The following is a 123,350-nucleotide window of genomic DNA, read 5'->3' on the forward strand; positions in this document are numbered from 1 at the left end:
AACATGGATATTAAATTGTGCGTGTACTGCTGTCGTGTTTGTGTGCTGTGGAATGTTTGATGATCTGTCTGGAGTAGATGTACATGTAACTGTAAAATAAAGCAGCTGTGATTTTTTAATTGCTGATCTTTTGAGCCATACATACCTATTACATGCACATGTTTGTGAACTAATTTTTGCCAGTGTGGGCAAGAAAAGGGTCAAGATATAATTTTAATTCATATTTTTCACTTATTCAATTTTTTTTTTAATAATTTTAAAAATATTATTCGCTACTTTTATGTATAACAGCTGATTCTACAGAATATGTGACATCAATGTACAAGTGTCCTCATAATCACCATTCAATACAGCGGTTACAGTTTAAATACTCCAGATTAAACAAGATTTATACTTCATAAATTACATATAGTTAGACAAAACACCTGAATATTATAAATCACCTAAATCAGTATCTGGCTATATAATGATAGGATAAAAAATGGCTGATCGACTGCAGCAGGTTAACAGAAATTTCCTAAGATAATGACAAGATTATGACAAACATTTCAATTGAACAGCTGGACTTATGGATTTAATTATTTCTTTATTTGATTGATGTTTTATGCCATTCTCAAGAATATTTCACTTCTGCAGCGTCAACCAACGTCATGGTGGGAGGACACTGGGAATGAGCTGGGGGGAAACCCATGACCATCCGCAGTGAGCTAATGGAAGACAGTTGTTCTTGCCAGAGCCTTATGCATTATGTCAGGCGTGGTCTGTATTTGTTGATTATGTGGAAATGGCATGAAGAACAAGTAAATGACTTGCTTAAGCCATGTCAAGATTACAATTATCATCATTTTGGAATATAATTTGTTTGAAAGAAGAGAGAAAACCAGGTTTCTGTACATTAATCAGTGGGAATGTTTTTGTATCTTGCCTCTGGGAAGTACATGTAGGAGTTGATTAACCAAGTGATTTAAATTTAGAATTACATAACTTTAAATTCTCAACAAATTTGACCAACGAAGTTTAACATTTAGATGCAGTTTGATAAAATAGTCCTTTTGATTTTGGGGCCTAAAATTATTGATGTTATTGACTATTTACTATTGTTGATGTTCAACTAGGGACACATATCAACTTTGCAGAAATTATAAGATAACTGGTACATGTTGTCAGATTGTATTTGTAAATTATTTATTGGATGTGTGCTTGATGCTGTTTTCAAGAATTTCCAAAGGCTTGTCTTGAGAGTTAAGACCAACACCTTCACTGGCTGTCAATATAAATTAATGTTCAAGTGTCAATGGCAGGTTGAAAAAACACATCAGACTATGGGTATTTCCTTGGTATGAATACACTGTAAGGTAAAGTTATCAGCACTTGTTTCAGCCGAGAGTTTGTTTATTAATATGTTTTCTACATTTTCTATTGTGTTCAAATCTGTATGAGTTTCTCACGTGAGAATGGTTGAAGACATTTTTACTATAAAGAAAATATCACCTGTATCCAGATCGACGATGTAAACGAGTGAAATCTTGTGGTCAGCTGTGTGCAGGTATGACAGGTGTGGCTCATTCATTAGATATGACTGTGAGTTTAATGTTTGTTTGTGTGTATACTGACAGCTGATCAGCTACTTAAGGCAGTGGCTAACTACGACTGCTGCTGCACTCACCCTACCCCTCACATAATTAAGTCACTCTGATAATATATAACAGCTGCTCTGCTCACCCCTCACCACTGCACAATGGACTCTGCTCTGGATAATCAATACTAACTACATGCTCATATCATAATAATACAGAACATGACCTAAGCTGAAGCTGGCTGTACAGATGTCCTTAGTCACTACCCCCCTGGAAAAAACAATGGTCCTGTCCTGTCTGTGTAATCCTTTGGTATGATTGGTGGTCATTTATTATGTGATGGGGGAAAGGCAGATGGATGCAGGCTTTGTCATTGCTGCAATTGTCATGGTAATAATTTATCCGCGAGCTAATGTGGAAGAGATGACTGTGATTGGACGGTCAGTTTATTTGATGTTGCCGGGTAGAGAGAGCGTCTAGGACATTGAGATAGTGTTAAGGCGCAGCAGACCAAGATTGCTGTCTGTATGACGTTATATATACATTAACATGTGGAATTTTAATGTAGTCTGACTAATTTATCCTAGTGCTGGTCCCCCATTGTGAATCGCACTGCAACCAGACAAAATGGAGAACTGAACTGTTCTTCGAAGGAATATTATTTTTCTACTCTCTTGTTTTCAGCCTGGACATATTACAGTGCCAGTGGACTGTGTCGGAAGTGGCTTAATCACCAGAATGGCCGATGAGAATTCCTAAACATCGTGTAATTCTGCCCATTGCCTAAGGCGTTGACCGTGCTGACTACATCAGGCTGATTTCAGCAGCACGGCCTGACACTAGTCTTGGAGGTCAGACTGAGCTACTCTACCAGCTGGCCACAGATTAATCACTGCATTTATTGACCACTGGACATTTACCTGGGAGAACTCACCTGTATTCTCATCAAGCTAATTACCTACAAGGTAAGAAGTATGTTAATTATTGCTAGTTGTGAAGTGTATGTGTGTAATAGGGAGTCTAGAGAAGACAGGTATGTTGGTAAAGGGTATTAGAAATATGGTGCAGTTCAAGGGAGCTGGTCAAAATCAGTGATAAATCCGCAAAGAATAATAATGAGTATTCTGTCTATTTAATCAAACCTGATACTCAAGTCACCAGTTATGAGTTTCAAGGAACATTTCTATTTTCAGTATGCATTCCAATGAATTCATGGCTTGGGATACAGATTAGGTTTGCATGTAATGATAAAGATGTATGCTACGTGTAGTTTGACTTAATGACATTAGTGTTTATAACATGGCTCTTCAAAACTTCAAAGTGGATATGAATCTATATGACAATCTTGAGAAATGAGATTGACTATTATGACCATGGTAAACTTATTCCGAACAGGATTTCAGCTGACGCTGATGGAAATCGATCAAGTTCTATGACGTCAGCTTGGGAGATGAGTTTGGGAAAAGGGACTGCCTACCATATTGAATTACCTAATCAGCATTGGAGGGTCTGATTTGAGAATCATAGATTATATATCAGTTGAAGGTCATGGCTAATGTGCCCAGTTACCTTTGATAAGAAGAATGGACCCATAAATCATTTAGATTTGTGTCGGAAGAGGGATCTTCATATTTTATTATAATCTGTTGTTGGTTGTTGAACTGGGTTGTTCTCCAGCCATATATTGCATGATCCTCCTCGACTTAGTTTCTATTCAGTGTCTTATTGAACATTAATGAAGTTTTGTTTCATCAGTTTATGATAAAGGAAGGATTTCAAATCACTTGTGTGTCTGGAATGTGCACGTGTTGTGACGTTAAACAGAAAGTTGAGCACATGTCATCTAGATGATATATTTGCTGAGGACTGTTAGTGTAAATCTTTTTCTACCACTAAAGCACTTTTCCCAGTGATTTCTGTTGATACAATTATTCTGAAAATGAATCTAGAAATTATTTGTTTGTTAAATCATTAAAGATTCAAGCTTCATAAAACTGTGCAGATTATTTCTCTACACGCAATGCATGTAATTCTTTTAGAATGTTTCAAAATATTGCTTTACAGAGGTGATTGAATAGTTTGCATAGTTAGGGTATATCAAATTGCTGTATTTTCATCTGTTAATTTAGAATAACTAAATAACTCTGTATTGGAGAATTTGACATCCGGATCATATTATACTTGGAGTAAAAGTCTTTACATTTCAACATCTCTTAATAGATAAATCACGTAAAGTACACATGTACATGTAACTAAATTTGTGATTCTCTACACATTTAGAGTTTAGATTTTTAATACTTATAAATATAAGAAAGCAGTAAAATGAAGCAACAAATTTCAGAAACTCAATATAAAAGCCAAGGGACTTGTGAAGTGTATAATTTGCTGTCTTCTGAGTGTGTAACCATAGGTCATTCCCAATAAAATGTAAACCTGTCAGTGTGTCAGCTGTGTTTACAAGGTGTCAGTGACAGTTGTCACTGGATTATTGTAAGCATGGACAAATTATGTAATGGTATTAGATATAAGTACATAACCTAGCTTGACAGATGGATTGATCTGTGTTGGTGGGGGTCTGGGGGGTGGGGGTCTTATAACCTGAGTGTTATACAGGATTCCACAGTGTGTTTGTAAGCTAAACAGAGCCACATGGTGCTCTTTTACTGTAGTACTCAGTAGATAAGGTAGGCAGTGCTTGATGATCAGTACAACTAGTTTGTAAATGTGGGTCTTGTCCTCTCTACATACTGAGCAAATAAAGTCTGTGAAACTATTTGTCCATGATGTCACCAAAGTTCACCTCAGCTGTCTTTAATGATGATAGCTTCTCTATTTCTCTAGTACATGTATTTTCATTTCAAGATATGGATGCTTGCCTTTGCTCAAACCAGTGCTCATTCCATCTCCTTTACACATGCTAACTAGCTGAAACACCCATTTTCAACAATTTGTTTATGTTCCAAAGAGCTACCGATTTGAACATTTATAAAGGTGAGGCTGTGGATGATATGTACATTGTCCTACTTTAGGACACCCTTGTCTCCCTTTATTTTTATTTTGAGATTAATTAAAGGAGAAGAAAACTTAAAACAATGACAGTATAGGCTGAAAAGATCACATTTTTTTCTATCTGATGGTGCCTGCTGCATAATTTTGCAATTTTTCCTCTCCATATACATAAAGTGTGAAAATGGCAATGCTGGCATAAATCGCTGAGTTCATCACATCCTCCATCTTTAACCTTGTGTTGCCTCTCAGCCAATGAGAGTTGTTAAAACTGCTGGCTTGTTCGTGTAAACTCGGAACCTACGTCCAACATTCCGGTTTCACGATCATCAAGCAGAAAACGAACTGTACTGTTCACTACCTTCTGGGAAGAAGAGTTCTACCGGAAATGTACGAACTGCACTTCGGTGGTTTCTGACGGCAATTATCCTCCTGACACAGAAGACTTCAGGATTAGTTCTTAGGCAAAATGGAGTCGCCCACAGCGGATTTTGGCGATGACTTTATTTATAATTTATCAACTTGAGGTACATATTAGAATTTTTTTATGGTATGCACCTGTGAGGAAATGCATACTCTTTTCAATGGTATATGTTTCATATTTACATTTTCTTCTCCTTTAACACTCCCTATAGTATTTGACACAGATCTCTGATTTCCAAACTTGCACTGATATTCACTTCATTGCTTTTCAAATGTGGTATTAGCTTCAGGCAGTCACATCATTATGTCCAAGGCTGGCCTCTAGTTTGAACCCCAACCCACTTTTACATACAGGAATCTTCATGTAGGATAACCAATGTCATACATACATGTACATGTATATCATGCTATTTTTTTTATTACTGCATATATCACAGTGTAAGCTTATTTACAAGTACCATCCTAGTATGTAACTATAGAGTAATACAATACAACAGCTTGACAATAATGTGTAGGAATCATCATCTATTATACACATGTAGATGTAAACCCTATATGTGCATGTTGATGTGATGGGCATATCATGCATTTTTGATTGTTACATTACATGATGGATTCATACATTTGCAAATACCAACCTGAGTTACCGTACTGTAGTTCTTCAATCTTTTCGCCTGTTTGCTAGCTGGTGTTCATTTGAGCGTATTTTGATGGCATTGTTCTGTTTTGACGGATAAAATGAAACACGCCAATCCAACAAATGTAGTTTTGTCTCCAAAATCAAATTAAAAATACAATATATGCATAAATTGCACTGAAAGTTGCTCTCTCATTTGCTTATGAAAAGGTTGAGGAATTAGGGTACTACGGCTTGACAGTTAGCTTATCAGAACATGTAGATTTAGGTACATACAGTGTACATATTAACACTTCTGATTCATTGCCAAAATTAGGCAATGTGATTTCTAGAAAATAGTGTACATGGGTAAAGAAATCTCAAATTTAGCCCATGTTATCACAAAGATGACTTTTAGGTTCACAAATGATTCATGGTTGTATTTTATTTGACTTAATGTCTGTAAATAACATTATAAATCGTCAAAAGATTAGTTTGGTTGATTGGGTTTTGAAATTTGTCAGCCATGCCTCAAAAAGTTATTTGCATGCCTGGTTTGAAATATGGAACATTTTTAACCACTGGTATAAAAAAACATTGTGTGCATACTTGGTAAAACTAAGCCCAAGACCGTGTTGGCGCAGCTTTCCCATTGTTCCTGAAGCACCTTCAGCTTCACAAAATTAAACATGTGATAAAGATGGAATCTTTGCCTAGTTTGCTGTTTTGTAGAATGCATCATACTGTCCAGACATTACTACACATGGACTCTGAATGGCTGGTTACTTTTAACTCATCAATGAATCAATTTCTCTATACCAGCAGTGCTGTATTAGTGCCCACGTGTTGAAATACTGTTCATGATGACTCTTCTGATTTTGCCTGAAACAAGTCTTCAAAATTTAAGGGTTGTCTTCCCTGATTTTTTTTTTTTGGTTAAATGTTGTCCTTTCTGAAGCTGAATAACCCGTGGTCAACAAGGTGGCAGGTTTGAATCTACATGTATCTCTCGATGGTTTGGTGCACCTTTAAGTCAGGTGGTTTGTCAGGTACATTGTACGTAATGGTTTTCTCTGGACAATCTGATTTCAGCCACCCACAAGACTGACCGCTGTCACATGAGTGAAAAATTTTACATTAAACACCAGTTAAACAGATTTAAGTAAACAAATGAAGCAGAATATAAGCTGTTTGTCTAACATCACTTTCATTTTCTCTTTCAGAACCAACATGTCGTCAGTGAAGGTAGCCGTCCGGGTGCGCCCCTTCAACAACAGAGAGATCTCCAAGGACAGCAAATGTATCATAGAAATGTCTGGCAAAACAACAAGTAAGGTCTTTGATATCACACCATTCTGTTGTCTTGCCACAGATATTTTTATCCCCTTTCTCAGTGGAACGGATGGGATCCATGTACCTATTTGGAGAACACCTAGATAAAACAAAGCTAATGATTATATATACGTGTCACATTCCTGGGTAGTCACTTTAACACATTGCTAACTAATCATGTACAGGTTAAAACTCAGCAGGAGGTGGTACATGTGCATTGATTACATGACATGTTAAGGTCAGAGAACACAGCAGGTATTCATTCACTGGCCCAGCTTATTGTAGGACGGTGGTTTGTGCATCTTCTGATTTTAATCTATTCATAACCTGTATATCTCCTCACATATTATCATTGACTGCTGTAAATTTTTTATAAAGATGACCATGTACTTACATTGTACTTTGAGAAAGTTTTTATCTCTGTTCACAAAATATTGTTAGGCCTATTTCCAGGAGAATGTGTATTTTTAGGCCTTTAAGTGAAGTTTTCAGTGCACAGAGAAAAAAAAATCCTTGTATGGTTTCCATTTGAATACATGAATTGAGAGAAACCGTTAATCTTTTTAAAATTTTTTACAAGCCTGTACAATTTTGTCCTTCAAAAAAAGCTGTTTAATATCAGAAGTGCTAGAAGCTTGATGTGTAAAACTCGTAATTATACCAACTAAATGGCATTGAGCGCTTAATGGCATCAAACAAAGGCTTGTTCGTTGTTGAATACTGGGAGATAACATGGCAGAGTATTTATGGCCACATGAAATGAAATATACACAATGTTAAATGAAGACTTCGTGTTGGCAAATGACATGGCACTTCAGTTTTCAGGATCTATGTGACAGTGAACAGTTTAAAATATCTCAGGATCATCAGTCATTCTTGTGTGCTATTTGTGCAGAAGTTTTTTTATGAAAAAATGTATTTATAGGTGATGTAATGTGTTATACATGTATGGGAGCTTCCCATCGCTAATGCCATTTAGCTTGTGTAAATGAAAACGGCACACTTGTCGTTCTAAACTGGTTTAAATGAGGCCCACACACTTTCCGCTTGTCGACTATTTAAAGCAGGGGTAAAATAGTACATTGCCGTTTGTGAATTATTTAAAGCAGACATTATATAGTACCTTTTTTTGACTTTTTAAAGTAGAGATAACTGTACATTTTGTGGACCATTTTGTGTTTGTGGACCATTTATGTGAACCATTTTGTGTTTGTGGACCATTTGTGTGGACCATTTTGTGTTTGTGGACCATTTATGTCGACCATTTAAAATAGCCAAAATAAAATAGACAAAGTATGATGTGCATGAAATTACATGTACAAACACTTAAATCTTGTAAAATTATACAGCAGATTGTTGAGCAGGAAAGAATGTAGCTAAAAATATCTCCTCAAGTTGCATCACATGATGGCAGACCATGCTGTTAAGGTAATTGTTGTAGAACAACTACCTGTATGTACATGGACTATTCTAACTCTGATGTCAGTGTTTGCAAGTGGTATAAATATTTCGTATGTATACCCTTGTACATGTATACTCTAATTCCTCAACCTTTTCGCATATAAAAGAGCAACTTTCAGGGCAATTTATGCACATTTTTATTTTGATTTTGGAGACAAGACAACATTGGTTGGATTGGCCAGTTTCTGCCCTTCACCTCACCAATTGATAACATTAGGAGTTATATATGAAAAGGTTACATGTATGCTGACCAGGAATGACATTAAATTTATGTATACATCATAATGCCTTTTAAATAGGGACACTGAAATTACAGATTGCAGAAGCTTTTCGATACACTGAAATTACAGATTGCAGAAGCTTTTCTGTACACTCAAATTACAGAATGCAGAAAATTTTCGATACACTGAAATTGCAGATTGCAGAAGCTTTTCAATACACTGAAATTACAGATTGCAGAAGCTTTTAAAAACACTCAAATTGTAGATTGCAAAAGGTTTAAGGCTTCTGGAACCAGGTGATGAATTTGTCGTTAATGTACAAATATTAATGTATATTTTGATTTGTGTTGTTGTTTAAATTTTTGTGCATTTTGCACCTATTTGCTAGTATTAAACTGAAGTATAATCTCGGTTTATTAACATATTTACTGGTTATACTTGTACATGTGCAATCTGAAATCAACAAGAAAGGACAAGAAAATGCCTCATTAGCTGTTCCAGAAAGATGTGAAATGTGGCTTGTGTCATGTAAGGAAATCTTAATACATGTACATGGATTCCATTTGAGCCTGTTGAACCACTGCTCATTAAAGGAAAATGAAATTGCTGTTTTATAAATGCTTTTGGTGTTAATTTTCAGTATTGTTTAGATTGATTTACAATATCGTGAACATGTTCACTGTAAACAGCTTATACAGGTACATTGTATAATGTACGTGAAGGTGAACACTTCCGCAAACATTGTATGATCACAATGCAAAGAAAGTCGCTACTGTTAATTTACCCTCAAAATGTGCCCTTTTAAGGTTGCATTCATTTACATGTGATTAATATGGTGCATAATATTCCGGTAGAATGTACCATCTGCGGAATCTGACATGGTCGTTGTTTATATAGCTGTACGGAATTCGCTAACGAGAAACCGCTAATTTGAGCGGCAACATGTTATGTGGTGACACAGGCAGTGTTTTCCTCAGGGAGTACCAAGCTAGCCAGGGTATATTGATTATTGAGGCAATGAGTGTATAGAGATGGTAGTGGCAAGGCCTGCAGGCTAGACCAAGCTGTCTGTCTCACCGCTACCAAACGCAGGGTATTGATCCGGTGCCTGTTGATTATCATGGTGCCGGCTCGGGAATACACTATGACAGCTGAAAATTACAGTCCCATACTGGTCACATATACAGACAGTATTTTTTCCCATCCTTTACAAATAATAGGCAACCTTGTGCTATGTAAATGTGCAATTTATCATTAAGAAGGGAATTTCTAGATTCCACCAGTCTCATTACCTGTGGGATCCTCGTGAAATAAAGGGATGAATGGTCATGGAGAGGTTTGCACAGACTTACATCCTTTGAAGACCATTTGTCTTCCACCAATGTCTTGTTAAAGACATTATCATTATGTCGAATATGGGAAAGTTTGTCAGTAACTTGCCAAAGGTCAGTGGTTTACATGAGCACTCTGGTTCCTTCAACCAATAAAACTGATCGACAACATATGAAAATAAAATGAATTAAACAACAATCAGATAAATAAATACATGCAAATAAAAGTATTTATTTTTTTTCTTGTGTAGGCGAAGCAAAAGTTCGTGTACATTGGCCTAGTTCCCCTTAGGCATGGATGAAACCATTTTCATAACCATGACATCAATAAATATTAACCAGTTTATTGTAGTGTATAGGCTATACAGTGATATCCTGAAAGTCTTGCCACCTTGAAGAAGAGGGATGCTAAACTTGTGCCAGAATTGACAGATAAACCTGTGACCTTTTAAATGACAAGGCAGAGAAAAAATCCCATGGGAACACTGGCTTTCGAGAGCGGATTCGAAAACTGGCGTATTGATTACTTTTATCAGGTTTTTACAAAGCTTGTTTGAAGTGATCGATAAGGGATCATGAGGAAGGTCGGGTTTTGAACAAGGACTGAATATGAATTGACTTGACATCAAGATACATGTAGTAGGCCCAGCTTTAACCATTATTTGTTTATGTATATATGCACAATGTTGAAATAATTATTCTGCTTAGAACTTAATCTTGACTTACACCATTAAACTGTTATGCTTAGAGTTATTTTGTATACCCCCATCACCGAAGCTGGGAGTGTCAGGGGTACACTGGAATCACCATGTCTGTCTGTCTGTCTGTCTTTGGACACAATTTTGTCCATGCATCTCTTCCCAAATTGCTGTGCCAGTTGCTGTGCCCGATGAAACTTATCATATATCTTAGCTGGCAATGGGGAGATTATTTTCATAATTACACCCCCCCCCCCTCATTTAGGACCTAATGTGTTATAGTGCTTTTTCAAGTATTCAGACTTTGTTTATGCAACTGTTCCTAAAGTACTGAACCTGTATCCATGAAACTTGGCACAAACCCTATTTTCTAAACTTGTGCATGCTTAAGCTTAATTACAATCGGGTAATTATTTTGATAATTACTCCTGTACAGGTACTTAGTGCAGTATTTTCATGTACACAGATTTTGTCCATGTAACTCCTGCTAATGTATTGCACCAGTTTCCCTGAAACTTTGCGTACATCTTTTACATCACCTAAATATCTACATACTTAATAATAATGACAGTCTGATTATGTTTTTTTTGGGGATGGAAGTTTGGTATTTTGGACATCTGGATTCTAATTTAATGGGCAATAACTAGAACTTTATTTATTTTAATCTGTTTTCTTGCTCATGACTTGGTTATGCTGATCCCGCCTTCAATGATGTCTTCCTGGAAGGTCTGCACTATCCAAGTATTGAACAAAATCAAAAGCATTGTACAAAACCTTGCCTAGAACTTGAGTATTCATCTAAAGTTTTGTTCTTACCACAGCTGATCATCTCCTGACTTACTGTATGAGGACCAGGCCTCAGTCTTGAATCCAGTTCTCACTGTTTCAGTCCTGCCATTAGTTTTTGGACCCATATTTATCCGATGTCATAAAACTTAAGTCAAAAATTTAAGTAGAGCTACGGTTGAAATGCTTTGCTCTAGGAATTTTGGTAACTGATTTGCATAACAACGTACCAATCACAATTTGAGTTCTTCCTGGTCTTAGTTTGTCTTTTTAAGCGCTTGGAATTTATGAAAAGCCTTAAATTTCTTGATGAATTTGATCCCTGGTGTATTCTGATCCATCCATCTATGACTGTATAAAGTGAAAATTCTTGAGAACACCAATCAAGGAAAGAAATAAATTATAACTCAAATAGATTAAAACATTTGTAGCCTGGAGGTCATATTATTTATAAATGCTCTCATAAATTAAGCAACAATACATCCAAAGCATTATTCAGTGGTCTTTTCTTTGAACTTTTGAACCCCTGGGTACTGAGACCAGCGGTAATGATAATTTTTAAATGTTTATGTATATATTAATGAAGAAGTTTCAAAGCATTGTTCAAGACGTAGAACCAGGTGTAGCTCAGAATAATTACCTATAAATGTCTGCGTAGAGCAGTAAACAGTGTCCTAATGTGTACTCACAGCCATTTTAATACACAGTTGATCAAGAATCGTTATGTGTGCAGTATACTGGTAATGGCTTGATTAATACTGGAAGGTATACATGCGTTTTACTGTATATGTATTTTGATATTTATACAGCTATTTAGTAAATATGTTGACTTTGATATGATACCAGCCCATATAGCTTGATTTACAGGTGGGTGTTTCATTCACTGGGTACATACTTTTGTGAATTTTCTTACGCACTAAGACTTTTATCCATGAGTTCTGTACACAAAGTATATTGTCTACCTGTACACTTAACATGTTTAATATACAGTGTAGAACACCATTCTGGCCCATAAATGAACATGTTGTCTGTTTCCAAGAAACTTGGTTTCACACATCGAATTCAAAGCTCAAAAATAAGTGAGAAGTATTGGAATTCTGTTGGATAGCAAGTGTGTTGGCTTCATGTTCTTCCTCAAATATGATCGATGCCTGGCGACCATATTGCAGACAGAGCCAAATAATCTGTCTTTCATGTTTCTGTTTGAGATATTTAACCTTTAACAAATCTTTTTTTTGTCTCGGCAGCAATTCACAACACAAAAGGTGTCGGCCCAAGGGATTCAAAGGATCAACAAGACAAAAGCTTTAATTTTGATTACTCATATTGGTCACACACTTCAGTAAGTAAATGTATACATGTACTACTAATACCCTGATTAAGCTATCAGTAGGTGCATGTGTGGCAAAAGTTGATGTGAATGATCTGTACCTCTTCTTTTCTTTGTCCGTTTTGACATCAAGCAATGAAAGTTATGTATATTTATGAATGGTCCGTGCCAAGAACAAAAAACAAAAAAACAAAAAACCATTAATATTAGGTGATGTTTAATCAATATTTTTTGTACTGGAATAAATGTGCTGTAACGTATGTGGTAGCCACAGCATTTTTTAACTGTAAATTGTAAAAAAGCTTTAAGTGAAATGCCCATGGCTGTGTAATCTGATGCCAAAAATTATGAAGCACCCCTTAAATTTAAGATGTGATTTTGTTGCGTTTCGAAATGATGGTTTTAAGTGACAACAAAGTGATAGAATCTGTGGTTTCTTTTCAGCCTGCTGACCCTGACTTTGCTTCCCAGAAACAAGTGTACAATGACATTGGTCTAGAGATGCTGGATCATGCATTTGAGGGCTATAATGTTTGTATCTTTGCCTACGGACAAACGGGAGCGGGCAAGAGTTACACCATGATGGGACGAAGTGAGCCCGACCAGAAGGGAATCATTCCACTGGTAGGTTGATATGTATATATATATATTTGCCAACTATTTACATGTGTATTCCCAGTGGGAACATAACAAGCCTAAAATTAGTTGTTAGGTACCTAAAATTTGTATATATACATGTATATATATAAAGTATTAATCAGACTTCCCAAAAAGTCCAAAGTGGCCCTATAAGGTTGATGAATCAATCTAAATCCTGAATAATACATTATTCCTTGTTGAGAAATGACATAATATTTACATATATGTTTATGTTTTGTCCACAGCTATGTGAGGAGCTATTTACTAGGATCAGGGATAACAAGGCCAATGACACGCTCTTCTCCGTGGAGGTAAGAAAAACACAGCAGTCTCAAATCAGAGCCCTTGTGCTTTTAAGACATTCTGTTAAGGATGGATCAGCTATGCTCACAAGGCTCTCTCTCCATGTGGACTGCTCAGGTGCATAGTTTCTGTCAGGTGTGCTGAGGTTTGAGCTCTTCTCTAAGCATGAGAGCTAGATATGAATATGGCATGCTCATTTCTCCAGAATATGGATGTACTTCAGCTTTGCTCATTGTGTCGCCATGTAAACAGACAGATGTGAATGTCAGTTGTGAGCATTAATACATATGACAAGATTAGAAAAATAAATTGATTTTGTTGTTGATGTTCAGGGTTTCAGTAAAGTAGGAATAAGTACAAAAGTCGCTTCATTGACCAAAGTAGACTTTGTTCGGTATGGCTTGCTTTTTGCATTGCACTGAATGAGTGCTTACTTTGATTGGATTATTAGCTGCTATCTTTTACATTTACATTTTTTTAGGTACATGGACCAATTCTTCCCGTAAAGAGCAAATTTTAACTAGAGCAAACATTGTTTTTACAAGTGATTTTCAGTGAAATCACAGCCCCAAACCCTATTTCATGAAATTGTCTGGGACACCATGGTTTTGCCCACCACTGCCCAACACACTTTGTAGTGATACACTAATGGTGAAAAGTTAGAATGTCTTTTTAAGTAGAACAGAAAGTTAATTATTTATTTTTCTGCAAGGCAACAGAGGAAGGGGAATTTCATACAAGTAATCTCTGAAATTTGGATGATGGAGAGAGCTATGTGCATCTGTGCACTTGCTTTCCAGGAACTTTGAATGCTGCAGTTAACTTTTAGTCGGCAAAGTAGACAACAGCCAAATGAATGAACTCAAATCATACATACAGTTACATGTGACAAAGTTGAAGAATTTGCAGTATGGTAACAGAATGGGAAAACATGCAATATGTATGATTAGCATACATTTACTCCGACATGCCATTATGTACCATACAAGTTCTTGCATGCCAGAAGCCCTTTGGAGAACTCTAACTGCTCTGTTAGTGTGTATCACATGATGTATACAATGCTGTAATGGGTTTCTCTTCACATGTGCAGATCAATAACAGCTTACCAATAGGCTGTCACGGAATGTTAATTATTGCCTATGAGTCATCCATTTGTGGTAGGCACTGTTACTTCTTGGGCTTCCGTTGTAGGCTTTGAATGACCTGCAGTTAATCATGACTGAGTGGAGAGAATCCATGGAGATAATCATGTACTGGGTGTAATGCCTTCATGTCAAAGGGGAAGCTTCAAGCAACCTTCACTTCAAAAGTCATTTTGTGTTTAAAATATACAATGAACTCAAATTTGAGTTTGTTTGTTTTGTTTTTTTTTTTTTTTTTTTTTTTTTGATATCCACAAATGAACAAAATAAATAAATAAATAGGAAAAGATAGAAAAATATCATGAGAAACCAAATCTCTGCATTGCAATTCTATATCCATTGTGTGCATTTAGGAGATATGAAGTTAAGCTCTCTTTGATGAAAATGCTTTTTTTCCAAATTGTCTGATGTCTGTGCTGCTCACTATTTCTCAGCAGAATTTAAAATATTGTGTGTATATAGTGTTGTCATTATAAACCACTTCCATGATAAATTTTAAGAAACAAAGTTACAAAATCTAGACAAATATCGTTATATAGTAATAGGCAAGAGAAAACCATTTCTCACCTTCCTCAGAAAAGTAGCTTTCAGGCCTGTCCCTTGGCAAGATTATCAAATGACATTTGAAATATTCAGTAGGAAAGATGTTGATTATTGATTGGTTTTTAATCTGAAAAAGGACTACATTGTTTTAATATGATGATTAATGGATTCCTCTCCCATAAAAACATCTTCAAAGACAACAGTGTCTGTCCGGTAATGGTATCATAGTGTCTTTAATGGCCAGTTCAGCTGAGGCAAGTACAGACCCAAAGATCAGAATCACCTTGTGGGATATTGAACTTCTCCTTCTCAATAGATATCCTTGCAGATCGGTTGCCATGGATACCAGAGCCTTTGACGTAGACAGCCATATTTAGTCGTGAGAGAGTCTGATCTATTGATGATCAGAGTTTGGGTTCAGCCTCTGTTGGCTCTGCTTCTCGCTAGAGGCCACACCAAAATTGTTCTGTGTTTTGGAGTCCAGGAAAGGAAATCACAGTATTAGAAAACCAGTACATACATGTATAATGTAAAATTTAATGATAATATTTACATGATTTATTTGAATTTGTATAGATGTTTTCTCAGACCACTCAGCAGACGAAACTACATGTACTAATTTTCCAACTACATATACTAAAAAGCCCAATACTTTTTCCGCGATACATATATGACCTCATGAAAAAAACTTTTTTTTGTAATGTTTTAAAAAAAATAAGGGCTGCTTTGTAAACTGAGATACGTACTTCGTTTGGCCTTAGCGACTGTCAATTTGGCTTAAGCCTTTGGAAACAGGAGAGCTATGGAGTCTAGTCTTACAGTGACCTTTACAGTAGACTTGTGTCCATAGGTTAACCTGATGGATTCAGCAGTGATTTACACTGGACTGTTGTCAGGGCTACATCTCATGTTGACCATGTTACTGCTGGAAATGTAATTGTCCCAGGTGAACGGCATGAAGTGTAATGTCTTTTGAGATAATCTGATGTTACTTGATTTTGAATGAGAACAGCGATATTTCTACCATGTTTATTAGCTATGGGAATGGCATAAAATTAATAATGACTGCCCAGCAACAGATTGTTTGATCATTATTTCTGGTGAGGAGAAGATGAATAATGTATTGTTTCATATTGATGTACTTGTATTCTATTTTTGGCACTCAGTGTATGGGAATCAATACGGTGGCCTCGCCACTAGAGTTTCTCCTCAACTAGTTTGCGGCTTTTGACTATGCTGGAATGTTTTTCCTAATGAGCTACCATTACACATTGCTTCAGTGTCTTTACCTGGCCAACTCGCAGAAATGAGGGCACTCCTACATTTTTTGGCATCGTGATCGATAAATCAGCTGGCTGTGCGGGAGAGCTGGGAGTGTTTTCACAGAATACACTTTGGAATATTACAAAATCAATAACGCCTCTCACCTTATTGAATCCTGTCCCGGAGGAGGAAGCAAAAAGAGCATGCCTGGTTTGCTGTTTACATATAAATGTCACCTGAAGGACTTTGTCTGGCAACTCACGGCTTTGCCAACAGCAGGACAAAAGTTGTGTAATGATAGCTGGCTCTAAAATTCATAAATATATGTATTAATGTTAATAAAAAAAAATTCACCTACATTCATCATGTCCTCGCTTCAATTTAAATGTCCCTACAAGCCACTTTCTCACCTGTTTCCATGGTAACTGCCAGGGTCCAGAATCCAGATTGGTGATGAATTATACCTATTAACCTGCCAGTCTGTAAGGCTACCATACATCTGATCATTTGCCCAGTTTCATGAAATCATTTATTATGAGAAGTTCCTAGTATCACACTTGTTGATGACAGATAGCCAAATGCCACACGCCAGTGGATCCGGACAAGTTGCTAGTATTAAATTTCCTGTTTACCAAGTCTGGTTCAGACATTTCTTGTCAACATGTAGTTTAAAGTTCTCTGAGGAAGAAAAATGCTAAGCTTGTTGACATACCTCATCTTCCTTTCATACATGTATATAGCACACCTGTATGCTGACTGGGTGAGCAGTGTCATGCCACACCTTTTGTCATCTTGTTAACAAATCTGTCCCTACTTTTAACCCATAATGTATAGTGCTTGCAGGTGTTAAGCATAGCCCTGGGGAGATTCTCCATCTATTTTTTTTAGAATTTTTTACAAGAATTTTGGTTCTGAACCAGAGTCGGGTCCTCGTAATGATTCAGATCCATTAATTGCATTCAAAATTGCAAAATATTTTGGAAACACATATCCAAATTTATTGCCAAAATACAGGCTAAACATTGTTCATGTGGTCTTCATTCATTTAAAAGTAATCCATAATACTCTTGGATGTGTGTCCTAAGTTAAACATCAGCAAATCAAATCCAACTGGCTTTTCATTACATCATTGTGGTTTATTTTTCTGTTGAACTCATTGATGAAAGTTCATCAGTAGTTTGGTCAGTGTTTTACCCGGCACTCACATTTTCTCCATCCACAAAAACTGACCGCCACTGTACAAGAAAAATATTCTTAAGTTTTGTGAGGGCCTCCGTGGCTCAGTCGGTTAGCGCGCTAGCGCAGCGTAATGACCCAGGAGCCTCTCACCAATGCGGTCGCACCAATGAGTTCAAGTCCAGCTCATGCTGGCTTCCTCTGCGGCCGTAAGTGGGAAGGTCTGCCAGCAATCTGCGGATGGTCGTGGGTTTCCCCGGGCTCTGCCCGGTTTCCACCCACCATAATGCTGGCCGCCATCGTATAAGTGAAATATTCTTGAGTACGGCGTAAAACACCAATCAAATAAATCAAATAAATAAATAAGTTTTATGTTAAACAAGAGTCGGGTAAATAAATAAATCTATTCATCCCAAGAGCTCTTGACAGTCTGTCAACTGCGGTGCAAACTGCATCATGTTCTTCTTAAATTCTTTTGTATTTCCCAAAATAAAACCTACTGCATGTTTCATTTAGAAAACGCTCTGAAAAGTACAAATTAAAAATTCCAGTAAAATTTATGACTAAAATTTGCTTTTAAAACTACATGCAATACTAGCTTGGTTGTACCTGTTATTCTGTATGTGTTGTTGTTTTGTGTTGACAGGTAAGTTACATGGAGATTTACTGTGAACGGGTGAGAGATCTACTGAACCCCAGTGCTAAGCACAACCTGAGGGTGAGAGAGCACCCCCTGTTAGGTCCCTATGTGGAGGACCTGTCCAAATTGGCTGTGCAGTCCTTTGATGACATCAACACACTCATTGATGAAGGAAACAAGGCCAGGTAAAGTACTTTGATCAGAAATTGTACATTGATTTATTATCCCAAGTACTAAAGTGGATTTAGATCATGTGGTCTAATGTTATTACGTCAAACTATTAACTATGGGATAATTTTTTTGATTTTACCTGATAATTGAAAAAGTGTGCTCTGTATTTTCTGTGTAGAGTTATATTTTATTGCAAGTATTGAAGCTTTAACAATGATATTTTGTTAAAAGTCATCTACCATTTGACCTTGAAAACTAATTGCTGCATTTTGATATTGTTGGTCATTGATTTTACTGGTAAATAACAACTTAAAAAAAAGAGAGAGAATTTGAGAAGGGGTTGCTTCATTGTTAATTTTATGCAGGTGATATTTTCTGTTCTTAGTAAACATAATGTTGATATCAGAATTCCCATTGCTGATCCTAAGGTTGCCTTGCCTTTTGTAGGACAGTAGCAGCAACCAACATGAATGAAACAAGCAGTCGTTCCCACGCCGTTTTTACCATTGTGTTCTCGCAGAAACGTGAGGATGCCACCACAAATCTTGTTGGGGAAAAGGTTTGTCATATTTTGTTACATTTGGACATTATCTTCACAAGAATGGCTTGTTTTTATATGTACACAGTTTTTTAATCATAGACTGCTCCATACTATTTGAAATACGATACGGAATGGTAGGGCATAGTAATGATTTAAGGCAATGTTCACAATTTTCATGGACTTAGGATAGTTTCACGAAGAACTATGTCACTTTACATGATGTGCGCTTTTTTTCTTGGCCGTAAAAACTACTGAACCCCAGTTGTGACCATAGAAATGTATGTAATATTATTAGTTTCTACAAAGAAAGTGGCTGGTGTAAGTGGAAGGGGTTGGTGCTCATGAAGTTGTCTGTTTAATGACTTTTTCCCTGCAGGTGAGCAAAATAAGCCTGGTGGACTTGGCAGGAAGTGAAAGAGCCGACTCCACTGGGGCAAAGGGCACACGTCTTAAAGAGGGTGCGAACATCAACAAGTCTCTGACCACCTTGGGCAAGGTCATCTCCGCTCTGGCCGAAGTGGTAAGTGTATACAGTGGGATCATCTCTGATAAACACTTTCATCATGTTTATCATGTGACATTTTTGCAAAATAAAAACTGGTCAGAATTTTTAGGAAAACAACTCTTAAAGTTGCATCATACTCAAGGAAAATTAGATTCATTGTGATATTATATTCCAACACCTTGCTTCAACATCTTTTGAAGGGTTGGTTGTAGAAATTTAATTAAGTCCAAAGACATCTAATTACCCCAAGTTACTGATTCTCCATTTCTTCATTCAATCATCCAGAGCGTGATGCATGTAAGTTGAACTAATTGGCTTTTTTTTATGGAAATTCCATCTTTGTAAACTCTTGTGTACTAAACCTGTTTGTTGTATTTGCTGTTGTTCTTGTTGTAATCATTGTTCATACTTAGTGGTGTTTTTGTTGCAAATGTTGGTATACATGCATATCTTTATTTTGTCCATGTGCAGCTGTGTATCGAAAAAAGAGAAAAATTATACTGATGTACTGTATGTTGTAATGGTATGAAGTTTGTATATTTTTGTTTTGACTCGTTTTGTATATATATTTAGATTGAAGTATACTGAGCAATTATTTGACGATGCGAGCCTCTTCGTCTAAACTTTAGTCTTACTCCAGGCAACATTTTTACTGTTCATTTCATCATTGATGATCGTTGTTAATAATAATCTTTATATGAGTCTCTGTGTTCAATTTAAGTCTGGTTGCCATTATTTTTGGGCCCAGTCTTGGGGACACCTTATTTTGATATGGGAAACCAGTACATGTAGTTCTAACCATGCTAACCATACTTGGGTGAATGAGAGCACTACATTAGAATCTGAATTGTGAGAATTGAATTGGAGCTCTACCTTCTTGATCGTGATCTAAGCGGCTGTATATGATGTATCGGTGATGTTTACACTGTTGTTTTATAAAACCAATAATTAAACACCTAACATCAGTATAATCAAGCTAAAGAATGTACACACAATAATATACGTAATTCACAGCACCATCCTTTTTTTTTTTAAGCTAAACATTTATCAGTTTCCCAAAAGTTCAAAACAACGAGTGAAATTTTAAAGACGCTTTTAATATTTCCTTATCTCCACTTTTAAGATTGATGAACATATGTATATAATTTTTTATATGGGAAAATGGTTACGTCGTGGGTTAGTTGGGCATTGAAGATATTAACTGATGGATGAGTATGATCACCAGAAAACTTCACAGTGGCTTAATTACTCGCTGTTTATGTTATAATTGTTGGGTGTTTTAGGCCAGCAAGAGAAAGAAGAAGGCAGAATTCATTCCATACAGAGATTCAGTTCTGACCTGGCTTCTGAGAGAAAATTTGGGTGAGTTAGATTTGAAATGTCACAAGACATTCAATGGAGTTGAGAGTTCAAATCCATCAGCTGTCATTTTGCTCCAGTTAAGGATTCAACCATGTTGCAGAGAGGGTTAATAAATTCATGTCTCTTCCTTTATCATGAACTGTCTTGAGGTGGGTGTTAAATAGACTGTAATATGTTATCTCTGACATCATGCACTTAATGTAATTTAATATAAAGAAAATATATAATATTCCATTCCTGAATAAGGGCACCAGTTGAAATAAAGCTGGCTAATATCTTAGCCTTTTAGTGTTCTGGCCAAACTTTTACACAAGACATAATAAGCCAAATGGCTGTTTCATGTACTCATGTGCATAACATCTCATCGGTGGGATAAACAAAAGCACATGATCATTTATGCTTATGGTACAATAATATAGTCTTCCATGACAGAGACTACTCCTGTTCAATTCCTTGAAATGTATTTTTCTGAAGTTTCCTCGTGAAACTGTCCTGGCACCGCTGTAAAGTCTCTGATGTCACAACGAGTGGGATAAAATACACAAATTTGGCCGAACTGTGTGTAACATGGATTTGTTTGTCCTGCAGCAATGAAATCTTGATCTTGCTCACTGGAAACGGCAATCCAGCTTGTTCATGATATGGAAATGAACATGGATTTGTTTGTCCTGCAGCAATGAAATCTTGATCTTGCTCACTGGAAACGGCAATCCAGCTTGTTAATAATATGGAAATGAACATGGATTTGTTTGTCCTGCAGCAATGAAATCTTGATCTTGCTCACTGGAAACGGCAATCCAGCTTGTTCATGATATGGAAATGAATACTTCATGTTGCAATTTGATTTATGTATTTCCTTGTCCTTTTCAGGTGGTAATTCCAAGACTGCCATGGTGGCAGCCATTAGTCCAGCAGACATCAACTACGATGAGACTCTCAGCACCCTCAGGTAATCCACAATGTTGTAAAATTTAAATGAAAAATTATATGCCCCCACTTCATATATCACCACAATATGGCTGAAATACCACCGATGTGGTCTTAAGCTATAATTATTCATTCATTCCACTTCATATAGCATTGATTCCACAGCAGAAGAATTGTCACCCTACCTTTCTGGAGGTGTGAGGAATGTAGGTTTTGTGTACAAACCCAGCATGATGGAGGTGGTTCCAGTTAAAAAGTTTTGTTACAGTAAATGACGTAAAGTTTTGTTCTTCGGTAACTGTCATTTAGTTTCACACGTGCTGAGCAAGCGGCAAGATGACAAAAGTAAGTGATTAGTCCCTCACCTGTTTCATTACCCTGTATGGCAGCTATTGTCCCTAATCCGCCCATCGTGGGGCCACGTCACTGAGAACAAGGTGTGCAGATCTCCCGACTAGCCATCTATAATTATACCCATGAATGAAACTGAAGAAAGTATCAAGTCCGGCGATGACCATAACAAATCTGTCTTGATCCATGATCATGCTAGGACAAATACTACAATGTACACCACAGACCTTGAAACGGCGAGCGATTGTTAGGGTAAAGTGGAAGTCACATCACAGCATTATCTGGCGAGCGGTTGTCTATTCTGAGCCCTCAATAGCAACAAATACATTTACACATGTATTTCAGCTACAGATGGATTTTACTGAGAAATATCTGTCATCAACCTCTCGTACAATTTGATTGAAGTATTTCATTCTTTGTGCACATTTTGTTTCGCTACAATTGGAACTGTCTTCCTATTGCAGAGGAGTTCCATTTCTCACGTTTTGAAAATCGGGGAATCCCCCATTAAACACAGAAGACATAGTTTCCACAAACTACTGCTACTTTTGTCCTCTTTTCGACAGCACTGTCATGAGTATGTGTGAGTCGTGCATATTGGGTGTCAGACAGGATTTGTCCGTGGTGTTGACATATTTGAAGTTCGCACAGCAATGAATTGGCTGTATATCAAAATAAAGTGCATGTTTTATGATTACCAGTGCAATTAAATATGCCCAGGTGTCGCCAGCGACAGTTAAGATTATTTTTTTGCCTCTCGTCGGCAAAAGTCACGTGAGTCGGCATAACCTTGTGCATTACAATCGAGAACTGTCCATACTGTATAATCTCCTGACCACCGACGATTCTCCCCTGCCCCGCCCACTCAGTAAGAACCTCATTCAGCGCAATGAATCATGGGATACATTTTCCAATTGTGAGGGAGAAACTTAAGGTCATTTACCGTTTGTCATAAAATTTTCAATACTCGACACTACCCTATCAGTTCCTCAGCAACACAGGTGACAAGGGTGAAGTGTGTAAGATGAACGGATGTGGAGAAACTAAAGAGGACCGTCATACACAGATTATTTCTTTTATGGTTGCATGACTTTAAAATAAATTTTGCTTTTTTGAGATGACATATTATATATGGGTTTTCTTTCTCTCGTAAATTGTGATTTTCACTATTTTGTGTTATGATCTAAGTCTTCATTTATATTTAAATTCATAAACTAACCATCAGTTTCTCTATCTGGTGACACGTGACTGCCTGCATTGTATCGTTGAGTCACATTATTATTATTGTGCATGTGCTGACCATGTATATGACAGTATCGTGAACATACATGTTTGGATTGTTTAGGTATGCTGACCGCGCTAAGCAGATTATGTGTAAGGCCGTTGTCAACGAGGATCCGAATGCTCGTCTGATCAGGGAGTTAAAAGAGGAAGTGGCACGCTTGAGAGAACTTCTGACATCTGAAGGCATTGACATTACAGAAAGTAAGCTGTATTTAGTGATTAAGTACCTTCTCGATATGCACAGTTTTTGAAGACCTAAACAGTATTTTGGTTTTTGAAAATTAGTCTCCATGGTGTTGAATGGGTCAGAAAGATAAGAACATGCAGTGTTGTTTGAAATTTGACAAAGTAGAAACTAAATTGCTACTATTGCTTTTGCGGTTTTTTAGTAACTGGAAGATAGTTGTATTTGAAAATAGTTGCAATTTCCGTGTGTTAAATGACAGTGAAAAATCAGTTGATGCTTGTATAATAGGTTCTTGCAAGACAAAATCAAGATGAATTAATTTTTGTTATGTTTTTATTACTTGATAAAGTCTTTCTTAATTTGAGACCAAAGAACAGGGCTACATACAGTCTAGTGACAAATCCTGCAAAAGATGGTTATTAACAAATATTAAAACTCCTGCAAAATAACGCACTAAAATAGTTTCCGCGTATCTTTGAAGATAGGTGATCTGAGAGAGAATTGGGCCGCTTTCTACCCACCACTGCTTATGTTAATTATTGCAATTTGTTTTTTTGCTCAGGTCTTAGTTCCATTAATGAAAGAAAACCAGTTTGTCGCTCTCGAAAAGACTCAATAACCTGTGATGATGGAGAAGATGCCATTGAGAGGCTTAAAATGTCAGAGAAGTTGATCGCTGAATTGAATCTGTCTTGGGAGGAGAAGCTGAGAAAGACTGAGGAAGTCCGTAAAGAAAGGTTAGATGCTTCTTCTACTTTCCTTTTCCCAGTTTTTCCCTGGCAGACTATCAATCTTCTGTATTAGACCTGAAGCTTGATGTGTACAAATACATGTACACTCTCAGAAGCATGTTAAGGCCCTATTATGATACTTAAGATGCCAAACACTTGAAGTTTTCATGGTAAGTAATTAGTCATACTTCACCAAAAAACTATTAAATGACAGTGTAAGCTGAATAACTCAATCAGAATAAAAGAAAAACGTGTGAAGAGAAAAATGCTAAATACAGGAACAAGTACCCATCCTTTTGTGCTCATTTTCTGTACCCGTGTGGGAACAGTATTTTAGTACTAACACTGTTCGTCTGAATGAACACCTGTAAGGTAAGATTTCAGGAGGTTATGGGAGTGATGAGGCAGTATTTCAGTACTAACACTGTTTGTCTGAATGAACACCTGTAAGGTAAGATTTCAGGTGGTTATGGGAGTGATGAGGCAGTATTTCAATACTAACACTGTTTGTCTGAATGAACACCCGTAAGGTAAGATTTCAGGTGGTTATGGGAGTGATGAGACAGTATTTCAGTACTAACACTGTTTGTCTGAATGAACACCTGTAAAGTAAGATTTCAGGTGGTTATGGAAGTGATGAGACAGTATTTCAGTACTAACACTGTTTGTCTGAATGAACACCCGTAAGGTAAGATTTCAGGTGGTTATGGGAGTGATGAGGCAGTATTTCAGTACTAACACTGTTTGTCTGAATGAACACCTGTAAGGTAATATTTCAGGTGGTTATGGGAGTGATGAGGCAGTATTTCAGTACTAACACTGTTTGTCTGAATGAACACCTGTAAGGTAAGATTTCAGGTGGTTATGGGAGTGATGAGGCAGTATTTCAGTACTAACACTGTTTGTCTGAATGAACACCTGTAAGGTAATATTTCAGGTGGTTATGGGAGTGATGAGGCAGTATTTCAACCGTATCATGGTAAGGTATAATGATCTGAGTAGCTGTTAATCTTTGCGTCATTTTCACGTGAGAGTAGCATGGCTCAGATGATTCATAGCTCTATTTACTGGGTTTCACTGTGACTGTTGTTTTGAAAATGAGACGATTAGCTCTTGACAATCAGCTTGTGTGTTTGAATACAGCTCCTGCCAGATTGTTGTATAGAATCATGAAATCATGACGTGATCTGCCCAACCTTTTTGAGATATTTACTGTTTGTCATGTGTTGTTAGCATGGCCTCTGGATCACAAAGCAAAAAATGTTTATTTCTGATGTAACAAGGTGAAAATATTACTTCACGCCGTAAATTATGGGTAAGGTGTTGTACAGCAAATGTCAGCTAAAATAACGGGAAAGAACATATCAAATTTAACAATAAAAATTTTGACTTAAGTCTTAAATCGCATGTGTGTGATGTTTGTGCATGATTACTGACTATGCATACAGTAGGAGACATCAAAACCTGGTTGTCATTTCAGGGAAGCTGTGCTGGCAGAAATGGGGGTGGCACTTAGACAAGATGGAGGCACCATTGGTGTCTTTTCACCCAAAAAGGTAACTATACTTTTGTCATAAATATGTTGACATAAAGATGATCAATAAATATAATAATGATGATATAATATCAATTTACATGTTGCAATTTTCAATTTACTTACTGTCACTTGTATCCGTATGTTTATTTCTGAAACATTAACACAACAACTGTTAGACATCAGTTTAAAGCATACACCTGTGCAGGTTATGTATTAGCTCTTGTGCCGTTATAGAAGTGAAATGTTCTTGAGTACGGCGTAAAAAACCAAACAGATAAATAAATATTAACTCTTGAATATTGTTTTTGTTTTGACATATTGAATCATATTCTGCTTTCCAGTCACCTCATTTGGTGAATCTAAATGAAGATCCACTGATGTCCGAGTGTTTGATCTATTACATTAAGGATGGAATAACACGGTGAGTGTTGGTGGTAAATTCACAAGGAGCAAAGTAAATACATGTACATGCAAATATACAGTCATGTTTGTTGTATGAAAGAGATATGTTTGCTGTACACTGTAATGTTCAGAAAGTTCCAAAGTGTGATGATTCACATAAGAGAGGTTTATATACATGTCACTGGATCAGAATAAATCACGTGTTCTGCTTTTGACCAAGCTTTGCAGGGATTTGATATTTTGAAGTTTAAGTAAAATGTTGCACATGATATGTGCACTGGGTTTGTTTTGCAGCATAAGTGTACTAGCAGGTTCGATAATTCAAACTGCTCCTGTGAGTAACCTTTGAAACGTATACCTATATTCATTTACACTTGCATTATAACATCTGGAAATAATATACAAACATGTTTTTTGGAATTGTTTTATAGGCGATAAAAAAACCAAAAAGAACTGCAATGTTACCTTGAAAGCATTTGGATTGATGGCTTTTAAGTGTATCCTTGAAATGTTAATAAGCAAATATATCCTCACATGTTTGCTAACTTTTATTTTCCAGAGTTGGTCGACCAGTGAAGGAAGATTCATCACAAGATATTCAGCTGAATGGGTCAAATATACAAGAACAGCATTGCTTCTTTGAAAATATTGACGGTGAGTTGTTATATTGGAACGGCTGAGTTTTATATTGAAAATGTTGGTAAGGCTATTTCTTTCTTTACTTTTGTTGGTGATAATAGTAAAACTGCTTCTTTTGTATTGACGGTGAGTTGTTATATTGGAATGACTGATTTTTATTTGAAAATGTTGGTAAGGCCATTTTTTTCAATACTTGTGTTGGTAATAATAGTAAAACTGCTTATTTTATCACATAAGATACAAAAATATTGGTGGTACGATCTTACATTGTTGTGCTCACAGCTAGATTTTTTTGAAGCTGGTTTTATTGCTATTTGAAAACGTTAGATATCTTTAAGCAGTGAGCATGTGTCTGTCACCAGCATACTCCTAACCAGTCATGAGTAATTTTACCTGTCCACAGTGGAACCATTAAGTAACAGATGACAATAAACTTACATTATTAAAATTCACCTGTTGATTTATTGCACTTTACCATTTGCTTTGGTCTTTTTGTGTTCTCTGTGCTGTTTTGTAAATTGTCACCATAATTTAAATTCTAGTCGTTGATTCATGTATAAACAGGTAAGGTGATACTGAACGCCTGCGAGGGATCCATGTGTTATGTGAACGGACGTCAAATTACTGAGCCAACAGAGATCAAAACCGGAGCCCGTGTCATCCTGGGCAAACATCACGTCTTCAGATTCAACCATCCACAGCAAGGTATGGCGTTGTGTAGGAGAAATGACAATTTTAAATATACAGTACGCCGTTTTTGTTATTAAGCTTAAAATTTTAAATATTGGACAACACATCATTAGCCTGATGTTGTTCCATAATATAGATTTAAATAAGAACATTAACTAAAAGTGCTCTGGGTTTTTCAGTTTTTCATTGCCTGAATCTGATACATTAAGGTTATTTAATTATTATAGTTGTGATGAGCATTTTCATGTCGTGGGGAAAGTTTTCTTTGTTGAATTCAAAGGGGTATACATGTTATAAGCTATGTGTTATAAATAACCTTGTTGATTTCACCGCTAAGCTCTTTATGTTGCTTTGCTGTTTAACTCTGTCTCCCTTCGTACATCATAACATTTCCATGCTCATCTCGCCTATGTGTACATACATCTAAAGAAATCATGTGACACTCACTGTTGTGAAGACCTCACATTTGCAAGTGGCTAGAGATTTATTTATTTATTTGATTGGAGTTTTATGTCAGACTCAAGAATAATTCACTCGTACAGTGGCTGCCAGCATTATGGTGAGAGGAGCTCAAACTAGGTTGACCGGGGGGGGGGGGGGGGGGGGGGGGTAACCCAGCACCATCAGCAGATTGCTGGCAGTCCAGCAAATGAAACGTAAAAGTTTGATTTATGTGACACATATTTTGGCTGTTTGGACACAAAATTAGATAAAGTCACCAAATTTTCTAGGAGCCAAAGCGGAAAATTACATGTAGGAGCATTTGGCTGCTAAAATGCCTTTTATGTCCACCCTGGAAAGTCAGACTATTTTTGGTTCATGGATAAGGCGTTGCATGTATATATAGCTTTATTCGAAAGTTATGAGCCAGAGCTAATTAAGGTAATAATTTATGGCAGATATTGTCGTCATATTCGCCATGTGCATCTTCATTGTGCCTGTGTTGCCATTTTGTAAATGCTTGCATAAAAAGCTTACGTCGTACTTTGCAAAATATCATTTGGCAAAAGCTCAAGTCTTGAATGGGAGAAACTAAACATGTAAGTCCTAAACATGTTTTGGATATTAAGTACTGCTTATTAACATTTTAAGCAATCTCGTGCCATTGGAATCAGGCCGAGTTCAGTTAGTCTACCAGATTTTCATTGTCAATCCATTTATGTTTGAAAGTTAGAATTGCACACACAGCTGCCTCATCATACATAAATAAGAAGACAAACTACATGTTCCACTTCTTTGTCTTGAAGCTGTATTTCAGAATGGCCACTTGCTGTTGTTGTTGTGCTGTGTGATCCTTTGCTTACCTAGCCCATCTAACCCCATCTTGCTACTCTGCACTTTCCACATTGTAGCACTTTCCAATTTACTTACAGCTCGTGCCAGTCGAGCTCAGTTACCTGACCCATCTGACACAAACAACAGTGAGTACTTCCGTGTGTGGCTTAATTAGCAAGAACCTACCTGTTTTTTTTCTCAATAAACGTATATAGAGACATAGCATTGTCTGACTTGTCATTTTCTAAATTCTTCACATTACCACTACAGAATGACTTCACGTCAGAGATATGAAATTTGTTGACTTTGTCTCTACTACTAGATGAGAAGTCTTTTGAAACGAGCCACTTCATTGTATAATTTACAGATTTGTGCCACTTTTTGTGATATATTGGTTTGTCATGTCAACATTGCATTTACAAGAACTTCATCCCGAAAGAGTTTGAAATAGGCTGTTCACTCTGCAATTGCGGGGATATCTTATGGTTCTTAATCTCGTGGTTTATATTATGACAACTTTATATTATTACAACTTTATATTTTTCTATGCCTTTTCTGGAAATACTCACAATTCAGTTCTTGTCATGTCTGAAGTGTCATGTGGTTCACATTTTAGCCACAGAGCCAGTTGACTGGACCTTTGCCCAGCTGGAACTGTTGGAAAAACAAGGAATTGATCTGAGAACAGAAATGGAGTCCAGGTATGTGGCATTGTCCAGTTAATTTAAAAACTTCATATTTCATTAGAAAGCTCATGTATTATTCTGCATTATTACATTCGTGTATACATAAAGTGTTGCTTATCAAAATTCTGTTTAAAAAGTAAAAGGATTATTTTAAGTTTTTCTGTAAAATGTATTTTATCCATTTACACTTTTAACTTCTGTGTTGTGGTGCCCTCATGTGTCCTATTGCATTATGTGCAGACTTATAAGTCTGGAGGAGCAGTACAGGAAGGAGAAAGAAGAGGCAGATCAGCTGTTTGAGCAGCAACGAAAAGTAAGTAGGAGATGTTGGGTGAAATAGTCCAAAGTGAATCCTATCCTATTCACATTTTGTAAAAAATGGTAAATGATGCTAATTTCATGATCCCCTCTTTTGTTGTGAGTTAGAGCTGTATTGATAGGTATTAGTTCTCTTTCTTTCATTAGTAGGACCGTTGGCAAAGTGGTAAATGAAAACATTTGTACATTTGTAAATGGGTTGCTATGTCTTGTAAGGAAAGGCAGGTTTAAATCAAGGTCAGAAAGGCTAGTGTGAGTCCAGCTGAGAAAGGTGTAAATCATTACTTGCAATTGCAGGATTATGAGACTCGAATCAAGACACTACAGGAGGAGGTGGAGAGACAGTCCATGTTGTCTAGCTACACCTCTGAGGAGATCATGAACATGACCCACATGGAGGAAGAGGAAGGTGAGTGGTGAGAAAGGCAGGTGTAAATAAGGTAAGAAAGACAGGTGTGAATCAAGGAGAGAGAGGCAGGTGTGAATCAAGGTGAGAAAGCCAGGAGTCAGTCAAGGTAGAAATGCAGAGGATTAACCATAGTGAGGGAGCCAGGTTTATATTAAAGTGAGAAAGTGAGGCAAGAGTGAATCAGAGTGAGGGAGCGAAGTGTGAATCAAGGTGCAAGAAACAGGTGTGAATCGGGGTGGGAAAGACAGTAAGAGTTCTAGAAAGATAGAAAGATACACAGGACTCATGAATCAAAGTGGGAAAGATGTTTTGTGAATTGACATTATTGGATACTAAATACGGAATGTAGGGAAAGGGTGTAAACCAAGTTATGAAAGGGAATATGAAAATATGATGGGATTCAAATATGCATCAGTGTTTTACATATAGTTTTGTTAAAGGTGTGTTTTTATCTGATCACAGAGTGTATGTGGACTGACAGAGAGTACCAGCTAGCAGCGTGGGGATTTCGCAAGTGGAAGTACCACCAGTTCACCTCCCTACGGGTAAGTACCATATGAAGCCAGAGAAGCTCTAATGACACCTGTTCCTGACATATATACATACATGTATGAATACACATGTGTATTTTACCGGAAGTTTGGTGTGTAAAAATGCACATTCAGAAGCACATAGAGGCCTGAAAATGATACCTTTGATGCCTACACTCAAACTTTTTCTTGTAAAAAATTAAATTTTTTTTTTTGACCCTATAAGGTAGATGAATTAATTTGGAATCAAGCATGATGCTAGAAAAATGCTAAACTTCAGGTGAAATACAGTACTTGTACATGTAGATTAGCTGAAGAAGCTTTGCAACCATTCAAATACATAGTATTCCACAGCCTATTAAAACTACATGTATATGTGGTGTTCCATATTGTGGCTACATGTAAGTCGACGTATACATGTCTAGGAAGTTAAATAACTGTTAAAACTCATTAACAGTGTGCTCTCACTACCATATACATTAATACATGTAGCATCAACAGTCCATAGCTGTAAAATTGCTAATGTTGCATAGAACCATTATCATTGGTACATGTGTTATTTGTTTGAAACCATGTGACATCCATCATTGTTTCATACATGTGACTAAAGTGTCATTAAAAGCAAGACAATATTGTGTGGTTTCTGTGAGCATATATCCGGTGTAGTCTTGATTAAGGTTCTGAGATGACCTAACTGGGATAGGAAACATGCTCTCACTCAAGATGTACCCAGTGCTTTCTTATATGGTCTGATGCTGCTCAAAATTGAATTACAAGCTGCATAGTGATATTGATTCCACAATGTAGTTATTTATATATTTGATTTGAGTTTTATGCCATATTCAAAAATGTCTCGCTTACATGACATTGGCTTCATACTTGAGAAGCAAGTCTAGAGAAGCAAGTCAAATAGTTGGTGTAATATTGATAGACATATTGGAGTTTTATATTTTTGTGTAAATAACTGTATACTCACACTTTGTTTGAATGGATGAAAAAGCTCTTCACGTTAGTATTGGCGCTAATTGAGGCAAATCATTCATGTAAGGTGAAATCACGCTTTAAAGCGAGATTTGCTGGTTATCAGATTGACGTGTGTCAGTCCTACCATTTTGAATTTAATTCACATTGAGAAGCAGGATTTTGCATTCCATGAACTATCCCCAAATTACATTTAACCACTTCAGTTGATTACATTTTCTAACTCTGTGGCTATCATCATTTTCCTATCATCATTCACAGCAGCTTTTAATAGTCATGTGCCATCAAAGTTTGGTTTTCATTTATGCTTTCAAGCTTGGTTTTTCTGATGTTTTTCTGATGTTGTTGTATGATTATGGTTTCGTTGAACTCAGCCATTTTATTTTGTTCATGCACAAGGATGCTCTCCCAAGAGTTGTGATTCCCTGGCCGTTTCAGGTTTGTTCCCCAAAAGGCAGTATTCTTACTTTGTCCTGTATTTAGTTTTCCTGTATTTACGTTAGTATTTTCGTTTTGTTTTTGTTTTTTTATTTTTGTGATGTATTTTGTTTAACATGCAAGACCAGGCACATAAATATATTACCTTATGTTCAGAATGCTGTCACTATCTCATGCAAATTTCTCTTTGCTGAAATTGTAGAAAGCTTGCTTACATATATAGACACCATTTGTATCTGCATTGTAATTCATTCATACTGGAAGGATGCAGCACGCGAGATTGTCCCTGTTTTGGTTGTTTTCTGTCTGTTTGATCATTTATCATTTGTGCCGTGTATGTAATTTGAGTGAAAAAAAACAACAACAATAAAATAATAAATAAACAAGCGTCAATGGCAAGAAGACTGTGAACTATTTCTAAAACTAACAACACTTATTTCTTATTTTTTGACAAAATTCAATGCAGCCAAATCCTTTGTAGACCATATTAATAATGTTGGAAGATAGCTATGTGAAACCAAGTTTTTTGTTCTTCTGCTTCACGTTTTGGAGAAACCCTGATGAAATTTACTGTTAGTCTGTTAAACATGTTCCAACATTAAATGTGGTGCTTTTGTTGACAACCTTCAAAGGTAGTTCAGGATATGGTTTCCAGTGGTCATTCCAGTGATGCTTACTTTAGTTTTTTTTTTTTCTCCTCTCTGTCTTCATTATATTTATGGCTGCTGATGGTTTTTATATCACATTTCATTGTTATTATTCCATTTCATTGATTCCATCATCCATTTCAAACTTTTCATCTCAGGAGGCTGGTGGAATAATTGTTGAACTTCTTAGTGGTACAAGCAGAGTATAGAATGTTTTTTCACTGGGACACATTCGAGAGATGGGTAGTATCTCATTTGACTTGATTTCTTGATTCACTGCAGACATTTTACTTTCATGTAGCCTGGCCTTTGTATTAGCCAGAGGTCATTCAGCAAGGTTAGCCTGATACGTGTAAATGAAGGGTTATGTTGGTTTCTGACATCTTGTGTTTGTTACATGTGTTGATTATAGGATGACTTGTGGGGCAATGCCATATTCCTGAAGGAAGCCAATGCCATCAGCGTGGAGCTGAATAAGAAGGTAAATTGAAATATCCAGCTGAACTGAAATATCCAGCTAAACTAAAATATCCAGCTAAACTGAAATATCCAGCTAAACTGAAATATACAGCTAAACTAAAATATCCAGCTGACCTGATATACATATTCCTCTTTGAATGTAGCTAAAGAAACCCAGAAAAGAGACAGTACAGTACATGTAACAATTTTTTGTAACTTTTTCACTTGGCAACATGTGTATGTTTTTACATATAATGACTTCCTCAGGAGTTTCCATAAGTAAACTTTGCTGAGTGATGTGTTTTTTTCTCGGACTTAGGTGCAGTTTCAGTTCTCTCTTGACTGATACACTGTACTCACCTTTGCCCCCGGATCTTCTGCCCCCTGATGAGAGAGATGTCACTCGCCCTTTCCCTAAAACTGTGGTGGCTGTGGAAGTTCAGGATACAAAGAACGGAGCAACCCACTACTGGAGCCTCCAGAAACTTAGGTTAGTGCTGAGCACTTTTTCTAACCATGACTAGTTCTCACCACCAGTTTATTTTGTAGCAGAATTAGCCATTTCCGTGATAGAAATATATCAATATCGTGCAAAATTGTATTGTACCATAACTCTCAGGTGATTCAGTAGTACAGAATTTTTAAATTTGGTAGGTGTTTTAGCATTCAGTTTACATTCTGACAACACACAAAATGTTTAGGATGATCCGATAATACATACTGTCTACTACATATCTGTGATAACATACTACAGAGTGTGTAGGAATGTTCTGATAACATTGTCTGTGATAACATGCTACAGAATGTGTAGGATGTTTTGATAACACATTGTCTGTGATGACATGATGCAAAATGTGTAGGATGTTCTGATAACACACATTGTCTGTGATAACATGCTACAGAATGTGTAGGATGTTCTGATAACACATTATCCCTGATAACATGCTACAGAATGTGTAGGATGTTCTGATAACACACATTATCTGTGATAACATGCTACAGATTGTGTAGGATGTTTTGATAACACAGTCATAAAATGCTACAGAATGTGTAGGATGTTCTGATAACACATCTGGTATTAGATGATACAAACTGTGTGGGCATTTGGCTTTTATGAAATGAAAACTGTATTCTAAAAAAGATTCATTGGAAAGTTGATCTGCAGATTTTGACAATTGTTTTTACAAGATTAATAGATAAGGATAATAATTAATAAGGAACTTGGATGATGACACAATAAGTGGATAGTGGATTTAAAAAATCAAATTTGTACAGTCCAGCATATTGCTCAAGTGTCGACTTGTGTAGGGCACGAAATATTAAGTGCAAACATGTTCTTTTGACATGACTTTGTAATATATTGTTTTTCAGAATAAGGGTTATGATATGCCTGTGATCATGCTGTTATGTTTTTTATTTACCTGCATCACTTATGACTGCATTTGTTTTTTTTATTTGTATGCAATGGATTACTTTCATATCCAGAGTTTTGTTGTTGATTTATTTTGCATGCTGCTATTTCATTGATTTATCAGTATCTTGCAGATGTGTTAAGTGTGGGGATTTTTTCATAATTATTGGTTACATGATTATGTGTAGTTTGTCAAATTTATTGTAATTACCATTAACAAGCATTTGTACAAGGATTTTTCCTTTATAATTTACAACTGTTTATCAGAGTAGTGGTAATGTCATCCAGTACAGTTTTTATATCCTATAACTTTCTTCATTCAGGAGTTTACAAAAAATACAAGACATTTCTTTCTAACTTGTTTTTATTTAGACTAGATGATGTTATCATTTACACCCGCTCCTTGTGTTTATATGAACTTTGTTATATGTACCTGTCTGTCAGCTATTATCTCCCCTTTATCCATCTTCAGTGTTCTGCTTGATCCTTGTAAGGCATCTGAAAGAGAAGTCCTGGTTGGTCAGAGTTCTATTGTTTTGCTTGATTAAATTTTTTGGTTTGAACCATTTCTGTTGTTTTTTTTTAGTTGTATTTCTCCTGATTGGTTTTTGTCATCTGCCTCAAACATATAATGCTCATACCATTGGCTAATATTTCAAATTTGATGGAGACTTTCCTTTTCTGTTTTCATGGCTTTGCTTTTTATGTTCTCTTGTAGTTTTTTTGGCTTAATCTGACTTTTGTTCAGTTGTGTTGATAACTAATTATTTTTTTTAACTAAAAAACTAAAACAAGAATAAAGAAAAACAATGTATAGACTGAGTTATCCAGATATGAGAAATTTGGATAAGTTACTTGGTTTTAGGTCATTCAGAGTACTGCATATTTTGTAGCTCACACCAGGCTGTGTAATTACTGTTGTAGACAACGTTTGGAACTTATGCGCGAGATTTACAACGAGGATTTGTCACCAGAGACTCCTGAGGCCAAGCAGGATTTCTTTCATTGCTTGGCTGCGTGTGGACGCAATCCAAACGTGTTTTAACTTCTATAACCTAATCCCTTCCCGATCTGCGTATGTGTCCACATACATGTTTTAGGTGTTGTCTTTGCATGCCTTGTAAATGTTTTTAAGTCTTTTGCTTGAGTTTTAAAAGAGGGAGAATCATTATGAGTTGTATCCGTGAAACTCTTCAGTTGTACGTGTGTTAAAATCCCTCTTTGATAGGATGTAGGGAAATCAATGCAGATCTACATGATCATTTTTTATGTTTCCTTGAAACTGTATTTTTCATACTAATTTATGTTTATCCTGGGCATCTGTTTTTATGTTTGTATCATCTAGTTCTGTATGTTTTTCTTTAAAGCATTTATGCAGTGTTTGTTTTAACCTATTGGGTAAAACAGGGGAAAGGCTTTACACTCTGAAAGATGTTATGCATTAAAGAAAACTGAACTGTTGAAACTATCTTCTTTTGATAAGAAAATCATTATAGAGTTGAACTTTAGTTTGAAATGCTTTTTTTGTATAAAGGATTGATGTTTTCTTTTATTGTAAATTTAGTGTGTCATTCATTTTAATTTCATTTTGCTCGCATTTAAATAGCTGTTTTACCTTTTTAGTTTGTGAACTTTTTGAGCATGTTGTTTTTTTGTACGACCTCAATATCTTTTTTCTTTGTATTATTGATTTTGCTTTATGATTTTCTTTACTCTTTGGTGTGTTTTTGTTTTCCTGGAAGAAAAGTGTTTGTCTTGTAGATATCTTTGTATCTTTGTACAAGATTGCCTGTGTGGTTCTGGGTACAAACTCTAATTGGTCTCCAGGATTGGCCAGATTCAAATCTAAATCAAGACAATACTGGGTGTATTTCGTAAAAAGTGTGTGTGGTTATGCTGCTCAGCTATTTACATAACTTACATTAGTAAACATAGTTTCGATAATTCAAAGGATGCATGGTTCATGTAGTTGTTATCCTTACACACACAATCAGTCATTTGGACCACTAACCAGGCCAGCATTTTTGTTATGTTATAAAATAGTGCATATATATATATGTATGTAAACCAGCAAACAAAGATAAAAGATAAAATTGCTTGAATTGACGCACTTGAATTGGGAGCATGGTACCTTTATGATTGACCTGGCATTAAACTTTGGCTGTTTTTTTTAGAATGTTTTAGTGGACTTTTACATACTACTATGAAAGAATTAATAATGTTACTAATCTGAATTTTATGAAGCAAAGCCTCTTACTAGTGGAAACAAAATCATTGTGATAACATGATGTAAAGTGTTGTTGTTGTGTCTTTGATATTCTGCAGGCAGAGGCTAGAGCTGATGAGAGAGATGTACCACAATGAAGCAGAGTTATCTCCCACTTCACCAGAGCCCACTATCGACAGTATGACAGGCGGGGATCCATTTTACGATCGTTTCCCTTGGTTCAGACTTGTGGGAAGGTAAGGAAAATGTACACGAAAAATAGAACTGAGATGAATCTTGGGCCATCGCCAAAGTCACCAGTGTTGTGGCTGAGACATAAATGGCCAAGTACTTTTGTAGACATTTTGTAAGCATGCTGATGAACGCACGAAACAGCTATTTGGCCAACGAGGTCACGACTGCAAGTGGGAATTTGCAGGCTCCTCTTGTCAGATACTTCGTAGGGATAATACCATCTCCTCTCTGCTACATCAGCAACAACATCCTTTTTACCTGGACTGTGTAGAAAGTCAGTCTTTACCCTGACAACATGTATACGTGTGCTTTGTATCATTTGGGTTTTAAAGGGCATTTGTGTACCTGAGCAACCTGTTCTACCCAGTACCCCTGGTACACCGTGTGGCTATTGTCAGTGAGAAGGGAGAGGTCAAAGGTTACCTGAGGGTTGCGGTACAAGCCGTCATGGGTAAGCTTGTGTTCATTGTACAACAAGAAATTTGTATAACACGTGAAAAATGTTCAGTAGTGTTTTTCTAGTCGCTGGTTGTGATGAGTTTAGAGTTTTTAGCAGAAACAACAACAACAAATCAGTCTCAAGCTCCAGTATTTTCTTATTTTCTTTGCCATGCGTTTGAATCAGATGCATATAAATGCCACATCAAACTCTACATTCGCCTTGTTTTTTGGGCTTCACTTACTTCTGATGTTGTATTGAAATCTCTTCTTCTTGGTTATATTTACTATTTTGCAGTTATCAAGTTGTACATTTTGACCTGTTAGGATATTTAATAATTTATTTACCTAAGAAGGGGTCTAATGCCATACTTACACAACAGCAGTTAGCTTTATCAATGGAATGTGAAAAAATTTAGTTGTCTCCATGCCTGAACACTGATAAACTTTCTGCTTGTATACACATATGTTTTAATGTAAATTCTGTTAATCTGTTCCATGTATATGACTGTATAATGTAATTGGGTATTCTATTTTTACAGAGAAAGAAGACACTCCTGATTACACACCAGGCATTAGACAGTCAGGGAATGCCAAAATTACCTTCAATGACACGGAATACTTTACTAAGGTCAGAGAAATCTAAGTATACTTTGTATAACATCAGATTTTGTTCTCATTTTGGATCTTTAAGAACAAATCTACAGCATGTTCTCATTATTATTGTTAAACAAGAACAGTTAGATGATATTTTTATTCTGCCACTGGACTGGACACATTGTCCAAATATAAAATTTTCTGTTATCTTTTTGAACTTTTTAAATCAGAGAAATTTACTGACACCTTTCTTTCCTTTAAATGACTAGAATGTAGGGCTGAAGCTGTGGTAAAATAATTTTCTGATAATGCTTAAATCAGCACGGTTTAAAAAAAAAAATGCATACTGCATGTACCTGTTATTGATGTATGTGCTCATTGTTGCAGAAGCAAGGTTATAACTTGGACGATCCCCCTATGGGTAAATCCCCCAAACCTGCATACTCAGAGGAAGAGTTGTTGAGGATTGTGGAAGGTGAGGGAGAGAACCCTAACCTGGAGGACTTAGCTTCAGGTATTCATCCTCTTATTAATTCCATTCACAGTGGTTTACAACTGTGACAAATTATCTTCAGGTATTCACAATTTCAATCTTTTGTTTTATCATGTAATATCTCCAGCTAGTTAATAACCCCGATAATTTATAAGAATTGGCATCTCCAGCATTTATGCCTGCAAAGTAACATGTTTTTTTTTCGGATATGTACACTTATTTACTCCAATCATAAAAAAATAAACAACTGTGACAATTTCTAACTCCTTTCCCCTTCAGCTATTGATAATTCATCACTTATTTTAAGTTCAAAACTCTGAGTATTTTTAAGAACTGAAGACTTGAATGCTAACAGGTACATGTATCCTAGGCATTGACACAAGCTAATGCTTTGACACAAGCTAATGCTTTCAAAACAACAGCACAGTTCTGTGGAGTCAGAATATATGGCCCTAAATGCCCTTATTTCAATCCTTGACACCTCTGTCAGAGATAGACTTTATCTTGTGGCTCGTAATTTTATTATACCCAGTCTTGCTCAGAATTTGCATACACTGTCTTGTTTATGCTGTAGGCCTACGTGTTTCTAAGTAATATTTTCGTACTGTTCCAGAACTGGGTGGTAAACAAGGTGACAACACAGAGAACATTGTGAGCGATGACAGGTCAGATATTAACGAGAAGGAACTGCCATCTCACCTGAAGCTGGGGTCACAGTTCATGTTCCGTGTCACAGTTTTACAGGCATCTGGAATCTCTCCGGAATATGCGGACATTTTCTGTCAGTTTAAGTAAGTAAAAGTGTACAGACATACAAAGGTATGTGTCGTGTTTTTATTTTTCATAGTGTGCAGTTCACACGTGAATTATCAAATTTCCCTTTCTTAAGCCTGCCAGGTCTAATACAGTGTGACAGTATGAGGAGGGAACAGGTCTGTCAGTCACTATTCACACCGAGAAGTGTATATGTTGGATTTAAGAAATAATGATTGTTTATCTAGTCACTGTTATTCATCTTAGCATAGTAAATGTGGAAGAGTTGAAGTTGTAGACTGAAGTGCTGCTCAGTCCCAAATAGTTTTTGTGTAAATTTCTTTCTGTTTGCCATATTGTCTTGTTTGTTTACATCAGATCCAAAGATCAAAGATTACGTGTGAATACCCCCCTCCCCCCCCCCCCCCCCCCCCCACCCCCCACCCCCCACCCCCCACCCAAGACTTAAGCAACACACATGCACACACACACTACAGAAAAAAAAGACAGGGCTCTGCATATCTGTCAGTATTGAAGAACCATTTAAAAACATTTCAGGATCTGTATCACCATCATAATTTTATGTAATGATCACATGTTTGTTGTATGGTTATAAAATGTACTTTAGAAAACTAATGGGGAATTTTAATTCTTGTCCCATCAGTGAATGTGTAATTTCATCAGAATGTTCATGTTCTTACCTTCATAGATAAGTATAGGACACTATCCCTTCATTGATGTGATCATGTGTTTGGTGTCTTTGCCAGTTTCCTGCACCGCCATGACGAAGCATTTTCCACAGAACCCCTAAAGAACACCGGGAAAGGACCCCCGCTGGGCTTCTACCATGTCCAGAACGTGAGTAGTCCTGTGTACCATGTTGTAGCTAGGCTTTATAAAGCAAGTCAGTTCCAATAAAAATACGCTTTAGGCTTCATAAGGTGTGTAAAACTACAGGGCTATAATAACTTTGTGACATGCTAGTTCTGATTGGCAAAGGCAATCATACGGACCTGAAACAAGATTATGAGCTTGATTACAGCTCTGGTTGGTCCAACTGTTATGTTAAGTTAGGAGGTTTGTCTGACACCTGGTGAAGATTGGCATTGTCATGTCTTGTCACATGCACAATCAGCATACACCTGCAAAACAGAAGAAGAGAACATGTTGAATACGTAAAACATCTTGGTAGTTGACTTTGGTAATGTGTACGTGTACTTTCACTTTCAGTTCACAGTGCCAGTGACCAAATCCTTCATTGATTACATCAAGACTCAGCCTCTGGTGTTTGAAGTGTTTGGTCATTATCAGCAGCATCCTCTCCATGAGCAGTCCTGGGAGTCACAGTAAGTTAATATTTATTATCTGCCATAAAGACTAACTGAAGTACATGTGTTGAAAACAGTAAATTTATACTTACCCCAGAAAATGTCCATTTTTTTTTTTTGGTCAAACAAACGTGTTGTTAAATGAACTTTTCCACGGTCGACATTAGCCCTTGTTGCCTTTCTCTATCATAGTAATTGTGTCATGACACATGCAAGTCATTTATTGATTGTTTTATTTATTTATTTTATTGGAGTTTATGCGTTCTCAAGAATATTTCGCTTATATGACAGCAGCCAGTATTACGGTGGGAGGAATCTGGGCAGAACCCAAGGGAAACCAACAACCATGTGTGGGTTTGCTGGAAGACCTTCTCACGTATGATCGGAGAGGAAGTTGCGTATTGAAGATTAATGATGTAAGAATAATAATCGTTTTGTTTGCTCTACAGTCCGATTCGTCACCCGATTCGCCGGAGTTTCCCTCCAACTTTACCGGTGTCCAAACCAGTGCCCTCACCACGCTTTGGAGTCATCACTCCTCCCAGGTATGATACTGTTGTAAACTCCTAGGCCTGCGTCACCTTAGTACCTGAGCCAGGAAGTCCACTGTACTGAAACAAACTACCGGGTACATCTCCACAGATTGCTTGTATTTACGACTCGTGTAGCCTATCTGTTCTGTTTGTATTAATTAGGGTTTGTAAATGTGAAGTCTTCAGCAATTACCTGACAAATTAGTGATTCACTGTGTGAACCATTGAAAACATTACACTTTCACCCAGTACACATTGAACTACATTTGTATGTGTCTACATTAAACTACATCTAGTAGATCATTTTTTCACCAAAGGTATATTTTTCAGGATAGCACTATTATTCAGATTTTGTGTATATCATGAAATGCAGTTACATTATTATGGTATGTCTGGCAGTTGATATCATTGTTGTATGTTTGTCATCCACCTCTCATGATATTGTGTCTGTTAGGTTGAGCATGTACCTGTTTTCCTTCATCCATCATCAAAATGACACTCCGATATTAATTGATTGATTTATTTATTTATTTGATTGGTTAAGGACGCACTCAAGAATATTTCACTTAAACGACGGCAGCCAGCATTATGGTGGGTGGAAACCGGGCAGAGCCTCGGGGAAACCCACGACCATCCACAGGTTGCTGGAAGACCTTCCCACGTATGTCCGGAGAGGAATGATAAACTGAAAATATATACATAGAATTTATTTGATTATTTGATTGGTTTTTTACGCCATACCCAAGAATATTTCACTGAATAAATATATATAAAAATTTTGCAGTGCATGTACATAAAGTATACAAGTACTTCGGTATTATCAGTGTCAAATGCTTATTTACAACTCAATATTAAGTCCTAAAAGATAAAAGAAATATAAGCTGTAAGGTGTTACATCAGGAGTATAGGCACCACAACTTTTTGGTAGTGTGCAGTCATTTTCTGCTAGAGTTCAAGTAACAGTGATGTAGTGTGTGAAGATGAAGAAATGGTCCCTTGACAGATTGAAAGTCTAATTTGAAAGAGTGATCAACACTTTTGGACTAATTAGGTAGGATATGTAACCCCTGTCATCAAGCTGCTTAGGTTTATACTAGGTAGATGGCACATGTGAATTGAGAAATATAAGATCAGTGACTCCATTCTTGGAGTGGCCATGTCTACACTTTCATCCAAACCTGCATGCCTTGAGTGCTTGTCTCATCATCTCACACATCAGGGAGGAAACAGACAGTGATGACAAGAAATCCTCTCCCCACAGAACGCTCATCATGGACATCAGCAAAGCCTTAGGGACTGGGTAAGAGGATGCAGTCACCTCCCCTCCCAGACTAACCCACATAGCTATTCCCATGCCCTGCATAGCCAAAACTAACCCTATTTGATGCAAATAATACACTGTCCTAGCCTTATCTTAGGTGGAAGCATAAAAAAGCTTGGCTTTGGAATGGTGATACTTCTTTGCATTTTACTTCTTTGAAAGAAAAGCATTGCATATATATATATATATATATATATATATATATATATATATATATATATATATATATATATATATATATATATATGAGCATTCACATTACATGTACTTTTTATTTGGTGGAGGATGTCGCTTTGGAATGGTAACTGTGCATATTGTCCAGCCAATGAACATCACAATACCAACCTCCTAGATTTCGTCTGTGTGCTTTCATTATGATATATGTTACGCATTATGTGCTAGTTGGGCCAAATGCCAACCATTGCAACATGATAGAGGCCTGTTAATGTGGTGATAGTGAAAGCTCACATTGGAAGTTTAAGAATAATTGCTAATGTTATTAGTAGTGTTAACTGAATCATAATACTGTTATGTATAAATCCATGTAGTCCATGTAAAAGCTCAAATTTTAATGAGAAAGTGTTAGAATAAGCACTCTTGTTAGACATTTACCTGTTTTGAGAAGAATTCTACTTGCATTCACTTGTGGTATCTGGTCGGGGGAAAGCTGTCTGTATAGGTATGTCAAATCAGAGCTGACAGACAAGCTTAGAGATTCCAGTATATTAGTTAGTACTGATGTACTGTAAATCTTCAGCCATTTCAACCACTAAAGCACTTCTTGGTGGAATTTAGGCATACAATTATTATAAAAATGATGCTAAGATGTTTTTGTTCATGTCACTGAAGATGTAAGCTGTGTGGTTGGAGATGTGGTTGAAAAGGTTGAAGCCATGCTTTACAAATGTACATTACCCTCACACAGCCTGTTTCTCTTGAAATGTGCATTTAGCTTGAATTCAGCCTTGAGTTAGTACAACAAAAACATGTGTCTTTTTCAGTTAGTCTGCTGCATAGATTTCTTCAAGTTCTGTTCATTGCAAGGTCCTGCATGTGACATGGCATTTTGGTGATAGGAAGGAATAACTTACACTGTGATTGTTTTAATTCAACAATGTCATTCTGGTCGAAAATTTTGCATGGCAGACGTGAACCAATCAAAGAATGAAAATATCAAATAAGAAAAATTAAAAATACAGATAACTCCAAAAGATGTTGTGATTGTTATTGTTATGGTGTATGGTAGAGTGGCTTGTATATACTAACATCCTTTATTTGGTAGTGATAAAAATCACACTGTGTAATGACAGGTAATGGGGTGTTGATATTTATAGTGACACATTAAAGTCTTTCTGTCCAGATTTTAATATTGGTACATTTTGAGAGGTATGTCTAACCAGTTGGACAAGTGCATCTTTGATGAATGTTGATGTCATCCTAATAAACCAATCAAAATTATTCTTCTTTGTAGACTATCGTACTTGGATGGCATTACAGAATACATTATTTTCTATAATTAAATTTTTTCAAGTTTTGATCAGGTGTGTGTAATTTCAGGAATTTGTGTACATCATGTTTTGCTGTGTAAGATCCAGCTGATAAACTTGGCAGTTTTTAATTATTTATTCCTGTATGAACATTAACTTACTTCTTTCAATGCCATTTAGAAGTTGACTTGGAAACAAAGCAAATATATGGATCATAACTTTTATTTATTCAGTAAGCAATGTTCCCGTATAGTTAGCTAATACTGTTATCAAGCATAATGATAAATTGATAATATAAAATGATAAGTTGTTGCTTTCAAGACATGGACGAAGAGGGAGCTTATAACAGATTGACAGTATGTCCTCTCCTTCTTTGTTCAAGTCAACAATTTAGACCCTCAGTGAATAAATGGAAGTTGTGATCCATACATTTGTTTGTTGAGCAAGTGAATTTAGTTTTTAGTATGCGGATTTCATCATGGGTTGTCAGTTTATATTCTTACATATATGTAGGTTGCAAGTTCAGTGTTTAAAATAATGAAATTCCTGTTTTGATGAACTCACTGCATGCCTGTTTTCTACTTCGATCGGCAACAAGGTTGAAGAAGTGTATTTGAAGTGCACATGGAGTTACCTATATGTTCATGTTTAATCTTTTGTATTTCCAGTACAAGTCACATCCATTCCAAGTATGACCTGCTGGTGTGGTTTGAGATCTGTGAGCTGGCCCCTAATGGAGAGTGAGTATACTAGTGTATTAATATTCTTATTAACATTCAGAAATACAGTTGTTGCATTGTTTTAGGTTTCCTTCAGAGTGTTGTATCAAGAACATTTTTGAAGATGTATTGAGGATTTGGGACTTGAAGATGGTCAAAAACTGTTGGTAGAAGTATCTGAATGTATTTCAAAATCAACACTGTATTCACACTGCTTTCAACCAAAGGCAATAATTAAAATAAAAATGACGGTTTTACCTGTGTACAAATTTGCCATGTTCACAGACGCCTATAATTACTAATTCCTGGCCTGTGTTGTTCAGGTACGTCCCAGCAGTGGTGGATCACAGTGAGGACCTGCCTTGCTCCGGCACACACATGCTGCACCAGGGCATTCAACGACGCATCACCATCACCATTATTCACGAGCGCGGCCATGACCTCATGTGGAAGGACGTCAATGAGCTTGTTGTTGGTATGTTCAGTAAATCAGCAATAGTGATAACAAGAGCGGAATCCTTAATAATGTTAGCATTTCAGGTTTTTACAACCATTTGATCTCAAATCTGTGTCATGTGTGGACAGATGTGTGTACTTCCTCCTTCCGGTAGTGGTTAAGATGTGGAAGGACAGAAAACAAAACCAAAACTAGTTGTTTCAGTCTGTAGTCTCTAGTTTTATGCATATATGTCCTAATTAGTTGATCATCTTATGGTTGGCTGCGTTTTCTCCCTTGACTATTATCTCACCTGAGTCCTATCTGAGTTCACTCCCCTGTTCGATGTTTCTCAGGCCGTATCCGTAACACCCCAGACTACCGGGACTCTGACCTGGAGAGTGTGGTGCTGTCTCTGAACCTTTTCCAGCCTCACTTCATCGAGTACCAGAATGATGACAGGTCAGGCTCAAACTCAAACATCTCTCATGTTATTAAAGTACTGTATGCATGTGTAGTTGCTTTGTTCTTTGTGAATGTGAATTGTCCCAGCAATTTTTTTCTGTTGAAGACATATTTATATGATCAGAAAGCCCTGGAAAAACTAACAACATAAAAACACCAATATCAGTCAAAATAGAAAGGTGGATTTTTAGTTTTGTTTTATTCCGTTTTTTTTATTTTTTTATAGTCGTGTCTCTGGTAAAACACTAAATAAATTTTGTGTGGACTAAACAAATATTTAGTGTAGCTGTTCATGTAATTGTATACTCTTTGTTTTGTTGTGTTTCAGAGTTTTCTTCCGTTTTGAGGCTGCCTGGGACAGCTCTTTACACAGTTCTCCACTGTTAAACCGTGTAACCACCAGCGGGGAGAAGATCTACATGACTCTCTCAGCCTACCTTGAGGTCAGTGTCAACTGCTTTTGTTATGATAAGTAGGAACTGTATGTTCATTGTGACATAGACCACCTCAGGCATTTGTTCTTGCTGCAGATAATAGGCCAAAATTGAATCAATGAGGTCACACAACTTGAATCCATATCTCGCTGGTTTGTCTGCAGCTTGACATCAGGAAGATTGCCCAGAAATAATTTTTGATTTTATTGTTAAAGCTCTCCCCTGAAAAAAAAGATATAGATCCAAAGTATGGATCCATGATCAGAGTTCTAACACACATAATGCTTAATCTAGAATATCTATGTCATGGCAAGGCATTTAATATACGTAAAATTTCTGTATAGGTCAGTTGACAACTTGCCCAGAAGTTAGAATGTTTTCTTCTTAAAATCTTTGGGTGATTATCTTAATTATAATTAAATATTCAACAAATTAGCTGTTTTCTTAACCATAAATTTTCCGTGTTAGGATAAAATAAAGGTGTGCCCAGAAGCTAGAATGTTTTCTTTGGGTGATAACTTATAATTTTCTTCATAATAACCACAAGATTCATCATGTTAGGATGAAATAAAGGTTTGATTTTTGCAGTGAAATGCCTTAGATATATTCTGGTAAAACAAACATGTAAAATTCAAACTTCATACTTTTGAAAAATATTTCATTTAAAGAGGACCTGTTGAAAATTTAGTTTGTTTTGTGTTTCAGGTGGAGAACTGTGCTCAGCCATGTTGCATCACAAAGGATTTGTGTTTAGTCATCCATTCCAGAGATACCAAGATCTCTGCTCCCAGGTACACCTTCATCACTAAGCATGAACAGTACTTGACCTTGAAACGTCTTTGACATTTCAGCACTGTTTTCAGATACCTAAAGTTATATACTAATATTGTTAACTTTTAATACCATCCTAATGCTAATTTGTATCACAAAACGCTTTTTTATATTTATAAATTCAGTGTTAAGTGTTTAACTAATGAAATAAGTAATTATTTCAGCACTGTTTTCAATACCTAAAGTTATATACTAATATTGTTAACTTTTAATACCATCCTAATGCTAATTTGTATCACAAAAGGCTTTTTTATATTTATAAATTCAGTGTTAAGTGTTTAACTAATGAAATAAGTAATTATTTAAAAAAACATGTCTATGATCTAAAATCCTTGTCTGTATTTGATTAAATTATGAAAATACCTTTTATTGTCTTAAAGTGTTCATTTAATTGAATGCTTTTCTTTTGTACAATAAGTCTTCATTTAAATATGAAATTGTGCTGTTTTGTACAAATGATATGCTTCATAGCTATGTTGATGTTAATTTTATGTTAAATTGTCCACAATTGGTTCACCTCACACTGCATGCTGCCCAAGCTTCCACATGTCTATATTCTGTGCTTTTGATTGGTCCTTTTTGTGGTTCAGTCAGTATTATGGGTAAGTTGTGGCATTGATTCCTTGGCAGTGTATGAACAGATTAGCCTTTGGGTAACTATTTCTTTCTTCCTGAACCTGACATAGTATTCATGTTGTATGGTACAGTGTAGTGATATGTGAAGACTGCTTGCTTGTAATGGCTCAGCCTTTGCTAATTTGATTCTGGTGACACCTTACCAAAACATACCTCTCATGTCTTGGGTCATGTTAAGAATGAAGCAGTTTCATATTGTCTGTAAAAATATGGCTTCAAGATGAAAGGTGAATTGGAGCTCATTAGCACCTGTCTTTACCTCACTATTATCCACCTGTGCAAACCTCGCTGCTGAGGCGCTCCTAGCTCTCACAAGATCTTAGATTTACCTAACAGTGTGCCTGGTAAAGGAAAGATAACTTCATGGTTATCTGGTACCTTGGAAACATCTGTCTCGTTATCTACCAAATACGATCAACTAATTGGCTTGAAAAGGTACAAAATGAGGGGAACACGGCAAGGTAACCAGGTCATATACTTGTAAACTGACTGCCTGATAATCTCCCATCTGATTACCCAGTATCTGTTAACCACTGTTGAGTTGGATGCAGTTGGATCCAACCACCTACATGGTTTACCTGTAGAGGTGGACACAGAATGGTAAACCTGTAGGCACCTGGGCAGCATGCAGCATGGGTCCCTTTGTGGCTGGTGTCTGTGAAGCATGTGAGACTAATGGTGGCGCCCTCTGGTGACACAGTCCTCGTTTCAGGTCCCTGAGGAACCTGTTTGGGAGCGGGGCGTACAAGGTGATGGACTGTAACAAAGTGACGGGAGTCTATGAGATGTACCTGAGGCGCTGCTCGGATTCAGGTAGTCCAGGTTTGTGAGATGCACCTTTCTACCAACCCCTCCACCATGCCAACTTTACTGCACAGTTGCACCCACATTAATTCGACCTTTCATTTGTCTTTTTTCACCTATAGTTATCTTGATACATACCTGTACAGAAAAAGAGGGTATCTACATGTATATCTTGAGAGTACATGTAACCAGTTGTTTTCATCATGTTTGCCAGCATTCAGGGCATCCAAGATTTTTTGACTATGAATGGACAGAGTGTCCAAAATAATTAATATTTACCATGCTTTCATCAAAGACCTTAGGAATTATAGCAATAAGAAAAAAAAAGGCATCCCATTACTAAGGGTGAACTAAAACGGCCATGGCTAAGCAAAATTTGTGTGCACAGTTTTATGAAATCCAACTTTTTGCGAAATGTCTTGTGTAGCTTTTTTCATAATTTATTAAAAATGGTTTTTCCTTTATGTGTGAATTCCCAGTTTTATTCTGGTAATCAGAATGTGAAATTCTCTTGATTATGGCCATGTGGAGAGTAGAGAGTGTATAAACCAGTTGCTTGGCACGGATTTCACACAACCTCATCTCAGTGGTTGTAGATTATGTTTCCTTGGCTATAAATATCTGAATTTTGCTCAGTTTTTTTTTACTAAAGCTTTTATTGTGTTTGCTTCATTAAAGAAATAACTCTGTACTAAAAAAAAGCTGATGACATTTGTACACAGTTGTGATGTGATCGTTTTAGAAAGCACATGTTTGAAATCTTTTAAATTCAAGCTTGAGCAAGCGTCATTGTGTTTACTGCTGTATTTTTTGTGCTTGTCTCGTGAAGGTTTCGTACAAGCAGTTACGGAAATGTTCATTCAAAATTTGTAGCATCATTTAGTTGTAGCCATAGTTCGGAATTGTTTCTGTTGCTGTTTATGAGATGTGTACATCTCAGAAATACAATCAGCTAGATGAATGTCATGAGAGCTGATCATTGTGTTTCCAGGTGTACAGCGTCGTCAACGCCGCGTCCTGGACACCTCATCCACGTATGTCCGCGGGAGGAAAATCTGAACGGTTGGCGTCCTCGGGGCGATTCCCTTATTATTGACCACCAGTGGGAGCTAGAGAAACTGACAAGACTTGAAATGGTGAGTTTTTAACTTGACAACATCTATCATTTTTCCATTAGAATTGTTTTTGTACAGATTTACAAAGGTGCGTAATGTAAGACAGGTAACACTGTGAGAAAATGGCCTTGTGTTCATCAGTGGAACTAGCACTAAAACTGCACACAGCCTTGCTGGTATTCTCCGTACCGATACACGGAGTATATTGAGATGAGTGATTGCTTGCCTCATTTGTATTTGTACATATTAAACACCACTGTGAAAACCTGCTACAAACGTCATTCTGTGAAAGCAGTTAATCCAACATGCTGAATTTTTTTTTAACATTTATGCTCACTACCCGTCTACAGTTTGGAGATGTTTATACATCGAAGAAAGTAAAAATTTCACCATTTGTATATACTTTCAGGAATGTAGTGAAAAAAATCAATCACTTCTTCATGTTATGTTAAAAACTGTCCATTGCAGGTGGAGAAAGCTCGCCATGTGTTGTTACTAAGGGAAAAGTTGGCAGAACAGAACAAGTCACTGGAGCTGAGCAAGCTGGACAAGGAGGCCTCAAACCTGTATGCCAAGGCCAAAGGTCAGAGGGCACGTGAGGACGAGATGACTGTGGATGAGGAGAAGGATGAAATGAAGAAAGAGGATAGTCTACTGAGTTTGTCATGTGAGGGTGACAAGGAGAAAGAACTCATCACGAAATGTCTGAAACTGATCTTACAGGGGAGGTTACCATTAAATCCTCCTCCAGTCAAGGTAAGACCTGAAGAGAGGAAACTGTTCTACTGAAATACAGTGGTGAACTCACATGCAAGATGGAAGGAGCTAATATTATGATTTTTGTGGATCTGTACTTGAGATCGTAACGTGTCATTTAAACAGAAGCATAGTTAGCTAATTTCTCTTGTTGGAAAATATGAATTTATTTATTTATTTGATTGGAGTTTGATGCCATACTCAAGAATATTTCACTTATATGACTGCAACCAGCATTATGGTGGGAGGAAATGGGGGAGCCTACGACCATCTGCAGATTGCTGGTAGACCTGTAGATATAAAAAGTTTTAAGTACCGTGTTAGAAAGCTTGCTTTATCTGCACCAGTTACTGTTTAGATTGAAATTGGGTTGTTTTTAAACTGTGAGACAGTATCTGTAGACTTAAAATTTGTTACTGTAATTCTTTTATGCTTTTGCATGTCTGCAGAGTGTTTGTTTAAGCATATTCTGAGGGCAGCATTCTGTTAAGACTGATAAAATCATACTTTTTGTTAAGCCCTGAAATTGGCCAATGCAGTTAATGTAGTTTCGTCTCCAAAATCAAATGAAAAAAGTGCATAAATTGCCCCAAGAGAGGCCGTTTCATATGTGGAAAGGTTGAGGAATTAGGGCACTATGATGACAAGTCATTTGAATTGTAGTTAAACACATGATTGTCATTGTTCTTGTATCTAGGCGGTGATGGAAGAGTCCATGATCAGTACCACATCAACCTCTGATGACAGCGAGGTGCCAAGTAGTGGAGAGTCCATGTCAGCCAGCATGATGACCAGTACCTCATCAGAATTGATCAAGTAAGCATTCACATAACCCGCTTATTCCATTACTGCTGGATTGCAACAGTGTGTAGTGCTAACAGTGCAAACTTGGATATGAATCTCACTACAGGCATGCTTGTAGTGCCCTGGGAAATGCTTGAGTTATTTGGGAAGAGGGCTGAAAACAGATCTAACAGCCACAGACCTTTTTTTTCTGACTTGCAGGGTATTAAAATCTTAAAGTGAACTTTTAATCAGGAGGTTACGGAGTCATGGAATGTGTCATGTTAGAACAATGTTGTGTCACTTGTATTCCAGGGCGATATGGTTAAAAAGTTCCCGATTTGTCTTTTTTCAATTTATTAACCAAGCTATCTAGACTAGCTACTGTATTTATTTATTTATTTGATGGTGTTTTAACGCCGTACTCAAGAATATTTCACATATACAACGGCAGCCAGCATTATGGTGGAAGGACACTGGGCAGTGCCCGGGGGAAACCCACAACCATCCGCAGGTTGCTGACAGACCTTCCCATGTACAGCCGGAGAGGAAGCCAGCATGAGCTGGACTTGAATTCACAGAGACCGCATTGGTGAGATGCTCCTGGGTCATATACGCTGCACTAGCGCGCTAACCAACTAAGCCACGGGGGCCCCCGACTAGCTACGGTAAGTAGCCAACTTATGCCTCATGTACAATTATGCCTTTATTTTTTTTTTTTTTCTGTTTTGGTGATCTTGGCAATAATCCTTCATTCATTCATTCTTCATTGTCTTCTTTCAGACCCTTATCAACCGACACCAAAACCCAATCTAAGTCCTGTGACAGCCTGACAACCTCAGCCTCCACTGAGGGGCTGGATCGTAAGCTGTCCCTGCCCCTTCGTGGATTAGTCCGACCTGATGAAATCCCCCAGTTTGTTGCCGACATCGAGGAAGTGCGAGTCAGTCCTGTCGTGTCGAGGAAAGGTTACCTCAACTTCCTGGAGGAGAAAACAAATGGCTGGATCAAACGCTGGGTGGTAAGTGCAGTGAACATGTGAACTCTTTGGTCTTTGTAACATTAGCATTAAATGTAATCTAACTTCTTTGTACAGATATATTTTGGGATTATATTGCAGTAGTGTTGTTTATTTCTAAATTATACCTTAAGCCTGTTGTGAGCTTGAGGACCAACCACTCAGCACAAATGTTGAGATACATGTAGCTGACCATACAACTGTTAAATGGCTTTAGGGAACATTTGCTCAGTTCTGAAATTAGTTTATATAATGTAAGTATATTAGGACAGTTTCGAGGTGGAGCTCATTTGCCATTGAAGGTAAAAAAAAAGTCCAACTGTATCATCTGACCTGTCACTGGTAAAAATGGCAACTGTTTTTGATCACATTCACTATAACATGGGCATCTGGAAAAAGTGTCATAAAAATAATTTAGAGTGGAGGAATGCCAGAGAAGAATCTGAATGTTTGTGAACTTGGGAAGTTCCTAAAGCAAAGAGGTGTCATTTGTGCCTCTGGAAAATTTTGAGAGATGTGATCAGTAAAGTAATGTCAGCAAAGGTTGCTTAAGATTTTTCACCATTCACATGACACAGTAGGCCTTTTTTTACTTTTAATGAGAAAAGAGTTCCAACTCAAAACTCCCTTGTTTTCAAAACATGCAACCATGCGCTCATCAAGGGAAATCAAGTGAAAAGGCAAATTCATGTGTAGATGTGTTTCATACACCAGCACTAAAACTATGGTATGCCCAACAAAAGCAGTGTGGCACGTTGACAAATCAGCTGTTTCGAGAAAGATCCCAAAAATAACACATTGATTTTAGGATAACCTCCCAATATCAGAATCTTCTGGTCTCATTGTCGGCAGGTTGTTCGTCGTCCATATGTGTACATCTACAACAACGAGAAGGATCCGGTGGAGAAAGGTCTGATCAACCTGGCGACAGCTCAGATAGAGTACAGCGAAGACCAACAGACATTGCTTCAGCTCTATGTGAGTTCGGCTTACTTCACCTTTTGTCTTCCGTCAGATTTGATGACATTGTTGGTGCATATTCCCCCATTTGTTGGAATTTAAAAGAAAGCGGTTGCTACTACGTGTACCTAACCAATACATTTCCGTCTTTAAAATCATATGAATTTTGAATTTGTATATGCATGCTTTGATATGTTGCATAACTTGTACATGTAAGACAGCAGGTGGCATGCCTCTGTGACATAACACCATTGTTCTATGGCTCATTAGGGCAATCTGCCTGTTTTAACATGGGGTGCTGTATACAGTATAGAGAAACAGTCAGACAGTATTAAATCATTTTTTTGAATAGGGTGATTTTGGATGTCAGATATTGCAGTACTGTCATGTTAAGACATAGGCAAGTATTCCAATTGTGCTGTGAAGTGACGATGTCATTTAACACTGTGATGTCACTTTGTTGTCATAATGACATAAGTCGGAACCTGCATATTGCATCAGAGTTGTAGTTTCTGTGGTGGAATTTGTTGAAGATTAATGGCGCATGTGTATTGCATGGAGATGTTCCATGTAACGCATTCAGGACAAAACACATTTGCCAGTATTTTCCCAAGTGTTTTTTGTCTTCATGTCTATCTGTTGTCTGTCTGCAGAGGAGGAACACATTTTCTGTGATGACCAAACACAGAGGCTTCCTGCTGCAAACTCTTGATGACAAGGACTTCCACGACTGGCTGTATGCCATAAACCCTCTCCTGGCTGGCCAGATAAGGTGGGATTTCTTAAAGTCCACAGCTCCCATACTACATGTACAACTACACAAATGACTCCACACCTACAACAGTTCCACAGTGTTCCAAACTTCCATACACTTTCCACAAAGTTCCAGTGAGGCTATTAGTTTGGCACTTCCAAGAAGTCCATGCTTGTGTCCAGTCTCTGAATTTGATTTGCACGAATTCATTTCTGATATTGCTGGTTTGTAGTTATATAAAAAAGAGTTGTATATTGTGAAAAGCTTTCATGCAGAAAGAGCTCTTATGTTAAATTTGAGCAAATTTGAGTGCTAGCAGGTGATTTTCCAGTGATATCTTAACTTTAACCGTAGCACTATGTGAAGGACAATTTGGTACTGACAATTTTACAAATTGTTGCCATAGACAACAATATACATGTAGTAGTACTATTCATGCCCTCTTTTATTTCTAGGTCCAAGCTGTCCAGACGTAAACAGTGTGTCAAAATCTAAAGGTTGACTCCAGACCTGATGTCACCATAGACAGGACTGTCCTGAGATGGTCTCAAGATTCCACCGATCTACACTTGCTGAACAATTGTTCTTGTTGTTGTGACTAAATCCAAGTGTTTTCAATGCCATTGTGTCACAGTTTTAGCTAGATATCAAACATTGTATTGTTTGGGTGATCTGATTAGTGCTTTTATCAATTTACTCTGGTCAAAACTGGGCATTGTTTTTACAACAGGCAGTTCTGGTATTATTAATAGAGGTGGGTATGTGGTACGCTGTGAAAATCAAATCTCACTGGTAGAACGTTTTTGTCAAACCAAATTACCTGATGAGCATCAGGATTAGTGCAGAAAACTTAGTCATTGTGTGTGATTTGGACAGATTCCACGGACATTCCTGCCATGTTAAAGGTTAGCGTTACTATTAGGCCCCATCATGTAAACTTTATTGGGCTTCGATGAAAACTGCTTTTGGCCTCGATGTAAACTTTATTGGACTTTCATGTAAACTTGATTATTCCACTGTGCAATATTTGGCCCACAGTGCAAACGTCATTTGGCCCTGAACTTGATGTTATTCTTATTGGTCAGTGTTATCTCAAGAGCACCTGGATAGTTCTCCTAGGGCAATGTTGTCTCTGCCTGATAACCATATATATTGTGCTGCAAGAAGTTTCGCTTTATGATCGTCTAAGATGAAATGAAAGACTGGTCGAATGTGATTATGTAAATTATGAGGGACCTGCTGGAGCCAATGAGGGTTTCAGTGTAAACATTTTCTTCATATATCATGTACTAGCTTCAGTGTATGCTGTGAAAATATTGTGTACATTTTTGACGATGTCATTAAGCGAGCCAAGCAGAACTGAGCTTTGCGTAAACTGTGTGAGGCTTACCATTTTGGCAGGCTGGATCTTCATTTCAAGTACAGGTATCCCTAGGCCTTTGTCAGTTGTACCTCATTGTGAAATTTGCAGTGTTATGTGCCAGCCCTTTGTAGAAGTACATGAACTTTGCAGAGTACTAGTGTGGACATTTCAGAACAAAAAACAATACATTATGTTTGACCACATGTATAGATATTCTGAGCATCTTTCTACAAACAGTTGTAGAGTTTAGGTAAGCTACTTTCATTGGCATCATATAAAAAAGCTTATTAAATATGTATATATATGAAAATTGGCACACCTTTTAGACGTAACCTCAGACCATGGACATTTTACTTATTTCTGTCACTTTCAGTCTTGCCCAAGTGTTCTTCTTTTGTGGACAGGTCTTTCTGTTTGTCACATGGTTATGCAGAGTGTGAGAGAAGCTTAATGGGGCAGAAAAAGGATTGCTCTGGTTGATAAAGCTGTGTGATTCACCCTATAACCCACAAACAAGCAGATTGTTATAGGAGCAGGAACTGATTGGCTGTAGTGTGGATATTTGACCTTGTAATGGGATTGTTCAATGTGTGTTGGGTGACTATCATGGTGAAATGTGATGAACAACAACAAAACAAAGGCTTGTGGCTGTCAAGGCTCAGATGTTTGTGATGGGTGTATCAGCTGTCAAGGCTTTGGTACTTTTGAGTAATGTCATGATGTCAGGACAAAATTGAGAGATTAGAGTATAAATTGATGAAGTGGATATGGACTACAGAAGATAGGCCATTGTAAGGGATGGAGCTCGATAGCTACGCTTAGCAGATGATTGTACTGGAAATTTGGAGCTTTATAAGAAAAGTAGTTTAACGCGACATCACCAAGGTGACGTTCCAATGAGATTGTACACAGAACAGCATAGTCGTCACATGTACATTCAGCATAATGATATTATGGTCGGCATGTCTGTGTGTGTTGAGCTCCTAAAACCCAAGAGATAGAAAAGCTTTGCTGTGACTGTGATCAGTCTGGAAGGAAAGAAAACCTCTTTGAGGGTTGTGACATTGGGTCGAATATGTGTGTGATTTTTTTCTTTTTTTTTTTTTTTTTTTTTTAGTCTGGCAAAGCTTTTTGAGTCACCTTAAGTTCTTACTGTGATATTCCAAATGAAATGAAGCTTGACTCATGTAGTTTTCTTGTGTGCAATGTTGATATACTTATATACCATGTAATTCTGTAAATCTAACTTATTCAAATCTCTGATTGTGCAGCATTTTTTGTTTAAATCTTTTAGTGGTAATTTTCAGTGCAATTGTCAATCTTACACGGTCTTGTCAGTTGCTGTTGCAATATGTTTTTTGCTCGCATCATTATCCTGTGCATCATATAAATGCAAAAGTAAATATACATATTATACATATATATATTATGCCTATTTGAATATTCACATATATTTCCCAGCATGCTGCCGTCAATGTTGAACAATGTATATGTACATAATCACTTGGTGATATTTATGTGAGAATTGGTATGTATATGATGCGTCAAATCTTGTGTGTATAAAGGGTAGGCCATAGCAGAATTAATCTGATGATTGTGATTGTGAATTTTGTGATTTATTTGAAATGAACCAAGGGAAGTTAAGATTTTGTCACTTACTTCGTCTCACAAACTCAAATATTCGCTCCTATTATTTCAGAGGTAATATCAATTCCATACAGAATTGTGACACAGAAGGGTACATTCTGCTATTTTTGGGCCATTTATGTTTATTAATTCTGTGCATAATAAGACTAATTATGAACTTAACCGTTATTGTTTAGCGGTGTCATTGCTGCGACAAAGCCCACATGCAGGAATTTTCCACTAGCATAAGATAATCTTACATGTACCTACCATGGCGACATGTCTCGGGAACACATCTCGTCTTGGCAGTTGTGATTACCTTAGCTTAAAATTCCTCCTAAATTCCATGGGCACGTCTCAGCTATACACGTTTCGTCATGACAATTACGACTTCCTTAACGTAAGAGGAAGCATGCATGGTGACGGTATCGCCATGGCAGATACGACCACTTTAACGTAAAATTGGCGACGGCGACGTATTGCCATAACGTTTCGTCATGACAGTCACAATCATATCTGAGCGAAAGGGAACAGCTTACAGGTGAGCCCTGGTCTTAACCAACCGTCTTCTTCAGGAGAGACAGTAATATTCTGTCTCTTTCAAACATTCCTCCTGACACCAAAGGTGCAGAGATACTTTCTTTCATATTTTGGTGTCAGAGTCCGTTTGTAACCACGAGGAACTACTTAACATGTGAATTCCGATACGGGACATCGGGACCTCAATATTATTATGACCGACTTCCTTTAGGTCAACTTTCACTTTACAGTTCTTCTTTATTCGCATATGTATATACAAAAACGTATAACTGTGCATGTTTTGACTGTAGAATCCCATGTCTTTTAATAACACATGTTCCAAGGCAGGAACTGTAAAGCATCGTTCCATATAGTGTGCTCTAGATAGCATCTTTTGTCCGTCAGATATTTTCTAATTCTCTGTAGAAAAATCGTGTGTACAGCTAGCAATAGTTTCAGAAAGTCAGTCTGTTTGTTACGTGACGTTCTATTAACATCCCTGGGAATTTGAATTCAAAACTGCTTTATGGGTCATCTGGGTCAGTTTGGAAGATACCATCTGTGTTGTTGTCATAGAAGAGATAGCTTCTTTGGAACCGATGAAAAGAAAATCTTCAGAAAGCTACTACATAATCGATGGGATAATTAAATCGATTAAAGCTAAAGCAGTTAAGCTCTTTTCTCCTGATAATGAAATAGCATTTTAAACAATTGTTTTCACATGAATGACATTGCGCTTGAAATTCTGTATAAATTGGGAAGAGCTAAGCTGAATCTGTCGCTGAGCGTGTCAAGGTACAATCAGCTTTTCCATTTTTCGTCCCATTGCCTGAACTATAAATACAAGTAACTATGAGCTTACATTGTTTTGCACTTTTTAAAAATATTTATAGTTGCTTTTTATGATATATGACAATGAGCATTGAAGGTAAAGGGGCAAGCTCAAAGCCACCTTCTTTTGCCCTATATATAGTTTCCTATGTATAGTTTTTGTTAGATAAAAAGTTTGGTCTTTGTGCTAGCTTTACCCACCGTTATCTCGCATGCCATGACCTTTTTATGAGATTAAAAGATCGTTTTTATTGTTTAATTATTATCATGGAGATATAATAACTAATAACAGCCATTGCACATATTGGTTTCAACATACATGGTGTATTCTGGTTTTTAGAACACAAGGTTGTTGTATGCATGTCACTCGCAGATGCGAGCCTTTCAATCAGCTGACAACAATCGTGCACAAAAATTGAAATCCTTCCAGAAAGTGTGTCTCTTGATGTGTAAGATACAACACAGGTGGCTCAAAACCAAGAATTCAGCCATGTATTCTATAAAATTTAGTTGTTTAATTCATGTTTTAACGCTATATTCTATATTCCTGCTTATTTTATCTCAGGAAACTCATGTTTGTTTTACTCATGTTTTCTTGCCTAGTTTATGCTGCGTCCATTGTTTTGTTACGGTATTTTTTTGATGTTGATGGAACTATCGCGTTAAGTACTGTTTTAGTGCTATGAATGAAAATAACGACACCAAATGCTGACTCCCCATAGTGTTAGGGGTCCACGTGGTCCTTCAGGACACATACTGAAATTGTTCGGATTATTATCGGAGCCCGATTTTTATTGTAAAGTGGTTTTGCGGCCATCTTGCGTTTTATATAAAATCGTTTAAACATCTTTTTGTCAAGGACCACTGAACGGACTGGTCTTACATTTGATTTGCAGGTAGACCGTTGGTAGTTACAGAAAATTTGAAGAAATCGTCCACTTCCAATAAAAACTTTAGAAGCTTGCTATTGGTTGAAGTTGTGACGTCACATAGTGTGTTACAGAGTTTACAGGTTGTCTTTGGAATCGCTGACTCAGCTGAACATCTTAGTTAAATATTTGATCGGAAGTTGTTTACCTGTTTAATAGTTCGTGAAGCAAAGTCTTTATAATGTATCTGATAACATTGTGCTGTACTCGGTATGGGACTGAACTGTGCTGGAAACTTGCTTGGTATGTTCGTTGATTCCGGTCGATCTGACTGTGTGTGTGTGGTATGCGCCTGTCTTTGATCGGGATTTCGTTAATGTCTGGTGATATACGCAGGTTCAGTTTCACTTGATATAGTACGACGACCAGGTATGCAATGCCCATGCGTAGGCAAATTGAATGTAAATGTGATTGCCGTGATAGCATTCGGTCCCGGTTTGTGACTTGGGGAAAATGAAATGGGACAGATTGCCATTTTAATTGTTGTTGTCAAGTTTGCATCTTGCTCCTTCTTGGGATTCTCTTCATTTTATGAGCAACTCGTGCACACTAAAATCTCTACAAGTAACCAATCTGTGATTTTAGCATGTCTTTCAAAAACCACTCATTTTCCGGATTTTTTCATCTTTGTTTTTAATGCAGTGTGTGTACAAAATCGGAGTTTGTAGGTAATAAAGTGATACTGATGGAATAAAGCTATTTGTACTGCTGGGTAGAATAGCTGCTGGTGTAGGTTTGGGTTTAATGGACGTCTTAGGAATGTTTCAGCTAATCTACTGCGCGCATGACAATTCATGTCCTTTGGACAGTAAAACCATTGGATATAGATACTTTTAAGCTGCTCCAGCCCCGTTTGGTTTCGATAGAGGTGAACACTTTCAGTAAACTCCGTAGACCAAAGTTCGTAAAGGGTCAAATGTTTCGCAGACAAGAGTTGTGCTAACAAGGTTTTTATCATAGTCTTAGTACGGCCACTTTATGAACAAGAGACTTACATAACATCAAGGGTGAACGATGTGTTAAATTTTGTGTTGAATTTTGCACGAAGTTGCTTACATTAAGCTTATATGATTATGTTCTATTTGAAGAGGAGTGGTCTTATGGGTCGGAAGGGTGAATGAATGTGTGGGGTTTTTTTGTTGTTGTTGAGTGAGGAACAAGCTGGTTTAAGATTTTTTCGCTAATAAGAACATACAATGTTATTAAATTTTGACAAGGTACACGTCCAGTCATGTCACTGGACTAACTCTAAGTCACTGGTAACCATGGAGATTATATGGGGGCATGTGATGTGCGGGTCACCGCCTCATTTTCATCTAAGCTGATAACTATGAAAATGTCGATTTTTACATAAGATTTTACCAACAAATGGTAACTGTGTACATTCCATGCACAGACGCATGACTTGCCTATTTTCGTCTCCGTCATTATAGAGTCCGGTGGTATATTTCGACGTAAACAGTTGTGCGAGCTTGTCTCTACATGCAAGAGAAACAAATGACCCGACTGTTGTATCCCTCTTTGGAACTACTTTACATGTTCATTAGATCAGCTTTAGTGGTTCTATAAGTCTGTTCCTGCGCCGTAAACCAACCGTCATCTGTGACTAAAATGACGTCACTATAATGTGTAGCCTCTCTCTATGTATATGGTCGTGGCATGTGCGCTTCTCACCGTAGACACGTGTATATGCAAGTCTGTGAATAAATGGAATGAATTCTATAGGGCTGTTCTGTCATCTGTCCGTCATGAAGCATTTTTTAGCTCGCCTGTATAAAGTACAGGCGCCGCTTATGTCGTATCCTGAGCGCCGGCGTCCAATAATAGAGGAAGCAGTGTTAAACAAAATAATTGTGGTGGGCTCTTCAGTGTTTGCACACATGTAGAGCACAATAGCACCAGGGGGATATTCCATCGCTGATTGGGTGTGTGCATATTAAATAGCGTAAATTACTGAATTCCTGACTTAGCGTATTATATATTGGAATCACTGTTAAACAAAATGTTAGGGTTGGTATTTTAAAAGATATTGTATGTATTGACCTGAAGGTTTACATGCATATAAAGCACACTGACGCTCTGGGAGTATATTAATTACCGTAAATTACCAGATTCACGATTTCAGTTCATTATCCATTGAGCTGAGGTTTTGTCTTTATGTGTCTCATAAAGGCGAGCTCTTTGGTAGCCTTTCTACTAATTTTAAGTTCCTGGAAAATGGCAATGCTTCCCACACTCGCAAACTGTTCGTGGGGCCTTGGTGAAAAAAAGCTGTAGGCGACACTCGTCTGATCGTGTGGAAGATTCGTCACTAACTTGCTAAAGGTCGATGGTTTACGTTACGCACTCTTCCACCCATAAAAACGATCGCCATCTTGTATGTGAAGAATTAATAAGAGTAAATCGTTGAACAATAATCGAATAAAACTAATAGATAATGTGGATGTTAATCCTCAAATCTGTGAGGATTTTTCACAGGCACGGACATGGGGTCATTTGGTTTTATACTCTTTATAGAGCTAAGACACTTAGAATGATGGCGTTTGATGTTTTGATTTGTGAAATGGATTGAATTCATCACATTATCAACAGGATTTAACAAAAGCTTCCCAGCGAGATATGCATACACCATATCCAGTACCCTTTGTCACGTTACTATCCGAATAATGATAACGTATAATTTCAAAAGTGAAATTACTCCATTTGCCATAAAGGCGGCGAGAGAGGAAACCTTGGTCATCCTTGTGCAGATGTAGAGGTAAGATGTCTCCTTCAAATCCCACAAGGATGGATAGATGTCTGTCACCCTCCAAGCGATATGAGGTTTATTGAAGGCCAGTAGGTCATCTATATATCGCCGGGGAAATACAAAAATGAAAGTGGATTAAATAATACCAGTATTAAGTCATATTCCCTTTAGAAAAATTGCATATTAAATACACGTTTTTCTATATGCATGTTGCATCAGTTTTTGAACCAAGCTTTATTACTATCATTATGTCCATTTATGTCTAGCCATGATACAAGAGGATGCGCATGGATAAGAGCTAGTATACAATAGTGACACGTTGAACTATTATATTGGGAAAACCGTTACAGATAGAATAAGCAACAAAATGAAATAAACTTCTGAGTTTAAAACTTTGTCACTGTCAGAAATAATTTTAGAATGATTTGGAGCAGAATTAAAGATGATTATCTGTTATTATCACAGAAGAGATGTACAGGAATATTTATGGGGAACAATTGAAACACTGCGAGCAGTCAGCGGTGTTACGTCTGTGCGCAGAGGTAAGTACATGTCGTTGTGTTTGAATCAAACAGAATAACCCATACTTGGATATCAAAGGTCTTCACGACTGCATAAGCTAAGACAAAGAGATACGAAATATTTAAGATTTTGCAAAACCCAGCAGCCAATGCAGTTGTTCAATACTATTAAAGATGTACAGCATAGAGAGTAAAAGCAGAGCAGCGTCGACAGTGTGATAGCTGGAAATTGTCACACGTAACAGATTAAATACGGCCTCTTTTCAATTGACCTGTCAGAGTTTTATTCTGACTGTTGATGTAAATGCATAAATTGTAGCAACTTATACCCCTTCTAACACAATGACTTTAGCTGAATTAGGTAAAAAAAAATGGTGCGGTGATGGGAATTACAATTTTTTAGGTCTAGAATTGCTCAAAATACTGTATGGTCAACATCTTTAGAGGAGCGCTGTAGGAAAAGTTCTCAGAAAAAGCCATAGTTGGCTAAATTGTGACGGACAGTTATACGTGCAGAGTGGACCAAGTGACGGTCATGGCTGTCCGGAAGGTCTGCGGTGATTTACACCTTTTCATAAATATATGTGGTTTAAGGTGAATATGGAAAAGTTAGTATATGTGGATTTACAACCTTGAATTCGTTAACTTTTCATTTCACTTGGTTCTTTTCTTGGTTGGACTTTCCATGGTAAATGATAAACCAGAATAGAAACGCTCTCTGAGATGTCTGCTATCTAATTTACAGTATCCAAGGATATCCGATTAACAAAATGTGGAAAGGAACTCTGCTATCCTTGTATGTATTGGCTGGATCATATGCTCTGAATCAAAATGGTGAGATATAGGTAGATTTGTTTTGCCTTGCACACGCCGCTTTACGTTAATATTACATAGTCATTACGCCTATTTGCACTTATCAATTTGCTGATTAAAAATTACCTTTGCCTCTTCTAGCAAATTGTTAGATAAATAGGTTTTAGTACAACATGGAATTTTTTGTATAAATATGTAATCGTTTCTGTGATTACCCATGGAACAGTAAAATATTAACGCTGCTTCAAATATAAGGAAGGGGCCTTTCTGGCTTAGATCGTTAAGGCGCTGGCTCCTTGCGACTAATGATGTCGTGTCTTCAGATCCTGCTATCACCATTGAGGTACGGGTATCGAACTGGGCTCAAAACTGCTTTAAGACTTAATGCTAGATTTAACTTTAAGCCATGTCATCAATTTTGCACTTAGCCTGAAAAATTGTGTACCAGTATATTAAATAGAAACGAAAACTTCTGCTGTTATATTTAGGTTTTGAACAGTTGCATTAGCTTCTGATTTTGGCTAAATTTTTAAATATAAAATATGACTTAATAACAGTATTAGCTAATAAACTTTCGAACAACTTGGCCCTTATATTCTCCTACCATAAACCTGACCACCGTCATATAAAGAAATATTCTTGAGCACACCGTTAATCAATCCAATATAGACATTTGTTTTACATCGCGAAATGAGCAAGAGACACAGGTTATTATCGTGTATTCATTTCCGCAAACTTGACTTTTAGAATGGAGAACTAATGTGATAGAATCCCACGCAAAATGGACCATCGCAGCCAACACTCCGGAGCATGACGGATTTGGGAACCTGTATTAAACAGACTATGTCGAACTGCTCAGTGGAGCCCCTGCTGTGAATTATCAAGGTAAATACATGTATCTGTGTATTTTATACTCTCCAGTCAAAAAAAGGCATTTCATATTGTCATGGAAGACAACCTGAAGTTGTCTCAAAGTACAAGTTTTCTCCATGTAAAAATAATATAGGTTAGATCGCCTTTCAAAAAATAAAAAGACTCGTACCAGCACTGTTTATGGTCTTAAAATGATTCTACATTCTGAAAAATGTATAAAGCATTATCAATTTTACAAACTTTATTACCAATTTTGAACGGTAACACCCGCACAGACGAAACTCATATCTGTGAAAGGTAATTATTTTGGCTATTCTAAGGTCGCTATTTATCAAAAATAGCCGATACAGCCTCTTTAGCTTGGAGGGTTTCAAGATAAATACTAGTATTCATTTATTTTATTTTGTTTGTATTATTGTGTTAGTATTTTAGGTATTAAATGTTAGACGTGTATTTGGGTATGGAATTTGAGGTTGACACTTCACACATACTACAGTGTTTGTTGAAAATAATACATGTCTTCAACAAACTGAAAAGGAAATTAATACCGACTTTTTTCACAAACAGCTGACCAAATCTCTTACGTGGATTTGTTTTTTGGGTTTGTTTTCAAGAGGCTCGGAACTCTTTCACAAAACAAGGATACTTCCCATTATGGATTTATTTGAGCCTACATGAGCTAGTGTACAGTAACGAGGAGATTGCCTTGGCGTGGCAGACGTGTGTGAAACACCAAAAGAGTGGTGTCTACAGCAAAGGAAAGTAAGTTTATTTTAATGCTGCTCTTGCTACAAAATAATGGATGTGCTTTGAAGATGATGAGGTGAAGGATTTTAGGTTCAATGCGGCTCCATACTGTTGAATGATGTCCGCCAAATCAGGACTATATGCTGAACACAATTTAGATGATCCAAGGTAGCTTAACTAAATAAAAAAAGGATACTATACATATATCTAATCACAAATAAGTAATTACAAACACATATACATATACACGTACGTGTGCGTGCGCGCGCGCACATCCGTGCATCCACACATATATGTGCTTGCGCACACTTACACATCTCACATGAAGAATTTGGACATTTAAATTACAGCTCAACGCAATAACTACAGCTATTATGACTTCACCAGTCTATCCAAAATACTAAAACTTCTTGTTTAAGTACTACATAAGTGTTCAAACAATTTTTTTCTCCTTTTATGATGCAAAATTTCTTTTCCGAGAGAGCTTATATTACGGAATAAATGTATTATATTTGCAGAGGTATTCGTATATATAAAATAGAAGATGGACAGGTAAAGGTATGGCTGTAGATCACCAACTCCGATGAATGACTGGGCCTACACTGTTTCAGACAGACTACGAGTGTATTCTTCGACAGTTATATTGTCAGCCACACGTAACAGAAATATGTTTAATGAATTCCACGCAATAAAATGAAACTATTCAACCACCTTTGTATGTGTGTTTTTAATAATTGAAGTTATGATAGAGACTACAGAAGGATTTATTTATTTGGTTGGTGTTTTATGCTGAATACTAACGAATATTTCCCGAGAATTATATGGTGGGAGGAAACCGAGCGGATCTCTGGGGAAACTAATGATCATCCTCATTTTGCTGGCAGACCTTCACAAGTGCGGCCGAAGAAGGCAGCATAGGCTGGGCTTGAACTCATAGCGACTGTATTGGTGAGAGGCCGATGGGTCGGAAGACTTCAAGTGGCGAACACTACATAGTTACGTTATATTAGAAGTCTATTACCTAGTATGCAACTCCCCTATAGCTAGTCTCCACGGCACATTACTCATGTTAAGTCATCTGTAGAAGCTCGAGCCACCTGGTGGAGAAACATGCTAACCTCTTGGGTGGAAATTATGAACTGCCATTTCTCAAACGTTTGCTTCACAATAGAGAGAAAAAAATACATATACGTCAGATAATGTGCAGATACGTCACATGATGTGTTAGAGATCGAAGAAAAGTGTAAGGTACCGTAGTGACTAGCTATAGGGAAGTTGAATACCTCTAGATAATGGACTTCTGGTTGTATTCATTACGAGTGGTGACTGGCTCGGTGTGACTATCAGACCCTTACCTTTAAGGTCGTGAGTTCGAATCCAGCCATCTCTGCTTCATCTGTGGTTTAGGTCAAGAGTTTGTCAGGCAACTGGCCAATTGTCCGGCTGAAGGCGGAGGAATCAACAAATATCCTGTCCAAACTGTCGTCGCTGTGTCTGAATTTTCACTCTACATTTCGGTGTAGTCTCATTTCGCCTACTTCTTTTGTTTGAAATTAGAAATTGGAGGTAGGCGAAATGATAATCCCTAAGGTGTGAAGATAACCATTTAATGGGATTAAAACTCCAGGGTGTAATCCGATTAAACCTCAGGGACCGTGTGGACAAAAGAATGACCCAAAGATGGACGCATAGATCATAGTAAAAAACATATTGTTAGGAATGTAATACATAAGAGTGGTAAATAGATAAGTGATAAATGATGACAGTTAAAAATTACAAGTGTAGCAAGAACGATGCTTTGTCGGCAAATTCCACCAATGTCAGTTGTTCTCCCTGCAACTGTTTCTTTCAATCTTTGTAACTTCTCGTCCAGAGTCCGATAATCAGATTTTTTTCTGTTCAGTCGGTATTCGTAATTATTCACACAAGAGTTACCCCACCTCTCGTAGTTGGTATGAATTCAAGTTGTGCTTGCACTGCTGCCATGATGTTACTTAATGATTGTCTCGTTTTTGTTTATTTACTATTTTTAGGGCCACTTTCCTGGCGGATATCGTGGCCCATCAAATCAGTGTTTTATTTATTTTTTTTTTTAACACACGAATATTTTGGTTACATAACAGCAGTGCGTTGGTATACTATTTACATATGTACATGAGTCAATTGGTGGGATTAACCTCTTTGTGGTAGCATGTTACAGCTTATTGTATAGGTTCAAATGCTGCCATGGTTCAAATCATGCCAATGATTGTCTCGACGTCTGCGATCGTATTTATTGTGATAAGTGAGTAAAGTTCTGCCAGTGTCACTCTGATGCAAACGGTATTCCCCATCAAGACTTCAGTGAGCATTGCGCTTCTACTAAGTTCACTCAGCCGATGAGTGAGAGACGCTCAGTAGGAACCCATTAGGGGGCGTGCCCCCAACCATCTACAGGATGCCTGTCCGAAAAATCTGAAGTAGGCGAAATGAGACTCATAAAGGTGTGAAAGTAGGCGAAATGAGGCTAAACCCTACATTTCGTTCAACAATTTTCCAGGGTTTCAACCCCATGAAATCATTGCCACTATTGACCTCATAATTATTCAGAAACAAATGGCATGCTGTGCAAGTTTGGAGAGTAATTTCTTTTATAATAGCTGCTCGACCATGCTGTTAGAAGAAACCCAGTAACAACGCTACACAACTGTTATTCATAACAGAATTTCCTAACATGCAACTCTAAAACCATACTGCTGTGGTGTCATATATTACAAGAGATAAAATAAAATTCATTTATGAATGTTATATTATACTAAAACGTGCGAACAATGTCAAATATGGCAGTGTAAGAAAGAGGGTTTAAATTTAAGTCTCCTTAGTGAAAATACATTCAACTTCGCCCAATATCCAGCATGGCACTGTTTTTTTAAATAATTATGACGTCACCCGAGATAATGAGTTCTTGGTGTCGAAAAAAGGTTGATGGATTTTAACATTATAAATTAGAAACTATGTTTTAACTTCATTTTCTTTGCAAGAATATGGACTTCCAACACATCGATGTGTTGAGCTTGTTTTATTACGTGTCACTGATAAAAAGTAATTTTCGTAGTAAGTATGACTGATTTTTGCACACAGCTAAATATAGGCGACGAGGCTAAAAGAAAGACTCTCAGTTTTGTATGTCTGGGTCAGAGGTACTCATGAGAAAGCTCTATGAGGAGTGATCAGAAGCAAATGCTTTGACCCCACCAGAAATACGCCAGAAATACACCAGAAGAAGTTACGCGGCATGTTGCTGAGAAACTCACGTGTTCATGAATTTAGATGACAATCTGGACATGAGATGAATGTTCACTATTAAACAAATACTCTTTTGACAAGTTGCAGATAGGCCTACACATTTTCAACACGTGTTAATCTACTTTATAACCAAGGGTTATTTTCATAAGCTGTACATCATTACTGAATGTTCTGTCTAGCCATGCCTAAAGGAACAATGAATATACAAGATTGATAAATTGAACGATGGCAGAAATCTTTGGGTATATGACCAAATAAACGATGAAGTAAATTACACTTTTACTGCGTGTGTTATTATTATTCATACATGTACATGTGCTCGCACACGCTTACACACGACAGAGTACACATACATGTACATATGCTTGCACATGCTTAGACACAACAGAGTACACATACATGTTCATGTGCTTGCACACGCTTACACATGGCAGAGCACAGATACATGTACATATGCTTGCACGCGCTTACACATGACAAAGCATACATACATGTATAAATGCTTGCACACGCTTAGACACAACAGAGTACACATACATGTACATATGCTTGCACATGCTTACACATGACAGAGCACACATACACACACATGTGCTTGCCCACGCTTACACATGACAGAGCACACATACATGTACATGTGCTTACACAGGCTTACTCGTGAAAGGGAACTCATACATGCACACGTGCTCGCACACGCTTACACATGACAGAGCACATATACATGTACATGTCCTTGCACACTCTTACTCATGACAGGGAACTCATACATGTACATGTGCTTGCACACGCTTACACATGAAAGGGAACACATACATGTACATGTGCTTGTACACGATTACACATCACATAACAGAGCACACATACATGTACATGTGCTTGCAGACAGACAGAGTATATAAAAATATCAAGATGAAACTAAAGGCATCCACATGCTGATCGCGAGTTAAATATGTGGTTTAATGGCAACATGAAATACAACAAAATGTTGTCGCACAATAATGTAAATATTAGCATACCACATATTTTTTACTGCATTAGAAAAGCTTTAAGCACTTATAGAAATAATATCGTTAAGGCTAAAGTGGTCCAAGAACTGATCTGTACAGCCCATATATTGTATCCAACTAGAATTAAGACCTGAGAGATAGCAGTACGTGATCAGATCCGAATGTATGGCGTGGATAGATCTGCACAGCCCGTATACTGTATCCAAACAGGACCAAGAATTAAGAGCAACTACGCGGAACATCGCCTTCAGCGACATTTGATTCCCCGTGGAGAACCCTAAGGGAGAAGAAAACGCGGATCCGCCTTAGGTCGCGAAGTCGCGTGTCTTCTGCTTAGCGACCGCGACCGCGGTTTAACGTCGTCCTACTATAATGGCCGGGTTTAACCTGACGCATCCGACCATTGCAATTGTGGTGAACCACGCGGGGTCTTTGTAGCAGGCTCTTTTGTGAAAACGCACGTTCCAGGTGACGTGATCACAATTTCATGTGGCTGAGCACCAAGACGTGTGCAGAATTTGCTGGCGAGTAGAAAAAAACACACTAAAAGTGCCTTACAAATGTTGAACGTGAACGTGCAGTTGGCATGTTCCAGGTTGACCAACCCACTGTGCTGTAGTACGTGCCATGATATGCAGTGCACACGGACAATTTACAACCTCAGGGTACGTGTGCATCAAAAGGGTACGACATCTGCTTGCCCATGCAGATCAGGACAGCCACGTGTTATGGCACATGCCTAGGACAATCAAATTCGTTTAAATAATTTGCGTAATTTACGCCCACCCCAGAATGTTGAAGAGCTGGGAGCTATGATGGTATGTAACGGCGCAACTTGCCTAATGCTGTGCGCACGGTTGTTAGGCAGCTTAATGAGAAAGCGCAGCGTTACTTCTGTTGTAAATGCGAGAGGGGGAATACGCAGTATTGATCAAGCTCTAATGCAAACAGCTAATCCCTGTGAAATCAAAAAGTGACCCCATCGTCCTACTGTTGACTGTGGAGGTTGTATCAACCGCACCTTAAAAAAATCCAGTGTACGCTCAAACCCGCCATAAACCAGATTTATCCACTAGCAATACACTTTGTGTATAGGTATGTTTGGAACAAATATTGACACATGTGAAGTTTCTATTGTTTTGTTCAGTATATTATACCAGACTTTGTCTTCTGGCGGGCTATAAATTCCAACAAATTATTTTTTCTCTTAGTCGAATTTTCTGCATCTTTTGTTTTTGAAGATTGTTCGGAAAATTCCTTATTCCACTCAATAAATAAAGCCTATATTGTCATTTATGTACTCTTCTTTGTTTTTGTAACCTGCAAAATTGACGTATCAAGTGACCAACTATACGAGATCACGGTCATCATCAAACTTGCAAGCTGAATAATTACAGAGTGATTTGTTTGTTTCCACTGCACATCAGAATGATCAAGATCTTGCTTCCATGTTTAACTATAGAAGGGGAAGGGTGGGGGTGGGAGGGGGTTGGGCACTCATCCCAAGGACGGGACAATGCCGTAGTTGTACCGCACACAAGGTCGAGCGGCAAAAGATATATATCTCACAGCGGCGGAGGAAACCGTCCGAAATGTGGCTTGAAAGAACTACACCGACATCAATTGTTTGCCATAGATGTTTTGCGCCATGGTATACATTCTATCGGAATTACCACTGGTCCTGTCACAACAACACGGATGGAAACAAGCAGATGTGTACACTGATAGCCTTTCCTTTATTTAATGACGGAGTATTCATGGTTTAGAGGTTTATAGCGTGCCAGCTCGGCGCAATGACCCAGCAGCCTCTCACCAACGCGATCGCATCTATCTTAAAATTCTCTCAGGTCGTGCGTGGCAAGGTTTGGACGCAACCTGCAAATGGTCGTGGGTTTCAACTGGTCTCTGTCCTGTTTTCCCCAGTCATAAGCTGCCCGCCTTTGTATAAGTGAAATATTCTTGAGTACGGCATAAAATACCAGTCAGATAAATAAATTATATGATGACAAAGGCGATGACATAGGCATTGCTGTATCTACACATTGTCCATATGAACCTTATGCTATTGTTATATGTAATAAAATACAGTAATAGTTTAGTATTTCTTTTTGTGTTTGTTTACTCATTTACCTGATTTGATGTTTGTTTCTGGCATCCAAGGATATTTCACTTATGTGTCGGCTGTAGGGTTGTTTGACGGAGGTACCTGCTCAGAAATCCTGGATGATACAGTTGTGTCAAGTACACCTGCCGAGCCTCATGATTACATAGCATGTCTGATTTGGCAAATGTTAAATTTGAACACAGCACATGTGTTTCCATTGACTGCTGGTTTGAACTGAAACAGTCTAACACACACCAGCTGCTGAACACAGAGATAAGAGTTCCATCTCCTATAGGTTAAGCTGCTACCTTAAATCAGGAGATTTTCTGTCCCAAGGTACCAGACGCTCACAGGTTGTGCCTGGATTGTCATTTAAGGTAAATATAGTTGTAACTGCATGTTTCGCCGACCCTTCGTTGCTAGATGAGTTAATGGTTTGATTTAAGTATGGAGAATGTTTACATTGGAGAGTAAAAATAAACAAAATGTTCAAAACAAAGTTTTGGTTGGAGTGGGCGTTTATTTCAAAGGATATATATATATATATATAATCTACGTGGAACGTATGAAGCATCAGTTTTGAAACATAAATAAATTTCATCAATTTCAGTTAATTGAGCACTCTTTGGTAAGACTACAGATGGTTGGATAAGAAGAAATAGGCAGCAGGAGCAAGTTCTGCGAGAAAGGTAGCTCAAAATGCAAAAAGTGATAACGGTTTGACTTTGTCCTGTTTTTGACAATGAAGGCGATTTTGCAAGGCGATATGTGGATAGGATCCTACGCTGTCAGATAATTGCATTTAAAGGAAAGGACCTCTAAAAATCAAAGTGGTCATCACTAAAAAGACCACTTAAAACCATGCATAAATATACCTTAATTTATTTTTTTAGATTTTTGTGGAAAGAGTTAAAGGCGTTTAAACATTTGAATTCTGAAATGAACTTTATGGGCCTTATTTTCAGAGTTTAGGAACTCTGACGTCACGGGAAATTTTTTAAACTCTAATCATGACGTTGGATGTTGGAATAACTCTTTATACCCATGAGTAACAGATTACTGAATCAATATTCCCAAAAATTCCGTCTTTCTGGAACATCAGGGAAAAAAGGTGATGTGATGTCTGAGTTCCTAGATACCGTCAGTATGGCTCATAAAGCCCACCATAGCATTCAAATATTTGAATGCCTTTCAGCACTCTTAAAAAATCTGAAAACATAAATAAAAGTATTTTTATGCATAGTTTTCAGTTGTTTGTATGACGAACTTTACTTCACATTTTAGCTTTCTTTTATTTTAATGGAGTGATGCTGAAAACATACGTTTTGGTGATCTATGTTTTCATCCATAATGAATGTGATACGACATCTGTCCAGGTTGATTCATACCCAAGTGACAGATACGGTAATATCAATGAACCTTGTGCAGGCACCCATGTCACAAGATGGGAGGCGCCTAAAACATTCCTTACGATTCCCAACAAGTTTTGTACCCAAATCACACATATAACGTTATTTTATTAAGAGAAAAGAGACAGTCCTTTCTGGCTAGGTTTAAACATCACGATGATGTCAAAGGTTTCGTCACATCATATGCTTGTCGTTTCGTCCTCAATAGATTGGTTGCATACAGGGCGGATCGAGCATCTCTCAGACGCTTCACATCCTTCCAGCCGGTGGTAATGGGTGCTGAGCCCGATCCTTGACGCTTCACATCCTTCCAGCCGGGTGGTGATGGTGCTGAGCCCGATCCTTGACGCTTCACATCCTTTCAGCCGGTGGTGATGGTGCTAAGCCAGACCCCTGATAAAAACAAGGATTTTACAGCATCGAAGTAAACCAATTACATTACGTCATCATTCAATGTCTGAGTAGAAAATCCACCCTGTAGCTTCCTCATTTTTATCGAAATTTTCCAACCCAGTATCCTTGGCTAAAGATTACTGAAGAAAGTGACAGCCAACCATTCAGTAAAAACGCCTGTTTCAGCAAGGCTATATACTGCACCGCCTTTCAAGGTATAGTATTCACCTGTTTCCATATTCTGCTAACATTTGTGCCCCACGCGAGGTACAACCTGTCCATTTGAAACCCTATTAGTCGAATGGTCTAGACAGATCAATTGGTCTGTCTGATTTCTTCCTCACCAGAAATATTTGCACCCACCATATTTTAAATTGAAAGGAAATCCATAGAATCCATAGAAACCGGGCCAGAGCCCGGGGGAAACCCACGACCATCCGCAGGTTGCTGAGAGACCTTCCCACGTACAGCCGGAGAGGAAGCCTGCATGGGCTGGACTTGAACTCACATCGACCGCATTGGTGAGAGACTCCTGAGTCTTTTGAGGGGAAATATTTGTAACTCATATATGTGACTTAGGTGCCTTTTCAAATGTATGCTTACATTAATTTGCATATTAATCAGCTTAGTGTGCGTAAACAGTTAAAAACCGCTGTATCTCTGGGCATCATAAAGAAAAATCATGTAGTTTGCCGAGATCATCAAAAGCTCTGTGAAATTTACCGGGCTGAGGAGTGCTGCTGATCTGCTGTTATTTCTATGGCTTAATTCTGGGGACTACTTCCTTTTAAGTTTGAAACGGGTCGATGTTTACTCGATATTGCGATATTTTTTTTATATGAATTTTTGCGGAGGGGCCCTAGGCCAAATATGGTGTTTTTGTAACGGTATTTTCAATAAGGCAACCTGCCTACAATACATGGGTGTTGATTTGAGGTCAGGACAAAATGTACAATATGTAATCACTTTCAGTGAACATGAAATCGACTAGACCAAATTGCTTGGCGATTAACTATGTTAGCCGTTCTTACCTTATCGTTTCGATTTTTGTGACGCCTCAACCCCGTCCCTGCCCGCACCGATGACAACGAAGCACAAAAACTCTGAAAACTTGAAAACAAATAAAAGAACATACGCCAATAAAGCAGTACCATGTAATGATTCCTTTCTGACCCACCTGTACACAGTTTTCCAAACGTTGGCCGACTGGGGCAAACAAAGCCGCCTCTGCTGGATCTATAGGCACTAATGGAGGATATAGTAGTTTCTGCCGTCGTCTTGGAGTTTCATCTGCTGGATTTGCTACTCTCGGTCGGTGCATCTGTTTCCCCCTTAGCAGGAGGGGCTTGTCCATACTCCGAGGGCTCTATCATAAGTCTATGCGTTTTGTCCGGAAGAAATTTGGACGCATCTGCTATGTTGTGGATTGGTGTATCTGTGTTTGAATCCTTGCTTCCTGTCCTCAATGTGTCTTGGCTATAGCACACTGATAACAACAGTACCAATACAACAGGTGACAGAAAATTAAACGCACCCATGCCTCGTGCGGCTGTGTACAACTGGGAAGCCGTTGAAGCACACTGTATTTTATATGATTCCTTTCTTATAATGGTGTTTGTAAAAGTGCGGTGTTTATTTTTCATTGCCCGACATACTTTTGTCCTTACTCAGCTCATATTATAACAACAAATTCTCTGTCACTGTAAATAAACTAAACCTAGAGTATCTATTGAATTTTTTAGACTATGAATAAATCTCTTCAGCATGCATGTTTATATGTTATACCTTCGTCGAAATAAGCGAAACTAAACTTGATTATAAACACACACAAGCAATGCCATTTCACTCTCATATATGTTTGAATATTGCCGTATTCCAGTATCGCAATCTTTTCACTTGCTTCATCTTCATATGACTTAAAAATTGATAGGTAGGACGTAAAACCGACGTAAATTTGTGGAACCTGCTAGCACGGCAAAGTCAGAGGAAACCACTAACCGTTCTCAAGAACAGTTCTGCTTATACCTTGGCTTTTGGGTTGATAAATAGCTATTCCAGGTGAAACAAGATAAAATCTGGAAATTAGAATATTTTTCAGCCTAGTAAAATGCATTTAAAACTTGGGATTCTACTGTGTCTTTTTTCGGACCATATTGGGACCAGTGATGTCACTTTCTCTTTGTGTCACTTAAAGTAAGTAAAGTACTGTATTTCATCTTTCATAATGCATCTTCATTAGAACATTCAACAAATAGACCATGAAACGAAACATTTCAAGCCAAAAATATAGCTGTGACGTCACTGATAACCTCTGGCCCCAACAGCCCATCACAGATTCCTATGTTTTAAATGCATTTTAGTCGGTTAGACAAAATATACAGAATAAATCAAACTATTTTCCTGCACAGTGTTTAATGGGCCTTTCATCTGATAAATATTTTATTTTAGTGTTTTCTTTGCCTTTAAGAACAATTCGTTAAAATGGTGGCTTTTATGTTTATGAGAGAACTATTTAAAATGGAACATGAGAAAATGTATAGAAAGGGAAACCACTAAGCCGTACTCAAGAACAACTGATTTATATGAAGGCTTTTAAGTTTATTAGAGAACTATTTCTAGATGAAACCCGAGAAAGCGGTAATGTCAGGGAAAAACATCAAGGGTTACCCCCAAAATAATTTCGATATATGATGATTTTACGTTTATGAGTGAACTACTCTAGATAGAACACCAAGAAACGAGAAAACCAGGGGGAAACCACCAAACCGTACTCAAGAACAACTGATTATAAGAAGGACTGTTAAGTTTATGAAAAAACTATTCGAGATGGAATCGGACAAAACGATAAAGCCTGGGGAAACCACCAAGATTTAGTCAAGAACAATTGATTTATATGAAGGCTTTTTAAGTTTATCAGAGAACTATTCCAGATGGAATCCGAGAAAACGATAAAGCCTGGGGAAACCACCAAGCCTTAGTCAAGAACAATTGATTTTATATGAAGGCTTTTAAGTTTGTCAGAGAAACTATTCCACATGGAATCCGAGAAAACGATAAAGCCCTGGGGAAACCACCAAGCCTTAGTCAAGAACAATTGATTTATATGAAGGCTTTTAAGTTTAACAGAGAACTATTCCAGATGGAATCCGAGAAAACGATAAAGCCTGGGGAAACCACCAAGCCTTAGTCAAGAACAATTGATTTATATGAAGGCTTTTAAGTTTATCATCGAACTATTCCACATGGAATCCGAGAAAAACGGTAAAGCCAAGGGAAACCACCAAGCTTTACTCAAGAACAATTCAGATGTATGATGGCTTTTATGTTTGTGATTGAACTATTCTAGATCGAACACCAAAAAACGAGTAAGCCTGAGGAAACCCTGTGGTAAAATGTGTCTAGCTCATCTACTGAGATTTAGAAAACGAATGCTAGAGGAGTTGGTTTGTGGTTGGTTTAGGAACGCTTTTGGTCTAACGTCATGTTTAGTTTCTTTCCAAAAAGGAATCTGTCAGGCAACCCTACGCAGACAAAATGTTTTCATGAGTTAATTGATAGCCTGAAACAATGTAGTGTAGTATATTTAACCACAAGGAAATACAAAACATTTCTTTTTTTTAGAAATAAAAATGTTCGCCGTCGAACTTCATGTTTGACCACACAAAACCGAGTAGTCCACTGCTTTCTGTCACCATTGAAGATTCCGAAAACCATCGGAATCATCGAGAATATGATTTGATAACTCGAGAATATGATTTTGAACACCTTCGGCCGACCTAAGTCTTTGTGAATGGCGATTTATATCCAAGTTGCGGATAAAAGTATACTGTGCAATAAGATTACTGGTGTAACGTGGGACAGAAGATTTGATATGTGAAAATGAGTAACTTACAGAATAATTGTTGGTGAATCTTTACATTACATTACAGTGAAAAATACTTTGAAATAGGAAGAAAAATTAAAGGCTTTCTGTTAAGCGAGTTTATGGGGACAGGTTTTTTGAAATTTAATCATTTTTTTCTTTATTTGATTTTGAAAATGATGCTAGTATCGGCATCGAAGCGTCGTGCGCTTAATAAACAAGAAGTTGTTATCCGTAAGAAATCTACCTTGTCTTAGCTATTTCTAAAGGCTATCTGTCAAAATTGTGTTCTTAGATGACAACTGAATTAGTTGCTGTACCGCAGGCATGTGTCATCGTTGCAGATAGGTATGATGGTTGAAAGCTTTTCTGTTGATTGCTATTGAGGTAATATTTTATAGTAAACAATCTGTTAGACGTGTTATTGACTGCGGGAATTTGTGCATAAATTTTTGGTTGTCGGTTCAATGAACATGTTAGTAGAGCCCGATCCAAGCCGAACAGTCCACGCCACCACTGACTGCTCGCTCTGTGTGTGTTAACCATCCATGATGGGATCCGGTTCCACTCTCCAAACATGATGGGATCCGGTTCCACTCTCCTCACATGATGGGATTCGGTTCCATTCTCCTCACATGATGGGATCCAGTTCCACTCTCCTTACACGATGGGATCTGGTTCCACCCCGCTTACATGATGGGATCCGGTTAAACTCCCCTTACATGATGGGATCCGGATCCACTCTCCTTACACGATGGGATCCGGTTCCACTCACCTTACATGATGGGATCTGGTTCCACTCTCCTTACATGATGGGATCTGGTTCCACTCTCCTTACATTATGGGATCTGGTTCCACTCTCCTTACATGATGGGATCCGGTTCCACTCCCCCTTACATGATGTGATCCGGATCCACTCCCCTTACATTATGGGATCCGGTTCCACTACCATTACATGATGGGATCTGGATACACTCCCCTTACATGATGGGATCCGGTTCCACTTCCCTTTCATGATGGAATCTGGTTCCACTCCCCTTACATGATGGGATCCGGATCCACTCCCCTTACATGATGGGATCCGGTTCCACTCTCTTTATATAATGGAATCCGGGTCCACTCTCCTTATATGATGGAATCTGGATACACTCCCCTTACATGATGAGATCCGGTTCCACTCCCCTTACATGATGGATGTGAGATCTGATGAGGATATACGCACCGTGATGGCCTCACATATACATGAATAAACATACACACGAAAAGTGTACATAAACCAGTATTAATAGCCATGAATCTAGTTTCCCACAGAGTTTGTCCCTAAAACACACCCTAAAACGTTTAGGCGCCTGGACCCGGTTGTTCAGCACTGTTTTAAGACTTTATTCCACATTTAACTTCATACCATGTCATCAATATGGTACAAAGGTGATATAGTTTGACTTTGGACAACTGCATTGGCTGCTGAATTTGGCTCAAATCTTACATATAAAATATGACTTAATACCAGTATTAGCTAATACACTTTCGAACAACTGGGTCCAGTAGTTTTATCTAAATACAACGTGACGTCGTCACAGCTTCAATAGTACACACCGTCTTTTTCTCGTCAATCGAGATTACATGGGTTTAGGATCCAAATAAACTCAAGAATATATATTTTACTTAGATCATGGCAATCAGGTTCTGATATATTCGTTAAAAGATGAATTTTATATGGTGAGGGAATCACGCAAAGTGAAAGGCTGGTCAAATTTTAATACTTTTTAATACTTGTAATTGCTTAAAAGCAAAAAAAAAGAAAAAAAAAAGAAAAACAACATTCAGTTTATAGCTGAAAGCTTAAAAACACACACACAAAATGTATAGCTAGTATACCACTTTTATAAGTTTATGTATGTCAGACGATCTCTAGTCTTCCACCCCTCTCGTCGCTGTTATTTTGTTCGTCGTAAAGGCATCTGCCCGTGTCAAATTCGTAAAAGTAATATACGGTTGGAAGTGGTATGGTAGTATGTTCGGTTCTATAACTGACAAACTGTATCCTTGACTTCATTATCTTCATAAATAATTCATCTTTCACTCAATTAATATATCTCGTTTTTGGAGGATCATGGGATCCACTTGACGCCACAAGCTGAAAAGTTTTATAACTCGTTTGCATGGGTGCACTTTGCGATCATTGAAAACACATTTCGGCAAAAGTCAATTTAGAATACATTTTCATTTTTGGACGCTGAATATATTTGCAATTAAACAATGAAAGTCGTCCAGAATCAGCCAATCAAGGACAAAGATGTGAAACTTTAAACCCCTAGGACTACGTTTTCCTGTCTGATACCTAATGGCCGTGTTTTTGTATTTACCTGTTGTTGTATGCCATTTTCTTTCCTTTGTATGTTAGTTGTTTTCAACTCGTCGTTTGCACATTATATGTTGACTCATATCTTTACTCTTCTTAATCTTAAGCTTAGCCTGTGGATATCATGCCATGAAAACATGTTTTGGATTGTTTTTATGCATACATCTTGGCCACAACTGTATGGACTTTTTTGCCCTAAAATTAGCCTGTTGTTACTCTGGAGTAAAACGTTGCTTGAGATTGTATGTTGTTGCTCGCCGTCACCACACCGTTTATACAGCTCGGTATTTTCGCGTGATATCATGATCCCATCATGTAAAACTAAACCCTGAGTTTGTATGTGAGTGACTTGATAGAAAACCCTTCTTGTATTGTTGTTTCTGAAAGTGTGTCAAATTTAGCTTCCCCTCAGGCCATGCGTAAAGTCTGTGTTAATGGTTTGCCAACGACCTATCATCGCAAAGATAACAATGAACTTAGTATACGTTACACACTTTAGACTCGTGTTACTTTAGGCGCAGAAGGTAGCACACGAGAAATGGACCTGAAACACGTGTTGTAGGTTAACGCCTCGGTCAGCAGTTGTCTCTTTTCATTTGTTACCCTCCGCCCAGAAATATTTAACTGCGATATTGTTTGCAATGTCACCAGAGGGTTCTCCAAAAGGTTAATATTCCCAAACATTATATTTATTTATTTGATTGGTGTTTTACGCCATACTCAGGAACTCAGGTACTTATTCGGCACGGTCGTCTATAGGCTACTTTCTTATGTATCTGTGTACAAAGTATGGAGCTAATTTGCAGGTATGCTAACAAAGAGATGTTATGTTCATTTGTTCACCACTACCACACGGTGTTTTACCCACATATACTATATCTGGTTATTCTCAGGCCCAATATGGGGTTTTAGTTTTTGCTGATTGTATAGATTCCTGAATATATAGTAAAGGTACAAGGGATAAGTACAAACATATTGAATGTGCTCACTGGACCAACACGGGCTTGCCAGCGATTACAAAAATTGAAGGTATAGCTGAAGAAGCAGCATTGGCGGTATATAATGATTGTGTATGACAGTGCATAGCGACGTGCATGTGCTATTTTGTGACTACATAACTACACGGTTCAGCCAAGCAACACGCATAGACGCAATGGAAGGAGGTATGGCGAGGGTCAGTATAAATCATTATGGTTATCAACTAACTGTACGATTTAATACTTGCTAATGTATGAAGAATGGGTGATCATTTCAAGACGTATACCAGTTAGTCTCCATACCAGAAGTGCATGTTAGCCTCTATACCAGAAGGACCTGTTAGTCTCGATACCAAAAGTACCTGTTAGTCTCGATATCAGAAGTGCGTGAGAAGATACAAGAAATGCATGTTAGCGTCGCCACAAGAAGTACGTGTTAGCCTCGATACAAGAAGCACATGTTAGCTTCGACACAAGAAGTACGTGTTAACCTTGATACAGGGAGTGCATATCAACCTTGATACGAGAAATACATGTTAGCGTAGACACAAGAAGTACGTGTCAGCCTCGATACAAGAAGTACGTGTTAGCCTCGATACGAGAGGTACATGTTAGTGTCGATGCAAGATGAACGTGTTAGCCTCGACACAAGAAGAACGCGTTAGTCTTGATGCAAGATTAACGTATTGACCTCGATAAGGTAAAATGTTTTAGTCTGCATGCAAGAAGAACGTGTTAGCCTCGATTCAAGAAGAACGCGTTAGTCTCGATGCAAGATTAACGTATTGACCTCGATAAGGTAAAACGTGTTAGCCTTGATACAAGAAGAACATGTTAGTCTCGATGCAAGAAGAACGTGTTAGCCTCGATTCAAGAAGAACGCGTTAGTCTCGATGCAAGAAGAACGTGTTGGTCTTAATGCAAGAAGTGCGAGTTAGCTTCGAATGTGTTAGCGTCAATACAAGAAGTAGGCCTACCTGTTAGCCTCGACATAATAAGTACATGTTATCCTCAATACCAGAAGTACGTGTTAATCTGGAAACAATAAAAACCTGTTCGTCTAGAAAGAACAAATGCGGGCACGCATCGACGCGATGGAAGGAGGCATGGCGAGGGTCAGTGTAAACCATTATGGGTATCAACTAACTGTACGATTTAATACTTGCTAATGTGTGAAAAATGGATCAAGACACATACCTGTTAGTCTCGATGCCAGAAGTACCTGTTAGCCTCGATACGAGAGGTACCTGTTAGTCTCGATATCAGAAGTACCTGTTAGCCTCGATACGAGAGGTACCTGTTAGTCTCGATATCAGAAGTACCTGTTAGCCTCGATACGAGAGGTACCTGTTAGTCTCAATGCCAGAAGTAACTGTTAGCCTCGATACGAGAGGTACCTGTTAGTCTCGATACCAGAAGGACTTGTTAGTCTCCATACAAAAGTACGTGTCAGCCTCGATGCAAGAAGTATCTATTAACCTTGATACAGCGAGTACATATCAGCCTTGATACAAGAAATGCATGTTAGCGTCGCCACAAGAAGTACGTGTTAGCCTCGATACAAGAATTACGTGTTAGTCTCAATACTAGAAGTACGTGTTAGCCTCGATACAAGAAGTACGTGTTAACCTTGACACGGGAAGTACATAACCTTGATACAAGAAATGCATGTTAGCCTCGACACAAGAATTACGCGTTAGCCTCGATACAAGATGACAGTTATCACACCATCAGTTAGTCGTACTTCACAGGTCATGTATGATCATGTACCAGTTATCATTCTATCTGTCAGCTGTAGTGCACATGAATCTGTGACCAAATGACAGTTATTACACTGTCAGTTAGCCGTACTGCACCGGTCATGCGTGACCAGATGTCAATTGTCACACTACGAGTTAGCTGTCCTTCACCGGTCGTGTGTGACCAGGTGTTAATTATCACACTGTCAGTTAAGTGTACTTTACCGGTCTTGCTTTGGTTTGTCTCTCCTCTCCTTTCATTGTTCTTAGTTCTGATTCTTTTCAGGAAAACGACAGGGATGTTAAGCCTAAATATCATCGTACTAAAGTTGTCCGACAAGGACTGGTTCTTTTGGCAGCCTTCTTCTGTCAAATGATTAGCCTAGGATTTGCCTTCTCCCTGGGAGTTTTCTACGTGGAGTTTGTGGCAAGCTTTCCCGTGGGTCGAGGAGCTGTTTCCTGGGCTACCTCTCTCTGTAGCGGTTTGCTGTTTGGAGCCGGTAAGATGGATTATTATGAGCCGTCATACCTTTATAAGCTAACACCGTTGAACTTCATGCTTCAATGAAGAACTAAGTACCGGTATGTTTTTATACAATCGCGTTTTGCATATCCCAGTTTTGTTCATCTGATTTCGGTGAAACAAGATGACTAAACGAAAATAACACTTATTTCATGTCTTGAAAAAATACATGATCGATGGTCATTTCTCATTTTCACATAAAGAGCACAACTTTCACCAAACGCAGGTGACAGCACCTATACATTAATGTTTTAATTCAGAACATATTAGCAACTGATCGACATTATATCTAACTTCATTTAATCAGCTTTTTGTGGGAAGGTCTGCCTGCAACATATTTCTCTTTGGGTTTCTTTACGGCAAAGGTAAAATTTGGATGAGCCGATTTGGCCTTTACCTCAACTTTGTTCACAGGCGCGCCTCAGAAGAAGAATGATAACCGTAGTTTTAATACTTATATGTATTTGCCGGTCACCCGAAGGTCCTTTTACTTGGTTGCTGTTGTTTTGTTGTTGGAAGCCGGGTATGTCAATTATCATTCCATGGTAGTAAAGCCGAACAATGGTATGAAGGAATGGCATGATGACACGAAGGGATAGCACGATGGTACGTGTCGTGTCATCATCTGGCGAAATTAAGATGTACCTTACCGTCTTCCACAGTTGCTCCTGTTGATGTGAACAATGCCTTGTTTAATAACAGGAATAATGATAGGTGTTTTGTAAAAATGTTGTTTCCTGTAGGTCTTTTCGTGGGGTGGTGTATCCAGAGGGCCGGTCCGCGCATGTGTACGATGCTGGGTAGTCTCATCGCCACGGCAGGGGTTCTGTCCAGCTCTTTTGTCTCAAACCTTGAACTTCTCTACGTCACCTTTGGAGGTTTAAGTGGTGAGTTCGTATTTTAGGTGCTGAAAGTCTCGGCAAATACATTCACTGGTGAGTTTGTATACTAAGTGTCCAGTGTCTTGGCAAATACATTAATTGGTGAGTATGACTAACAGCTGTCCGAAGTCTTGGAGAATACAACAAATGGTTAGTTTGTCTATTAGTTTCCCAAAGTCTCGGAAAACACATTAACGGGTGAGTTTGTATATGAAGTGCCTAGAATCTTGGCAAATACATTATGTGGTAAGTATATTTATCCCATAAATATGACCCAGGTCATGGGATAAAGGGCGTGGGATAAATATCGTACCCTACGTTCCATCAACAATGTTGACAGAGCTACTCGACGCACTTGGCTCACAGAAGTTCATTCATAAAAATCAGCCAACCAAAAGCTACACACGGACCGGACTATTTCTTTTTTACAACGGAATTTGTCGTCTGCATTTCTGTCAACAATTATAGCTCAATTTCGGAAAAGTCAGCACCATGAAGTATCCAACATTCTCAGCTCTAATGTAAGTTCCTCCCATCTTCGTCCATTGACATAAGCCACCGCATTAACCACAGGTAACACGGTTAAAATTTTCCCTGTTGTAGTCCAACTTCTTGTATCAAACATAGTACATCGGACATGGAAATCAGGTCAAGCTCACTAATCTTCAGAGAGTCGATCTCTGGTGGGGCCTTTAACATCCATATCCGCAACAACAATAAAAACCTTAAACGACTAGTATCCATTGGCTAAATACCGTCGTATCAGGGTAATCCAGTCCTTACAATCTTCCGAAGAAATGTAGGCTGTAGTCTCGTTGGAGATCCTCTATATATTAAGTGTCTTGGCAAGTACCCTAGATTGTTGCGAATGTGTGTAATAGGTGTCCACAGTCTTAACATTTACACAAGGACTGTGTTCGTATTATTTAAAGTACAAGTTATAAAAATTGCATCAGTATATACAGTATTAAACAAACATGTTTTCTTCTGATACAGGTATCGGGCTATGTCTGGTGCAGATGTCTTCGGCCGTCGCTATTGACCGTCATTTCCAGCAGGGTACCGCGGCTGCCATGTCTATCGCTGCCGTAGGGGCGGGTATTGGGTCTCTCTCCTTTCCGGTCCTTCTCAGATTCCTCATAGATTATTACAACTGGAGAGGAGCGCTGATGGTATTTAGTGGTGTAATCTTGAATGCTTTGCCTCTCGGCATTCTCTTCGTTCCCGTGAAACCCAAGGTGAAGGAGGAATTAAAAAACAACGACGCGATTCAGTTGGATGAATCACAAATAATAGCAGCGGATGAAGAAGTCACAACTACCGGTGCAGAAAAACAAGTGGAAAGCGGACCCATGAACAAAGCAAAGAACAAATTCTGTGCTTCATCAATGTTCAGGAACATTCTGTACGACCTGTACCTGGCAATTACCCCTGTGATCTCCACGGGTTACTCCTTCCCGTTCGTTGCCCTGGTGGACCTCGCGCTACTCCGGGGCATCGACAAGAACCGGGGCACCTGGCTGGTGACGTATATCAGCATCAGCACAACGATTACCACTTTCGTAATAGGGTTACTCCTTAGATATTTCCACAAGCGTTCCCTTCGTTTTTTTGACGTCTCTTTGTTAATCATGGGGACAGTTTTGTTTGTGTTTCCTACGCTGAAGAGTTATGCGTCTCTTGTGTGTGGGTCGGTGGCATACGGCATCGCCATGGGAGGGCTGACAGCAACTTACGCTGTTATTGTGGTAGATATGATTGGTTCACGTCAGTATGCTACGGGCTTTGGTTTCGTGTGCACGGGGTACGGCGTGGGATACCTGCTGGGCACACCAGTAGCTGGTGAGTAACTGTCTTCCGCTGACCTTTGGTTACTGTCAAAACAAATTTGTGGACAAAAAGAGTCCAAATTGGGAGGGTAAAGCTGATTCTGAGCCTTTAGTGTGTTCATCGATAACATCATTTCCGAATATTTCCAACAATTTTTTCTTCTAAACTCTTTTGGCCTTTCTTTTGTCTTTTTACATAAAACCATACTCTTCGTTTTACATTACGTTTTCATGTATCCTTTAAGTTTTAGGAAGATTTCCAGATTTTGTGTTCATAACTTGATTAACCTAGTTAAGTATGAAAATTTTATATACAAATCTGTATTAGCAAGATTAGGTTTAGTAACAGTTGACAAAATAGCTTAAGGTCGACTATCACAAATCTTCATACACCTTTGTTCAGTAAATTCCCTTGTGAATCCTGTCGCTTTTCGTCGCGTTAACATGCACATAAACAACATTGTTTTTGAAAAAGTGACGATAAATATGACTTATGAAGTTTTGTGAAAGTGACACCAGGTTAGGAGTATAGAGTCAGTGTTTGGTGATTAAAGGTAAAGTTTAATTAAAAATGAAATAGGCATCCGAAGAAAGACGATTGAAAACGGAATCTGAAAATAATTATTTTTTGGACTTAATTTTCTTATTAAATACAATCAAATATTTGGATTATAATGTGAGTTTTATAAACCATATTGATAACGTATGCCTCCATTTTAAGATGGAGTTTTCAATAATCTTCTTTCTGGTGATTACTTGTTTTACTTTTTATTCCTCTTTGAAAATACAATCCACACATTCTTAGGTTTATCTTCGTCCTCCACGAATTGGTGAATTGCAGGTGAATTAATTATTAATAAGTTAATTCCGACTTACCGATCAATAGCATTTCAGAAGCTTTCCGGACACTTCGTACTGACTCAAAACCACCCAAGACTTTCAAATATTGCCATACACGATCACCAGAGAGTAGATTTTTATGAGCATTTGTCACGTATCATATTAAATCCAAACATCTCATTTTTACGGAATTAATATTTGAATAAGACATAATCTATTGATTGAATCTCAATAACCAATTTGGTCTTGATTTTACGTATTTTAGGTTGGATCAATGACCTAACCGGAAGTTACGACACTTCATTTTACATCGCCGGAAGTTTGTGCCTAGGGCCCGCCATTCCATTCATCGTCACCCAGCTGGTACTACACTACAGAAAGTCCAAGAAGCATTCTCTAAAAGTGAAAAGTTACAAGACTGAAACGAATGTTCCACAATCACCTTAGGATGGTCCATGAACTGTTTTCAACTTAACTCGAATTTGTGAATAATTACTTCCAGACAATACTACGCTTGATATCACTATCTCTAAGGAATACAACCAAATGATTGGATCGTAAAGTGGATTTTGTGATTTTAAGAGAAAAAAAAATGTAAAAAACATAGAGAGCATCCGGAGAAAGACCATTGAAAATTGCATCTGAAAATGCTTTCACGTCGTTTTTCTATACATTTTTTCACCGAATTAGATGGTGTCAAATGTTGGGATAGTACAACATTTGGAGAAAGATAATGAAAAATGATGTCATACTTGATCAGCTTATAAAGGAACGATTCCATTTGATTTCCGAAGGCTATTAGGAAAGTTAAGTTTGTATAATGGCCATTCACTTGGATCTACTCTCATTAAAATTCGCATACATTCTAGAGCTGGGTATAACAGATGGTGACGACAGTTTAATCAGAATCCCAAATGGTCAGTACTATGTAACAATACTGTAATTTTGTGAACTGTCAGCATATAATCTCGTAAGTCAACAAACGGCCTTATAGATGGACGAAGGTAGCTTTTAATCTGCAAAAGGTTTGTCAGATAACAGCGCATTGAATAACACTCATTGTCTTCCAAGGCATAATATACTATCAGTTAGCACAAGTTATACTTGGAATGGCCATTGATATGTAAATTCATATACGTGTAATTATATTACTAATTCGGGGGCCTCCCTGGCATATAGTGAATAGAATGCTAACACAGCATAATGACACAGAAGCGCGCTCATTCTGAGTTCAAGGCACGCTCATGCTTGTATTAAAGGGATATATTATACAGTAATAATAGCTTAGTATTTGTCTTCATGTTCACTTAACTCTGTGTGCCTGCTGTTATGATAAATGCATTCACTGTTTTGATAATGCATGCAATGCTTTGATATATCCGAAACTAGTGTATTTGGGGCTCCACAGCGACAAAATATTTCTTGAAAAAGAACTCTTGCCACTTCTTTCGCTCCTTGTGACTTCAGCGGAAAGGCTTCCGTCCAGTGTGATGCACTATCTACGACATGAAGGATGTGTTTGAACCCATCAGGTGTTTCTGTCAGAGGACCCATAAAATCAATATGAATTCGCTGGAAGATGTAACTGATCACTACATTTTCAATTACGCGCTCAGACTGCATACCTTGCAATCTATCTCCTATCTTTTCTTCTGGAGGGACCTGGATGTATCGGATACTGGGATTTCTACTCCTCCTGATGTTATTTACAAGACCGATTTGGCCGACCCGACAGACAAAACAATAGACATTCTCCAGAGATTAAATTATGGTGTTTTGTTTGTGAAAGAAGGCACAATTCAAATGGGTAATGAATTCTGGCTCAATACGTTTGAAATTGAATTGCCACAATCTTTCTCAGTAACCCTATCACGGCCATGTGCCCCAATTGCAAAAAAAAGGGTTGAAACAGCAGTGATTACTATTACCTATGCGTTTTATTCAGTACAACTGCGTACACAAAAGATGACATTTCTGAGGTCTCAATTGAGGGCAATATCGTAAAAAGTCTCCGGTTGTCTCTACCTGGCTTCCCGATCGTTGATCATCTTACTAATACAGAAATCGTAATTCCCTTGTCAATCCGGCTATACCCTTTAATGGCATTTGGGATCACAAAAATCTTGCAAAAACCATTGATAGCGTATTTAATTGTTCACCATCAAGGGTATTTGACGGCCCTGTCAATTTTAATGTTTTTTAAGCTTAAAGCCAAAAATGTTTTCAGTTAAATTGTATGTTAAATGATTGTTGAATACGCTAAAATGTGTTAAATAATTATCAGGCTGTAATTGAAATTGTATTACCTTGATTACTCATCACAGTTATATTTAACGTACCAAATGATTGTTATGTACATATCTGAATTTGTCAGCTGTGGAAAAAATACATGTATATCGATCGTTAGTCCAGCAGTTCCTGTGTTGTTCAGTTTCAGAAAGGTCTTAAGGATATTAAGTCTTACTTGATATTATAGAGAAGATTTTCCCCTTTTCTATACTTGCTTCATCTCCGGTCATAGGTGGTGAGGTCCGGCAGCGAATGGCCGTGAGTTTCCTGGCACTCTGTTAGGTTTTCTCTCACCATAATGCTAATCGCCGTATTATGAGCGAAATATTGTTGATTACGACGAATTCGCACATTTAAGTCAAGTGAGTTTGAAAAATCGACAGGGTGGTGACGGTTTGAAATCAACTGGGCTGGTATCCTTGGCGTTTTCTTGATAGCTAACAATTTTAAGTTAAGTATTCATTGTCAATATAACAATTGAATTGTTTTTTTTTTAAATCTGTACTGATAGTTGTTTTTCTCATACACATCTAAAATGGTCCCTGGTGGGTATGGATTTCCGATGACTGAGGCACAAAAATATGCTACAATAGGGGAGTTTCGAACTCTTGTCGTCAAAGGAAAAAACGGTCCAACTGTGTCATGTGACATGTGAAAAATGTTAAGCAACCTTTGTTGACATTAATTTATCTATCACCAGTTAAAGTGTAAATTTACAGTAAAAGTTCACGTTTAATGTAAATTTTGTACCGACACTACATTCTTTTAATATTTTAATGTAAGTAGACCTAATATACAAAAAATTATAGCATTAATATCTACTGCGGGTATATGACTTTTCTCTTGGAAGAGGGCTAGCTTTATCTTAATGCAATCTGGAGATCAAATCTAACCCGATGGATAGCGTGACTGCATACCGCAGTATGTTTTGTCACGTGGGACGAGGGACGAGGTGCTGTGGCTTGGGTAATATCACTCTACAGCGGGGTGCTCCACTACCATACATATATTAAAGTTATCTTGTGATTGTATGACTTGAAACGCAAAATTAAACTGAAGGCTTATTAGTGATTCAGCACAGGAAAATGTTTACTTTTCCCCTCATATTAGACGATAGCGCAAACGTAATAAGTAAGAAAAAAAACTAGTTTTAGTGGACCGAAACTAACTGATATTGCGTGTGTTGTAAAGCCTGTATAAATGTAAGATCTTTAGTTCTGTTGTGAAGGTTTGATGTCGGTGAAACGTAGGACAAAAAATACAACAATTTTGTCCTCTTTGACCCCAATAATCGATTTGTTGGATTGGCGAATCTTGCTTGGAATCTCGATTTCCATTTTTGTTGCAAGTTCTTCAAATTATATGTGGTCCGAAGATTTTACATTTGCTGTATCGGCCTCTTCTTACCTACTAAGTTTCTGAGTACAGGTATTAATATTGTCGACACTTTCATGAAACAGCACCAACCCCATAATGCGAATGATGGATTTTTCGCGCCAAATGTAAAAAAAAAAAAAAAAAACGTAGTGGCTAAATTGATCTGTGGAAAGCAAACACCCGGCGCCTTGGCATGGGAGTGCGCTAAACAATCAAGTGATGTTAAAGGAGAAGAAAACTTAAAAACATGACACTATAAACTGACAAGTGCACATTTTTTTCTATCTGGCGGTGCCTGCTGCATCATTTTGCGATTTTTCCTCGCCATACAATTAAAGCCTGCAAAGCTGGCATAAATCGCTGAGTCCATAGCGTCGTCCGCCATCTTTAACACCCTGTAATTTCTTCTGGGGGTGTGTTGCCTCTCAGCGAATGAGAGTCGTTAAAACTGCCGGCTTGTTCGTGTAAACTCGGAACCTACGCCCAACATTCCAGTTTTCCCGATCGTTAGCCGGAAATGTACGAACTGCACTTCGGCGGTTTCCGACGGCAATTCTACTCCTAACACAGAAGATTTCAGGACTAGTTCTTAGGCAAAATCGCCCACAGCGGATTTTGGCGCAGACTTTATTTATAATTTATCAGCTTGAGGTACATCTTAGAATTTTTTTATGGCATGCACCTGCGAGGAAATGCAAACTCTTTTCAATGGTATTTGATTGATATTTAAATTTTCTCCTCCTTTAAACTGACAGCACGTAAGTTTCAAGGGTCCAGAATTGAAGGTGTGTGCTTGAGCGCGGGTGTACTTGGATTATACGCAATATCCCTATCTCGACTGACTTCTGGTACTATACACCCGATCATCCTCGCCAAACATGGAGTCACCAATGACTAGACAATATGTGTGTCACTCTGAAATCACACATTTGCTGGCTCAATCTTCCGTAGATGGGCCCTCAGCTAGTGGGATCTGTGGGAACCACTTTTGAAATAAAAATTGAAGGCTTTGAAATGATTCTTCTGAACACTTTCAATATAACAACTGGTCATTCTTGAAATAAGTTCCACTTGTGAAAAAAAATCAACCAGTTATGAAAGAAGTGCATTCTCCTTTTACTTCAAAAGTGCTACTTATTTCAAAAGTGGTTTCTACAAGGTCACATGTTTGATTGCAGCTCTGTTTGCACGGTAGTGGGTATTTTTCCTAACTCTTAGTGCCGAGGGCCCCTTCGTTGGCCTAATGGTTGGACCGTCCGCTTAGAACTCGGGAGACCTGAGATCAAACCAGCGTCGAGTCTGTTAAGACTATAAAAACATTCAGAAGTTAGAGCTAGAAAACAGGACTGGTTGGCCCGGTGTTAGTATAATGTGACTGGGTGAAGTGTCATGTCTGGTGTCTTCGGCATGCCACGTCAGTGGCGGGAACACTTTGGCGGCATGGACTCGCCCGAGGCAAGAAGGCGCATATATGTATATACATACATATTGACTCCTCGTCTTCATAGAACTTATGCATTGTTAGGGACGGCGTAAAACCCCGAGGATATATACATTCTGCAATAGGATAAGTGATAATTTCTTTAACACTGCTTTAAAGCTCAGCCACGTACATACACAAATAAAACTACGTAATCTCGTCTACATGAATATGTTAACGTTGAATACCAGCTATTGAAGTTCCTAAAATTCATAAAGTGGGTCGCTGATCAATTTTCAAACATTAGGATCATTCTAAAACTATACATAGTACAGGTACGAGACTGATATTTGGTGAAAGGTCAAAATGTGTGCTATTATTGGTAAATACAGATGAAAACTTTGATTTATTTGATAGCAAATACAGATTTTTGCCCAAACTGCCCTGTATGGTCTCTTTAAGGTTCAAATCCATCTATCCACCTACATGTTCGGCTGAGGCTAGATCCTCGCAGCTCTCTCGGGTTGGCCTCTCTCACAGATACTTCAAATCTGATCGAGTTTCCGCACATCAAATCTGTCCTGGAGTCAAGAGCTCCGGGGTCGAAACAACTAAAAACTATATTTACATGATAATTAACGCATGGGGACTTGGTTATAAAACAGACTTTCCGCTCTTTAAACTAAGATGAGAACAACATAATCTTTATTAGGTGAACATGAAAAGTTAATGTACCGAGAAATTCCGACTATACGGCGAGTCCTTTTCCATGGCAGACAAAGACCAACCAACATCTGCTCTACTCAAACTCAAGATTTGACCATCACATTGGCCAGTCTGCCACACGGGATTTACTCCACATTCAGGGCAGTGGTTAATCTGGTTTAGGAATGGTCTTCGTGAAGTAATAACTCTTTATGTACATTATAATAGGCACACTGAAGGAAAAGCACTACTACACTGGAGATTCCAATTGAAGGAAACGCTTTGATAAAAGTTCGAAGAGCTATCAACTTTTCAAAAGACAAACAAAAAGAGCACTAAAATTGTGGAATACACACAAACAGCCGGAAACTCAGAACTTGGCCTGAAATTTGTCATGATGAAGCCATGTACCGACAGAGGTTTCCATTAGATGAGACGATCCGTTTTTTTTTTTTTCTGCAGTCCACAAAAGTGATTCATGGCGGACAGACAGACTGGGTGTACACCTCTAGTCTAATATGGACAATAACAACACACAACGACATCATTAAACAAGCTTGACATTTCAGTGGTACATGTATTACTCCATTTTATTTTTAGAAAGTCAGCAGCAAGTTCACTCTCAGCAAGCCTGAATGCAAATCACTCATGACAGCAGGAAACACGTCGTTCTGGAGTTGGTCAGTGTGGGGAATGAGCGAAGGAAAGCAAATCTTATGACTGACAGAACAGCAATGCCCTCTACTACTGGAATACAAATGCCACAGATTTCACAAGAAATACGAATGATCATGAATTATCGGGCCAGGTATTGTTATTCAAGACCACTGCTAGTCCATCAGTCACAAAATTTGCTTCCCTTTGTAGAGGGCTGGTGAGCCACTTTGTACAGTGCTTCTTATCTCATGTATGTCACACTATAAATCACAGTCTGGACATACTGTGACAGAGAGTTTCTGGATGGTCATACCAGTGTTACCAGCCCCTGGTGTTATACTCAGCACATTGCAGTTGTCCGTAAGAAGGTGACCTACCCAGAAAATGTGTGCCAATGAAAATACAGATGTTCAAACATTGGATTCACCTGCAAAATTATCATCTCATGTTAGTTGGTGTACACTGGCTACACCTGAATATAAGGGAATTAAAAAGAAATATAGACCAAGATTCACATTTACTATAGTTGAAAGTCGTAAAAATATCTGAGATACTTAAGGGTACAAAAGGTTATAAAAAGCATCAAGAATATTTTGGAGATCACAGATAAATCCATTAAATACAGATTTTACAGATGTAGATAATGATCACAGACATGACAAATTTTGTCTTTTACATGTATCTGTAAATGACTTTATAAAGCTACTTTCAGGACATGGTTTCAAATAACCTATCCAAAAAATCAAGTGGATTTTCTTCATCAGATCATCTTCACACTAGGCGATTTCTTTTTCTCTAAATGAAAGACAGTAAAAATCTCCAGACATACTGTGACCCATGAAAGCTATAAATACACTTGTGTGCTTATGGTTTTAGTTGGGGAGTCATCAGGTGTGTGTGCATATATTATATCGTCTTGTGGCAGGGCAAGTCACCAGACATGACACTTCACCCAGTCATATTCTCCTGACACCGGATCAACCAGTCCTGTTCCACTGTTTTAATCTCTCAGTGCTGAGCACCAAGTGAGACAGCAACAAATATCTTATGATGTCATGTAAATGAATATGAATGTTCATTTACACCACGTATTTCAAACTGATCTATATATTCAACTATATGCCTGACAATGATAGGCATACTCATCTGCAGGCTTTGAATCGCAGACTTTACTTTTTCTTCCATCACATAAAACAATGCACATTACCTTCTGATTGCCAGAGTGAAATAATGACAAATTTTAGTTTCCTATATGGGCGTGCACAAAAAACAGATCTGGATATAATGCACACCCTACCCCAGATAGACAAACACTTTCGAAAATGTATATCACATAGGGATTGTATGCACTGCTGAGAACACCACACATGAACATATACAAATATATATGTATTTTATCTGCAAACATGGTAATAGTATTGTAACTTAACATAAACAAAAATATAGAATTTCATCTGACGAGCCATTACAGAGTAAAGTTTAAATTTCAAAACAGTGTCTCATCACAAAGTTCTAACTTCAGACATTAGCACATACTCCCTCAAGGTCTTAGGAAGAGGCAAGTATTCTACAGACCTCCAGGGAAAATGACCTAACCTCTGTCGGATTGCATGACGACAGCTGCTTTTCAAACTGATGGGTTTTGCAAGCTGGGCCTCTAGCCACTGTCTGCAGGTTGCTCCACTAGGCCTCAAGAAGGCCTCGTCAGATAAAAATGACAATGTTCCCTGAAAATGACAGCCAGCTGCTTGGAGAATCTTGGCCACCCGCAGATTGAGGCGTTTGAGAGATGCCATAACTGGGGTCATCTTGGGCCTGCCGACAGCCCAGTTTACATTACAGTTATAATGAATAAGGAGCTTCACGGCTTTGATGTTGTTCACATTTATAGCATAATGGATTGGGGTTTGCCCGTTCTCATCGCACATATCCGGCGAGATCCCAGCATTCAGCAAGGCAGTGAGGTTCTCTCCAGCGTTGATGTATCCTGAGGTCTGCCATCTTGGATTCAGAGCATGGTGAATGGCCGCCAGTCCCCCAAACGAGAACCTGTTTGGATCACATCCAGCGCCCAGTAGTACTGAGATAATAGGTGGGTCTGCATATATTGCTGCCACCATCAGAGGGGTGCGGCCCTGTTTATCCATGATGTTCAAATTGATGTTGGGAACGGCAATCAAACGTTCCAAGCTGCCAATCTGACGGTTTCTCACAGCAACATGTAGGGCACTTTCTCCGTTGGATTCTGCTCTGGCATTTACATAACAGTTCTGAGAGATGAGGTAGTCAATGACCTGTATGTTGCCCTGTCGGGAGCCTTTCATCAAGGCTGTCTCTCCAAACATCAGGTCATTTGTGTTGGGGTCAAGGCCATGCCTGAGGAGAGCTTGAAGGCACTGAACACTGCCCACTTGTGCTGCATGCATCATACCACATACTAAGACAAGCTCATCCACCTCTGTCTGACGCAACGTCTGCTCCAACTCCTGCACATTGTCATGCTTCACTGCATCAGACACACTGCAACAGACACATGAAGATATTGTACCAAATGAACCATAAATCACAGAAATGAATGAAGAGATTGACATGAGAAGGCTCTGGGTATTAACCCAAGCCAAATACATGGTCAGGCAATTTCGGGTAATTTTTGTTTTTGTTCATAACTTTTGACCAAAACATTCAGTATTTACCATATAACATTGTACATGTAAAGCTGATATTGCTAATCTATCTTACCATGATTGAATAGCAAATGCCAGTAAAGCTTTTTTAAAGACTTACAAGATGAAATGAACCAGGGATTATGGCAGAGTGGATGAATATAAACTCAAACATTTTTAGGTTTGACCTACCTTGCCTCTATCATCATTGCGTCTCTCCTGGCCCGTGACATCTGGGGAGTGGGAAGCCCTAGCCCAAGAATAAGCACAACTCTACAAAGGGCAAAGGGTAAAGGGTACCCTGGTCACAGGTCAGCTCTGCCACATGAACTGACCCATTCCTGCCAGGTCTTTATGCCCTGTCAGCGTCTGTTGCGTCACCCTGGGCAATGTATTTACTGGGCTAATTCTCATATCAGTTAGGCTCAGTGAACTCCCAGCAGCTCAATCCTGGAAATAAATGCAAGCAAAATGTCTGTGGGGGAGGGGTAATCTGAGTGAGTATCTGCTATGTTTAGTAAATTCCCTGATGTTGGTACAGCCAGCTAGACCAAATGCTTACCCCCATTCAGGACGAGGATGAGCAGAACCGTTAAAACACGACGCTTGTGTCCAAGAACATTACACTGACCCAGCGCCAAACTGAAAGAAATATCGGCCCTTTGAACATAGAACAGAGCTGATACTCTTTGGTTGGGTATCAGGTGTTTTTGTTTGTATTTTCTCATTGCCACATTGTTTATACCGATAGTACAAGAGAGCAACTAGGTTTTTGTGACCTCGCTTTAAATAGCTATAACATGACAAAATGGCATCACTAAATGAGTCGCTAGGTATTGACGTTAATTTACTATTTATTTTGTTATTAATTGGTGCAAAATTTTAAAAATATTTTTAGAACATTTCTGGAATACTACTTTATTAATTAATTTAGCTTTAGTGGCTGACTTTATGTTCACTTTAAAACACCACCCATTATTTTGTTTAACACTGCTTTCCCTGAACATTATTGGATACCGACACTGCTCAACTGAACTTCACAGTATTCACCATTTGAGCTCCTGAGCCACACATGCCTACCATCTACAGTTTCTAGACTTGGAAACTAGGATAGTCAGTTATCCTGCATCCTAATGCACAGAACACATCGGCCATTTTCAAAACCTGAATTCAGCACATGGTTAAGCTTCTGAAATGTGGGTGGATATCTGTGCGTGTGTGCACCTGATTCTTACATTGTATCTGTATTTATCAACCCCATCAACATACTGTAGCTCGTAGCGTAAGTGATATTTAATTTCCACATCCACTTAATACATGGTTTGTGCTCAAGTTAAGACATTTAAGAACCCTTTCCAACCACTGACACTGACCTTTATCAGACATTTCCTCGATCTAACTATAACATACATCTTTTTTCAGCTTCTCACCGTGTAATGCTGTTTATCTGAATGACGTCAATCATGCTGACATATGTTAAGAATCTTACATCATGAAGAAATATTTCACGTTATTTAGGTACTCCAATAGAACAGGCCAATGCTCAATGGTGGATTGGTAATTCTAGAGTGAAGTATAAGTAGGCCTATTAAGTGGCATATGCTTTTAAAATGACAAGAAATTGTCTGCACAATAGCTGCACATGTTAAATGACAGTGTGGTGACATTTGTGTGTAGGACTCAAAAGTGAGATATCATGGAATTACCACTCACATATGTCGCGGAATGAGATAAAAATGGCCAGAACACCAAGAAGCCCTCCGCAAAAGTAATTCACCTGACCACTGCCCATGAAACTTAAGTTTTGGCTCGTATTCAAGACTTGGTCTGTCCCCATACCCATATTTAAATTTACTTTGGATAGCTTCTCGATTGTGATCTTACCAAATATTCACAGCCGATTTTCTTGGCTAATGTCAATGCAATAATGTATGTGTCATGCTCACTTATGTGTAGCTGCTGACCTCTAGCCCCCCACGGATACCCTCAACACACATGCAGTGCTGCTATTTCCAGGAAATAAATGTCCGTAAATTGTCAATTCAAGGTAGATCTCAACTTAGTAGTGAGGTGAAAGTTTTCTGTAACTACCTGTGTAGTAAAATTTCCACAACAAGTAGCTTTATAATTAGAAAAACGGGAAACCAAACCAAACTCCCCGAAAGCAGAAATTTATGTTGTTGTTGTTTCACGTCTGAGTTAACTCCGACAATAAATCGACAATTGAGAATAAACACAGCAGTACACTTACAGCTTAATACTAGAGCATGCTATGAGCAATTTTGCTGGAAAACACTCGTTAACAAAAGAAACACACAACCATTTAACCTTGTCAATTTTAACATGACACTTCTCTTGCTTAACAACACTGACAGCCCAACATATCTGCAGCCCTCTGCCGTAGAACCACGGCTTAGATTGGTCGGGCGAGAGCCGGCTTTGTTGGACCTGATAAAGGACAGCGCAAATCACTTTGGGGGGCGACGGGATAGGCTAAAATTCTTAACCGTAGTTACGAACTTTCTTAAAATCACATCGGCTTATAAACCTAACCGTACAACCCATATTGTTAATTTCATACTACTTACTAACTAACCTTTTTGAATAAACTTTCAAAATAACAACGAACCAGGAACTTTAGTTTGTGGAACTCATAAACAACAATGTTCGTAAAAAAGAACTAATTAAGCTATATGTAAGTTCACACTCAAGCGATGTGTCCATGTCTACAATGTGCTTATAGGTCTACGTGTATGTGGTACCAAGTTTTCAGTCATATGACGACCAGAAGCCATCGGGTGTGTGTACATATAGGCCTACTGTGCCGCCTTCTTGTACCAGGGCGAGTCCATGTCGCCAAAGTGTCGGCACCGAAGGATCATGGTGACACCACCGACCAGACATGACGCCCCTACTCCCCTACCAGTTGCGGAATGTAACTCTGAAATGGAGCAACGCAGTTGCGATCGAAAGCAGGAGAGAAACAGGCCCGAATATGTCGAACTGACGGTATGTAGAGTACCGCTGTTCACACTAAAAAATTCCCTATAGCATAGGCCTCAATCAATGTCATGACAATAACTCAAGTTAAAAAAAGCACATTTTTAGGGTCTTGAAAACTCACCAAATGCTATGGTATAGGCTCGAGGAATGTGATAGCTTTTCATGAACAGACGTGATTGCCATGAACCCTTTCGGTTCTGCGAATCTCACAACAAGTCAACTACGAGCACCAAATGCTGTTTCTCTCCGTTTCAAGTACGAAAATAGGACAGAATTATGTAAGGAGAAGCAGTATAAAGTTTTCAGTGATGTTGGAAAGAAGCAAGGTATGTTCTAAGGGGTTGAGTGAAAACAGTATTCAAATCGTGTACCATGCTAGAATATAGCTTGTCGATAACAAAATATGCATTCCAGTTGCACTTTGATTGCAACTGTTCATGTATCCAACGTGGCGATCTAATTCAACACGATGAATATATCGTCCCCTTGCCACGGGTTAAGCAGAATTAGACACAATCATGATGCAGAGCGCAAGAGATTCTGCACGTTCTGTCCATATTTACTTACAAGACAATTATACTCATTGTTAAACACCAGAAACTTGGAGTGAACATAATTAAGACGCACAGTATAGAGAGAAAAACCAGAGCAGACCACTCAGATGGGGTGAGCTTTACTTTCACGCATGCGTTGTCGACAGAAACCCTTTTTGGGGACAAGTCAGTGATTGGGTAAAATTCCAGTTTTGTTCGTTCAAGCTCATTCGTTTACTGGGTTTACCAACCTTCATTTTGACCATTCTTCCGTCAATGACCTTGGAGACACGTTAGCGACCTGCCTTGAATAACCATTTTTTGTCTACTTACTGACAATAGAGTGTTCTTAAATATGATCATGAAAATCAAAATGGGCAGTATGTATTCGATCATGGAAGAACAATATGTTTATATCTATGCACAGTTACTTTGTTGATTATAGGATGTGGGCGCAAAATAAGCCAGGTGATATTTTGGCTTGAATTACGCGATATACTCTCTAAGAACGTGTGTGTACAAATTTGAACATCCATACTGACTTGCGTATCAGCGGTACACCTATATATACAGGTCACTGTGAATGCACAGTTGGTAGAGCGTCCACTTCGGGAGCGGTAAATCCAGGGTCAATCCTGGGTCGAGTCACACCTAAGACATTAAAAAAGAGGAAGTTGTAACTTCCTCGATTCCTCGACGAAGGGGATAGTGCAACCACTGGTTGACTTGTATCTGTATAATGTCTCGGGCGGTGAGGCTCACCTGCTTTCGGTAAGGCGTCTCAGTGAAGCAACACTAGATAAAAGAGCGGTGGAAATCCGTCCTGCAACAAGGAGGCACATTACATGCACTCTAAGGATTCCTTCGTCGTCATTTGACTGAAAAATTGTTAAGTGCGACGTTAAACACCAAGCACTCAATATGGATGTTTTTACATGGATTACACTATTTGTGTACTGCTGGTACAGAAAATAATGTAGATGTGCATTTTTGCCACAACACTGTGTATCACTAGTACACACTAGTTTTTAGGGAGTAGCCACTCGCCTTCGCCTCCGCTATATATAGCGTTATCTTTTCCAAACATCATATAAATTATCCTCACGAGACTAAGGGTTGGGTCTGGACAGGTAGGACATTTTATTTTTCCTTCCGGAGAATTCTAAACCGGTTTTATTCTGTGTTAAGCAAACACAACACTTCGTCTCTGTTAGTGTCGATCAAAATAAAATCATCGGAGAGAATATTTAAATTATACTGCTCTCGCTGTTCTTGGAGTGTTGTGATCCTACTGCAGCCCTGGTTGAGCCCTTAATTGCAGTGTTCATGCATGAAGTGTGGATGGGTGTGTCCCGCGTGGGAATGTTCGTTAGAGATCTACAAAGGCTAGTGCAGTTTACTCCAGATTCTTTGATTTCCCCATCATACGATGACACTGACGATAGCAGTATATGAGTGAAGTATATACTCTTTGGTTCGACACTAAAAGCCAATAAATTTTCTATCCAGCCAGTCAGTATAAATAAAATGTCAGGCACTCAATGTTTGAACGTCAGTCCGTATTATGGATGTAAAACACAGAAAAAAGGACGAAGACGTGGATGCTTGTACAGTTATATTTTATTGCCACATAAATTTATTGATGAACACTGGGCCAGAACACCTTTGTTACGTAGTAGTTGTCTTGTAAGAAACTGCCAAGATACAGCTGTGTTCAGTGTCTAGTATACTATGAATCGCTGTTGTATATTCTTATCCAAAGTTTTACCTGTCCATCTTCTATCTTGTATAACGTAACACCTCTGTAAATATCACAGAATGACTGTTGTAACTATCTCGCTTGGCGTTCAGCATTAAAGGGGATAGTGCAACGACTAGTTGACCGGTATCAGTATAATGGCTCGGGTGGAGCGGCTTACTTGCGTTCGGTAAGTCGTCTGAGTAAAACAGCACTAGATAAAAGAAAACCCGTCCTGCAACAAGCAGGCATATGCACTCAAAGGATTCCATCGTCGTCATATGACTGAAAAATTGTTAAGTACGACGTTAAACCCCAAACACTCACTCACTCACTCTCTATTATAACGATATGCGTCGTTAATAGTTATGTCCAGGCAAAGTTAGCGAATCATTGTGACTAGAATGCAATCATGTTTGATCATATACAGTACTGAGAGTGATGCCCTTTTAGAAACCATTGAAACATTACATAAATCGAAAAGACAATAAGTGATGAATATATTAATTTATCACTTCGGTAATATTGCAGTAGAACGCAAGTCAACAAAGACTCAATAATACATTTATTACATTAATACATTTGCTAAAGTTCATATTACCAGTCTTTTAAAGTGAAAAAACATAGTATATCAATTGCATAAAATAACACATTACACGTTTGGACAATTTGTATTATTTATGCAGAACAAATACATTTAATGTACTTGTATTATGTACTATGGCCGACATATTCGAACAAATGTCAAATTATAGTTGCAAGTTTTGTTGGAATCATGAATTTCGGTCAAACGCACGGACTTACATCTTGTCCGTTTTCTATCTTGAATAAACAGATACCTCTGTTGATAAAACAACAATTACATCAGCCTCATCATTGGTTCGAGAGAAAACAAAAACATATGTTAAACACAGCAAAGGGTTTTCTAACATCGTTCCCGTGTCTATCAATATCACCTCATAGCTTTCATTTCCAGATGAGCATTACGCTATACAGTAGCTATAGATGGAATGCAAACTTACTTGTACGTTTTCTGGTTACCATTCTTTGACCGCCCAACGACGACATCCCGTGACACGGCTATATCCTCGTTACTGTACACTAGCTCCACATTTCCCTTTTAAGTGGAATGGCTCTCAATTCCTACTGGATAAAACTTGCGACGTTCTGTAAAAGACAAATGACATGAAATCGATATCCTCGCAAGAATGTGAAAATGAAAATTACCATTAATGTCAATCTTCCAAGAAGAGAGACTTCCTTTTGAGATAAGTAAAATTTACTTTTAATCTTCCGCATGGGTCGCGAGTTGGTTGGAAACTTATTGCCTAACCCATCATTTTGAAAAACAAAAATGGAATACCACCAATCCAAAACTGTCAAAAAAAAACAAAAAAACAAAAAAAAAAACAACAAAAAAACAAAAAACAAAAAACAAACAAAACAACAACAACAAATAAATAACACTACTATACGCTTCCGGTATCCAGTACCGCGTGATAACTTTGGTCTGGCATTTTCAACACATTAGCATTGGCTTGGTTTTGTGTTACTTAAACGTACATGTACAGACCATACAGCGTAAAATCGGGGCGAATATCACTGTGCATGGTTTGTTTCTGGTCAGCATAATCCTTTCCTAGTGTGCTTATACAAGATCGATATTCTAGCTCTACTCTTCGACTCGAGGATTCGATCAGCTGCTCAACTATATAAATACCTGTTTTGACAGGCAAACAGTGATTACTTTACCACCGTCAGGATAAAATGCATATGAAGCATGCAAATAATGACGTATACAAGTGTATTTTATTTTGGGATCTGTGTTCATAAAAATCCAAATAAAAATGTTATTTAAAAGTAAAACAATTCAGGAATGTATATCTACAGTAATAATCTGAAATTTGTTATGTTTGTCATGGTTACACTTTATTTATTTATTTATTTATTTGATTGGTGTTTTACGCCGTACTTAAGAATATTTCATTGATACCACGGCGGCCAGCATTTTGGTGGGAAGAAACGGGGGAAAGCCCGGGGGAAACCCACGACCATCCGCAGGTTGGGGCCAGACCCTCCCACTTACAGTCATGCTTATATGGTATTGCAATATTGTTGTTCTTATGGAAACACACACGTGATTGTGATATTCAGATGTTGAGTTAAGATTATGGCCACTACATTACCATAGTTTTATGGATTATTACACTGATATTATATGGCATACAATGCATTTGAATTTAAGGATTGTAAGTTAATCATTTGATGATTTTTCTTAGAAACCTATACTATTTTCCGGCGTATAGTGGAACGTGGCGGGTTTCGGCGTAAAGCCTGTTTACCTTCGTAATTCACCACAGGCTTATCTGGTGCAAAATGGATAGCGTCTTTTGAATACAGATTCCAGAACTCGTCTTCATCTCCACTATTGGGGGCGAGAGTCCAGTTTGCGGCGGTTTCTTCCACGGCATTTTTCCACTCTAAAATAGTAAAATTTTTACAAACGTAAATATACCCAGATTAACATTCTTGAAAACTTTGACTAGTGTCTGGAATACATCTGTTTATTAGTTAAAATCGTGTAATTAATTACCAACCAAACAATTCGCAGCATATACAGCAAGCAGAACCCGATTTTCACGCTTCATGTATGATGTTGCGTAGATTTACATTTCATTCTTTTATCTTCTTAAAAAAATGCTTCCTCGCCGGTTTTTAAATTGGGTGTTGTTTTGCCAATACTATTTTGCAAATCATTGCAGTGTGTAAGAAGACTACAGTTTCCCATAAGCAGAAGGTTACACACAAGAATCGACGATATACAAAAGAAGGCTGGAGACTTCGTGTCCTCTCCCGGGGTTGGGAGACGTTTGAAAACATGGCGTATAACTTCGCCTACAACTCAGATATCCCACAAATTTCCGATGGAACACATGCTTTTACAAAGGCCACAACACAGAGATGCTGCTCTGACAACTGCCTAAAATCCCTGTTAACGTACAAGTAAATTTGTAGCTGTAACTGTAAAGACTTTACGCGAACCAATATTTCATTCCGGTCTTTATAGGCCTTCGCTATACTCGGTCTCCTTCAAATAGCACATTTGAGAAAGAATGCATAATACATACATTCGTGTATAGCTTTTTTGTAATATTGCATTTCCAACCTTTCGCAATGCAGTTGCATATAAAATGCAAATCATTCTTACCTTTTTCATTCCAGCTAACGACACCAAGGTAAGCAGAATTCCTGTCCACATTTTCAGCTCCTTTTGACAAGACAATCAGATAGAAACTGTAACGAAATTGTTTCGGAGGGATACAATGCATAGTGTCTGATTGGCTGGTATGAGAAAAGAGATCAGGTTATACATGTGGGTTAAGCTGAATTTAAGGAGGAGTATACGCCTTTTTAACCGTTAAAAATACAGTTACTTTGTAGAGCAGGGAATACGCTGCGACCGTTTTACTATACCGTTTAACAGTAGTCTGTAGAGAAGGAACGAAGCTTATATATATACTCACTGCTATGCAGAGTACTATGCTGCAGGCTTTAACCCGGGAAATATTGTCCGCGTGGATTCTTTAAGTATCAGATATACTGTGTTCAGATCATTACCATACAACATTAATTCATCAGGTGTAAATACCGATATAATTTTTTGTAGTTAGTTTACCCTGGGTTTTTAGAATGGAAATACTTTACAGCGTATCACACAAATGACATGACTGTCCTAGAAATCACAGAGTAGGCCTAGCTGGTTTGAGGCTCTGGGCAAAATCTTCGTCTTACCCAATGCGTAATGCGCACATTATTGATAATGAAGACAACAATGCGTAATACGTACATTATTGGTAATGCAGACACCAATGGGTAATGTGTACATTATTGATACTGAAGACAACAATGCGTAATGTATGCATTATTGATACTGAAGACAACAATGGGTAATGTGTACATTATTGATACTGATTTTTTTTTTTTTTTTTTTTTTTTTTTTTTTTTTTTTTTGATTGGTGTTTTACGCCGTACTCAAGAATATTTCACTTATACGACGGCGGCCAGCATTATGGTGGGTGGAAACCGGGCAGAGCCCGGGGGAAACCCACGACCATCCGCAGGTTGCTGGCAAACCTTCCCACGTACGGCCGGAGTGGAAGGCAGCATGAGCTGGTCTTGAACTCACAGCGACCGCATTGGTGAGAGGCTTCTGGGTCATTACGCTGCGCTAGCGCGCTAACCGACTGAGCCACGGAGGCCCCTATTGATACTGAAGACAACAAACCAGCGACAGGTAGATGTGTGTGCCATTGGCTTCAGTTGGGTTCAAATTAATGTAAATATATATGTTTTATTAGATTCCATGTTTTCAAAGTTGAGCATGAATCCAAGTCAAAATATACTGTTGTTGTAAACATCCACTTGTCGGCAAAGTCACCGTTACAATCTGGAACCGTCCTCTATCTGATTTGAAATGCGTCGCAAAGGAAGCTGGCCAGAACGCCTCAGACCCATATATTCTTTTCCAGTGATCGACAATGTTAACGTTGTGGTCTGTAACTTAGTCACAAGCATTACATGATCGGTAAGCATTGGCGCCTACCTTGCCCAACCGCTGAGACAGCAACCATTAAAATATCGACCAACGTTGACCGTCAAAACCTGAAACCTTCATGTGCCAGTAGGTTGGGGGGAGGGGGTATTCAGGGATGTCAAGGGCACTCAACTGTCTGACTCCATGTGTAATACTTTCAAACTTTATAACTGCACAAAGTTCGGACAGTTTCCATTATTTTTATAATGGCATCACATTTAGTACATTTTTTTCCGTATCATACAACCTAGCCGATTATACGGAAACTGCCTCGGAAGTGGAACAGCCTGAGTAGACATGACGTCACAACGCAATTCCATAATTTCGACATGCTGAAGCTCTGTCAACATTAATTTTATTAAACTTTCATTCGCTGGGGAAAAAATCCAAAATCTATCCAATACCAGTATGAGAAACTTCAAATTGTAGTCTTTCGTGGGAGATAAACATTAACCAGGTGATGTGTTGTCTTTTATGTTTTTTTTTTCATATGTAGACCTATCTTGTGATGAGCGATTGTTTACTCCAGCCTCTCTGCTTTCCTCCACGCATGAATATGGCCCTATCATAATAATCAAATCAACATATAAATAATTAATATACCATTACTTGAAAAAAGGTAGAGTTGTTAGGTGAGGGCCCTGTGCAAATATAAATAATAAATTAGAGATGAAATTTCAAACAATGTAGACCGTGTCATGCAACACACCGACCGGTATGTTTACCTCCCCGAATTTTTTTCGTTTCATGCGGATTTATTTCTACAGATAAAAGAATTTGAGATGGTTTACTTGTTAGATTTGTTATATGATTTATATAAAGATAAACCAGTGTTATTAGTGCGTTTGTTCTTATATTTTGATACTTCACAACCACACGCCCCCAGGAAGTGAAAAAAGAAACATTTGTTTCAAGACGTTCCAATCTGAGCTTAGCAGTATGACGTCATAACACTACAGACGTGCAACTTTTTTATTGTTGTGACACCCAGCAATAAAACGTGGTGTTTATACACAGATAAGTTTATTTCTCAATTATTTTCTCTTGCACTCAGTTTGCAATTATTTTGACGTTTACAGATTGGATTTAACATTGACAGCCCAACGCACTGTGTATAATTTGTTAACCAGATAAAGTCAGCAATGTAATAACACTAATGTAAATTCCTACATTTATTTGTTTGTTTTTATTGTGGTATAAGTTACGTTTTGCTTCCAGCATGTGGCAAATGGAGAATATATCTACATATCCGTAATCCCTGGGGGGTTTGTATACAAAGATGGAATCTTTTCCAAATTATTTTGAATAACAGGCTACTAATCAGTTATGAAGTTTATGGTTATTGTGAAGTTTAGATAGCATTTTAGATACAATATTACTGTAAATTGTTTTATCTTCAGGGGGCCTCTGTGGCTCAGTTGGTTAGCGCGCTAGCGCAGCGCAATGACCCAGGAGTCTCTCACCAATGCGGTCGCTGTGAGTTCAAGTCCAGCTCATGCTGGCTTCCTCTCCGGCCGTACGTGGGAAGGTCTGCCAGCAACCTGCGGATGGTCCTGGGTTTCCCCCGGTCTCTGCCCGGTTTCCACCCACCATAATACTGGCCGAGGTCGTATAAGTGAAGTATTCTTGAGTACGGCGTAAAACACCAATCAAATAAATAAATAAATAAATTTTATCTTCAGCAGTTTTGATCGATAGCCTCTCCGAATTTTATGTTTCTTTCACGTCAAGTTCAAGTTCATTTATTCACTCTTTCCACACTCGGTGGCACCAGAGACATACAGGTTGGCACTAGAGGCACACAGGGTGGCACCAGAAGCACACAGGGTGGCACCAGAGACATACAGGGTGGCACCAGAGGTACACAGGGTGGCACCAGAGGCATACAGTGGTTTACATGGATGGCGTAATGAATTCTCAATCTATAGGCCTACATATGATCATCTAAACAATACTAATTCTTAATATACAGGCTTCAGGATCACGAAGCTATCTTTGACTTAAGTCAGAATTTCATTTATTATACTTGATTGTTCCTTTCAGATATTTCAGCTAAAATTTGTTGTGCAAAAACATAAACAGAATTTTTTTTAAGTTGTCAAGCATTATTTTGACCTTGTTACATTATAAATAAGAATTTAAAAATGGGCTGAAATTTTGACTTAAGTCTAAGATCGTTTCGTGATTCCGGGGCCAGGATTTCCGAACACCTATTATTCTCTGTATATTGCTGTTGCTTCTAACATAAACCTACACACATTATGTAAGATATATTTGCTCTTAGATTTAGACAGCTTTTGAAAGGCAAAAACACTATTTATTTTCACTTTACTTTAAATTATATGCTTTAAATTATTAAACTTGGGGTAAACGAGTAAAATATGTAGTTCACCCCCAGGCTGCTAGTATTACAGTTCTTCCACAATCGTTCCTGTTTGGTTTGGTTACGCCATCTGCCAGTCCTTATAGGTAAGCGGTGATTGCTTGTTCTAAATTTTGCTAATAGCTTATATACTTTCCGGCTTAAAGCTGACAAATAAAATTCTAATTCAGTTTTAACCTTAAAAACTTAGATGAGGATGACAGTTCGGTCTGTCAGTTTCGGATAAACTGGTATTTAAAACGTTGTTTAAATAAAGCTAAAACTGTGGAATATTTCGTACAAATTGGTTATTCCGAACATACTCGAAGCCAGTCATACAAAGTATGTTCTTGCACAAACATTCCTCGTAGATAACATAAATTTATACATAATATGTGACAGTTTACTTTGACTGGAATTGTTAAATAGTTTAAACCAGTATGAAACAGTACGTTTATAGATATGAGTATACATTGGGAACACACCCATTTCACCATAGACAGCACAGTTTTGAGTAGTTCCAAGTGCATTCTTTAGATATTTAAGAGAAAATATTTCACACAGTTTTAAGCACTCGAAGCCCCGAATTTCACATTCGAATAAACATACTAGGCTAACCATTTAATCAAGGAGTTATATTGTACAAGCTAATGGCAGTAACAGCGCGGAACACTTGCGGCTCATTGCAAACAATGCTTTTGAGGACTGGTTAATTAACTGCTTTTCAGCTTATAAAAACGAGCAATATTTCGGTAGCAATCGACTATTTCAATTTCATGACCTTTAAATAATAAATGCAGGACATACGTTCTATGATTTCGTTTTTACGTTGAATAGTGAGTGAAATAACACCCACATTGTTGGCCTCTAAAAACTCTTCAACATCGTTCAAAAACAACGAAAACAAGAGAGGCATGTATTTTCCTTTGTTCTTGCATATCTTAGGAGGGCATATATTGTCGAATGGGTTTGATTTTTATCTTATATGCATACTATAAAGGACGTTATTTTATCATTACAGGCCTAGAAAAGCAAAGGATGGGCAAGGGGCAATGTCCCCGTCTGTATTACTTAGTGGTTATTTCGCCGTTTTGCATTGTGAATGGGCTAAGTGGTCAGCGCTTGACATAGAGCAAGGTTGTTTACATGGGAGGTCCTGTCTTTTGGACTGTTGGAGTGTATTTAGATCGAGCTATCTTTCTGGATGCTGACTTTCAATGCTGATGATTTTTCTGTATAGTAAATTGGTCATCCTTTCGAGAGTCTATTACGTATTGTTGTAAATATTATTTCTCTCCATCGAAACTAGGGGATTCTAGTGTAGGGCTCAGGCGTATCTCGCAAGGGTTAGTTCGCATTCTATAGTCGTCAGATGAAAACAATCAGCTTTCACATCACAGGAAAGTACATTTTAAAAGGTAGGAATTTTGTTCTTTGCAAGTAACTAGGCATTGGCACCATGTGACGCTGAAATTTCGAAAGCTCTATTTTTACTGTGCAAACAAACATCGAGTGAGCGTTTCATCACGTTGGATCGCTTAGATTGCGGACTAGATGACCGCTATCAGCCCCCATAGAAAACAGTCCTTGACAGAGTTTGTTTTGATATTTTAGAGAATCTAAATTTTCTTTAATGTGTTCAGAGTGGTAAATTTTCTGTTATGGCGTTAATCATTGTACCTGATAAATTATTGAAAAGCAACAATAGTTTTAACCACCACCACCTCCCTAAATTCGTAACAATCTTACGAACCAAACGTAAAACGTAATCCGAGTAGATGACTCGAGGATCGGCTTGATCCCGGTCTCGCGATTTCGAGATTGACGCTTTAACCATTACGCAACCGAAGCGATCCAGCTAAAATTACTGAAAATGCCATGTTGGCATCACATTTGGAACATTTTAAGTGAAAACAATGCCAAGGGGCCAGGCCTAGGGGACTTGTAGCCCATCAGCAGAACTGTGGATTGCGCAGGAATACAATATAACACTAGAGTATGAAACCAGAGGAGCTACGAAAGTAGGAGAGATGGTTTATTCATTTATTTGATTTATTTCATTGGTGTTTTACACCGTACTCAAGAATATTTCACTTATACGACGGCGGCCAGCAGATGGCTTAGGTTCACATGTATAACTAGTGAAATCCAGCCTCCTCTAGCCTATCTCATTCAGTTACAGTGTCAGTACAATTGATTCTTGCATACTATCAAACCGTGGTTGAAATTTGAGCAGTTAGATTTTATTCTCACATATATTCACGGATATACACTGAATACTTTTGTTTATCAGCCTTTGTTTAAGATTCCCATCCATTCTTTCACCTGTCCATCTTCTATCTTGTAAAAGCGAACGCCTCTGTAAATAACAATGTTGAAAAAAAAACATTGTCATGAATATTAAGACGCGAAAAAGCTTTTTGTTTGGCCTTACATATATATACTTAATACTGAAATAAATACATAGCATTTAGTTCTAGGAAAAAAACCCATTTTAAATCGATAGTTTAATACATTTGCTGCATGCATTCAGCTAGAGGTTTTGACATTCTCATTTCTTTTATGTAAGTAGAATAGCGCAAAAACAAACTTACTTCAAATGCACCTGAACACCCTCCTTTGTCCGCGATACGCCTAAGTGTCTGGCGACTGCCATCTCCTCGTCACTGTACACCAGCTCCACAAAGCCCGTGTATAACCAAAACGGGAGATAGCCCCTTTTCGTCATATATTGTTGGAATTCTTTAAAAATAAGAAAATTTGTTGAGGCTTTCCATTTTTCATTACTACAGACAGCGCAATGGGTGTAAAATTGTCAGCTCACATTTCATGGCTGTCAAGGGAAAATGTAAGAAGTTAAAAACGCAAGATACACGCTTAATTAAGATAGATTAACGTTTTCTGCTTCAAAATCGTCCAGCTGTCAATAACATTGCATAATTTAACCCAAAGCTGAAAGGTCCAAACTCTAAATTCTGTGTGATTGCACTGCGCCGTATCAGTGACGTTATCAGCGGTGGCTTCCTGCAATGGAATATCCCATCCCTATTTTAATAATCTATACGTGTACAACCAAGGTATTGGTCTCTATGGCGTATTCGCTAAAGGTTGCTGATGGTTTTAAGGTTGCCTGTTCACATCCTTTTCTCTTGTTCACATTCTTTCATTCAACCGCAGGTTTACAGTAAAATGCATGTGTGCCTAATACCTGGTGAAAATTTCTCGAACTATCAAATCGACAAAACAAAAAAAAAAAAAAAATAAACATTGATTGCATATTTTCCGACATGAATTATCACGTTTGGAATTCTTTTGTAAACGCCTGTTTAAAACCAATTTGGTATTACCTTGATGATTCATGGCAGGCCTTTCATCTCCCAAATGGATAGCGTCTTCAGTATACAAACTCCAAAATCCGTCATGCTCTGGAGTGTTGACTGCAATGGTCCACTTTGCGTAGAATTCTATCACGGCAGTTCTCCATTTTAAAAATTCAAGCTTGTATCATTTAAATTGTTAACCTGACTTTCACAATCGAGATTTAAACGAATATTATAAACTCACTTAACGTTTACTAGTATAACATTTTAAACGTTGTACACAAAAGGAAATCATTCTCACCCTTTTCATTCAGAGCAAATGTTCCAGCTGACACGACCAAGGTAACCAGAAGTCCTGTCCACATCTTGGGCTCTTTCTGATTAGAAAGTAATGCCGAGACTGTAGCGAGAAGGTGTTAAGCACACTATCATAAACTATTTCATCAAGTGTAAATTCCGACATCCAAACATTCGTCAGCTAACAGGACAAGCAGATTTTTTTAGTTGGTAATCACTCGTAGACACGTGGTGATTAATTTCACGATTGCACATTCATCATTGTGTGCTGGATCGACATGTTGTGTACAAGCTACGGTCGCATATCGTGCAAAGTTGATTAAATATTTCGAATATCAAGGTACAATATTATCTGGTGTTAAAGCCATGAAACCTAGTTCATTATATGTTACAAGGTACACATTCAACAAGGCGAAATCGTGGTCTTTTGACAGAAAATCTGTAGATTTCCCCGTTAGCAATAATCGTAAATACTTGGTGACAACAATCGGACGACAACAATCGTGTCTATGCGTCGAAACAGACCAGCCGTCAACCAATAAGGGTGCTCCGTGTCAATAATTGCAAGGCCAATTCCCAAAACGACGTTTAACACATTACCGAAGAACTAAGAAAGTATATAAAGTACGAAAATAGGACGGAATCATACAAAGAGAAGCGGTCAACAGTTTCAAATAATGTTTGAAAGTCGCAAGGTATGTTCTAGGCAACTGAGTAAAATCATTATTCAAATCGTGTACCACGCTAGAGTATCAGTTATCGATAACAAAATATGTATATCAGTTGCGCTTTGATTGGAACTGTTCATATATCCAAGGTGGCGATCTAATTCAACACGATGAATACAGAGTCCATAACCCCGAGTTAAGCGTAATTAGACACAGCCATTAAGCAGGGCGCCAGAGATTCTGAACGCCCTGTCCACATTTACTTATAAGAGAATTGCAGTCCTTGTAAAACTTAAGAAATTTGGAGTGAAGGCGTTTGATGCAATAGCCTTGTTGTTTTGGAAATGGATCTTGCGATTATCGACTTGGAACGCCCTTTACGGACTACGAATGGTATAGGAATGTCGGACTTGACGCTTATATTGTCACACGTTTGGGTATGTAGTCTTGCATTTGTCACAATCATACCGTAAACTGCACTAATCTAATCGACACACATACACGCATTGACATTCGTATTCCAGCCATCAACCAAATTCGATGGCCAAATCGCAAGGACAATTCCACAGCGACGTTTCACACAAACCACCAAAGAACTTAGAAAGTATATGAAGTACAAAATTCGGACCGAATCATGCATAGAGAAACAGTTAACAGTTTTCATTGATATTGGAAAGGTGTTGTTCTAGGCAAATGAGTGAAATCAGTATTCAAATCGAGTACCATGCTGGTAAATAAATTGTCGATAATAAAAGATACATCTCAGATGCGTTTTGATTGTAACTGTTCATATATTCCACGTGGCGGTCTAATTCAGAACGATGAATATACACCCCCTACCACCGGGTTGAGCACTGTGAAACCATTTGCATAGATGCGAACACTGTGCAATTATATTAACAGATATGTGCCTTAAACATGCGGAATAACATTTACTAACTGTACAATTTAAAAAACACACTCATACAAACACACAACTACGTGTCGGCCATCTACCGTACCTACAGACGAGAATCATTCACACCTCTGATTCAGCTTTATCCATACACCGTCATTTATACAGAACGGAGAAAATTACTTTTCAATGACAATTGACATAAACATTTAGCTGTTTTTCAACACTGTGTTTTTTTTATTAAAAGACAACCACTTTTGTTTCAGACAGTTCTAAAATTATTGATCTAACTATTCTGACTATCATGAAATGTCTAATTCATGCCTCCAAGTACCATATCTCAAGTACAATCTCCTTATATATCTACATAAGATATTTCATTATAGAGGTTATTAGAACTTATTCATTTATATATCATTTGAAGAGAAAAAAGATATACGGTAATTATTCATCATTTTTATGTTATCCTTTTTTTACCTTTTATGTTTTTCTTTCATGTATAGGCCTACCTTGTTATGAGCGATTGTTTAATCCAGCCTCTCTGCTTTCCCCCGGCCATGAGCATGACCGACATCACTATAAAAAAATTACCATATAAATAAATAAACAAATAAATAAACAAATAAATAAATAAATAAATAAATAAATAAATAAATAAATAAATAAATAAATAAATAAATAATATACCATTCTCTCCAGCTGTGAGCTTAGGGTCGTCTGCAAGTATGCATAATAAATAACAGATGAAATTTCAAACAATATCGAGTGTGTCATGCAACACACTGGCATTTCAGTCTGAGTTTATGGCGACATAATACGTGTACAGTAAACTTTTACATTCCTATGACACCCAGCAACAAGAGACGACGTGTGTACACAGATAAGTCTTTTTCTTAATTAGTTTGTCTAACGTTTATTTTGCAGTGATTTTGACGTTTATAGATTGGATTTAAGATTGACAGCGTATAATCTATTTTCCAATAATTTGATAAAGTCAGCAATGTAATAACGCCGATGTCAATTCCTAGGTTTACTTGTTTGTTTTTATTGTTGGTTTAAGCTACGTTTTGTCTCCAACATGTGGCAGATGGAGAATATATCTACATATCGGCACTCACTGTGGCCTGTATACAAAGATGTAATCTTTTCCAAATTATTTTGATTAGCTGGCTACTAATCTATTATGAACTTTAGGGTTATAACGAAGTTTGGATGGCATTTTAGATACAATTTTAGTGCACATTGCTACATCTTCATTAGTTTTGACCACGTTTTTTTCACGTCAAGTTCATGTTTATTTATTCACTCTATTCCACACAAGGTGATACCAGAGGCATGCAGGGTGGCACCAGAGGCATACAGGCTGGCACAAGAGACACACTGGGTGGCACCAGAGACACTCAGGGTGGCACCAGAGGCATACAGGCTGGCACCAGAGACACACTGGGTGGCACCAGAGACACTCAGGGTGGCACCAGAGGCACACAGGCTGGCACCAGAGACAGACAAGGTCGCACCAGAGACACACAGAATGGCACCAGAGGCATACAGGGTGGTACCTAAGGCATACAGGGTGGCAGCAGAGGCATACAGGCAGGCACCAGAGGCATACAGGCTGGCACCAGAGACACACTGGGTGGCACCAGAGACACTCAGGGTGGCAGCAGAGGTACACAGGCTGGCACTAGAGACAGACAAGGTCGCACCAGAGACACACAGAGTGGCACCAGAGACACACTGGGTGGCACCAGAGACACTCAGGGTGGCACCAGAGGCACACAGGCTGGCACCAGAGACAGACAAGGTCGCACCAGAGACACACAGAATGGCACCAGAGGCATACAGGGTGGTACCTAAGGCATACAGGGTGGCAGCAGAGGCATACAGGCAGGCACCAGAGGCATACAGGCTGGCACCAGAGACACTCAGGGTGGCAGCAGAGGTACACAGGCTGGCACTAGAGACAGACAAGGTCGCACCAGAGACACACAGAGTGGCACCAGAGGCATACAGGGTGGTACCTAAGGCATACAGGGTGGCAGCAGAGGCATACAGGCAGGCACCAGAGGCATACAGGCTGGCACCAGAGACACACTGGGTGGCACCAGAGACACTCAGGGTGGCAGCAGAGGCACACAGGCTGGCACTAGAGACAGACAAGGTCGCACCAGAGACACACAGAGTGGCACCAGAGGCATACAGGGTGGTACCTAAGGCATACAGGGTGGCAGCAGAGGCATACAGGCAGGCACCAAAGACACACAAGGTCGCACATACAGAGACATACAGGGTGGCACCAGAAGCACATAGGATGGCACCAGAGTCACACAACGTGGCACCAGAGACATACAGGGTGGTACGAGAGGCACACAGAGTGGCACAAAGGTCACACAAGTTTGAAACTGCACTTGGAATATAACAGAATGTAGAAAGTTGAGAAGGAGTTTTATTATTTTTTTACCTATATATATGACAGCACAATAACTCCGGAGCCTTTGCTGGCTTCCTCGCCGTTCATACGGAGGATGGTCTCCCGGAAACCTGCGGATGGTCGTGGGTTCCCCAGGCCTCAGCATGTTTTAATCCCACCATAATTCTGGCCACTTTCTACATCGCACAGCTTGATGAATACTGGATTTAATCTTCTCTATGACTATATCCATTTGCGAAACGTCAAGGCAGCTAGGAATCACCTTGGTATAGTTTATTGGTTTAAAGCATGGAATTACACTCCCTTACAACACCAACATCAACATCCCATAGCACCGAGTCTGGTATTCCTAAACACGAAAATGACACGTAAATTTAGCACTTTTTGCACGAATGATTATGACTGAATACCACATCGACAATATTTCAGTCATATCGTGGCGCGAGTGAAACACTGTTTCACATGTGAAGAAGTTTTGTCAATTAGTTGTGAAAAGTCCGGGGTGTGCTCCAGGCATTCCAGTTTCCACAACCATTCAAAATGGCCGCTCAAAATTCAAAATCATTAAATATAAATAACATGAAAAAGTGAGAAAACATGAGTAAATCCAGTGAATGCACGACAGTGTATTAGCTGGCAAATGAATATGCGTGAAAGGTGAAATCCGGCCTCTTGTCAGTTTATCTCAGTTTATTTATTCCAACTGGTCATGTAAATGCTTACATAATAGCAACTCAGACATCCTTAGCACTAAAGCTTAAGCAGAGTTCCATAGATATTAATTGCAATTTATTAGATGTCATTGATCTAGAATTACTCAAAATACCATGTTGGCATTACATTTAGTAAATTGTCAAATGAAAACAATGCCAAAAGACCAGACCTAGGGTACTTGTAGTCCACCAGCAAATTCCTGGGTTATATAGGAATACAATATGAGATGAGAGCATGAGACCAAAGCAGCGACGAAAGTGGGAGAGATGGCTTATGTTCACATGTATATGTAATGAAATTCGGCTGCATGCTAATTCCACATTCATTCAATTACAGTGTCAATACCATTGATTTATGCATGTTATCAAACCGTGGTTGAAGTTTGAGCCATTAGATTTTATTCTCATATACATTCAACGATATACACTGAATACTTTCTGTTCATCAGCCTGTGTTGTAGATTCCCATAAATTCTTTCACCTGTCCATCTTCTATCTTGTAAAAGCGAACACCTCTGTAAATATCACACAATGACCAGTTAGTATGAATCTTTCCTCCACCCATTAACCTTACCACGCCCAGAAATATTTAGGTGAATTGCCTTCACCTTAAATATATGGCCTTAAACACATATATTTAATACTGAAATAAATAAACAGTATTTATAGAAATAAAATAAATAAAAAGCATTCCGTAGTCACAAATCGATAGTTTAATGTATTTATTACATGCATTCACCAAGATATTTTGAAATTCTAATTTCTTTTATGTAAGTAGAATGCTAGTAGCTCAAAATCAAACTTACTTCCAGTTCAACTATTTATTTATTGCAGGCAGTGCGGTGAGTGCAAAATTGTCAACTCACATTTCATGGCTGTCAAGGGAAACAGTGTCAGAAGTTAAAAACGCAAGACACACGCTTCATTAAGATAGTTATTAGTTGTTTAAATCAATGCTAATTAATTATAATTTTTCAGGACTCTTGAAAAGACATGCAACGTCTTCTCCTTTAAAATCGTCCAGCTGTCAAAAACATTGCATATTTAGCCTAAGGGTCCAAACTCTAAATTCTGTGTGATTGCACTGTGTCGTATATCCATAACATTGTTAGCGGTGGCTTCCTCTAATATAATATCCCGCCCTTTTAATAATTTTAATAATCTATACGTGTAATAGCCCAGAAAGTCAGATACTGGCATCTATGGCGTTTATATTCGCTAAAGATTGCTGATGGTCTTTAAGGTTACCCGTTCAAATCAGCATTCTTTTATTCAACCGCGGGTTAATATCAGAATGCATGCTTGCCTGGTGCCTGGTAAAATTTGTCGAACAATCAAATCGACAGAATAAAAAGTAAACCTTGATACGAAAATTATCACGTGTGGAATTCTTGTGTAAACCCTTGCTTAAAACCAGCTGGATATTACCTTGATGAGACATGGTAGGCATTTCGTCTTCGAAATGGATAGCGTCTTCAGTATACAAACTCTAGTGACCGACATGTCCTGGAGTGTTGGCTGCAGTGGTCCACTTTGCGTACGATTTGGTCACGGCAGTTCTCCAATCTAAAAAAGTTTATACATTTAAATTGTTAACCTGACTTAAGACATTTTCACGAGCAAGCCTTAAACGAATATAATGAACTCACGTAACATTTACTAATATGACATTTTCATACACAAAAGGAAATCATTCTCACCCTTTCCATTCAGACCATATGCTCCAGCTGACACGACCAAGGTAACCACAATTCCCATCCAAATCTTGGCCCTTTCTAATCAGCAAATATCACCGAGACTGTAACGAGATTGTTTTAAGCACTAGATATAAGGTTCACTACCCTTAATCATTTCATCAAGTGTAAATTCCGATATCCAAACATTCATCATCTAACAGAAGACACAGAGTTTTTCGTTGGTAAACGAAAACGACTGGTAGACACATGGTGTTTGTCTTCACGGCTCTGCATGCTTCATTATAGCCTGGACCGACAACCTGTGTACAAGCTACGGTTGGTTAAATCTTTCGAATATCAAGGTAGAATATCGTTTAATTCTAAAGCCCTGAAAACTAGTTCGTCATAGGTTACATGTTACTCATTCAAGGCGAAAGCGTGGTCTTTTGACAGAAAATCTTTACATATATCCCCGTTAGCAATAATCGTAAATCCTGTGTGACAACAAGCGGCCTACAATCGTGTGGCCGTTTGGGTATGTAGTCTTACAGTTGTCTTTTACAGTGGGGATATGTTAAAGGCCGGTAGCAGGACCTTGACGTCATCTTACTGACGTCAAATGTTCCTGTCTGACTTCATCATGATGACGTCACACCAAAGACAGTTCGACATTACAATAGAAACTGATACATCGTAACGGCGTAGACGTTACGTTACAATCCATTCTTGACAAAACAATAACTCGAGGTCCTGCTTAACACTAGCGCCCCCTAACAGGATTAAAAAACATGCCGCCTCTCTTATGCATACTTACAAATAGCACGCGAAATTCTTTAGTAATTGAACAAAGTTCTTTAGTTTACACGCCTTTTCCCCATTCATATTAAACACTTACAGCCATCGCAAAAATGAGAAATAAATGAGGATAGAGTTAATCTACAATCAAATAAATAAATAAATACACATGGACAATAGTGAGATTGCAGCGTACATTGTGTCGAAAACAGCTTGAAAACGAAGTGATCGGTAATCACAGTTCACAGCACTCAGTACCGCGTGTGTCCACCGTTAGCATCACGAACAGTGTAATTACCGACCACCCTGTTTTCACGCTGCCATAGCTCCTGGTTTATTGCCCTAAAATTGATAATGCATACCTACCCTGATTGTTAAGATAACACGTTATTTAATACTGAGGGAAAACAATATAAAATTGCTTTGTGCGTTTATATTTTTGTTGAGTATATGTCCTAAACATGCAGTGTCACATTTTTACGACTGTGTAATTTGTATAAGAACGCTAAAATATGAAGTAAGATTATCGTAGAGACAACTTAAAACTATGCATAAATATACTTTTATTTTATTTTATTTTTAGATTTTTGTGAAGAGAGTTGAAGCCGTTTAAATCTCCGGATTTTAAGGTGGCTTTATGGACCATACTATCAGAGGTTAGGAACTCAAGTCACAGGAAGTTTTTCCACTTCTAATCAAGACACTGAATGTTATAATGAGTAATAACTCTTTTAACCCATGAGTAAAAGATTACTGATAAAAAATTCCCAAAACATCAGAAGAACATCAGGACAAAAATGTCCTGTGAGGTGATGTGAATATATATCGTCGGTATGGCCCATAAAGCCCAACATAGAATTCAAATATTTGAATGCCTTTCAACACTCTAAAAATATCTATAAAAATAAATAAAAGTATTTTTACACATAGTTTTCAGTAGTCTGGATAATGAACCTTAATTCACATTTTACCTTCCTTTTACTTTATAAACAACAGCTACCTACACTTCACACAGACGTGAAATCGCCCACAGCTTGGATTAAGCTTTATACATGTCGTCCATGGTACATTATGGAGAAGATTACTTTTCAGTGATAAATGACCAGGGATTTACCTGTTTTCTTTGTGCGTTTATGTGTACAGCAGCGGTGTTTTTTTTTTTTTGATTTAAAGATAACCATCTTTGTTTCATACAGTTCTAAAATTGATGAACTCATACGTCTAGATAAGATATTTCATTATATATGTTATTAGAACTTGTCAATTTAGATATAATTTGATGAGAAATTACATATGCAGTGATTATTCATTCTTTGAATGAGTTTCAAGCGACAAAACTGTTTACATTAAATGACTTTCCATCGGGAAGATAATTATGTCGATTCCGAGTCGATGTCATGCCCGATTATCCACTGACGCAGGGGAATTTCCAACCATCAAAGGTTTTAAAGTGGATGGTCAGCGCATGGATACAGGGTGAATCTCCGATCATCGATGACTCGTCAGTGCATGGATGCAGGGTGAATCTCCGATCGTCGATGACGGTGAGTGAATGGATGTCGAGTAATCTCCGATCGTCGATGCTTGGTCAGTACATGGATGCCGGGTGAATCGCCGATCGTCGATGGTTGGACGGTGGACACAACGGAATCTCCGACCATCGATGGTTGGACGGTGAACACAACGGAATCTCTGATCGTCGTTGGTTGGATGGTGGACACAATGGAATCTCCTACTATCAATGGCCTGGTCAGCGCATGGATGCAGGTTGAATCTCCCATCGTTGATGGTTGGACGGTGGACACAACGGAATCTCCCATCATCGATGATTGGACGGTGGACACAACGTAATCTCCCATCATCGATGCCAGGTCAGTGCATGGATGCAGGTTGAATCTCCGATTGTATATGGTTGGACTGTACACACAACGGAATCTCCGATCATGCCCAACTATCGATGGCAGCACTGTGGACGCAGGAATATCTCCAGCCATCAATGATAGGACCACCGGCACATGAGAATATCCGACCAGTGATGGGTGCACAGGTCGACGGACTGTGGGCATAAGGGATACGCCAACTATAGACGTCTGAACGGTGGCCACAGGGAAATCTCCAGCTACAGATAACTGGACCTTGGACACAAGGACATCAACGATCGACGCCTGGATAGCAGAAGCGCAGTAAAATATTGATCACTGGACGATGGAAATCATCGATATACACAGTAGAATATCCAATGTTCCCCCGTGTCCACCGTCCAATTATGAATGACTGGAAAGAGGACGCGATTGGTTGGTGGGAATCTCCAACCATCGATGGGAGGACGCAAGACGAAGGGGAATCTCCAACTATCGATGTTAGGACGCAGGGCAATCTCCAACTATCAATGGTATGACGCAGGACGCAGGGGAATCTCCAGCTATTAATGGTAGGACGCAGCGGAATCTCAAATGTGCAACTAACTATTGATGGTCTGTGGACAAAAAGAATCGGTCACTAAGGATGACTGTATGATGGCTTCAGTGCCACCCCTCAACTATCGATGCCATCAGGTGGGCGTAGAAGAATCTTCAAGTATCTACTGCTGGGCTGTTGACACAGAGATATCTCTGTCTTAGATGATTGGGCGTGGGGGGCAGGAGAATCTCGAACTGGACATTGCAAGCTGAAGGAAGTCACCAACTATCGGTGACGGACGGAGGGAATACGGGGAATCTCTAAACATCGATGGTTTGACTGTGGACACAAAGGAATCTTTTCTTATAGGTGACTGGATGATGGAAGTAAGGAGAATCGCCAATCACCATTGATGACTGATTGACGCATATGTCTGGTGGCCAAACTTAACAGATCATATAACAGATAATGTAATCCTCGGCCTCTGTCCTTCCTAAACAAGCTGTCTATTTTGGCTGTGGTGCGTGTCTTGGTCTATTTACCAGAGGCCACTGTCTTTCAAATGCTATAGGACATATGAGGCACGGGTTTGAACTCGTATAGAGAATTTGGAGAATCCCATGCTCTCTGTACTTGTGATGCCTTGATAGCAATAAGCCGTTTGCGCAATCAAACATTCGAATAGTCTGGTGTCCTCACTGATAAGATATGCACATATGGCATTTGGGATAACATGTTAGTAAGTTTTGTCAGCAACTTGCCAAAATCTGGCCACTCCGATTTCCCCCACCCATAAAAGCAATATAAAATATAAGTATATTTTGTCTTCTTTTTGAGCTCTTCTTTCCCTATGGGGAGTCAAGACACACTGACTGACTGCCTGTTAAGGGAAATAATCGCCATGTGTTTGTTATGGGAGCAGTCACCATGTGTTTTGAGAATCTCATAGAACAGGGAAGTTCCGGGAACAAGGAATAGGTAGTCTACATCTCTTGCTGGCATCAGATGCATATGGTATTAATAAAAAGGTAATGTTTTCAAACTGTTCTTCATAAAAAAGCAGTAGAATCTAAAAATACATTTATCGGTTAATTTATCGGTGACTGCTTTAGCTTTGGGTCATTCAAATAGTGTAACCATATGATAGTTGTTCATTGGATAAAAATGTTATCAAGAAAATTCCCGCGATTAATCTAAACCTCTTTTTATTTATACATAACGATTGAGGTATCGATACAGATTCACTGTTTTTATGTAAAGATATGGATATACGCTTCACTGCTGCCATTTCACTGACATCCGCAAATTACACGTATGCAGGTTTCATGTAACGTACTTAAGTTGCCTTAGCTAAGTCAATAAACTTCGAATGACTGTCAAATAACTACTCGACAGCAGCAGATGAGAAACTGTTTCATTTGAGTACAGGAGCCCTCGGGATTCTAGATCTATATAAACCAAACCCCGTCTGTCACACTTGGAGCTATGCGAAGAAGAATGTCATTGGGGATATGATTGGGAATATCCGGTATAATCAGTTAAGATCTGTACATGTGCCGACTGCATTGTACGTTTCAAAGGTTTATTTGTTAAGTGATGAAATTCTATCTATTAAATCCGTGTGAAGAACAGTGGAATAGAGAGTGGAGTGAGTGAGTGAGTGCTGGGGATTAACGTCGTACTTAACAATTTTTCAGTCATATGGCGATGAAGGAATCCTAACAGTGCATGTAATGTGCCTCCTTGTTGAAGGACACGGATTTCCACCGCTCTTTATCTAATGCTGCATCACTGAGACGACTTGCCGAAGGCAAATAAGCCGCCCCGCCCGAGCCATTATGCTGATACAGGTCAACCAGTTGTTACACTATCTCCTTCATGCTGAACGCCAAGCGAGAAAGTTTACAACTTCCTCTTTTAAAGTCTTAGGTGTGACTCGACACAGGATTGACCCTGGCTCTACCGCTCCCGAAGCGGATGCTCTACCATATAGAGAGTGGAGAAATCCCAAGTAAATGTGTCCATATAAGATACGTGTATTAGAGCGTCTAGTTCCTCAGTGAGACGTTTAGATTTTTGATTAACCATATACAGCTGACGCCTGTGTTTTATAATTGCAAAACAGTACCTGTTCCAAAATAACTCCACTTCTTGTAGTGCCTTCGTTAAGAGAGTGGATACAAGTTGATGTTACAGTTTTTGGTCCCGCGATAAAGCGAGCTTTCTATTTGGATTTATGCATTTTTGGAATCCAGTAAAGCAGTATGTCTTTGTGACGGAAAATTACAGACATACTTCTCTGTTTGTGAAAGAACTGATGTTTTTTTAAATAGTTTCTCCAGAGTCTTTATGGAATATGTTGACGTTCCCTACAAGAACTTGAAAGTAATAATTCTTGCAGACAAATATAATATTATTAGGAGCTTTTTCTGCAGGAACAATAACGTATTTTTTCTGATGGTCATCAGGTACCATTCGCACCGTAACATCTTTCAGAACTTCCTTGGGTGTCACATGAGCATTAGTACTGATATTGGTGGAT

At 38.2% G+C, this 123,350-nt stretch overlaps 4 protein-coding genes across 7 annotated transcripts; 3 read left to right on the forward strand and 1 right to left on the reverse strand.

The window, feature by feature from the left end:
* Positions 1 to 2,202: 2,202 nt before the first annotated feature.
* Positions 2,203 to 56,531, forward strand: LOC135475427 (kinesin-like protein unc-104). Its single transcript, XM_064755318.1, is given in 48 exon segments — positions 2,203 to 2,542; positions 6,846 to 6,952; positions 12,699 to 12,793; positions 13,226 to 13,405; positions 13,666 to 13,731; positions 18,494 to 18,672; positions 19,106 to 19,217; positions 19,576 to 19,719; positions 19,990 to 20,001; positions 20,988 to 21,066; positions 21,937 to 22,015; positions 23,690 to 23,829; positions 24,378 to 24,552; positions 26,027 to 26,102; positions 26,425 to 26,504; positions 27,045 to 27,139; positions 27,689 to 27,829; positions 29,188 to 29,235; positions 29,706 to 29,790; positions 30,016 to 30,088; positions 30,391 to 30,502; positions 30,965 to 31,047; positions 33,511 to 33,579; positions 33,877 to 33,890; positions 33,892 to 34,047; positions 37,294 to 37,431; positions 37,762 to 37,880; positions 38,410 to 38,498; positions 38,852 to 38,978; positions 39,571 to 39,748; positions 40,478 to 40,568; positions 40,941 to 41,056; positions 41,488 to 41,583; positions 42,791 to 42,871; positions 45,048 to 45,119; positions 45,422 to 45,573; positions 45,891 to 45,996; positions 46,328 to 46,442; positions 47,139 to 47,224; positions 48,601 to 48,722; positions 49,696 to 49,749; positions 49,752 to 49,840; positions 50,288 to 50,575; positions 51,273 to 51,391; positions 52,142 to 52,379; positions 53,229 to 53,354; positions 53,990 to 54,108; positions 54,546 to 56,531. Coding segments are annotated over 47 exon segments (5,154 nt in total). The 5' UTR covers positions 2,203 to 2,542; positions 6,846 to 6,852; the 3' UTR covers positions 54,586 to 56,531.
* Positions 56,532 to 80,575: 24,044 nt separating this feature from the next.
* On the forward strand, positions 80,576 to 86,980 carry LOC135475536 (monocarboxylate transporter 13-like). Its single transcript, XM_064755459.1, has 5 exons — positions 80,576 to 80,657; positions 82,486 to 82,699; positions 83,466 to 83,609; positions 84,600 to 85,445; positions 86,538 to 86,980. Exons 1-5 carry the CDS (start codon positions 80,637 to 80,639, stop codon positions 86,717 to 86,719), a joined length of 1,407 nt encoding a protein of 468 aa, XP_064611529.1. The 5' UTR covers positions 80,576 to 80,636; the 3' UTR covers positions 86,720 to 86,980.
* Positions 86,981 to 92,806: 5,826 nt separating this feature from the next.
* LOC135475192 (putative ankyrin repeat protein RF_0381) lies at positions 92,807 to 97,767 on the reverse strand. 4 transcript variants are annotated; one of them, XM_064754991.1, is made up of 4 exons: positions 97,635 to 97,738; positions 96,814 to 96,946; positions 95,576 to 95,833; positions 92,807 to 95,240 (listed from the first exon to the last, which is right to left on the reverse strand). In XM_064754991.1, the coding sequence occupies exons 3-4, from the start codon at positions 95,614 to 95,616 to the stop codon at positions 94,223 to 94,225; spliced, it is 1,059 nt and encodes a 352-aa protein (XP_064611061.1). In that variant the 5' UTR covers positions 95,617 to 95,833; positions 96,814 to 96,946; positions 97,635 to 97,738; the 3' UTR covers positions 92,807 to 94,222. The 4 variants fall into 4 exon arrangements, with proteins under 4 accessions (XP_064611061.1, XP_064611060.1, XP_064611064.1 ...); XM_064754990.1 differs by lacking the exon at positions 96,814 to 96,946 and having other exon boundaries at positions 97,635 to 97,767; XM_064754994.1 differs by lacking the exon at positions 96,814 to 96,946 and having other exon boundaries at positions 97,712 to 97,736.
* A 466-nt stretch (positions 97,768 to 98,233) lies between these two features.
* On the forward strand, positions 98,234 to 115,212 carry LOC135475649 (protein SON-like). Its single transcript, XM_064755581.1, has 2 exons — positions 98,234 to 98,392; positions 114,115 to 115,212. Exons 1-2 carry the CDS (start codon positions 98,234 to 98,236, stop codon positions 115,210 to 115,212), a joined length of 1,257 nt encoding a protein of 418 aa, XP_064611651.1.
* Positions 115,213 to 123,350: the final 8,138 nt, after the last annotated feature.

The sequence above is a fragment of the Liolophura sinensis genome, chromosome 9 (genome assembly GCF_032854445.1).
Source record: "Liolophura sinensis isolate JHLJ2023 chromosome 9, CUHK_Ljap_v2, whole genome shotgun sequence".
NCBI classification, from domain to species: Eukaryota; Metazoa; Mollusca; class Polyplacophora; order Chitonida; family Chitonidae; genus Liolophura; species Liolophura sinensis.

Coding starts and splice junctions, on each gene's coding strand:
- LOC135475649 (XM_064755581.1), top strand. CDS start 98,234: ATGTCGCCAAAGTGTCGGCACCGAAGGATCATGGTGACACCACCGACC. Junction 98,393..114,114: donor CCGAATATGTCGAACTGACG/GTATGTAGAGTA, acceptor ATTCCACACAAG/GTGATACCAGAGGCATGCAG.
- LOC135475192 (XM_064754990.1), bottom strand. CDS start 95,616: ATGTCACGGGCCAGGAGAGACGCAATGATGATAGAGGCAAG. Junction 95,241..95,575: donor GCAATGATGATAGAGGCAAG/GTAGGTCAAACC, acceptor TGTCTGTTGCAG/TGTGTCTGATGCAGTGAAGC.
- LOC135475536 (XM_064755459.1), top strand. CDS start 80,637: ATGGAAGGAGGTATGGCGAGG. Junction 83,610..84,599: donor CACCTTTGGAGGTTTAAGTG/GTGAGTTCGTAT, acceptor CTTCTGATACAG/GTATCGGGCTATGTCTGGTG. Junction 85,446..86,537: donor GCTGGGCACACCAGTAGCTG/GTGAGTAACTGT, acceptor TACGTATTTTAG/GTTGGATCAATGACCTAACC.